Source organism: Telmatherina bonti (genome assembly GCF_933228915.1).
Source record: "Telmatherina bonti genome assembly, chromosome: 18".
Taxonomy (NCBI): Eukaryota; Metazoa; Chordata; class Actinopteri; order Atheriniformes; family Telmatherinidae; genus Telmatherina; species Telmatherina bonti.
Genome location: NC_136616.1, coordinates 9,930,480 through 10,074,658, shown reverse-complemented (window position 1 = coordinate 10,074,658; position 144,179 = coordinate 9,930,480). Strand labels below are relative to the sequence as shown.

At 40.9% G+C, this 144,179-nt stretch overlaps 4 protein-coding genes across 4 annotated transcripts; 2 read left to right on the top strand and 2 right to left on the bottom strand.

Moving 5' to 3' along the window:
• Positions 1 to 24,726: 24,726 nt before the first annotated feature.
• LOC306769469 (peroxisomal acyl-coenzyme A oxidase 3-like) lies at positions 24,727 to 51,890 on the bottom strand. The gene is made up of 19 exons (XM_079258083.1): positions 51,849 to 51,890; positions 50,289 to 50,461; positions 47,291 to 47,388; positions 47,051 to 47,186; positions 45,769 to 45,843; positions 45,547 to 45,636; positions 45,208 to 45,351; positions 44,346 to 44,434; positions 40,184 to 40,280; positions 34,699 to 34,881; positions 33,139 to 33,261; positions 32,950 to 33,070; positions 32,751 to 32,873; positions 30,781 to 30,894; positions 29,658 to 29,773; positions 28,492 to 28,666; positions 28,354 to 28,421; positions 26,715 to 26,801; positions 24,727 to 25,786 (listed from the first exon to the last, which is right to left on the bottom strand). Exons 2-19 carry the CDS (start codon positions 50,406 to 50,408, stop codon positions 25,667 to 25,669), a joined length of 2,079 nt encoding a protein of 692 aa, XP_079114209.1. The 5' UTR covers positions 50,409 to 50,461; positions 51,849 to 51,890; the 3' UTR covers positions 24,727 to 25,666.
• Positions 51,891 to 65,469: 13,579 nt separating this feature from the next.
• On the bottom strand, positions 65,470 to 85,799 carry LOC306769159 (serine protease HTRA3-like; the record flags this gene model as incomplete). The annotated part of the gene is made up of 10 exons (XM_079257721.1): positions 85,274 to 85,799; positions 75,849 to 75,948; positions 73,271 to 73,403; positions 71,600 to 71,689; positions 68,512 to 68,706; positions 68,313 to 68,345; positions 67,673 to 67,787; positions 67,536 to 67,593; positions 65,734 to 65,829; positions 65,470 to 65,638 (listed from the first exon to the last, which is right to left on the bottom strand). The coding sequence occupies exons 1-10, from the start codon at positions 85,686 to 85,688 to the stop codon at positions 65,470 to 65,472; spliced, it is 1,404 nt and encodes a 467-aa protein (XP_079113847.1). The 5' UTR covers positions 85,689 to 85,799.
• A 20,142-nt stretch (positions 85,800 to 105,941) lies between these two features.
• LOC306769013 (SH3 domain and tetratricopeptide repeat-containing protein 1-like) lies at positions 105,942 to 119,486 on the top strand (the record flags this gene model as incomplete). The annotated part of the gene is made up of 6 exons (XM_079257513.1): positions 105,942 to 106,103; positions 110,374 to 110,496; positions 110,645 to 110,795; positions 112,345 to 112,387; positions 112,951 to 113,149; positions 119,232 to 119,486. 6 exons carry the CDS (start codon positions 105,942 to 105,944, stop codon positions 119,484 to 119,486), a joined length of 933 nt encoding a protein of 310 aa, XP_079113639.1.
• A 3,759-nt stretch (positions 119,487 to 123,245) lies between these two features.
• LOC306769443 (serine protease HTRA3-like) lies at positions 123,246 to 143,524 on the top strand (the record flags this gene model as incomplete). Its single annotated transcript, XM_079258050.1, is given in 11 exon segments — positions 123,246 to 123,771; positions 133,111 to 133,210; positions 135,656 to 135,788; positions 137,322 to 137,411; positions 140,283 to 140,468; positions 140,470 to 140,484; positions 140,651 to 140,683; positions 141,209 to 141,323; positions 141,403 to 141,460; positions 143,165 to 143,260; positions 143,356 to 143,524. Coding segments are annotated over 11 exon segments (1,410 nt in total). The 5' UTR covers positions 123,246 to 123,356.
• Between the last annotated feature and the right edge of the window lie 655 nt (positions 143,525 to 144,179).

Here is a 144,179-nt window from a genome sequence, read left to right as displayed (position 1 = left end):
CAGCCTAATGTTGTGCGGCCACAGAGGGTGATATCATAGTCTGCTGAGTTTTCCACAGTCACTGCTATTTTCACATCATCCTGCTGTGGCACCTGAATTAACTGGTCTCTGATTATTAGCCCTGCTGGCCATGGTGCTTCTTGATTTGGTTCAAATACTAAATGTGGTCCACTCAGAATCTTTTTGTGCACATGACCACATTCCACCTCTATTGCTTTGTTTTTGGGTATGACTACTGGCCGCCTGCCAAGTTTTGCAACATGAGGACAGTTTTCTTGCTTCTTTTTCAGAACAGATAAGACAGCGCGGGCCGTTTTGTGTCCCACTTCCAATGCAGAGGAAAGTGTTTGCACCATGTGACCAGAAGAGATTTGGTTTCCAGCTGCATCATTTGTCAGGGCCAATTCTTCTATTACATTAAACCCGATGATTGGACATTCACGGTCACTGTTAGCCACCAGGATTGGAACCAGAACTGGTTTATCACTCACTCCAGTCAGACCATTTTGGGACAGCGTAAATTCAATTCCGATCCATCCCTCATATGGAATAGCTGTTCCATTTGCAGCTGAGAGGTCTAATGCACCTTCTTCAAGCAGCTCTTTTACTGGTCTCACTTCCATATCTGGCAGGTAAGTTCTTTTCCAGTATGCTCCCACAATTGATACCTGTCACCCTGTGTCCCACAGTACGGTGGTGTCAACACCGCCAAGGGAAGCTCGGACTAAACATCTCTTCCCTACTAACTTTGCTATTTGTTGCTGCTTACCAGTAAGGGATGCTCTCTGGCGTAACTGGTCCCCAAAGCCCACCTTTTCTTCAGGGTATACCTGGATCTCAATCTTATTGGTCGCAGCAGCAACATTCTTAGCGCGACAACCAGCTGCCCAGTGATCTGTGCTGCCACATTTGTAACAGTGGTGGCATTTTCCTTCTTGGTTGGTCAATTGACACTGCAGACATTGCTTGTTTGTTGTTCTCGGTTGTGGTCGAGGCCTCCAGTTTTGCTGTTCACTCATTCTCACTGTTCGGGGTCTTTGATGCTGCTGACGCTGATTAAGATTTGCAATTTGAGAGGAGAGGTTCTGGATAGCCTCACATATTGCTTTGTTACCTTGGTCGACCTTCTCCATCAGCGTGTCTCGTTTCATGGTTCCAGTCTGCTTGTTTTTATTTTTTAGTTCATTTGTACAAGCCTCCTTTCCATGATCAGCATTCTCCTCACCCACTGCTGCAACTTTGACCATTCTCTGTTTTACTGTTGTTGACAACTTGTTCTTTCTTTCCATTTCAAGGCTGTACACAGCGGTCATTCTCTCCAAAAGCAGTTCATCCTTTACTTTTGGGTCCTGCAAGTACGGTTTTAGGTCTGCTCGGATTATGTCATCTTGAAGACCAGTAATGACTGTTTGGAGGAACTGATTTTGAATTAGTTCTGAGCTATACTTCAGTCCAGACTCAACTCTTTCTGATGCAAAAAGAACTTGCTGTCTTAGGTCCATGGCACGCACCAAAAACTGAATTGGAGTTTCTTTGGATTCTTGCACTGCACGCGTAAGGGAGTGGTAAAGTTCTGTTGCATCCTTCTCAATGTAATGTGTCCGTAGTATTTGTTTGAGAGCGTGCAGCGTCAGATCAACCCTACTCTCTAGGTAGCTTTTTAGTTTAGTTCCTGGTACAATGGCTTGAATGACAGCCTCCACAACTTCTCCTTCGTCATATCCCTTTTTTAGTGCTTTTTGGATTTGTCTTTCTAGACTGGCATATCCTAATTTGTCTTTTTGGTTTGGTTCTCCAATCTGTCCCACAATTTTCAGGTCTCTCCTGTAAAGTGGGTGCATAAAGGTGGCGTTTTTGTCAGGAACAGTAACTATTTCTGTCATTTTAGGCACAGAAATTGACTCATTTTCGCCACTTGTGTATCGGGTTGCAGTACCACCATCCTCCACTGGATGGTGCTGGTGCGCTGTTTGTGTATACTGTGGTTGATCAGAGCGCTCGTTTTTGTCTTTAAACTCATTAATCCTGTCATTAAATCCCAGTAACAATGACATGCCATCATCCTCAAGCAATGTCACACTTTCACTTTCCATATACTGCAGGATAAGTCTTCTCAGCTTACGAGGTAAGTCTTTGTCACTCTCACTGACAGTTAGACCGAGTGCTTCACAAGCTTCATTTAACTCCGGTGCCGTCAACGTCAGTAGCTTTTCCTCGATTTCCTCATAGACATGCTCCCATTCCAGCGACATCTGTACTGTTGTAGACATGACGTAAAACTGTTATCTTTGCTGTTTTATCCTACAGAACTTTGTCTTGCACGTTAGCATGTTATGTTAACACCTACGGCACTTGTTTCATGGCGGTCACTCACTTTCTTTGTCCATTTGCCTCGTTGTGGGAGAAATCCAACCGGGCGGAGACACCAAATTTATGTTGCACCCTTAAAAGAGACAGGACTCCGTCTCGATTTTGGCAACTTTATTCACCCCAGGCTGCGTGGATCTTTTCAATCCCAGGGATTCTTTTGAGGCAGCCAGGACATGCAACATGACCACATTACACTTAGCAACCACAGACATGCGTCGCACACCCACTATGCGCAGGCTGATGACGTACTTTTTGTCCACCAGTCCAACATGTCCCAACAGTAGTAATAATAACTGAACAAAACAAGAGCTTCTCACATGACATGAAGAAAAAAATAAAAATAAATAAAATGTCCATAACACTTCTGACATCTGAATTAGATGTTAATAATGCCTTATTTCCAGGCTGCAACACTTGCAATTTTCTTTTTCTTTTTTTTTTTTTCTTTCAATTTACCTGTGTATCTAAATGACAAACATGAGAAGGAGGACTGACTGACAGCTCACGCTGTCAAGCTGACGTTAACTGCAGTGAAAAATATTCCTGGTCAGAAGCATATACAGTTGTCCTCATATAGGCTATCTTCATACCCTCCAATTAAAGAAGGAGAGAAACAGCTGCCTGTGAAATAAGCTAAAATTGACATATGTATATATATATATATATATATATATATATATATATATATATATATATATATATATATATATATATATATATATATATGTTTTTAAGATCAATCAGCACTCTCAAATGTGCATAAGATGCTGACTGATAGCAGAACTTACAAGTTACGGTAACACTTTACAATACGGGTCACAAAATTTGCTTCATTACTCAGGAACTACTGCGGAACAAATAAGGGACCAATAAGGGACTAATGATTCAATAATGATTAACGAAGTTTCGTATTCCCGTCACATCAAATTGATTAGCTATTGATTAGTGGATGATTACATAATGATCGGTTAATCAAAAAAAGACAAAAACCCGATCAGGGACTAATGATTCATTAATGATTACCTAAGCTTTGTATTCCCATCATTCATTGGGGTGAGCTTATGCTTCTATGCACTCCGTTTGAACATTTTTATCATCTTTTATTTGTTTTTCTTGTTTTTTTTCTTGTTTTTGGATTTCATTATGTACAAATAAACTTTCTAAACCAAAAATAATTATCCAGTTCTTCATGTGTTCATATTTGATGAGTACCTTACCTTTTTTCTGGTCCCAGGTTCAGATGTACCAAGTGAAAAACAGAACCAAAATCTCTACCAGTTCCTTTTAAAATATTTTTTTCTCCTGATCGGCAAACACTCAAGTAGAAAGAGGATTTATAATGAGTAGTTAATCATTACTTTACCATTAACTAATCAGTAGCTAAGAGGTATATGAGCACTAATAAGATATCTCATCAAGTTAACAAATTATACACATTTTCTATACCCAAAATGGTGCTTCCTTCTGACAGTAAATGACATCATAATGTTACACTCTTTATTAGTTCAACATAATTTCTCAAACAATCAATTCTAAGTCTAAGAATGTTTCTTTGTATTTGTTGCAATTGAATAAAGACAGCAATTGATCTTACATTTTGAATACTTGGAAAAAAAAAATCAAAGCAAAAAGATTTGTAAAAATAAAGCAACTGTTCTCACATCAACATTTCTTTCTTACATATATTCATGGCACATGTGGATATCGTGTTGCAAACGTCCAAGTGTGCCATCCTTGTGCTCATTTGCCAGCCAGTGTGTCCATTCAATGTAGGACAGATGTTTCTTCAGCATCTCTTCTGTTTGGTTTCCCCGCATTCTCTCACCTGTGACGTGTATGTTGACCAGGCCCGCTCAATGTTTTGGGTGTGTGCTCCTGTGTCTAGGGTAACAAAGGAATGACTGGTTTACAGAAAAATGTACAAATCTGTGGTTGGTCAGTTTGTTCATGCACACACCCTACGTTGGTCAGTTATGATGGTGGATCCCTGGCGAACGTGTTGCCTAATAATTGGGACAGGGCACTGTCAAGATCTCTTTTTAACTAATTTAAGCATGTATAAAGGGCCTGCTGCCCTTTATACCCAGCACCCCAAAGACCTCATTCTCCTCCTCCAGGTCCCTCCAAATCTTCCTCTTCCATACTGAAAAACGTAAATGCAAAGTCATATTACACAAACACAATCACACACACAAACACACACATACACATATATATTGTGATGTCCCCACCACTACTTTAACTTTATCCCAAGCCTTTACAAGTGCTGTTGTAATCAGTGGCAGAGCACACCTGGGTCCAGTGTGCTCTGCCACTCTTTAAAATCTCCACCTAGCCTGAGCTTAGTGTGTCTCCAAGGCTTGGGCTGGGAGATCACCCTAAGCGTGGCACTTTGGTCCTCTTTTAGTTTGTTTTGATTAAAAACAATAGACTTCAGTTTAAAAAATTGGACTTTTCTCCCCAGTAGTTCTTAGGTTGGGCTTTAAAGGGTTAAACGTACAGTCTCACATGCTATGAAGGGGTAATTTCTCACTTTGCGGTGTGTGTGTTGTTTTTTTCTTTCACCAAACGAAAGCTACATTATAATTCTGGAGGGAAACATCTGCATCAGATTTGCCAACAGGATAGAATAACAGAAGCTTTTGGGAGACACTTATTGGGCCTGAAGTTGTGAAGGAGCTTAAGATCAGGAAGACTACGAAGAGTGGTCTTTAATCCCATCTGAGACACGCAAACAGCTGGGTAGTAGTGACGTGATGCAAATGAAAGACTTTGTCACTGATCACCGTGGCATATGAATTCCTAACAACAAATACCTGTATCTGGATGTCCTGCAGCAGATCCTTTTTAGCAGCTTGGAAAATGACGTTGATCTTATTGTGATGGATGCTTCCTCCTCCAGCATCGCTGTAATGGTACAGAGCAGATGGAGTGGACTGCATGGTCACACTCTTCTTTAGCATGGACTGAGTAGACAAAAAGAAGCAGAAAACACACATAAACAGTAAAACCTCATAAATGACTTGTGTGACACCACTCCAAAACATCACTTTCAACACCTGGACTCCTTTTATTTCATCTCTAATAGGATAAGAAGAATGACTCAGAGACCTTCACAGGACTGGGTGGCGTCGTCTCATCTTTAGAAGGCTGAGCTTGTTCACATCCTCTGTTCAGGTCGGCCAACATCTCACCTGCTAAACAAACACACAACGTTATCATTAGCTGCAGCGGCTGCAGAGAAGCTGAGAAGGACCTTGCAGCAGGAGGAATTAAGCAAGTTTTTATTGACTACAGAAATGAAAAATACCTCTACAGAGCTGCTACAAACCATGAGAATGTTTACATATACAAACACATGCATAGTAGAGCTGTATGTACCTGTAGTTGCAGGTGAGCTGGGGAGAGAGGAGGATCTCCTGTATTTTGTTGTGGACATGTCAGAGGGGCTGGACTTCTCTGCTAGTGGTTAGAAAAAAAGAAACAAGTCCAGACAAACGTGACTGGAAAGATGTTTGATGTGGAGGAAATGTCGGTGTTTCTGACCTGCATTGTATTTTTCGGAGCGCCCGTCGTCAGAGTGGCAAGGCTGCCTGTGGAGACCTTTGTGTGGGTGAGCCTCACCCAGAACATTTGCCACTGACACCAAGGAGATGGCCTGACTTTCCTGCTACACACATGCCATCAGTATTTCACTAGAAGTCCATACAGACTCCAGTTAAACTGCTTAAATGGAATAAAGTAATATCATTCTGCAGAGTTCAGCCCACAGCAGTCACATAAGCTCTACATGGCAATGGATGAACTTAATCACATTTTACAAAGACAAATATAAAGACTACAGTTAGAAAGCATGAAGAGAACAAGTTCAGACAAAATACATCTGCTTTTACATTTAGTATGAGGCTTTTCTGGTCAGCTTACCTGTCTCCAACAGGAAATGTTGCACCGAAGAAAAGATTAGACCAACAGCAACCAGTCCAGTTTCACACTTTAAGCACATATTTACAGGAAGAATGCTAAAGAATTTTAACTTTTGTTCTGAATCTTTTCATTTATATTGTGTTAATATATTTATATAATATTATAATCTATAAAGGAGTGAGCTGCTCTCCTGTGAACAGAGTCCTCATCCAGATGCCTTGTGGATCTGTGAGCCAGCTCTCCTTATCCATAAGTCTTAATAAACTTCAGTTGAGTTTTCTCATTAAGACTCATTATTAACTTCTTTTTCCCCCACAACAGTACATTATGATTGGTTATGTGTATTCTGATTGTATTGTATTGTCTTATCCTATCTTATATTATAAATATGATCTTGCACATGTGCATTACCACTTCCAAATCACAGTGAATTCACAAAAATCACTAATATTTCATCACCTTTATCTGGAACTGAAAATCCAGTATTTCACATTATGATGAGAGTAACTTTCTAAGATCTAGAAGTAAAATTTCCATGTGTGTGTAGTAACCCTGACCACCTGAACTACCTCACCTCATCATACAAACTGAAGTCCCATCTATTAGGTAAGAACGATATAAAAGATAAAACCAGCTATGGATTGTAAAAGGTGCTTCAGAGAGCTGTTAATTAAAAAGAAAGGAAACCATGAAGAGGAAGAGACGGTTCACAGACATACAGTGATTACATCCAGGATACTGAGCAAACCATGAACACTGTCTCCTGGCAGCACGTCCTTCACCGCAGCATCAGGACCATCCTGCAGAGAAACAATGTGTCAGGATGATGCCAGTGAGAGCCCAGATGATGCCTGCAACACACTCCATCTATGTTCAGATCAAATCAAATCAAACTTTATTTATGAAGCACTTTTTCTACAATAAAATGCAACACAAAGTGCTTTACATGATATAAAAACACAACAAAGAAAATTCATCCGCCCCTCCCTTCTCACACTCAAACGCATACACACTCATACACACACCCAAACAACATTAATTTTCAACGCTACTCCTAAACATCACGCATACACCTACCTAGTTATTTATAGCTGAGCACAGATGAGCCTGGTAAGGAACACCATGGCAGGAGCCATCTGCACCAGGAGTCGACCAGACCACAGTACCAGGGGCACCGTTAGACATGAAAGGCGCCCCTGCAGTCACAGCCATTATGACACCCAATGCAGAGGGCTCCCTCTGAGGAAACACCGCAAAATATCCTAAAAATGATCAAATACATTAAAAGAAAGATAAAATAAAATAGTAGCAATAATAAAACAATAAATATTTCAAGTAAAAACAATACAATAAAGATTATAAAAGCAGATAAAAAAAAATCCTAATAAGAATTGGGTACAAATAAATAAATGAAATGTCCAGACTAATATAATAAACACTAAGTTAAAAAGATTAGTTTTGAGCCTGCTCTTAAAAGCATTATTGTTCCCTGCAGCCCTCAGGTCCTCCGGCAGGCTGTTCCAGAGACGGGGGCCATAATATTGAAAAAATGCCTTCCCATGGGTACAAGTCCTGACTTTAGGACTGACTAGAAAACCAGCGCCAGAGGACATCAGGGTCCGCGAGGGCTTATAAAGTAAAAGTAGATCAGAAAGATAAGAAGGCCCAAAACCGTTAAGACATTTATAATTTTTCAATCCTGAAACACACGGGAAGCCAATGCAATGACCTAAAAACAGGTGTAATGACATGATTTCAGCAGTTTAATGTGCAGCACAAGACATTTAACAACATGAACACATCCTTGGATACAATGAGGATGTAAATAGCATCAGTATTTTTTTCATTTCAGGCTGTACGAGGACAGTAAGCTTCATCTCTGAACAGCTCTTCAGTGTTTTACTTTCCACCACAGGCAGCTTCCCCTGCAGGTTCAGCGCTTTAACTTCATGGAAACAACAGATCTGATTATCCAAGACTTATGTTTTGTTACCCTGCAGCATCTTAAGTATGAGGAACCACACGACACAACTTTTCTTTTATCCGCCACGTCACTTTGCAGCAACATTTCACGTTACAGCACTATGGGGTAAACTTTGTACCACTCGGGAGCAAATCTGAATTCTTTATATTTCAATATAAATTGTTCAGTTTGTACTTGAACATGCCTGTTTGAATACTTCCTTCAAAAAATTGATTTAAATGACTATTTGATATTAAATCTTTGTTTTTTTTTTATGTGTATTTTAGCAAAATTGAAACTTTTGTATTTGAAACATTTTTTTCTCTAATTAATTTTCCTAGTTCAGTTCCAGTTCTCTCCTTTCAGATTCAGATCTAAAATACAAATTCAGATGGGAAATTTAAACTTTTGTGCTCCTCATCCGGGACCTGACATAAGACAAAGCTACTCGATCGCAGATGGCGTAGCCTAACCTCAGTTTGAGAGACGCATTGCCCGTTATGCTTCTGTAACATTAATATTGAAATGATAAGGTCTGTCATTATCATTTGTATCAATTTATATTTGAATGATCAGCGATGGATGGATGGATGGATGGATGGATGGATAGATGGATAGATGGATGGACGGACGGACGGACGGACGGACGGATGGATGGATGGATGGACAAACGGACGGATGGATGGATGGATGGATGGATGGACAAATGGACGGATGGATGGATGGATGGATAGATGGATGGATGGATGGATGGATGGACAAACGGACAGATGGACGGATGGATGGATGGATGGATAGATGGATGGTTGGACGGACGGACGGATGGATGGATGGATGGATAGATGGATGGACCGACGGATGGATGGACGGACGGATGGATGGACGAACGGATAGATGGATGGATGGACGGACGGATGGATGGATGGATGGATGGATGGATGGATGAACGGATGGATAGATGGATGGATGGATAGATGGATGGACGGACGGACGGATGGATGGATTAAACTATATTTACTGCTCTGTACCAGCATCACTTGCCACCGCTGTGGGGACCGCTGTGGGGACCGCCGTGGGGACCGCCGTGCAGACCGCCGTGGGGACCGCTGTGGGGACTGCTGTGGGGACCGCCGTGCAGACCGCTGTGGGGACCGCCGTGGGGACCGCCGTGGGGACCGCCGTGGGGATCGCTGTGGGGACTGCTGTGGGGACCCTTTAGGAGAGGGACAAAACTGAAGGAAAAGGAAGTAGATGGTGGGATAAAAAAATTCACTTTGAGAGATATTTTTCTGGAATTGTTCCATAATTTTAAGAATCAGATTGGCAAACATCTCTCCATCCTTCCAACAGAGACTCTGCCTCTCTAAAATGATCACTTCATGTTGTTGACTTGTTGCTAGTTAATCTAACCAGTTGTCAAATGCTCCTCCAGTTGTGTTTGGTTTCCTCCAGCTACGTTTCCAGCCTTTTGTTGTGGTTGTTTCCCCTGTTGCAATTTTACAGTGGTGTTGCTGCCATCAGATTAAAAATGAGGAAACGTTTTCTGTGAAATGTTAAAATGTCTCACTTTTAACACTCTCCCTGATATGTTGCTTATCACCTATTGGGAATAACATATGTACTGATAAGATTCTGATTCACTCAGTATTTGTGAAGGAAACTTTGAAAAACTTTTTTTTAATCTTCACATTGACTAAAAATATAATGTAATTGTAAAATGAACACTTTTAAAAGTCAATAAAAACATTTTTTATTTAAATATTTAAGTAATGAGATCATATTAGACATATGCACAAACCTATCTGTTTCCAGACTGAGGTAAAGTTGGCTAATGACCTCCAGCATGTCTTCTTCTTGTCTTCTGTCTCCAGTACATCTGAACAGCTGGACCTGGTGCTGGCTGTAGATGATACACCGGGCCTGGTTTGGACTCTCATGGACATACAGGTGACACAGATGTCTGCATGCTCTGAGCTGACCTGTCTGTCCACACTGTGCAAAACTAGCATCATGCTTCCGAGGCAGTGGAACAGAGTGAGCGATGGCTGCAGAGACGCTCTCTTCGCTGAGCTAATACTGAGGTGGTAATACTGCAGTTTGTTGTAAAGTTAGTGATGTATCCAGAACTGGGAGCAACGTTCCATGTTTTCTGAGCTTCATTCCCGACAGTAAGCAGCCTCTCCAAGTACGGGACGACCAGATCGGCCTCGCCATGGCTCAAGTGATGCCTGGCGAGCAGGAAACATGCCCGAGCCTCGGCTCGCTTCTGCTGGCAGAGAACAGCTTTCTTCAGAATATAGAACAAAACAGAGGTATCCTCAAAGCTTTTTACACAGTCCGGGATTCCCATGAGCAAGGCAGCGAGTCGCTCCGTCACAGCGAAGAAGCTTTCTTTGTTCTTCTGGAGAATATAAATGGCAGCGAGGTGGGAGAAGATTCCAGCCAGCAGCCGGAAGTCGGTGAAGGCTTCCCGAGGAACGCCGAGGGACTCCTCAAAGTAAACCCGGGCCTGGCTGAACTTTGACCTCCCAGCACACAGTTTACCCAAAAGGAAGCACAAACGAGTCTGCATCCAAAACAGACGCCTCTTCCTGGCTGTTTCCCTGGCAATGCCAAGAAAGGCAATTAGCTCCTCCTCATCAGAATAACCTGTGAAGACTGAGGAAAAGTCCGTCGGTCCATACAGGAGAGCAAACTCCTGTCTGTACGGCCGTCCTTCCAGAAAGGAGAAGAGCGTGAGAAAGTTCTTGGAGTTGTTGTTTCTGTCTGACAGCTGGTGAATGACGAAACGAGGCAAGCTTCCACATCCCGAGTCCTCCACTGGTTTTTTGTTGCATGAGGAATGTGGTGATGAATTTTCAACACTCCTGATGTTCTCCTTCAGCTCCATCTGCTGATGACTGGCGTTGCAATCAGAGCTGACTGTCGAGGAAAACCAAGAGAAGAACCTCAGGACAAAACAACATGCTGGCACACTCAGAAAACTAAAACTGATCATTTTCTTACAGGATGTTTTCTTTTCAGAGTCTTGGAAAGCGATCATGTCTGAAATCACAGAAACAAAATGGAAAATTAAACAAAAACATTTCAAATCAATCAACAGGTTGCTAAACTCTGTAAGAGAGGATGGTTCCTTCAGAGGCAGAAATAACTCCAGAGACAAGAAAAACCTCAAAGACAAAATAAATTCAAGAGTGGCAAGAAAAGCCAAAAGGACAAACTCTGGAGTGAAACAAAATCTTCCACGGAAACTAGGAGAGAAAAGAAAAACTCTTTAAAAGACCAAATACACTTCCCAAGATAAAAACACTTCACAGTGGGAAGGAAAACTCCAGAGGCGAAAGAAAAGAAAGGAAAACTCCTGAGATGAAAGCTCCAGAGGCGAAAGAAAAGAAAGGAAAACTCCTGAGGTGTATAGCTCCACAGGCGAAAGAAAAGAAAGGAAAACTCCTGAGGTGAGAGAAAAGAAAAGAAAGGAAAACTCCAGAGGCGAAAGAAAGAAAAGGAAAACTCCAGAGGCGAAAGAAAAGAAAAGAAAGGAAAACTCCAGAGGCAAAGAAAGAAAAGAAAGGAAAACTCCAGAGGCGAAAGAAAGAAAAGGAAAACTCCAGAGGCGAAAGAAAAGAAAGAAAGGAAAACTCCAGAGGCGAAAGAAAGAAAAGAAAGGAAAACTCCAGAGGCGAAAGAAAGAAAAGGAAAACTCCAGAGGTGAAAGAAAAGAAAAGAAAGGAAAACTCCAGAGGCGAAAGAAAGAAAAGGAAAACTCCAGAGGTGAAAGAAAAGAAAAGAAAGGAAAACTCCAGAGGCGAATGAAAGAAAAGAAAGGAAAACTCCAGAGGCGAAAGAAAGAAAAGGAAAACTCCAGAGGCGAAAGAAAAGAAAGAAAGGAAAACTCCAGAGGCGAAAGAAAGAAAGGAAAGGAAAACTCCAGAGGCGAAAGAAAAGAAAAGAAAGGAAAACGCCAGACTGACAAAGTCAGAGAGGACTCAGAAAAACTGAAACTCCAGTAAGACAAGAAAAACTTTGGTGCAAATTTCCAACTAAAAATAAAGGAAAACTCCAGAAGCCAGCTGGAGATGGAAAATGTACCCAGTTTGTAACTCTGACCAGAGTCATTCCTCGATTTCCTTTTCAAGTTATCCATGACTTCTTCTATGATTTTGTCCTCTAGCTGGCTGGAGGACATCCAATCCTCTCCATCCAAAAATATATCTGCCGAGCTGGAGCAAGTGGAGGGACAGCGCCAACGTGACCGAATGCAAACCAGTTATGAAAGCCTGCTTTGTAACAGCCGACATGGAAATAGATGAAATACTCACTCCCAGGTTTAAGCAGACGGCTTCACCAAGCTCGTCTTTACCAGACCCACTTCTCCACTCGCCTCTTTCCTGCCAGTGAACCAATGAAAACAAGACACCAGCAGTCCAAAAATGATGATGCGGTCACCAGGCACCACACTCAGCTCCTCTGGGCGCTCAGCATCATACTCCCCCGTGGCCAGACATGTTCCTCTGGCTGAACAGAGCAGAAGATGACATTTCTCTTTCTATCCTCCTCTTCAGCCGCAGTCAGGAGTAGATTCGATTTTATTGTCCCCCTATCTGCTTCCCTTGGGTTACTTCTCCTCAAACGGTGTCCTTCTTGTCTGAAATTTGCATGTTCTCCCCGTGTATGGGTGTTTCTCTCTGGGTAGTCTGGCTTCCTTCCACCGTTCAAAGACATGCGTCTTAATTGCTTACTCTAAATTGTCCCTAGAAGTGAGTGTGTGTGTGTGTGTGTGTGTGTATGTGTGAATGGTTGTTTGTCTCTGTGTTGCCCCTGTGATGGACTGGCAACCAGTCCAGGGTGTACCCTGCACCTTGTCCAGTGTTTGCTGGGACAGGCTGCGGCTTCCCCACAGCCTTTAATCAGACACAGCGGTTCAGAGAATGATGACGATCTTTTTGCACTGATTGTATTTTATTCTGTTGCTGTGAGGCGAGTGTTATGAACGCCCATTATTATTGTTCCTAATAATACTAAGAAGAAGAATCTTTATTGCTGGGATATCTATCTATCTATCTATCTATCTATCTATCTATCTATCTATCTATCTATCTATCTATCTATCTATCTATCTATCTATCTATCTATCTATCTATCTTTAAATGAGCCTTACACAACTGTTCCAAAATAGTTGAGACGCTGCTTGAAATGTATCCTGAATCCTGAATCTTTTCATATCTACATTTCGAAATTTGTTCCACAATTTTTAGGTTTGTCCCAGAATGGTCACCCTCTGTTCATCTTTACTTCTTTACATCAGTCATTAGTTGTCAAATGCAAAGTGGTCATTGATCCCCACAAACACTACTGGGAAAGTAGTCTGGGGAAACTTGATCTAAAAAGATCCCACTTATTGTTTTAATTTCCATTTGAATAGAAGAGTCAGATGGGTTGAAACTGTTCGGATCGCTTAATGATGGTCAAATATTTCAGAAAAAGTAGAGGTAGAAAACTAAAAACCAACCAAAATGCAGAGGGAAATCACAGGAAGGTTTTCCATCACCAACCAGAATGTTGTCCGGGCAGGATTTGAGGAACCACCTATGGTTCCTCACCCACATGGGACCAGTCACAATGATTTGTATGAGACAACATGGAGTCCTCAGCAGCCTTTATGAGGATGACTCACTGATGAAAAGGAATGACTGGTTCTAAAGCAGGCTTGGGTGTGGTACCCTGGGCTCAATCAGCAAGGCAGAGGACGGTCCACCAAGAAAGGGAGGCTCAAACTGGGCAATGTCTCCCTGCTCCAGGTACAGGTCGCCTCCAGAGGCTGAGCTGTCAAACATCTGGCTGGAAGTACAGCTTGCAAATGAAGAACCTGAGAGCAGAGAGAAACCGTTTTTTTTTCTGGAAGCATTTATTATACTACACTTGGTGCAGTTCCAAACGATGGCGTTCAGCAACTACCTTCTTGCATGAGGACACTATTGTAGAAAAGCTGAAGAGTTTCTTCCTGAATGGAGACCTCGATGGCGATGTCCTCATCCAGAGAACTGAGCCAAACCGCCGGGTCAAACAAGATGTTCTCCAAACAGTGACCAACAAAACCTGAAGGAGAGGAGAACAAGCAGCAGGCTGATGTAACATTTTGGGATTACCACAATATATCTGACATGTATGGAGAGAAATATGTTAATAAATATCATGTTCATTTCTGTTAAAAGGTTAAAGGAGCATCAAGTGAGTCTGTAAACCTGTAAAGTTCACTTTATCTGAACCACCTTCTAGTACCAGGCCAGAGCCCCTTTCCCCCCCAGAGCTGCCTTTATTCTTTATATCATAGATTCAGCAAGGTGTTTGACACATTCCTCAGAGATTTCCACCATTTCCCAAAAGCTGCTCTACTGGATCGAGATGTGGTCACTATGGAGACCATTGGAATACAGTGAACTTCAGGAAAACAGACGGAACAAAAGCAGGATGGCTCCAAGCTTCCAGATTACCAGATCAAATGTGTTTTTTAAAATATTTGTAAGGTTATAATACCTATTGTGTAATAAGTGGTGAATTTCCAGATTTCCTCAAATGTTTGGAATGTGACATAAATGACTTTTTCTTCACTGCTGATGGAGACAAGATGAGTCGACAACTCCTAAAAAAACAAAGAAAAGTTCTCACTAATTCTCACAAAAACAAAAGTGGCAAATATCTTTGAAGCATGTGGTTACTGTCCTAAATGTAAGTCCTAAATTCTAAACAAATAAATCTTGCTTTCTGACTAATAAAGGAATTGAATCCAGAAAATTTCTTGTAGGGATGTTGATGGTTTTAAAGAAGACGTTTGGCACATGACCTTTACCTTGAAAAGATTTTTGATCTCAGTGGCGTCAGCCTGGAGAATACGTAGTTTCCCTTTCAGCATCTCCTGGGATGCCTCATCAGCAGGAAGATGATTGGTACCCCTGACCACATCCAGCAGCGAAGGCAAAACTAAGCACACAACGACACACTTACACTAGGGAACATTATTTAGTTCTATCTAAATGCCATACCAGTGGACGCAATGAAGAAGGATTCAATCATCTATCAGTGATGCATGGAATTCACTGAAAATTACATTATCACATAAATACTTCTGAGTTTTATAAGAAAGCTATTTCTTCATCTTCATCTTCATCTTCATCTTCATGCCGCTTATCTGGGGTCGGGTCGCAGGGGCAGCAGCCTAAGCAAGGAAGCCCAGACTTCCCTCTCCCCAGCCACATTTGCCAACTCTGCGGGGGGATCCCGAGGCGTTTCCAGGCCAGCCGAGAGATATAATCCCTCCAGCGTGTCCTGGGTCTTCCCCGGGGTCTCCTCCCAGAGGAACGTGCCTGGAACACCTCACCAGGGAGGCGTCCAGGAGGCATCCTGACCAGATGCCCGAGCCACCTCAACTGGTTCCTCTCGATGCGGAGGAGCAGCGGCTCTACTCTGAGCCCCTCCCGGATGACCGAGCTCCTCACCCTATCTCTAAGGGTGAACCCGGCCACCCTGCGGAGGAAACTCATTTCAGCCGCCTGTATACAAGATCTCGTTCTTTCGGTCACGACCCACAGCTCATGACCATAGGTGAGGGTAGGAACGTAGATCGACTGGTAAATCGAGAGCTTCGCCTTCTGGCTTAGCTCTTTCTTCACCACGACAGACCGGCGCAGAGTCCGCATTACTGCAGACGCCGCACCGATCCGTCTGTTGATCTCACGCTCCATCCTTCCCTCACTCGTGAACAAGACCCCGAGATATTTAAACTCCTCCACTTGAGGCAGGACCTCACTCCCGACCCGGAGAGGGCAAACCACCCTATTCTGGCTGAGGACCATGGTCTCAGATTTGGAGGTGCTGATTCTCATCCCAGCCGCTTCACACTCAGCCGCGAATCGCTCAAGCAAGAGCTGGAGATCACAAGCAGATGAAGCCAACAGGACCATGTCATCTGCAAAAAGCAGGGACCCAATCCTGAGGCCACCAAGTCGGATCCTCTCAACACCTCGACTGCGCCTAGAAATTTTGTCCATATAAGTTATGAACAGAACTGGCGATAAAGGGCAGCCTTGGCGGAGTCTAACCCTCACCGGAAACAAATCCGAATTACTACCGGCAATGCAAACCAAGCTCTGACACCTGTCGTACAGGGACCAGACAGCTCGCACAAGGGGGTCCGGTACCCCATACTCCCGGAGTATCCCCCACAGGAGCCCCCGGGGGACACGGTCGAATGCCTTCTCCAGGTCCACAAAGCACATGTAGACTGGTTGGGCAAACTCCCATTCCCCCTCCAGGACCCCAAAGAGGGTATAGAGCCGGTCCACTGTTCCGCAACCAGGACGAAAACCACACTGCTCCTCATCAATCCAGGATTCGACTATCCGGCGGACCCTCCTCTCCAGGACCCCTGAATAGACCTTACCAGGGAGGCTGAGGAGTGTGATTCCCCTGTAATTGGAACACACCCTCTAGTCCCCCTTCTTAAAAAGGGGGACCACCACCCCAGTCTGCCAATCCAGCGGTACTGCCCCCGATGTCCACACGATGCTGGAGAGGCGTGTCAGCCAGGACAGCCCCACAGCATCCAGAGCCTTAAGGAACTCCGGGCAGATCTCATCCACCCCCGGAGCCAAGGAGCTTTTTGACCACCTCAGCGACTTCAGCCCCAGAGATAGGAGAGTCCACCCCTGAGTCCACCAGCTCTGCTTTCTCATCGGAAGACATGTTGGGAGGATTGAGGAGGTCTTCGAAGTATTCCTTCCACCGACCCACAACGTCCCGAGTTGAGGTCAGCAGCTCCCCACCGCCACTGTACACAGTGTTGATGGAGCACTGCACTTCCGCTTGACGGCATCCCTCACTGCTGGTGTCCACCAACGAGTCCTGGGATTACCGCCACGACAGGCACCAACGACCTTACAGCCACAGCTCCGACTGGCCGCCTCAGCAATAGAGGCACAGAACACAGCCCATTCGGACTCAATGTCCCCCGCCTCACTCGGAACATGTTCGAAGCTCTGCTGAAGGTAGGAGTTGAAGCTCGCTCTGACGGGGGACTCAGCCAGACATTCCCAGCAGACCCTCACAACACGTTTGGGCCTGCCAGATCTGACCGGCTTCTCCCCCACCATCTGAGCCAACTCACCACCAGGTGGTGATCAGTTGACAGTGTCCAAGGCTTGTGGCCGCAGGTCCAACGATACGACTAAAAAAGGGAATCCTGATGCCAGGTATACATATGGACACTCTTATGTTGGAACATGGTGTTGGTTATGGACAATCCATGACGAGCACAGAAGTCCAATAACAAAACACCATTTGGGTTCAGAGGGGGGGGACCATGCCTCCCAATCACTCCCCTCCAGGTCTCACTGTCATTGCCCACGTGAGCATTGAAGTCCCCCAGCAGAACAAGGGAGTCCCCAGAAGGAGAACCCTCCAGCACTCCCTCCAAGGACTCCAGAAAGGGTGGGTACTCTGAACTGCTGTTCGGTGCATAAGCACAGACAACAGTCAGGACCCGTCCCCCCACCCGGAGGTGGAGGGAAACTACCCTTTCATCCACCAGGGTAAACCAAGCTGGGGGCTGATGAGAATGCCTACACCTGCTTGATGCCTCTCACCATGAACAACTCCAGAGTGGAAGAAAGTCCAGCCCCTCTCAAGGGTACTCGTTCCAGAGCCCAAGCCATGCGTCAAGGTGAGTCCAACTATATCTAGCCGGAACCGCTCAACCTCGCGCACATTCTCAGTCTCCTTCCCCACCAGAGAGGTGACATTCCACGTCCTTAGAGCCAGCTTCTGCAGCCGGGGATCGGACCGCCAGGGTCCCCGCCCCTTGCTGCCGCCCAGCTCACATTGCACCCGGCCCCTACAGCTCATCCCGCAGATGGTGAGCCCACGGGAGGTAATCCTTCCCATTTAAATTAATACCCAAATGACCCAGCTTTCTACCACTGTTAACCTACAATGGTCAACATGAAGTACAGAACATCTTTGCACACACTAGAAGCAGATATTCTAACATATAACTTATCAAAATTAAGCAAAAAAGCATTCTACCAAGCACTGGCATCCAAACCAAGCACAATTCAAACCCCAAGCAGTTATGGGACTGTAGCAAAAACATAAAAACTGCACTGTCAACTTTAGAAATTCTGCTAATTTCTCAACTACAAGCAAACGGCACAAACGAGGTCCCAAATGAAAGGAGAGATTCTTCTCATTAAAAGATGCCTTACTCATCACTGTGGGAAAAAATATCTTGAAGCTAACTCTCAAAATGATAAATCATGGTTTACTATTACCATTTTAGGCTCATCTACTGTGTTCTCCTATGACTTTGTCTTTGTTTTAAATTAATTATGAAGGTTCTTTAATGAAGATTTAGTTAAGTTATATAGTGAAATATTACTACTTAACTGCATTCCCAGGATACATTTAAATAGCTGGGATAGGCTCCAGCTTCCCTGTGATCCTGAATTGTATGCTACCAATTCCTAGGACTTCTTTTCAAATTTCTGAGATATGTTTAATAGTTCCTGAGAGGATTGTTTTAGGACTACTTGACTAATTACTGGGATAATATTTCTAATTGCCAGGATATATACACCAATTCCTTGGACTTTGTGACTGTTTCCCGGTGTTACTTTTGTAATTCCTCTGACTACTTTACTCCCTCCTAGGACATCTTTGCTAATTCCTACTGGCTTTTTTTTTTTGTAGACCAATAAGCCAGGACTAGACATAAGTGAGACAATGACACTTTATTTAGATCAGTTATTAAAGACAGACAGTTGTCCACAGTACTAGAGACAGGAGAAGTGCTACTTCAGAATAAACACCTAGTGGGGTTAGGTAATCTTGTTCAGAGACTCTTTTTTTTTTTTTCTTCTGGATGAAGTGGTTCCTCATCCTGAAAGTAAGCTATACATTTTGTAATCATAAACAATAAGAAATCCAGTTAAACCCTTCAGTTTACCATGAATCTGTAAAAACTCTGACATTATAACTGAATTGAAGTTGTTCATTTCTTATATTTTGTAAGCTTGTACACTGAGCAATGTGTGGTGGAGTCGGATGTGGTGTAGTTGCAGAGAATGGTGTTAATGATGAAGACTAAGAAAAACACAACCCTCTTTTCTGAGGAGATAGAAACCAAGCAAACAAAACTTCAGAGAATGCAGTAGATTTTATTAACGCACAAACCCATAAATGTTAGGAAGGTTAAAGGTCATCGACACATCCTGTAATCCCCTAATTCTTTTATCTGCTGACTTTTTAGGCTGTAAGTAAAAGGCTCAGTTAGTCTGAGAGAGAATGCTAACACTTCAAACTGTAACAGATACTAGCTAAATAAACATAAACAACAAAGGAAAAGTCACCATTTTATTCAGTTTTATTCAGCTTCACACATCCGGCCGTCTCAGGGCTCTTTGTTTGATATGCAGTTAAACTTGGACACTCATGCAGTTTTTCTTATTTTACTGTTTTTTCTGAACTAAGTTAGATTTTTAAGTTCAATTTATAAGTTGTTTTTTTTAATGCATTCAGATCCAGATGGTTGAGTTTCAGTTGTATGACCAGTGCAAGTAAACAAGAGGTCTGGTGGTCAACCAAACCAAAATATCTGATGATGTTCTTGAAGATGTGAGTATTTCCTCAGTTTAGTTTTGAGTTCAGCTCTAGAAACCTTACAAAGTTGATCTATGTGGCATCATAGATCCCACAACGTCCTCTGCTGTTTCAGACCAGCTTCTAAATGATCACAAAGATGACATGATGGAAAGTCTTGTAAGTCCACATCCCGGAAGGTGGACAGTGGAAGCAGTTGGCAATCAGGACTTCCATGACTTTCTCTGCTTCGGGAAGTTTTGGTGTTTTCGTTGTGTTGTGTATTGTAACGAAGGTGACCAGTTGTTTCTCTCTTTCATGGTCTAGTTTTTTTAAGGAAATCCAGTGTATGTCTTCTACATCAGAAAGATTGCTTGGACGTCTTAGTGGATGAAGTTAACATATTATCTTAGGTTAAAATGAGCTGACAGAGAAGCATCCTAACCCACTGAAGGAAAGTGATTTCCAAACCTTTAACTATTTAATCATTATAATTCTGACATGATCTGACTCAGCTCCATCTGATCCTAATAAAATGTTCACAAGACATTTTCTCTACATCTTTCGCTTAGATTGATCTCATTTCTACGATCCCTTTAGGACCCCTAAAACATCTCTCAGTTTTAGGATCTGATTTTGTAGAACAACCAGAAACCCAAACTTTTACCAGATTTTCTGGTCCATCAGAAAGATGGTTGACCACCACTGCTTGTTGGCATGAAGTGAAACCCAACTTTTAAAGGCTCAGTTTAGAAAATACAACTATTTAAAATGTATAACCCTCTATTTCTGACTGATTTGTGTCATTTAACTTTAGATTTAACAAAGTTTTATTCCGTACTTCGTATATTGGTTTGTCTACAACTACTGATCCTATTTCAGGTGATTATGTATCTGTCTTGTGATTGGACATCTGAGACTGAACAGATGTTTGAACTTAGTTCATCCATCTGGTTCTGTCTGCTTCAATTATCAATGAACTTGTTTCCCTGAACACTAGTCATGTAGACAGAATAATCAATTTGTGAGGAATCAGATTAAAACAGATTTTGCTTCAATAGACAGACGTCTTCCTGCATTTAGACCCACATAAATAAAGTGTTTATTTTTTTATACATCTATGCAGATACAAAAACATCTGTTTTTTCTAGGTATAAAAAAAAGATAGAACCAGCACTGTCACAAAATCAGCTGCATACAAGAGAAACATGATGCTTTACAACAGCAGAAGTCAGAGTGTAATTAAAGTAAAGCATTCAAGTAAAGTCTTTTTAGCTGCTTATTAGCGCCCACATCCGTCTGCGGGAGCTAACATGAGGTAACACTTATACTGCAGGCTTCGACTTTGAGGTGGTCGCAAACCGCACTAGGTCTCACGACACTGTTGTGATCTTCACAAAACAACCCTCTATTTTTAAAGAAAATTAACTTAATTTTTCAAGGAGATTTTTCCCACTAGTTGTGGCTTAAAAAATCTCTGTGAATTACACGTTTTCAGACTTGTTACGATGAGTTTCCACAGCAACAGAAGAATTGTTTGTTGTTGTGGGATAAACTGATGAAGCTTCTGAAATCAAGATAACTAGTTACAAAACACACTAAGGTTGTGTGTCTACGATGGTGGCTAGCTACATAGAGGTACCACGAAGGACTGTACTCACCATTTCTCCTCTCACTGTACACCTAATACTCCCAAACTCTGAGCCCGGTCATCTGCAGACATGCAGATGACCCTGCAGGTGTGGGAGGGTCAGTGATGGACAAGAGTTTAGAGAACCAGTTAGTCAAATTATGAGAACACCTCATCCTTAACATAAACAATGTCTGCATCAAGATGTTGGATATCTTCCATACGTCTGTAGAGCAATCAGCTTTGCAGCATTTGCTGGGCCAGCATCATTAGAGTCAGAGACGTAAAGGTACTGAACAAACTGATTAGGAAGCCTGCTGTTGATTTAGAAATAACTGGAGCTGACTGAAAAGAAAATGCTGCACAAGCTGCTGAAGTTAACGGACAATTGATCACATCCTCTACACCAAACAGTGAAGAAACAACAGTGTTTTCAGGGTGAGGCACAAGTCCAGTGCAAGACAGAGATCGTTCCTGTTAGCAGCCGTTGGCCACCAGAACAAAGCACTATTTTTTTCTAATTAATTATTATCACGTTTAAAACACTACAACATTATGATTTATCTCTAGAATAAATATTTTTTATTTAGTTTTTCTTTCAATTTAATTGTCAGCTAACACCAAGATTGATGCTGCCATGTTCAACAAAGAAATGAACAGGAAGCTCTGTCACTACGTACTCTAGAGGAAATGGACTGGAAAATGCAGGTCAGGGTTTTTAGAATATTACATTCCTGACATCAAATCTGACTATTACAGGAATCAGATTACTTCCAGTTATCAGATTTTAATGGTGATGTAAACAAACTCACTTTAAACAGTATTCTTCAGGCTATCACCACATTTGTCCCTCATGTTAGTCTGGTCATAACAATAGCCCACGCTTTTAACCAATGACATTATTACATGTCAGATCCTGAAAAAGAGGGTTCTACATAGAAAAAGTTGTAATCCCTCATCCATCATATAGATGTGAACATTCAAATATTTGTTGTATTCGAGGTTCTAGTTTGTTGTGTGGAAAGAGTATTTTAACAATCATAATTTGGGATTAACCCTAAAACAGCTTCAATACTTTCATCTCAGTGACCGGCCGAAGCTCTACAGAGGGATTCCAATTAGAAAAGAAAACTCAGTCATCCTCCATCCCTGTCCAAGTCTGCAACACATATGCATAGCTCCGTTCAGCTTCACTGGATAGATTGAATTATTATCTATTTTGGGGTGTTTTGATGAAAGATGAAAGTTTTTGGAAAAAAAAGTTGGAATTACCTTTATAATCCTCTTAACTTACTGTACATTTAGGACAAATATTTTCCAACAAATAGGACCATACAGTGCTTTACAAAGTGTTCTTTCACTCTGGCATTTTTCCTGTTATGTTTCATTAAAACCTGGAACTAAACTGGATTATGTGTGACTTGTATTATTTGGTCTGAAACTAGTCCAACACCTGCCATAGGTTCTTGTCTCCACATGCTTATAAGATCTGAACAAAAATACAGGAACTATTGGTTAAGCTTTGTGTATGTGTTCACACTTTCCAGAGAAGACTGATGCATTCTGAAATATTCTCTCTCCAGAAGAACAGCCAGAAGCTTATAGAGGAAACTAAACCAGGTCTTTGAGCAAAATCCTGATTAGGATTTACAACCACAAGCATGTGGTGGTTGTAAAGACATATTGTATAAGGCTTTTATTATTGTTTTCCCCCTTTATTCTTCTTCTGCTAAATGATTAGCTTTTTGGGAGGCTTGAATAGGCCTGAAAAATATACATTTTCTGTCATGACAGGACATTCATTTTGTACTCTCAGCCTTACTACTTCTCTATAATTAAGCAAATTCAGTGAAATTGTGTGAGCTCATTCATCCATCTTTCCCCAATCAACCAAAATAAGTTGATTTTATTTATTCATTTATCTTTCAGCAGTTTCAGCGACGTGCCCTGTGATGGACTGGCAACCTGTCCAGGCTGTTCCCTGCCGCTTGTCCAATGACTGCTGGGATAAGCTCCTGTTTTCACTGACCCTTAATTGGACTAAGCTCTTCGGAAAATGAATGAAAGAACAAACGAACGAACGAACGAACAAACGAATGAATGACTGAATGAATGAACGAATGAATGAATGAACGAATGAATGAACGACACATCAGAAAAGGAAGAATGAGCCTTTGGGATCATAATCCATCCAAATTTTTTCTATAGATTTAGGAGGGATTATTTTCCCTGTGATTATGACCTTGGCAAACTGCCTGTCTAACTTTCAACTTTTCATCAAGTCTGACTCTACTGGAAAATGATATTTAAGCACAACTACAGTCCCAAAAAAACTCAGTCTGGAACTTCCAACACGGTATATGGTCAGTGATACCCTTGATGTCACTGGAAACATTTTGACTTAAGATTCTTTTCATGCTGAGGTTAAATGAAAGAAAATGCTGCAGTTAAAGCACTTCCTCAGCCTTTGATTCTATTATTATATGATTTACACATAAACAAAGTTACTGTACAGCTTCCGTTTCTACTTATCGATGGACAATTTATCACTAAACCAACATCTGCCCAACATTTTAATACGTCATCTTTCACCCTATTGATCCATTGAAGAAACGTAATTTCTACATTTTTTCCAAAGAAGAACTGCAAACTAAGGTATGAATATATCAAATTTCCTGTTTCTCCAAAGTAAATGAACTTAACTTCAGAATTAATATTGACATGTTCGCTTCCAAGGGATCTTGGTTGTGAAGAGAAGTGCTGTACTTTCTGTGAGAATGAGATGGTTGATCACTCATTTATTGATTGTTTTTAAATATTTTCTCAGCAGACTTTGTTTCTGGTGCTCATCTAAATTTACATCTCTGCCTAGTTTGGATAAAAAAGATTTGGCACAGAATACACACACAATAAAAAGAAACAGGAAAATGTCTTGCTGAGCAAACCTGCAGGAGAACAAAGTGACTGTGTCAGCATGCAGAATAGATGGAGTGAAAAGTGTTTGGAGAAGAGTGATGGTGCCATTGGGACCCCGCCTACACCACGGCAGTCTCCCCGGCACAGACCCCGGCCACCCCACCATGAAGATGGCCCTGCGTCCACAGAGTGGACACAAGTGAGTAGAAAATCTATAGTAAGCTTTAAATTTTTATTAATTGGTATTAGTGCATCAAAACATTAATTCAAATAGTTACATACAGTTTTATGTACATGAAGTAAAAAATACTTTATTACAAAGGGAAATTACATTAATTACATGTGTACAAGACACATCTCAGACTGAAAAAACATTCCCAAACATTCCGTTTCGCTCATTAGCATGTCCAATCAAACATTTGGCATCACTTCAGTAAAAACTGCACAAAATCCAGTTCAGCAGAATCTGATTCTCATCTTCTGCCCCGTAATGCACACCAGAGAGCAGATAATTTCATTATGTTGTAATCTTGATTTTGCCAAATCAAACATGTATAGAGATTAAAATCTCTAAACTTGTTGGTTTAAACATAAACCAGACTTTCTTTTCACCAAATGGACGCTCCAGCAGCGGCTTGTTCTGAAATCTGCTCGTCATGAATCTCACTGAGATGCTTCTCCAATAAAAGGACTGGTCAGAATCTGAAAATTTCACTGATCAAAACAACAAAACAACTAATGGTTAAACAGATGTAGGTTATGACGTCTTTTCCAGAGGATTTTATACTTGTTTCAAATGAATATTTTCCTGTTATGGCTAAAAAATTACATTAAAGATTAAACTTGATCTAGAAGTCAGTTTTTTACTTAGAAATCTGATAATTTAAGAGCTTTTTAGCCCCACAAAACAAAGTTAAGGCTTATGGGTATTTCTGACTTCATTTATAACGTGATAAAAATGAAGCCTGACATTTCTCACACCGGTGAAGACATGCAGCTTGAGTTGATGAACAGCTGTCAAAGTGACAGTAAGGTGGGATTGATGATCTCTTAATTCATCTAATTCAAAGCAGTTATTGGTCGAGCTTAGAATCTAATAAAGCAGGAGGAACTGCTGCAATCAACCTAATTAGATGCCTTGATTTCACACAGATTTCTTGTGTGATGATATTTTAGGTCAAGACTGAAAGCCAGACACTGGATCCACAAACGTATCTCTGAAGGGTGTCTGGTCTCTAGAGTTTTGCTCGCAGGGATCCGACTGCAGGTTTGTCTGAGCAGAACTCTTTCCACCAGGAGGGACGCTCCAGAACCTGACTGCCCTGCATCACCGTGGACCACATGTTCTTGTAAAGCTGGAGAGGAAAAAAGAAAACCCAGTGAAACAGCTTTAAGACCAAACACCACCTCCAATATGGGGGGTTGTTAAACAGTTAAGACATGGAAACATCCAGATTTCCCAACACAGCACTTGTGGTTCCGAGAAGCTCTAAAAGAAGGAGTCAGATCTTTCCGTTATCAAATGGCAGGTTTCCTTCGCTGGACTATTTCCTCGATGAATTGGCTTGTATATTTGTACAGGACTGGGTCAAAATGAATGGGATTGAATGGATCATGACTGCAAAGTGCATTTAGATGGAGAGGTTGTGAATTGTCTCTAGACAGATGAAATTTAAATAAAATAAAAATTGTTATTTTGAAAGAAGAGTTTCTCTTGCGACCCTTCCAAACAAGTCATTCTGGTTCAGTCTTTTTCTAACTGGACTAGATTAAACCTGTTAGCTGATGCCAGGAGTGACTCAGATGAAGCCAAAAGGTTTTATTAGTGGGACCTCTACTCCTTGAAAGATTGGCAGCTGTCTGAAATGTTTTTATGTGGAAATAAACTTTCACTCTGTGGAAAAATGGACATCAAACAGTAAATGAAGTTATAAAACTTCCCAGATTAATGATTCCTTTCATTCTCGACATTATGTTAAGACACAGCTACAGAGAAAATGTCTTCTGACACCTCGACACAAACTAATACATAAAACAGGACATGCTGCCAAGCTGAAGCTTGTAAAACCACACACTAAAATAAAATATATATATTTTTTATTATTCTTTAACATTTAATATTATTTATTTACATATTTTTTATAAGCGCAGACAGAGAAGTATACGGGGCACATCTCCAATAATCTCTCAATAATCATTAGTTGTTTTTAAAAAAATCATTTAAATTTAAATGATTTAAAAACAGTTTTTATTTTCATTTTGTTCTCATAAAGTGTGCCTTACCTGTCCATCAGCATAAGCAAGTGGTGAGTTGAGGATAAAATCAGTGGGTGCCAAAACATCCACCAAAGCTACAGCATCATCCTTGAGCTGGAGGTAACACAAAGGGTTAAATGTTAAATAGCAGCAGAGGCATAATCAGAAACATCATTTCATCAGTCAGTTATTGTCCACCTGGACTGTCAACATTTGTCAATATTAACGTCAACATACTGTAACTGAGGCCTGTAGAGTCTGAGATGTAATACGTTTTACATCATCAAATACACCAAAGACCATATTTTTCGGGCCACAAGGCGCTCTACATTATAAGGCACATGCCTCAGTTACGGAGTCTATTTATGTCTTCAGGTCAAACATAAGGCGCACCGCATTATTAGGTGCATGCTAAAACGAAAGCAAAACATCAAGTTTGGTTGAACTTTAATCAGAGCAGTACTGGTACTTATTTTAAAACACACACATAATTCTTTTTATCAGTCTGTTGTAACAAATCCGTCAAAGTCGAACAGCTGGGCAATTTCGCCATCAAGCATACCAGGTTCTCTCTCAGGGTGTGTTCAGACCAAACACGTTTTGAGTGTCGAAAACGCTCAAAACACTGAACTCTCGATGCTGATGCAACAAGAGCCGCACTCAGCAGACTAGAGACTGTTTACACCAATGTCCAGCGGTTGTAGTTCTTTCGTTAGACCTCCCGTGATGCCGGGAAGCTCAGAATTAATTTTCTTTACCTGTTATTTCACCGTAGCGGTGGTATGGGCGTGCCTGGAGTCGTGGATCTTCAGAGACGGGGGTGGGTGAAGAAAACCATCTGGTCTCTTTACATACACCTCTCTCAGCCACTATTTCATGTTCTCCTCGTATTACGCCCCCATGACGGTGGTAAAAAGTCCAACAGTCAATCAAGCAGAGTGCTTACTAAAATCGCAACAGATTTTTACTGATTTTGGGATTCAGTACACACATAATGTGCACCAAATTAAAAGGCGAACTGCCAAATTTTGTGAAAAGGAGCAGCTTTTAAGTGCGCCTCATGGCCCCAAAAATATGGTACATTATATCAATTACGGACCATCATCATTTCACTAAAGGATGTGATGGCATATGTCAATAAAAGTCATGCTGAACTGTCTAAAATGAGAAATCAATCGTTTAGGCGGAGTGGGGCCTCAAGGTTTCATGTCTTGCCATGAAAAATTAAATTGATATGACTCATATAAAACAAGATACCTGCACATAGTTTGATAAATACAATGGCAGTCCCATCCCGAACACACATGCATGTATTTGGATTACATATAAGCCACGCCCAATGGTCACAGGAAGAGACTCGTTTTAAAGCCTAAACGACCTGATGTGCAGTCTGTCTACCTGTGAGGGGAAGATGGGCGGGATGTCGGAGAAGGCAGTGGTGACAGGCCAAGCGGCGCTTTGGCTTCCAACGCTGCTTGCAGCTTTAACTTCTGATTGAAGTTTGTTTTGTTTTTGAACCAGTAAACACTGAAAAAGCTTACTGATCTGGAATTGTTTTCTGGGTCAAATGTGCGAAGATAAATGAATGTTTACAACAACTCGGTTTATTTACAACAAATCCCTGGCTGAGAGACCTGACAAAGACAGAGAGAGGACTTTTCTTTACCTGCGAGCAGAGAGTGAGGATGGACATCTGGACCAACTCTGCAGGCCTTCTTCCACTAAAGTAGTTACCTGTACAGAAATTAATCTGTCTTATTAGGCAAATATGATCAAAATATACTGTAAAGATTTCAGTACCTACCCTGGTACAGTGTGGCCATGTGGCTGCTTAGGCTCCATAGCCCATACAGGGCACACAGCTTTCTCAGGACTGGCTTAAGACCAGGTGGTGTGTCCTTATCAGAAGTCAGCTCATGAAATCTCTGGAGGCAGTTCAGTTCAATGAAGGTGATTGCCAAGGACCTGCAGTAGTAAACCTGGATCAATAAACATAAACATTAGAACCTGAAGGCTCCACTTCAATCATTAATTGCAGTTCTCTATTCAGCTACTTCACCTTCAACAGTGATCTTCAATATTTAATATTTACTCAAAATAAGGCTGAGGGAGTCTGTTTAACTCAATGGTCCATATTACACATTTTTTTCAATCATTCCGGATGGGTGAAAGTTTGTATAGTTTACTCTTTTCATTGAGGAGCGGGTGCTGCCAAACAGCGAACAGACCTGTGCAGAGTGACCAGACTGAAAATGAAACGTGCAAAGTTGCCGCCGGCCGATTACTCCCTACACCTAAATGTCTATTATAGAAGACAGTGGATTAAAACATTTCAGGTTAAAAGTAGTATATGATCATTTTTTGGCTGCACGGTGGAACAGTGGTTAGCACTGTGGCCTAACAGCAAGAAGGTCACTGGTTCAATCCTTGGCTGGGGAGGGGTTCGGTCAGTCAAAGACATTCATGTTAGGTTAATTGGTTACTCTAAATTGCCCGTGAGCGTGAGTGGTTGTTTGTCTCTGTGTGGCCCTGCGATGGACCGGCAAGCTGTCCAGGGTGTACCTGCCTTTCGCCCTAAGACAGCTGGGATAGGCTCCAGCTTGCCCACGATCCTTAACCAGACTAAGAGGTTAGGATAATGAAGCTCGAGTTTACAATATTATAATAATACACCTTTATTAATCTTAAATTAGATTGGTGTCACTTCAGCAACATGTTAAAAACCAAACAAGCGCTACATGATGTGGTCCTGTCTGCCACGCAGCATACACATTGTTCAAAAATCTATCTAAATAAAAAAAATGTTGTCAGTTGGGACAAATAATATTATTGATATTGAACAAGAGCCTCTACCATGTAATAACCAAAGTAAATATGGTAATAATCAGTTGGTTTTTGATGGACAGTCATCTTTTTTGGGGGGGGTTTTAGCCTCAGCAGCAAGCATATTTTTGTACGAGTTTGTTCTACCTGGCTATTGTTACGAGCCTCAAAGTCATTGTTGACCAAGGCCCTTTCTTGTTCCAGTCTCTTTTGACTTTCCTCCAGCAGAAAGCAGACCAGCCATCTGTAGGCTGCCAGAGGCACTGAAATCATACAAAAAAATATGGAAAAGCAGCCAACAATGCATTAGAATGTTAATAATGATTTATAAAAAAAAAAAAATTTGCCAGCACAATTTGTGTTTCAGTAGTGTAGGATCACAAAATTACGCCTGTAGTTCGAATAGAACATCTGGAAAGAAGTCAGCATTACAGAAACAGGTCATATCAGGCTACATTCACACTGCAGCTCAAGATTCTTTTCCCTTATGTGACTAATAGATTTTTTTAATGATAGTCTGAAATCATACATTCAACTTCTTCAAATCCAGTCCTCTCACATGTGGTTCTATATCGATATATATCCAATCTGTGTCAACGCGAGCAGAGGTTCTGTCGTGTTTCGTCCGACTTTTGTGTCATCGAAATGAGAAAGACAAAAATCTGCACCAAAGAAGGCAGGACATGGCAAGATCCACAATAACACGCCACAATAACACCGGTAGATCATAACTGCACCACAACTGTTGAATGGATACACACATATTACAGAGTGTATCATCTATATTTACCTCTGTAAAAACAGCTTTCTGCACTTCAGGATCACATATCGTTCACACTGAAGTACAATAAAAGCTGCATTGAAATGATGAGAAACCATGCAAACATATCAGATTTTGGTGCAAAAAAGGATTTGAGCATTAAGACTGAAGTGTGAACGTGGCCTGAATAATGATGATTGTCACTGATTAACTGATTTTGTTCAGCACACACTGACGTGTTACTGAGCCACTTAACGTGGTACAAGAAAAACAAGAGAATGTAATGGTTAATGAGGCTGTCAGTTTTTCCTGCCAATAAAGTTTAACTGCAATCTTACATGCATTTGATTTTCTCCTGAGGTTCACATTTCATTATGAAAATATTCAGCTGTTGATATGATGATGCGGAATAAAACTAACCTGAAACTAACCTTACTCATTTAACCTGACAGCTTAAATATTGAAAGCATAAAAATTATTAAGCTTAAGTTTCTTGAAACGCTAAAATACCTTCTGGGTCGACGCATTCATTTTGTGTTGTTGCCGTAAAACGGCTTTTCAGGATTTGCTGGAAATCATCCAAGAAATCAACAGTATGCAGAGGAGATTCAATCCGAACACCATCTGAAAAAAGACAACATCCAATGACTGTTCATGTTCTTCTACAATCATTTCAGAGACGCTTTTATCCAAAGCGACAATTAGTCTAACACATGTCTTGTGGGTGGGAGAAGGCCGCAGTACCCGGAGAACACACACACACACACACACACACACACACACACACACACACACACACACACACACACACACACACACACACACACACACACACACACACTGGAGAACATGCAAACTCCACAAAGACGTGCCATTGATCAAACCTCCCCTCCTTAAGCCAACGCTCAAACCAGCATGATCTGTTGGTTGTGTTAACTGCAGTCGTCCTCAAATTTATTCAAAGTCTTTCATTAAAGAAAAGACAAAAGATGGAACAATAACTGAAAATAAAAATTTGCTTAATTATAATTAAGTTATATAAGACACTGTTTATTTTCACTTAATTGCATTGAAGAAAAAAATAAACAAATCAGTCCTGGACAAATTAAAGCACTTTTCTGATGAAGAGTGGGACAAAATACTTGTGAAGAGAAAACACCTGAATACAGTGGAAACATCAAAGGATTGTATAACAAAATATTTAAAAAAAATATTCCTATTGAGCTAGAATTAGAAAATAATGTAATGATTTTCATAAAAATCTTATTTACTTTTGTCAATTTCAGTTTATTTCACAGGCAGCTTTTTGTTTCCTTCTTTAATTGGAGGGTATGTACAAATTCAAGGACAACTGTATATTGCTTAAAATCCCCCATCACACCCTGACTGCAGCCAATTATTTCAATGCTCTAACACAGAAAACAAAACATTTAGACACCTAAAATGGGGTTTGGACTTTTGAATGTATATTTTCACAGTTTGCTTGAACTGTTTTTTTTCCCTGATCTCCTACCCTACCTTTTACCTAGCAAAGTTTTATCTGTTAAAGTCGATAACCATCAAGAGGGGTCTGTCAATGTCGATCTGCCAGCAAATGGGTCCATTAGTATCATTATCACAGGAGATGTCAAAGTTGATTATACAGGAGATGGATCTATTGTACGATGGATCCATTGATATGGTTAACCAGACGATGGATCCATTGATATGGTTAACCAGACGATGGATCCATTGATATGGTTAACCAGACGATGGATCCATTGATATGGTTAACCAGACGATGGATCCATTGATATGGTTAACCAGACGATGGACCGTTATTACGTAATCTTAAACAATCTACTTGTACATACAACATGTTAGATGATGCTGGTTACAGTTTAAAGTCATTTTACAATCATCTTAACTCCAGGACTTTGTGACTTGGGCACAGTACCACTTAATCCTAAGAGCTTGAACAAAATTAACTTTCTTAGTTTTTGAAGATGTTTCATTAGAGAAGATTTTTCAGTTCTGAATCTAAATGAACAAGTATTAATTCCTAAACACAGGCTCCACTGTGTCTCCAACCCAGATTGAAGAAGCAATGGCTCCACATAAACTTCTACTTCCACAGTGATTTAATACGGTTCCATGCTAGCAGGTCCTGATCCACAAACAGACCCTAATTTTCCTAAAATCCCAAGTCTAAAAGTTTTATACTGTTAGTGTAATTCTGCCAATTATTTTGGTGAAGGGCATGATCAGATGACTTTTATGAAGAGCAAAAGTGAAAAAAAATCCTATCAAAACAATTCAAAATCTGTCACATGCAGTAAAACAGATCAATCTGAGCCAAGTTGTCGGTCTTTGGTACATCTTTTCTCTGTCCTTGCTCTTCCAAGGACATCCTGATGATGTCCTCATGATCTCTCTTTACACAACAGAGTAAAGACCAACCTCTGTAAACCTGTAAACATAACTAAAAAGGGCGAACTGACCATGTAGTTTGCTGCGAAACCAGCCAAGCAGATAGTTACTGGTCTGTTGTAGCAACACATTGTTGTCTCCTTCATATGTGCAGTTTGGGTCATTGTCATCTCGTAGATCACCAAACCGGCTCACTGAAACAGACATATTTACATCAATCTGGTCTTTAATTGAAAGGGACATGTTTTACTGAATATTTTAGACACTGACTGGCCAGGTATCCATGTCCTCCACAGGCCTCCCTACACTCCTGGATCCCTCTCTGAGCGGTCCAGGAGCCCAGGGGTTTGCTGGAGCAGCCAATGGCATGAATCTCTCTGCCAATCTCTGCCTGTAGAAGATATAAGGAAAACCACGAGAACACGTTTGGCTTTCCAGGTGTGCGTCATGTTGACTTACCTGTCTGTCACTGTTGTCCTTCATCATCTGTCCGATCTGGAACTCAACAAAGTTCATGAAGGTGGATTTGGTGAAGTTTTCCAGAGCATAAGCCGCTGCCAGGTATGGTATCAAACGCCATTGCTGGAAGAACAACCATCGGAATATTAGCACAGCAATCACCCCATTCCCAGAATTCTCTCCTAATGTTTTTTATCTTTTATTTTAAAACAAATCTATTTTTTTCAAATAAACAAAAATAATCCATTAAACCATTTTTATTGTTTTTATTGATGTTTTTACTTGTCTTCTTGGGCATTATAGCAGCAGAATGATGGTCATTGAACTGTTTTATTCTGTTTTTATTTTGGCTGATTGTGTACAGCACTTTGTTTCAACTCTGGTTGCTTTAAAGGGCTTTATAAATAAAGTTGAGTTGAGTTGAGTCTGGCTACTGTGCTGTTTTTTCCTAATTCAAATCAAGAAAAATGATGAGCAAAAAAAGTTTTGTACATTTTATTTGTTTTTAGTCAACAAAAATCAGTAATATCAAAGAATTGTGAGAATATCAATTTAAATTGAATCGGCACCCAAAAAAATCGGATTCGAATTGAATCGAGACAAAAGCATATCGTCACAGCCCTATTGTCGAGCATCTCACATTTTTGGGTACAGAGATTTTTCCATCAATTTTGGGGTTTTCGACTTGATGCAGCAAATTTCCTACGGCTTGCAACACGGAAACAAGTCATGCTTTACTTTACAGTCCTGATTCCTGGTTATTACGTAGAAACTGCTGATGTTGTTTCCTGGTTATTGTTTTTAAATGAGGATGTCTGCTGTAATGTTATATTACCATGTAATAACACGAAAACAAGTCATGCTTTACTTTACAGCCCTGATTCCTGGTTATTATGTAGAAATTACTGATATAGTTTCCAGGTTTTTGTCGCTGCTGTAATGTAATGTTAGTATGAAATAAAATTGAAAAATTAAGTGAATATTTTTACAGCCTTGGTTTGTGGTTATTACCCAGAAACCAATCTTCTATAATTAGGTAATAATGAAATTATCTCAACATAATTATTCCCTTCTTTAAGCATATATAGATATTTCATGACATTTCCATGCAGCTACGAAGTAATTACCACTACTAGGATATTACCTGGCTATTTCCAATAGTAATTATGGTGTTTTACTTGTAATCACTGAGTAATTTCTTCTTTGATTCCATGAAATACATGTACATGTAGTCTATCCTGTCTTGTTAGTGGGATATTACTTGGTTATTTCTACCAGTAATTACTCTGTATTATCTGTAATTACTGAGTAATTTCTTCTTCGCTTCTATGAAATTACCCCACTACCATTTAATTACTGATCTGTAATGTAAAGTGCGACCAAAAATCTTTGCAGTATTTAATCCACGCTGTGCCATGTTGGCTTATACCTTTGTTTTCAATTCATTTAAATTTAGCTTTATTTTTATAATGCCAATTACTCTCCCTGAATTTAAGGGGGGGCTATTGGGATTCTGTTTGGAAATTCATCATTTTTAGTTCCATTTCCCTTTGTTCCTACCTGCAATTGGTACTCCAGAACAGGAACCTCCTCTGTATCTTTGGGTCCAAACTGTCGTCTGGTGGCTGAGTAGCGTATGGCCACAATTAGAGCCAGTTTCAAGTTGATGAGAGCCATCCTGCTGATGTACACCCTGCCGCCTGAAAGGGCACCCAGAGTTGCCCCAAAACGCTTGTTTGGATCCTGATGAAAAAAAAGCAAAAATCACTACTGGGGTAAAAAACCCACCTCTTTAACCTCTTCTCAACAAGGTCGACTTTTTCTTCTCCTGCCTGAAATGACATACCCAAAATAAATTAAGGTAATATTCACATCTAAAAAGGGATATAAGTATAGAGTCTATACATGCTGACAAAAACCAGCAGGATACCGGCCCTCAAGGACTGGAGTTTGACATCTGTGGTATAGACTAATCTCACTGTGGTTTTGTGTTGCGCCATTTTGAAGTGGAGCCATTTTTGTGATGGCAACGTGGTATCTGTTGGAGTCTGCAGACATTGACAGCAAGATGGACACATATTTTTTAGGCCATAAGGCGCACTTAAAAGCCGCTCGTATTCGCAAAAATCGGCAGTGCGCCTTTTAACGTGGTGTGCCTTATGCGTGTGCTAAATCTCAAAATCAGTAAAAATGCGTTGCAATTTTCGTAAGCGGTCCGCTTTATTGACTGTTGGACCATTTACCACAGTCATAGGAGCGTAATACGAGGAGAACATAAAAGAGACTGGATGGTTTTTTTCACGCATCATTGTCTCTGTTGATCCGCGACTCCATGTGTGCCTATATCACCACTGCTGTGAAAAATCAAGTAAAGCACAAGAATTCTGAGCTTGCCATCATCCTGGGAGGACTAACAAAAGAACTACAACTGCTCGACATTTGTGTAAACAGTGAGTTTAAAGTGAAGTCATGGGAGTGGTGGATGAGAGACAACGTACACACCAAGACTGGGTAGCGGCATCGGGCGTGTCACGCCACCATGAGCGAGTGAATTGTGGATGCCTGGAGTAACGTGTCTCTTTCGACTGTTGTTACACAATACATCTCGGAGCCCCACAAGAAAAAAGTTCTGCCACCCCGATGTGTCAAGAACTGTCATCAACCATGTCCGCAAGAACAAAATGAAGTCACTTCCTTCTTTAGGCTTTGAAAACAAGAAAAATGTTCTTGTTTCTCATGGAGTAAGCAACAGGCTTAAAAAAGACCCCATGTATTATTCCTTCCAGAATATTAAGGACATTAACATGGCTACTCTGTCTTTTAGTATGTTACAATCTCTGCAACGCCAGCTGAAATACATTTGGGTAAAGGGATCTGTGTGACATCAAGTAACCCAATGGGTCGTGTGATTTTTCCAGAGGAGGAGCAGACAGATACTCTTGAACCTCAATGATAGCATCTGCAGTAGTATTTGTGTAATGAAATTAGCATAATGAAACTCTAACGTTGCTTTCCACAGAAATGTATGCTGACAGGGAAAAGATAAGTTACAAGTATAAGCTCTTATAAAATTGTATGAGAGCACGGCTCTGTTCAGTGTGCACAAGTGCAGGCACGGAATAAGCAATAAGCATACTCCCAAAGTCCCAAACTCATTCACTGTATTATGCATCCAAATTTGTTGTTTGCTTCATCCAAATGCACTTTAACTTTCACTCGTTTCTAAACACTAGCAGTACCGAGAAAAAAGATGCACACTTATTTACTATAGTGGGTCCGCTCCTTTACCATCAGCCAGGTGAGGAGAAGAGACGCCAAACGGCAGAGGAGGAGTTTGCTGGTGTAGACGGCTTTGTCTAAAAACAGACGGATGGCTCTTTCAGGACAAAATTAGTTTTCAGCATGAAAAGTTAAAAATAAGTCCATAATTTGCGACACAATTCAATTCGGCTTTATTGGTATTGCACCACTTCAATCCAATATAATCTCAGGGCACTTTACAGACACATCTCTCAGGTTGTAGTTTACAAAGTGCAACAGTGTCCAGTGGAGGTCTATAAACAAATAAGGACAATTCGGTAAACTGGAACATGACGGCTTAGAGCAGTTCGAATGAATCATAAAATCTGTCGGTGTTATTTCAAGAATCAAATCAACGCAGTTATTCATAGTACTTAAATATGGGTTGTCAACATTATATAACATGGGGCCTTGGCTGATGCCCTGGTTTAACTTGAATGAAAACTCTATCCACCGTTACTGGGTGGCGAATGGTGCGGACCCACTGCACTACATTAGCTGCTGGGGGCAGAGCAAACTCTGCAACTGTAAAATCACAATGATGTCTGTGTTATATTTATTTCAGTGTTTGTTCAGTGAGAACTGTGGATTTTCATGTTTGGAATAAAACTTGAATCCCCGAAATTATTTACCTTATTGATTGGTATCAATTCAAAATGTTCCCACACTTGAATTCTTTTCCTAAATGGCTCCATCGTAACACAACCGTAATGCCATGGGCCTGAGACAGAGAGCGCTGCTTTCATTCATCTTAAATTCATTAGCAGCGTGTAAATGTTTCAAAGCCCTGCCTGTGGAACCAAGCTAATCACCTAATTCAGTCTGAATGAAACAGTTCTAACATTATCAGTCACATGCTTTTCCTTGACCGAGGCAAGCTGCGACACTATTGCTTCAGAAAACACCCTGCTGAGTATGAAGAGAGCCCTGGAGCCTTGGTGTCACTGGGAACAACACTACCGGTGCCGACTCTACCTGTTCCCAACCTGTTCTCCATGCCTTCCCCCTGGTAAACGAACCTGCTTTCCTTGCCTGCCTCCTGGTAAACCGACCTTCCTTCCCATCCCTGACCTCGTGCTCTGCCTCTGCATCTTGGGGCTGACTGCCTTAACTTGTGGCGATAATAAAGGTCATCACCAACTGTTCCTGTTTCCAAGTGAACTGCATCTGGGTTCAAACCACACCCGTTTCAGTATCAACGTCTTGATCACTGAATCTTTTTGGACTCATGATAAACTATTGTGCTCACTTTAAAAATGGTTCTTTTCTCTCCTCCACCTTACCCCATTCACTCCTCACTCACAACTGAAACTGTTCCCATTTCTTGAACTTCCCTTTGGGAATGAATAAAGTATTTTTCATTTCATTCATTCATTTAATTTCTATTTTAAACTGCAGCTGTCACTCCATTACAAAAAAAAAACCTGGTTTAGATTTTGCTAACTACAACAACCTTCATCTCATTTCTAACCTTCCCTTCATTTTTAAAATTCTTGAAAAAACAGTTGATACTAAATTCCACACTGACTTGACCCAAAACTCCCTCTATGAATAGTTCTAACCCGGTTTTCGTCTCCACCACAGTACTGAAACTGCTCTCATTAAAATCACGATCATGTCCTCATTGCTGCTCAGTATTCTCATTCTTCTTTGATACAATTTCTCACAAAATTATATTTAAGGTCTTCTTTCGGCATCTCCCACACCTCACTTGACTGGTTTAATTGCTGTCTCTTGGGCCACATGCAGTTCATCCAACTCCAGTCACTCAGATCCCACCCTCCCCGTTAGCCCCAGGTTTGAAGACAAAACCTCACAAAGTGATTGTCTGCTACAAACGGATTAAAAGACCACAGGAGCGCGCGCAGTCATCAAAGCTGTGTTGATCAAATTCTCTCGTGTCTCCAATCTGCTGCTGTTCCTCTCACCACAAAATTTATGTGACGGGTGACATCAAGCCCATTTTAACAGAGAAAGTAAGTTTTTGCTACACGTCAGTGCTTTAAGTGATTGACAACAAGTGAAATGAAGAGATGGGCTCAACAGAAACAATGTTCACCCACGTTGCTGCTTCACTCTTCTGGTTATGTTTGCCTTATGCTTATATGGATGTAACAAGCATAAAGAAGTAGGTCTGGGCTATTAGATTTTAATCTCAACTACGATCTGGGTTTTCAACGATCATGAAAATAAAAGAGTGCGATTATTTTTCTCTTTGCAGTTTCCTCTCCTGCTGTCTTCAGCTGCTAATCGAGCATCTCTGGCATTGCAGCGCTGTGCTGTAAACTCCTCCCACAGCCGCTTTGGTTTCATTCAGACACTGTTGCCAACTTGGCAACTTTCCAAACCCCCTAGGTGACTTTTTTTTTTGTTAAAAGCAACTAGCGACAAATCTAGCAACTTTTACTGGAGTTATAAGAGACTTTTCTGGTGTTTTGGCGACTGACTTGAAGGCACATATTGTTCTGCAGTTACTGTAAGGAAGGAGCAGAGGGAGCCTCTCCCGTCCTAAAGCACTCCCAGGCGGCTAGTCTCAGTCGGCTCCGGCTGCAGGTCAATGTAGAATAACTGCAGTAGGTTGTGGAAGTTCACCTAAACATAGTTTATACCATTGTCAGTGACAACTGGCTGCATTATTTTCGTGTAAACAAACACGTGGTTCGGCAAGTTAAATCACTGTAATATCCCTCCTTTACGGGGCGTTACCACAGCAACATGTTAACCAGCTGGTTCAGATCAGCTGTATTTTAACAGGTGAATGAGAGAAACGCGCTGTAGCCTGTTTGCAGTTGTTTGGCATAAAAACTACATCCAGGCCAACATGACATAGTTTGTATAAATTTAGTACATTTAGCAAATGTTCTGAAAAAGAAGTACACATTTTTTTATAAAATGTTTACTGGGTGGGACCTTGGTATAAGCGGATTAAACATCTCGAAACTGACATTAGACGGTTATAATGTCCGACGTGGAATTGAGAACACCATGACACGCAGCGCTGTTTAATCCTTACTTATATCTATCTATTCAGTTTAAATCAGTATTTGCACTTTGTTAAGACAAAGCTTCAACTTTATTTGTTTGTTTTCTCAAATTTGTGGAATCTTAAAGACATTGTTTAAAAGCCACAGTTTAATGTTAACAATTTTCATGTTGTTAAAGATAATGGATAATTGTGTTAAATTATCAATATCTCAATTTCAGTCAAAATAATCGTGCTTATAATTTTTGCCATAATGGAGCAGCCCTAATGTAAAGCCCAACTAATGTGACTTATTCATTCATTTATTACAGAGAGATTTGTGTGGAGAATGCTACAGTATCATTTCCAGTGATGTTAACGAATTATTATTACTTAATGAAAGTTTTTAGCCGGTCAACAACGTGACTTAGCTTTAGCCCGCTTACTTCCATTAGCTGGTTAGCTCCTGTTATCTCCGGGTTAGCTCGATTAGACCTTAGCTACAGACAGCTTGGAGTTCGATGTCAATCATCCACCATGACGCTCACAGCCCCCCTCTCAGCTCAACCTCTTTGCCAATATTTGTATTTTCCGGAAGAGACGACACACATGACCCTGCCAAGATGGCGATGGTAGGAACCGCCCACTGAGCTTCAATTCAGCTCTTCAGAAACCTTTGGGTGACGTCACGGAGGCTCCATCCATCTTTTCCTATAAAGTCTATGATTCAGACACAGAACTGGGGCTTCAGATGCTCTATTTACCTGTTCTATCCATACTTACCTTAAATGGTGTCACATAGCGGCCATCGGGAGAAACATCTCCTGTCCGATTCAGTAGGTTGTCCCGTGGGATTCTCACATTGTGGAACATTGCAAAGCTTTTTGGACAAAAAAAGAAAAATTAAGAAAGAAATTACGATAATGTAGTTAAGAAAAGCACAGTAATCCTTGTATAAATAAAGTTATAGTTTTTCTATGGCAGTATTGAGTTATATCCTGAATTCAATGAGACCAAAACTAATTCTTAAACTAAAACTGACTTTCATAAGGAAAGCATCAAAGACAGCTGACAGTTTCATTCTTATTTTCTCAACTTGGTTTGATCATATCTAGGGCTTTGCCTTAAAATAGCTTAGGACTTTAACTCCCAAATTTAAGATGAATTGCACAAATTATTATAAAAAACTGGCACAACTGCTCTTGTTGGGTCTGTAGATCAAACTTGTCCGATGGGAATTTTGAAAAATTCAAGATGGTGGCCATATTTTCAAGATGGCTACTAAATCGACTAAAAATTCTTTTTGCCTTTTTATATTAGCTATAGTTTTGCTAGTTTGGTTACTCCTGTTTTCAATTCCTCTGTTTTCAATAAGAGCCACCATCCTATGGAATTCCAAAATTTCTTAAGTGACCCGTTTCACATTATGTACATTTCCTGTATATAATGTTTCTGATACAAACCAAGTACGGCTCACAAGACCCCTATGATGTATACAAACTCGGGAAGAAAAGTTCCCTTTCCCGGACGCAGGTTACCGGGACCCCCCTCTGGAGCCAGGCCTGGAGGTAGGGTACGTGAGCGAGCGTCTGGTGGCCGGGCCTTTACCCATGGGGCCCGATCAGGCTCAGCCCGAAAGGGTTACATGGGCCCCACCTCCCGTGGGCTCACCATCTGCGGGAGGAGCCGTAGGGGTCTGGTGCAATGTGAGCTGGGCGGTGGCAAGAGGCGGAGACCCTGGCGGTCCGATCCCTGGCTGCAGAAGCTGGCTCTAGGGACGCGGAACGTCACCTTTCTGGTGGGGAAGGAGCCTGAGCTTGTGCGCGACATTGAGCGGTTCCAGCTAGATATAGTTTGACTCACCTAGATGCATGGCTTGGGCTCTGGAACGAGTACCCTTGAGAGGGGCTGGACTTTCTTCCACTCTGGAGTTGTTCATGGTGAGAGGCACCGAGCAGGTGTGGGCATTCCCATCAGCCCCCAGCTTGGTGCCTGCACGTTGGGGTTTACCTCGGTGGATGAAAGGGTAGTTTCCCTCCGCCTCCGGGTGGGGGGACGGGTCCTGACTGTTGTCTGTGCTTACGCGCCGAACAGCAGTTCAGAGTACCCACCCTTTCTGGAGTCCTTGGAGGGAGTGCTGGAGGGTGCCCCTTCTGGGGACTCCATTGTTCTGCTGGGGGACTTCAATGCTCACGTGGGCAATGACAGTGAGACCTGGAGGGGAGTGATTGGGAGGCATGGTCCCCCTCCTCTGAACCCAAATGGTGTTTTGTTATTGGACTTCTGTGCTCGTCATGGATTGTCCATAACAAACACCATGTTCCAACATAAGAGTGTCCATATGTACACCTGGCATCAGGATTCCCTGAGCCGCAGTTCGATGATCGATTTTGTAGTCATATAGTCGGAACTGCGGCCACATGCCTTGGACCCTGGGGTGAAGAGGGGGGCGGAGCTGTCAACTGATCACCACCTGGTGGTGAGTTGGCTCAGATGGTGGGGGAGGAAGCCGGTCAGATCTGGCAGGCCCAAACGTGTTGTGAGGGTCTGCTGGGAACGTCTGGCTGAGTCCCCTGTCAGAGCGAGCTTCAACTCCCACCTTCAGCAGAGCTTCGAACATGTCCCGAGTGAGGCGGGGGACATTGAGTCCGAATGGGCTGTGTTCTGTGCCTCTATTGCTGAGGCGGCAAGCCAGAGCTGTGGCTGTGAGGTCATTGGTCCCTCTCAAGGCGGTAATCCCAGGACTCGTTGATGGACACCAGCAGTGAGGGATGCCGTCAAGCTGAAGAAGGAGTCCTATCGGGCCTATCGGGTCCCTGTACGACAGGTGTTAGAGCTTGGTCCACATTGCCGGTAGTAAGTCGGATTCGTTTCCGGTGAGGGTTGGACTCCACCAAGGCTGCCCTTTATCACAGATTCTGTTCATAACTTATATGGACAGAATTTCTAGGCGCAGCCGAGGGGCTGAGGGGATCCGGCTTGGTGGCCTCAGGATTGGGTCCCTGCTTTTTGCAGATGACGTGGCCCTGTTGGCTTCATCTGGTCGTGATCTCCAGCTCTCACTTGAGCGATTCACGGCCGAGTGTGAAGCGGCTGGGATGAGAATCAGCACCTCCAAAACCTGAGACCATGGACCTCAGCCGGAATAGGTTGGATTGCCCTCTCCGGGTCGGGAGTGAGGTCCTGCCTCAAGTGGAGGAGTTTAAATATCTCGGGGTCTTGTTCACGAGTGAGGGAAGGATGGAGCGAGAAATCGACAGACGGATCGGTGCGGCGTCTGCAGTAATGCGGACTCTGCGCCGGTCTGTCGTGGTGAAGAAGGAGCTGAGCCAGAAGGTGAAGCTCTCGATTTACCAGTTGATCTACGTTCCTACCCTCACCTATGGTCATGAGCTTTGGGTCGTGACCGAAAGAATGAGATCTCGTATACAGGCGGCTGACATGGGTTTCCTCTGCAGGGTGGCCGGGCTCTCCCTTAGAGATAGGGTGAGAAGCTCGGTCATCCGGGAGGGGCTCAGAGTAGAGCCGCTGCTCCTCCGCATCGAGAGGAACCAGTTGAGGTGGCTCGGGCATCTGGTCAGGATGCCTCCTGGACGCCTCCCTGGTGAGGTGTTCCAGGCACGTCCCTCTGGGAGGAGACCCCGGGGAAGACCCAGGACACGCTGGAGGGATTATATCTCTCGGCTGGCCTGGGAATGCCTCGGGATCCCCCCCCGCAGAGTTGGCAAACGTGACTGGGGAGAGGAAAGTCTGGGCTTCCCTGCTTAGGCTGCTGCCCCCGTGACCCGACCCCGGATAAGCAGCAGAAGATGAAGATGACGATGAAGATGAATGTTTCTGATCATCTTTTCTTGTGCATAAATGATTCAACATTTGAGTTTCTTTTTTGTTATGTGTTCAATAAAGTTGCATTTAATTATTGCTTGTTTATCCCTTGCTTCTTCATGTGGAATAAACAATTTGCCTGTTTTAACTATACAAATGGAGATGCAATAAGACTGTTGTAAACAATCAAAGAGGCTAGTAGAGCACTTTCCCTTTCTTTGACTGCCTTTAACAGGTATTTTGCTTTACTTGGCAGCTATTTTGGATGTATTGGTGGTCAACATATAATGAATAATAACGATGTATAAATTAAATACAATGCAACTTTTAGAAAATGGGAGAAAAGTCCGCTAAAGTAGTCAACTACATTCTTTTCCCTGAACCAATATGCGTTTACAGAGGCTATCGGCAGCCACCTAGAAAAATTGCTGCAAACTTTGATTTCATAATTTTCATCAGACAGATTTGATTAAAGAAAATGGCCTAGAGAGAATATGTGCACAATTTTAACGCTTGTATCAAAATCTATACAACTGTTAATGTTATCCAACAGCCGGATAACATAAACAGGTGGCAAGCTGGTGACCTTCAAAGGTCAAATTCAAATTTGTTTTTAAACTGGAAAAATTCCTTTAAAAGAGACAACATAAGATCACAAAATACAAAAACTAAAATCAAGTAATGGAGATAAAAGAAAAAATGTGACAGAAGAGATTCTAGGTTCAGATGCCATATTATACTCAAGTAGAAGAAGTGTAACTTAAATATCTTAGCAGTCTGACAATGTGTTTCTGGCAACAGATTTAACTAAACTATTAAAAACAATAACACGACGAAGGGTCTGTGTGCAATGCACAGTTTAACAGGACATGATCTGATGTAGTCTAGATGCCAAAAACCAATAACCCTGAACTTAATAACTGGGTGTGCTAATCTGATCTGTCTTTGTGTGGAAGCTTTTAGGCTGTTTAAGATAACTCTTAGATAATTCTTCATTAACCAGGGGTTAACTTAAATATTTTTTTTTGTGTACAAAGACCCTTTTCTTTCTATAAGTCAAGACAAACACAGAGAGTAAAACAACAGAGGCAGGTTAGCATGTCATGCTGAGGCCACCTACCCATTATCCAGGCCATTCTGACCCAACTTCTTCCCCATGTCTCCAACCAGCACACCAGGCAAAGCCAGCAGGGTTTTAGGATCCCTCACCTGGATCATACAAGGTGGTTCACTGAAACCTTCATCATCTACACTACACTAAAGGAACACTGATCAAATGAAAGTTCTTTTTCTAAACACATTACATAGTTTGAATTTGTTCCAATTCAGTCAAATCTGTTTCAAAAGATCTGTATCTCCAGTGATAATTAATTATAACAAATAAAGAGAGCAGATAAAGAAACTAACAGACTGTTCCAGACCCTCAGTTTGATTAAAGTCCATCTCTGTAAACTGAAGAATATCTAAAACCAAGTTTTACAGAAACATTTGCTCCGTTGCAGAAAATGAAAATAGCTGAAGTTATACCACTGTTCAAATCTGGCAACAAGCAATAATTTTAAAACTTCAGGCCAGTTTTGTATTTTTACCTAAACGTTTCAGAATAATACACTGTGTGAAAAGTGTGTAGGCTAACCATTGGTTCATTAATAATGTTACATTCTTTGTGGAATTGATTCATGAAGTGGAGATAACTTTTATTTATTAGTTTAACCCTTCAGTCATTATGGAAACCAAGTAAGACAAAAACAAACCAAGTGGCCAGGGGTCTTCCAACAATGCAATAAAATCTGTAAACTGTAACGCAGAGTTAGGCGGGACTGGTGCCACACCTAGACAACGGTTGTCCATTTTTAATCTAATTTTCATGACTGCAAGGCTGTTATGCAAAGCTGCCAGTTGACTCAGTTACGTGAAGAGCTGTAACCTCCCAGCAGATAACACAACTAGACCTTTGCTTTGTGCTGGTAGTAGAGTCTTACCGGGACGACGAAGGAATGCAGTCCATGGCAAACCTGGTCAGGTGTGAAGAGCTGAGCAAACACTACAGCATGGGTGGCTGTTTTACCCAAGTTTCCTACCCAGAACTTGGCTGCCTCAAAATCTGGAGAGCTGATTACAAACTCCTGCAGACAAGACAGTACATGAGTTTGAATTTTAACATTGATCAGCTCCTAAATCATGTTTTTCACACACACATAAATCTACCAAATATGTGGAACTAGCTCCCTATTCACAAATTTGTTTCCTATTTGGAGTTCTGGATGTGCTCTTCAGTGTAATTCACCTGAACATGGAAATATGGAGAAAACTGTGCAGACCTGAGTGGACGGGTCATACATGGCTGTGGTCCTCATGGCTCTGGTGTTGCTGCCATGGCTCAACTCTGTCAGTGCAAAACATCCATATGTCTGAAAATAGAAAGCAAAATCTACTGTACTTGTAAAGATCTGTGGAAGACATGAACACACCTTTTCTTATCTCCTGCTTAATTAATCAAGCTTTAAAAAGCAAAAGGAAGAAGGAGCTCTTTATACTCTTACCGTCATGTCTTGGGTGCTTTCAACATATTTCTTGTGTCTACTTGATCCTGAATTGGCAATGGTTGCACCAAACATCTGAAACATGTTTGACATTACCTTTCTACAACAAACAATTTATTCAACATTCAACAACAGAAAATAGACAAACAAAAACACTCATCCTCACTTATGAGAGACTCTGCATCTCTAAATTGCTCTTTTTAAATAATGTAAAAAACAATAAATAATATTTCTTAAAAACTCCATTAGACCCACAAGCACTATTGCTTATATTATCAACAGTGAAACAGAGTGAAACTCTGTGGGGATATTTTATTCTTTAGGTGATCTACAGACTTTTGCCAAGCAAACTGTATCCTGTCCAGAACGTTTACAATCAGCCACAAAATGTGTTTATATTCACTGACTGTCTATGGTAATTCCACAATGAGCGATCCATGATAACGCCACTAGTTGCAACACTTTCTTCATATAAAAAAGTTAACTATCACTGCTATGTTGCAAGGAGACCTCTATTTTAAGCTGGAAATTATGAGGAAGCCACTTTACTGTCAAATTTTTCACAAATAGAGGAGCTTTGACAGAAATGTCCAATCAGGAGCAGCCAAAGACCAACAAGTAAGCAAAAAGTTCTACGCGTATCTAAATAAGAACCAAAAATAAAGGTATTCTATGGCTGGAATAAGGTCAAGAAGATGTTTTTATGTGTTGTAGTGAGTTGGAGTTGGTTTTGTGAGGATGCTAAATAAAATTGTGAAAAAATACTGTCCTTAGGACTGAAGCTTAAAAGGGTTGAGGTTCTAAATGCATTTTTGCATTAGAAAAAAACTAAACTAAAACAAAACAGGCAAATCAAAAATGCAAAAAGAAGAAAACATGGATTGGAGTTTTAAGGGTTAACCCTGATTAGCTATCACATCTTCCCTCAGATGTTGGCATTCCTGTTTTACTTCCACTTCCTACTTCAGACTTTGGTTTCCTTCCTCCTGACAGGCCGGTTTATTTTCTGTTTGTTTTTGTAACATCAGCTGCTAAAAAACGGAGGTCATACAAACATTTATGTCTGAGCTTGATCTTTAACCAAACACCAGCTGGATGTTATGTCACCACAGCTTCCAGTCTGAATGAAAATGTAACTGGGAACATCTGAAGGTCCTGTCATAGGAAATCCTGAGTCCCATTTCCCAACATTTTGGTCTAGTTCAGCTATGAAGAAATCATTTACACAGACAGATCCTTACCTAGTAAATATGTTCAACTAACAGACACTCATAAGACTCACCCCTTTGTTGAGGAAGAATTTAGCAACCAAAGCCCAGTCGTACATGCCCAGACAGTCATCTAGGGCCACAGCCTTCCAGGGGTTGGCCATGGCTTCTTCTACTGTCATAAAGTCGTAGCGAAACAGCTGCTTTGCTCTGCAGATTTAGTTTGAAATATTAAAGATATGAAACAAAGCGAGGTAAATGAATCTTACAGAATTTATTGAAAATAACGGCTCTAAAAGCAATCCAGCTCCTGCCTGAGAAAGGTCAGCTCCCTCTTCTTCTCGATGGCCACATCCTCTCCAGGCTGACGGGCAAACAGAGGATCATTCTCTAGTGTCTTAAAGATGCGTTGCTGTAGCAATAAGAGGAGACAAAGTCAGAAATGACTAAAAGGACACATGAACTGTTTAATAGTTTGAACCTAGAAGCACTTAAGGAACGAAGACCTCCGCCGAACCATTGTGATTTTTTTTTTTTGCCAATGATTGTGAACAAAAGTTTTTAATAAGACATAGACGTATGGCATAGACATCTAAATATAGACATCATATACATAGACGTACGTTAGACGTATGGCAAAATTATCTCTATCTTCTTATTATAAATGTAACACATCTGTGTAACACATCTATGACAACACGTGTTGTTATACATTTGTTGTGTATATCAGTGTTACAAGTCCATAGAGGATCCTGGGTAACACAAAGAGGGATTAACTATTCAACTCGTCAGAAGTAGAACTAACAGCAGGTAGTGTGTGCCTGTGAACTTTACAGGTTAACTCATCAATCTGATCAGGAAAAATACAACCTGACAAGTAGAATCACTGTAATACATGAAATGTATTTCAGCAAAATATATTTTATGTTACGTAAAGATCCTTTAAAATTCATATATATTCATATATAGCAGACCTACATCTAGGTGGAACAGCTCAACCTCGCGCACCAGCTGAGGGAGTCACTGAGGGAGGCCCCAGTGACCCACGTCTGAGCCAGGGAGCCTCACTTCTTATGTTGGTTCCTTTGCCCCCATTAGCACCTTATTTAAGATCACAAGCGAGAAATCTGGGTGTCATTACTGATGGGGCGCTTTAATCGGACAAGCTGATCAGCTCAGTGGTTAAGGCTGGTTTCTTTCAGCTTCGGCTCCTAGCTAAAGTTTTACATAATAAAGACTGATCTAGAGAAAGTCATCCATGCTTTTATCACCTCGTGTTTGGACTACTTTAACTCCCTATATGTTGGTATCAGCCAGTCCGAGCTCAGCTTATTCAAAACACAACAGCTCGTCTCCTAACCAGGGCAAATAACTGTGAACACATAAAGCCGGTGCTGTCCTCACTTCACTGGCTGCCACTTAGATTCAGAATTGATTTTAAGATTCTTTTATTTGTTTTTAGGTCTTAATTTCTTGGCACCACATTATTTATCTGACCTTTTGCAGTTGTGGCTCCTACATTGTAAAACACATTATCCCAGCCTTTTAATTTTTAAACACATCTTGAGAGCCACTTGTTTACCCTGGCCTTCTGCTGAGCAGAGTAGTTCACTATTCTGTTGGTTTTATCTGTTGTCATTGTTTTCTGTTTTTGTTGTTAATAATTATCTTATGGCCATTTTATTTTTGTACATTTATTAGTTTCAGCTGATCATCTTTGTGAGCTCATTCCTCTTTAAAGCACTTTAGCTGGTCGTTGACTTTTAAATGTGCTATAAATATAAAGTTGACATTGACGTGAACATTACAGCTGGATTTAGAAACGGGACCAGAGGGAGCAAGAAAAGATCTTAGTTGGAGACTAAATATATATCTTTTACAACATCAAGAATTTAATACTTTATTAGAGAATATCTTGATCATTTATTTTTGGCGAACATTGGGTTAACAGATAAAGTTGGAACTGTCTGGGAACCCTCTAAGTTATTGTATTATAAGGAGGAGAATTATTGTCTATTTAAGCACAATAAAAAGAAAGCAAGAACAATGATTAAAAGATCTTGAATCCTAGCAAAAAGAATTTGAGAAATCAGTCTGAAAAACACACTGACTTGTTATTGAAAAAGGTTTGTGACTTGAAACTCCAAATAAAGGAAAGTTAGCATAAGAAGGCAGAATAAGCACTATTTAGGTTGAAAAGTAATTTCTATGAGAGGAAACTATTGGTTACAGTTACATCAAAAGGAGACCAGCTATGCCATAGCAGCTGTTAAAAAGGAGAAGGGAGATTTGGTGTCGAATGTAGGGATATTGACAAATTTTGCAAATTTTTAAAGAACAATTTTATAGATTTGAGGTGTGCAAATTTTTCCGCTCAAAGCTACTGCCCCTTTTACAGACGTATGTGTTGCATCACTCCTGCCTTTGGAGGGCATGTACACTGCTGCTTCAGTGGTTAGTTCACACATAAATGCACATAAATGCATCTGTAAATATGTCGCCTTTGTTCATTATAATAATTTGTTAGAATTCTGATTGTAGAGAAAACATCTGAACTTCTTATCTGCCAAGTTTGCTGACTTTGTCTTGTTTTGGTCGCCAAGACCCACTTTGTGAATACTTCACATCATTTTGCAGCATTCTGGTGGCCCCTGTGGGCACTTTGCACAACTACATTGTCAGTTCCAACATTATTGTTTACTTATAGAATTGTGTTATTTTTTTTGGGTGTGTCATGTACATGCATTTGTAATTATCATGTTTATTGAACAATGTTAATTTAATACACCATCGGTAGCACTGGTCCTACAGAAAGAACTATGTAAAAGTTCCTAGAGAAATGTGATTAACCCAAGACCAATACCCTCTGATGCTGATATCTGTGTTGGGGAGTTATGTGCCAGAGACCAAAGTCATCCTGCATTAACCAATAGACGAGTTTTCTCCTGACTCGTGTGCCTTTTCTTCTGTTTCAGTAATTATTGTTGCAGCGCTGCTTCAGGCAGTGTGTGGAGCACATTATTTAAAAGGTCCGATTTGTTTGAGTAGTGCAGCATGAATGCAATGTAGGTCCATAAGACTGGTGTTGCCCAACAGAACCAAATCCCAAATCCTACCGAGTCTAGTGGACTATCCTAGTGTGAATGCTCCCGAAAGGTTCTTTCTAAGGTTCCCTGCATATACACACCATAAATCCCCACACTAACTAATCCAGAATATTCTTCTTTCTCAGATTAAACAGAAACTAGATGTTTTCTAGTGCTCTAATAGGCGCTTCAGACCAGATCCAGTGAGCAGAGGACCTGATGTTACCTTGAACTGCATGATTTCCTCTCCATCTATGAAGCGGAGCATGTCCTTCCAGTTGAAGGAAGCTTTTTTCCTGTATTCATCCAGTGGACCACTGGGGAAATCAGCCACTTCATGGTCCATCTTATTCAGTTCTAGCTGGTGGAGTTCACTGCTCAGGATTAAAAACACGGTTTCTGAAAAGAAGTCAGACATATCACAGATGTAAGATGCACTGCGCTATTTTCATCTTTCTGCTTCAGGTTGTGTTTCCTGTGAATCGTCCAATCGGAAGGCTCATTATTGGCACAAAGACTATTGGTTAAACTGCGAGTGGAACAAATATAGCATCAAGATGCAACGTAATACAAATATAGTTTTCTACTGGCCAAAAACCTGATCACTGCTACTGGCTTTATACTTTAAGAGAGCTGTAACCCAAAAGCCCCTCTATAGTTTGAGCTTTGTATTATACGTCTTTGACGGCATTAACATAGACTTACTTCTTATAATAAATGGTACTGAGCTGTCGAAAAATTGACATTAATGAAAACAACTGGAAATGAGTTTCATAAACATTCAGTAATACCTGATAATGTTTCTAATTCCAGCAAACCCCTTGTTGATCTGTTAACATGGACATGTTATGTGTTTTAGCGTGATCACAACCTCGCAGTGGTGGAAATGAAACTCGAAAATTGTGAGGGTGAATTTGAGGTTTGAAACTTTACAAAACAAAAAGCAGTGTTACATCCAGATATCACTTGTAAAATGATGTTTTCAGAAGACTTTTACATTTCAAAAACTCAACTGTCAAGGTTTTAAAACTGTTTGCAAACATTCAAACAGAAGTTTTCAGATCTTATCTTAGAACTTTTTGATGTTATTTGCAAACTGGATATGTTTACAGAGATCCAATTTTTTTTCAGACGTTCAAAATACTTTTCAAGGTTTCAAAACTTTTTTTTCCCCATTGAAATTATGACACGATTCTCATCCCCATACAGGGTTTGCTGTAAGAATCTATGTTGGTCCATGACTTCTGAACTACCTTTCTGTAAAACAGATGGGTACGGATTTTCAATTTTCTGATGACACAATCCCACACACACACACACACACACACACACACACACACACACACACACACACACACACACACACACACACGCAACCCTAAGTATCTCTGAGGTATAATGAGATCGTCTATGTTAAAGATGCCTGTGGTTAAATATTGCATTTGATTTTTTCAATTCAACTCTTATTAAACAGACTTGGGTCTGTAAAAAAAAAACCAAAACACAGGAGTGAAATTATTTGAACAAGAACGTCACAATAAAAACGTTTACGTGACTTTATTACAGTGTAAAGTTATTCTTTAAACAGGAAATTTTGCTTGACACAGAAAAAAACATATTAACCAAAATAAAAACAACATTATTGTAAACAAAGAGTTTTCGCAGATCCAAATGTTAAATTGATGAACAGCAGTGACAGGAAACCACAGAAGGCGAAGAATGATGAAGAGGACACAAAGGACAGAAATGTCCTCCAGCTGACATTGAACAGTTTCCTTTTTCTTACCTGTCTGCTGTCTCTCTGCTTTTCTCCTCTTTGCTGAAGGACTGAACTCTGAACTGCACTAAAGGTACTTCCTGTTGTTGCTGCGGCACCATAGACATCATATATACCATAGATATCATATATACATAGACGCCTCATTGAGCGCTGGAGAGTGAACCACCGTCGCCGCCATATTGGATGGGTCTCCGCTGTCGAGTTTTGCTGCAGCGTCATCGTAGTTTCCCCACAAAACTTTTTTGTGGAACAACGCGTATATATTACACACTAAAAAAAACACTTTTCTACATAATTGGTTGATAAATAATATTAACACAGTGAATAATCTCCTGAATGCAAGTGAATTGTTAGAATTATTATGATATTATTATTAGAATTATTCCTACACACCAAGAACCCAGTAGAGGAAACACAGGATTAAAAAGTAGAAGTAGAAAAAAAGCGTAGCATATATGAGTAATGAAGCAGAGCGCTGGAGGATTTACTGTACTGCACAAAAGACAATCATGAGACAACAAGTGGGGAGAAGACATTACATTTAACAAAGAATGAATGAAGAATAAAAATAAAAAAAAACTAAATTAACACTAATACACACACACACACACATATATATATATATATATATATATATATATATATATATATATATATATATATATATATATATATATATATATATGTGTGTGTGTGTGTGTGTGTATATATATATATATATATGTATGTGTGTGTATGTATATATACTTCTGAGACAAAATAGAGTCCCAGTGCTGTGCAAGTAAACACCTTTCAGGACCCATTACAGTTTGCATATCGTAATGGACTTGGGGTTGAAGATGCCATCACATACCTGCTCCAGAGAGCACACTCTCATCTGGACCATTCAGGCAGCACTCTGAGGGTCATGTTCTTTGATTTCTCAAGTGCTTTTAATACCATTCAGCCTGCTTTGTTATGTGAGAAGCTCCATAAATTCCAGGTGGATACCTCCACAACCACCTGGATCTATGACTACCTCACAAACAGACCACAGTTTGTGAGACTGAAAGGTTGTGTGTCTGAGATGGAGGTCAGCAGCGCTGGTGCACCACAAGGAACTGTACTCTCGCCATTCCTCTTCACAATGTACACCTCAGACTTCCAGTACAACTCTGAGTCCTGTCATCCACAGAAATACTCTGATGATTCTGCAGTTGTGGGGTGTATCAGGGATGGACAAGAAGCAGTGTACAGAGAACTGGTCAGTCAGTTTGTTATATGGTGCAGTGACAATCATCTCATATTAAATAGCAGCAAAACAAAAGAGATGATTGTTGACTTCAGAAGGAACAAGAATAAACAAAGCACTGTTTCCATCCTGGGAGAGGAGGTGGAGGTGGTGGAGGAATACAAGTACCTTGGAGTTCAGCTGGACAACAAACTGGACTGGAAATGCAACACTGACTACATCTACAAGAAAGGTCAGAGCAGACTCTACTTCTGAGATCTTTTAACGTCTGCACCAAGATGTTGCATATCTTCTATAAGTCTGTTGTGGAGAGTGCAGTCAGCTTTGCAGCATCTGCTGGGGTAGTAGCATCAGAACCAGAGACTTGAAGAGAATCAACAAACTGATCAAGAAAGCTGGTTCTGTGCTTGGAGTAACTCTGGAGCTGCTGGAGCTGATTGTCCAAAGAAGAATGCTGCACAAGCTGATGAAGATGATGGAGGATTCTTCACACCCTCTCCACAACACAGTGATGAAACAACAAAGTGTGTTCAGTGAGAGGCTTCTTCAGGTCCGATGTAAGACTGAAAGATACAGAAGATCATTCCTGCCAGCAACCTCTGGAACAAGACCTCAAACTAATAATTATCTACTACAATATTGAATTTCCCTTTGGGATTAATAAAGTACTTTTCATTTTATATATATATATATATATATATATATATATATATATATATATATATATATATATATATATATGTATATATATGTATATATATATATATATATATATATATATATATATATATATATATATATATATATATATATATATATATATATATATATGTAATGTTACTTCTAAATGCTATATTTTATTATTAAACCTACATAAAATGAAACATCCTGGGTCTAATGTCTTGCTGTTCTGTATTCAGCAGAATTTGGATTGTCTTCATTAAATCTTACTCCAAGGTTTTTGGAAAGTTAGCAGCCCTTGTGTACTAGGAGATGTCCCTCGGCAGTCTAAACATATCGCAGCATAACTAAGTTAGTTATGCTGCGTTCCTATCTAAGATAGTTAGATAGCTAATGATCCCAAACTATTGGACTTATCAAAATATTTTAACTTAAAAGCACGTTGTTTTTTAATGTTTTACAGTGATCTGTATCATAACAATATCTCTGCCCTTTTGTAACAAACCAAACTGTGAGGAAAAACAGGTAAAAATCCGTGGAGTTCTTGTCGTAGTTGGACCTTCACCTTACAAATAAATGCATTGGAGGCGCATGGGAGACCCATCCAAGATGGCGGCGCGATGACACGTCAGCTCGTATAGGCGGCGTGATACAATGCGGCGTCTACGTATATATGATGTCTATGTGCGGCACAGGCGGCCAGCCGCGGCGTCACTTCCTGTTTGTCTTGCCAGAATAAGAGCTTATTTTATTATACATATATTACATTTACTTTACAAATTTGTCTCTGTCACAAAGAACAACGGCAAAGTGTGCGAGCACCTTTCTGATTTTATGCCGCCTTCACACATATTTTTGTCAGTCCATGTCTGTACTCTATTTTTTAACTATATTTTTGCACCATCTTAGCTGTTGCCACGTAGCTTTAATTAAAAACACTTTGTTGTTTCATCACTGTGTTGTGGAGAGGGTGTGAAGAATCCTCCATCATCTTAATCAGCTTGTGCAGCATTCTTCTTTGGACAATCAGCTCCAGCGGCTCCAGAGTTACTCCAAGCACAGAACCAGCTTTCTTGATCAGTTTGTTGATTCTCTTCAAGTCTCTGGTTCTGATGCTACCACCCCAGCAGATGCTGCAAAGCTGACAGCACTCTCCACAACAGACTTACAGAAGAAATACAACATCTTGGTGCAGATGTTAAAAGATCTCAGCTTCCTTAAGAAGTACAGTCTGCTCTGACCTTTCTTGTAGATGTAGTCAGTGTTGCATTTCCAGTGCAGTTTGTTGTCCAGCTGAACTCCAAGATACTTGTATTCCTCCACCACCTCCACCTCCTCTCCCAGGATGGAAACATTGCTTTGTTTATTCTTGTTCCTCCTGAAGTCAACAATCATCTCTTTTGTTTTGCTGCCATTTAATATGAGAGGATTGTCACCGCACCATATAACAAACTGACTGACCAGTACTCTGCTTCTTGTCCATCCCTGATACACCCCACAACTGCAGAATCATCAGAGTATTTCTGTGGATGACAGGACTCAGAGTTGTACTGGAAGTCTGAGGTGTACATTGTGAAGAGGAATGGCGAGAGTACAGTTCCTTGTGGTGCACCAGCGCTGCTGACCTCCATCTCAGACACACAACCTTTCAGTCTCACAAACTGTGGTCTGTTTGTGAGGTAGTCATAGATCCAGGTGGTTGTGGAGGTATCCACCTGGAATTTATGGAGCTTCTCACATAACAAAGCAGGCTGAATGGTATTAAAAGCACTTGAGAAATCAAAGAACATGACCCTCAGAGTGCTGCCTGAATGGTCCAGATGAGAGTGTGCTCTCTGGAGCAGGTATATGATGGCATCTTCAACCCCAAGTCCATTACGATATGCAGACTGTAATGGGTCCTGAAAGGTGTTTACTTGCTTGTTGAGGTGAGCCAGTAAGAGTCTCTCCAGGACTTTCATGATGTGAGATGTCAGGGCAACTGGTCTGTAGTCACTTGGTTCAGCTGGTTGTGTGTTTTTAGGCACTGGAACAAGGCAGGAGGTTTTTCCACAGCACTGGGACTCTATTTTGCCTCGGTCTGGTGTTGAAAAGGTGCTGGAGAATCGGACATAGTTGTTTTGAGCAGGTCTTGAGAACTCTGGGACTGACACCATTTGGACCTGCAGCCTTGTTCTGGTTCAGTTTCTCAAGTTGCTCCATAACCTGATTGCAGGAGACAAACAAGGTGGAGGTCTCAGGATGTCCTGATGTGGAGGGAGATGAAGCTGTGTTCTGGTCCATGACTGAGCTGCAAGGTGACAGATTGGAGGCGTGACAGGAAAGCAGTGGGCTTATGGAGGGTGAGGTCCAGACCTCCATCAGGCTGGTCCCCCTTTAACTTGAAGCCGGTGATCTTCTTCATTCCAGACCACACATCCCTCACGTTATTCTGCTGGAGCTGACTTTCTAACTTCTTCCTGTAGTCCTCCTTGCACTTCTTAGTTTGTGTTTTAAGTTGTTTTTGTGTTGCCCTCAATAACTCCCTGTCTCCATCCCTGAAGACTTTCTTTTTGATGTTTAGCAGCTTCTTCAGGTCACTGGTGATCCAGGGTTTGTTATTGGGGAAGCACCTCACTGTTCTCGTTGGGACAATGCTGTCCACACAGAAGTTTATGTAATCTGTCACACACTCAGTCATGGCGTTGATGTTGTCTCCATGAGGTTCACAGAGGACGTTCCAGTCTGTAGCCTCAAAGCCTCCTCTAAGAGCATCTTCAGCTTCAGCAGACCAGATTTTGATAGTCTTTGTGATGACTGGTTGCTGCTGAATGATGGGCTTGTAGGTGGAGGTGAGAAGAACCAAATTATGGTCAGATCTTCCTAAAGGAGGCAGGGCAGAAAAACTGTATCCATTATTCATATTTGCATAAAATAAGTCCAAGATCTTATTTTCTCTGGTGGAGCAGCTGACAAACTGCTGGAAAGTTGGTAGAGTTGCAGAGAGGGAGACGTTGTTGAAGTCTCCAGAGATCGCCATGAATGATGTATGATGACATCACAGGCTGTTCTGGTGCGGTACCAGGTATTATATAAACCACTACCAGAATAACACAGATAAACTCTCTGGGTAAATAATATGGATGGAAGCTCATAGCTAACAGTTCGATGTCCCTTGTGCATATCTTCTCCTTGACAGTAACATGTCCAGGATGACACCAGCGTTGGTTAACCAGCACTGCAATTCCACCACCCTTTAGCTTTCCACTGTGTTGTCTACTGCGGTCTGCATGGACTGTTTTAAAGCCTGGTACAGACACATTACAGTCAGGGATGTGTTCATGCAGCCATGTCTTGGTGAAGCACATAATACTGCACTCTCTGTATTCTTTCTGAGACCTTGTTAACATCTCGAGCTCGTCCGTTTTGTTAGCTAGCGTTCTCACATAACCCATGAGGACGATTGGTAGAAATGGTTTGAATCTCCATCGCTTTCTCCTCTGTCTCACTCCCGCCCTGCATCCTCTTCTCTTTCATTCAACTCCATTTTGATTTGATGTGTTGTTTCGCTGATGATCCATATTTGGGAGAGTGTAGTTGATTATAAACAAGTCTTTCATTGCCATGGAGACTCATCATAACAAGTCTTGAGAGAGCCAAAAATATGCAGAAAAATCTCCCTTGCAGCACACCCTCCGAACCGGCATTAAATCCTCAGAAAGAAAAGACCTAATTTGAGCTAATATCTATATGAGAAGAGTTTGTACTTTTAAAAAAATCAAGATAGCAAGTCAGAGCTACTACAATTTGCTGCCATCAGACGGCGCACTCTAGAATGGAATATAAATATAATATAATGTAATATAATACAATAAAAATAAAACAAGGTAAAATCATAAAACTACAAATAATTCTAAAATCAATAATAAATTATATTCTACTTGAGTATACCACAACAAAAATTGCCATAGGTTTATCACGATAGAAATAATGTAAATCAGGCTTGCAAGAATAACTTAAACTTCTTTCGAAGATGGTAGATTTTCATGGCTTACTTATTTTTACTGTCTGTTATTTACCGTTTGTATTATTTTATAGATAGGATTAGTTTGGTGAAGTTTGGCTTGCGACTAGAAAATGTGGTTTATGGATGAGAAATTTTGTCAAAATAAGTAGCAAGTTTATTGAATAGAAGTGAAGTTTAAACTTACTGTCATAAGCTACGGTATACATCCAAATATCACGTTTTCCCAACAAAGTAAAATGAGGTGGATGTGGTCAATCACAACTTGACAATGTACTCCTGAGACACCTAACAGTAAATGTATCTTGTTTCTCTTTTAACATCACAAAATGAGCAGTTAGTACTTATATCACTTAAGTTTTTGAAGGTAGTGATTGGTTGGATAAAACATGTGCAACATTTTATAGGAATTTTTCTTTTGAATGTTAGTAAAATAAAATTAAAAGAAACTCATGTGTTAACAGCCACACCTTATTCCAATTAATGTTCTCAACAAAACCAGACCAGAAGGAGTGAGATGAAGGTGATCAGGGGATTTTATTGAGAAAAAGATCTGAGAATGTCTCATTTTCTGTTTGGAGGATGATAAAGATGACAGAAGACAATTGCCAAAGTCTGTTTCAGTGGCCTGTGGAAAAGAAGGTGCCTTCAGTACCTCTGAGCAGAGAGATGATGGCTGAGGGGGATCACATCAAATCAGAAAACCCTTCTGGAGGAACAGGAATTCCATAATGTTTTAGAAACTCAGCAAATGTCACAAAGAGGTGGACCCAAATGCAGGATCTGGAGGCAGGAAGGCTGAGTGTAGATGTTTATTTCCAAAGAAAACTCGGACCCTATCAGGTGTACAACCCTGTCCTGCAGCAGACAAAGTTTCTCGTGAAATATAAAATAAACAGGTCAATGGTTCATTTCACATGAAAACACAGACAGTGATCCCCACCCCGTCACAGAAGAAACTTCTCCTGGAGTATGAATTAACCAGACCAAAGGAAACCTTTTACTGCAGTTGCAGCTTTGGGAGCAAGAACAAATGGAGTATGTCATAAGCTTGAGGATCACCTGGAATCTCTGGAATCCTTTTTTCTTCAGAACTGCCTTAAGTTTTAGTGTTATAGATTCATCAAGATATTGGAAACATTAATCGTAGATTTCACTCCATATTTACACAAAAGCATCACACAGTTGCGGTCGATTTGGTGGCTGCACATCCACAATGGGAATGTTACATTGCACCACTTTCCCCTCTAAATTTGGTTCCGTGTATAATGGAACTAAACAGACTTTTTTATTGGTTCAGAGTTCACTTCCACATGTTGACATCAGTTTGGTTGTTTCCCTTTGTTTCTGATCAGTTTAGTTCAGTTGTACTCAATTATCAAAAGAAAGAAAGCTGACTCAGTGTCTTGGCTGTGTTGACTCAGGAGTAACTCGTGAGTCAGACAGAAAAATATTGTCATCATATAATACAGTATACTGTCAGCATCTCTGCTCCTTAATGATCAAAGAATTAATATCACCAATCATTACTATGTAATAACAGTGCTGGCTTTGTTGGCTCTTGTTCTTCACATTTTGTTTACCAGCATGGGTGCTTTCACAGTTTTACAACGTCACCAGTACAATGTACAATGTCACCAGACACAAATTTATAAAAAATGCAGTCGTGGTTTTTACAGGTCAGCTAAAGATCTTGTCCCATGGAAACTGGATGTGTGAATTTAATCCAGCAGTGAGGTTTGTTGGCCAACTGCTATCATCAGAGAGCAGAGTTCAAGGCTCATCATATCTGGAAGCTCTGCTTTGACACACTAACCTTCATGACACGTGAAAAACCAACATTTAAAGGAACAGACTGTTCCATGACAACGTGGTTGTACATGCACGTGTCTCCCTAACTGATCAGTTGATCAAATAAAGGATAAATGTCCTTTACATATTTCCATCTGTTACTGTTTCACCACCAGCTAACTTACAGTCAGATAAATTAGTTAAGTTTTTGGCCCCTTTTAGAAGTGATACACTTCAATACATTCTATAGTATTTCTTTTTATTATATAAAAATATACTTCATGAATGTATTTGTTTAAATCAAGTGTCTGTTTTGAAGAGATCTCTGTTTCTTACTCTGCTTGTGTGCAGTTTACTTTATTAATTCTTTCAGCCACACAATCCACAGAAATATCTACAAAAGTCATGATTGTGTAAAATGTAAAGAAAAAAACAGAATTAGATTTTCTCCAAATCACACCAACACCTAATTCATTTTCAAAAGAACATAAATATCAAATGTTGAAATGAAATTCCAACTTCATCGGATTAAGCGATTAGGATAATGAATGAATGAATGAATGAATGAAACTGATTGTTACTGAATTTGGCTCTACGTGCTTCTGACTTACGTCGGCTCTGTAGTTGCTAACGTAGCTGTAGCCTGTATGGCTGTTTACCTTTCATGTAATGGGACAGACTGTGCTCCTGCCATCTGTTGCTGAGCAACGGAAGATGTACCAGCTGTCAAATGTTTTTATAAAATGTTTCCAAGCTTTCCCTCTGTTAAATTTATGCTTTTAAACCCTAAAAGAGCTAGATATCTACTGGTATTTCTTTTCATTTACCTATTTCTTGAAACTGAAAACATGTTTTTCTAGCCAGCAGACACTTCATTTCACACTTTAAACTGGACACATGCAGAAGGAGCAAATGACCGTCTGCTGAAACCTATGATTCTTTTGAGGCCAATTTCAGACGAGTCTTTGACCATCCCGAGCACGCTGGGTCTGCATCTGGGCGCCTGTTGGAGCTTACTCATGTCCTCAGAGTTGTGCAGAGTATTCGGTGGAATTTCGTACTCTTGCATCTGATTCAGGTTGGAATGATGCTGCTCTTGTTGGAGTTTTTGTGAAAGGCCTTAATGAAAGGATGAACTTGCCTGTAGGGATCAACCAGATGACTTGAACTCCTTGATTTCTCTGGCAATCCGGATGGATAATCGGCTCCGTGAACATCGTTGTGAGCGTGGTTCCCAGTTCAGGACTCCCTCAGACGCAGTAACCTACTCTATCTGTCCTCAACCCATGACTGCTAGCACTCCAGAACCGGTTATTTGTAAAGGCTGAGAAATGCGAGTTTCACCTCAGTTCCATCCAATTCTTAGGTTTCATTCTTGGGGCAGGTAGATTGCAAACATATCCAGACAAGATCAAGGCTATTGCTAACTGGCCTATCCCCACAACTCGCCATCAACTACAACGGTTCCTTGGGTTTGCAAACTTTTACTGTAAATTTACTCAGAATTACAGTCAAGTTGCTCTCCCGCTTACACGGCTTACCTCATCTAAAGTTCCATTTTCCTGGTCTGATTCAGCACAGCATGCTTTTGATACACAAATTCACATCTGCACCCACCCTAACCCAGCCTAATCCAGCTAAACCCTTTGTGGTTGAGGTGGATGCTTCTGACTGCGGGGTGGGGGCTGTTCTGTCGCAGACGTCTAACCTGGATTACAAGCTGCATCCCTGTGCCTTTTTCTCCCGTCGGCTTAGTCCTGCTGAAAAGAACTACAGTATCGGAGACAAGAAACTGCTGGCGATTAAGCTGGCCCTAGAGGAATGGCGGCACTGGCCCGAGGGTGCTACTCACGCATTTACCATCTGGACTGATCACAAGAACCTTGCGTACTTACAAGATGCAAAGAGGTTGAACTCTCGTCAAGCTCGCTGGTCTTTGTTTTTCTCTCGTTTAAACTTCCACGTCTCCTACAGGCCTGGCTCTAAGAACTCCAAACCTGATGCTCTTTCTCAACAGTTTTCCAGTGACAATGAGTCTCTTGAACCAACACCTATCCTGCCTCCATCCTGTGTGATTGCCTGTGTGACGTGGGATGTCGAATCTGTGGTGAGAAGCACAGAGAGCTGACCCTGACCCAGGACACGGACCTGAGAGATGCCTCTATGTGCCATCAGCGGTCCGTTCTCAGGTTTTGCAGTGGGTCCACTCATCCCGTTTAGCATGCCACCATGGCATAAAATGCACTCTCCATCTTCTTAAACGTTACTTCTGGTGGCCCAAGATGGATCATGATACACACGACTTTGTTTCAGCCTGCTCCGTCTGTGCCAGAGGAAAATCTGTCTCAATCTCCTGCAGGTTTCCTGCTCCCACTTCCAGTTCCGACTCGCCCCTGGTCCCACATAGCCCTGGACTTTATTACTGGTCTGCCTCCTTCTGATGGGAACTCTGTCATCCTCACCATAGTTGACCGTTTTTCTAAGTCAGCGCTCCTGGAGTCAGCAGCTTCCATGGGTGGAGTATGCCCACAACTCACAGGTCTCCACGGCACATGAGCACATTTGAAGTGTCTCTTGGATACCAGCCCCCGCAGGAATGATCTTCTGTATCTTTCAGTCTTACATCGGACCTGAAGAAGCCTCTCACTGAACACACTTTGTTGTTTCATCACTGTGTTGGGAGAGGGTGTGAAGAATCCTCCATCTTTATCAGCTTGTGCAGCATTCTTCTTTGGACAATCATTTCAGTAATTCAGCAGCATTATAATATACAGAGAAGAAAAAAGGAAAGCAAAATAATTGTCAGGTCTGGGGTGGACACACACGCTGGACAGGAAGTTAGCTCCAACAGTCCTTAATAACAAAAGGAAACCCAAGGTTCAGGACAATACAAGGTATCTGGAGAAAAACATCAGAGAAAAGGCCTAGATCACGAGGTAAGGACACAAAACGATCTGGCAAAGAAACAGAAACAGCCAGGCACCTAAACACTCACAAGGGAGAGAACACAGGTGAAACATATGACACAATCAGGAAGCTGGGAGGAGGAGATTGCACACAAGGGAGGGACAGACGAGGCACCCAGGAACTGGATCCTGACAATAATGTTATATACAGAACACATTTAACAGATGCACACATACATACATAAACATATATACATACATACATAAACTAGGGGTGGGGAAATCGAATTAAAAAAATCAAATATCAGGATTTTTTGCTTCACAATTTAAAACCAATTTTTAAAAATTGATTTTTTCCTTTAAAATAAAAATAATACTTTATAATTTTTTTGTCATTTTTATTCTATTTACTTGTCTTCTTGGGCATTATAGCAGCAGAATGATGGTCTGGCTACCGTGTTGTGTTTTCCTCACTGAAATTAAGAAATATGACAAGCAAAAAACGGTTTTCTACATTTTTTTTGGCTTGTAGTCTACAAAAATAAAGCAATATTGAAGAACTGTGAGAATCACAATTTAAATGGAATCGGCACCCAAGTAATTGGAATTGAATTGAATCGGGACTAAAGCCTATCGTCTCACGCCTAATAAATAGTATTTACTATTTACAATATCTAATTAATTTTAAATGATAAATAAAATAATTGAAAATATGAATAATGAGAATATATGTGATTCAAGATATAAAACAAGAGTACGGTTGTGTATGAAGAAAAGAAATAAAGTATGAAAGTGGAGTCTGAAGACTGTCTGACAGAAAACTATTATAAAGTGCTGTGGAAGGAAAGATTTCAGGTGACATTCTCTGTGAAATCAGAGCTGAATGTGTCTCCTGGAGAAGGAGCTCCGCTGTCTGTCTACTGATGGTGGAGAGGGTGATCCTGGTTATCCATGATAGATAACAGTTTGTCCACACTGGTAACAAAAAACTGGTTGTACATCACTAATATCCTGCAGCACATGTTGAAGGATCTGAGCTTCACCAGGAGTCAGCTCATCACATTCTTGTGCATAATTGGTCTTCCAGTCTAGTCTGCTGTCAACGTTCACACCCAGGTACTCGTAGTCCTCCAACGTGTCCATGTTCCTTCCCGGGATGCAAAGGGGCTGTTAAGCTGATCCCGCCCTACTGGAGGCGATCGCTTATCTCTCTAGTCTTATCCACGTTCAACACCAGGTGATTTTCACCGGCTCATTCCACAGAATTGTCCACCACTTACATACACATCCCACAGCTGCAGAGTCATCAGAGAACGTCTGCATGTGGCAGGTACTGGTGTTGTACTGCAGTAAACAGGAAGTGGGATAATACAATCCAAACCAATTAAAAATTTGTTTTGCTCATTGGCACTATTTTTTTCCATTTTATATGATACATGATACAAATTCTGATGACATTTTCAGGAAATCTCAGAAATGGAGTGAGGAACCAGTAATTATATTTTGGGGGAGATCCAAGAATTTTTTTAGCCTTTATCAGGCAGGTGACTATTTTTGATCACTTTGTTTGCTTTCATTTACAGCATAAAACAAATTTCTTTCAAAAAATGTAACAACAGAATGGAGGTCTTGGTTCATACTAGAAGGACAATTTTAGGTTAAAATTTCTAATTTCAAGGTATTTCATTGAGTGCCCTGTAAAGAATTAAAGGAATCAGGGGATAAATTTGACATTTAGCCCTTCAAATTAAAAATCAATGACCAAAATCTCAGAGAAAAAAAAACAAAACAATGACAGAGGTTTTTTCTCTCAGAGTGCTTCTAGTCCGTTTTAAATTATTTTTTTTGTTGTACTTAATAAGTGATATTTACTGTTGTGTCTGTCAGAAGTGTGTGTAATGGTATTTCTGTCAAAGTGATAAATACTTGCCTGTAATGTAATAAATAATACATGACTGACTGAGGCTTGTTGCAATAATTTAGGTTCAAATTCAGCTGATTTCTTCACAAGTCTCCATGCTGAGTGAAGCAGCACTGCTCTTATTCCTTAATTAAATAGGAATTATGTTTAGTTTAGTGGGAACAGTGTTTTTAAAAGCATGTTAAAATGGAACCTCAAACCCTCTTGATTCTTATAGAGTTTTTCTCTTTTCACCACATTTCAACATGTGAAACACTCTGGAGGGTTTATGACTTAAGAAATATTTTCCATGTTTCCATTCAGTCACGTGTTGTTCTGCAGCAGTGGACTTCAGTGTGGTTTCAGTGCAGAAACACTGACCCAAAAAGCTCCAACTTAAGACTACATACTGTTAAAAAGAGCATCACTGCTCATCACCTGGAAGTCATTTCACACCCTCCATTCTGTGAGAACCCTACAACAGTAAATGTTAAAGTAAAACTTGCTGAGGGAAGGTGTTCACCTGCGTCCCGTTCTAGAAATCATGCTCAATAAATCTCTGAGCTTTTGGTTTGAGTTGGTTCCATCAACTCTGAATATCTTTATCCAGACAGTGACACATGCACAAACCACAGAGATGTGTTGTTTCCATCACATTGAAAATGAGCTAACATTTTAACCGAAATGAAAAAATGTCACAGTTTCAGCTTCTAGTATGTTGATTGTTTTCTACTGGGAATCAAACATGGATATTTGGAAAGCACTACATTCTGTTTTTAAAACAGTGTCCCAAAATTTTTGGTATTGAAACTGTTTTAAATGTATCGGAAATGAATGATTTAAGTGGAAAATTCAAGTATTTATTTGACATTTAAGTGGTTTGGGTTCATGCAGCTCTGTAAAGTGTACAGGAATTCGTCTGTTCCAACACCTTTGGTTTGAGCAGTTGGGAATCACAGCTGTAAAAGCTCAACATCTTTGCAGAAAATGTCAAGTGCTCTTCTCACTTTGGTACAGCCAAGCTAACAGTGACTTACCAGAGTATTAGATTTGTGCCCTGTGGTTTCTGCTAACATACAGTTTCAGCCACACACCAGAAGCCCTGCTTCTGGTGACTACTGCATTATAATGTCTGGTTCAATGTTAAAGAGTAAGTCATCATTGTCTCTCCTGATCTCCAGTAGCAGGGCCGTCTCTTCCTGAAGGGCTCCCTGCAAGTCCGCCGTGGTCATCAGAGGTCTGCCATTCAGTTTCACAATTATGTCACCATCTCTGATGCCACCTCTACAGGCAGAGAGAAATAACAGAGGCTCGTCGGAGGTAAAACACTCATGCTAAATAAAAAAAACAGACAAACTGCATCTGAAAAATAAACTTACTTCTGTGCAGGGGAGAGAGGAACGACCTCGTGGACATAAATTCCAGTAGTAACATTGGGGAAGTCTGGGTTCTGTAGTCTTAGCTCTTCAATCAACCTGAGACATGAACACACTCAGTTACTGATTTAACATAGCCAGGGTTGGGCTGTAGAATAATAACCCATTACATTACCAGTCTAATGTTTGGTCAGACTTAACCACAAAATTTAATGGGTAAGTCTACAGATGGATAGTTTGGGGAAAAGATATCTTTTAGTTCTTAGATCCTGATAGATCTGCACCAAGAAGAGTTAGATACCTCACCTTGGAACAGGGAAACTGGGGGATCTTTCTATAGCTAGGAACCTGAGGCTTGGCCTGAAAAGGCTACAGACTGCTAATACCATATGGGCTGTAGACACCTGGGCTCTGTCTCAAAAAGGTCACAGGTAACTAACATCACATGCAATCAGCCCCTGCAGGGAAGAAAAGGTTGGGTGCAATGTGAACTACATAGTGACTAAAGGTGGGGATGTTTGGCAGTCTGATCAACCAAATTTCCAAACTGGTTTTAGGGACATTGAATACCACTTTTCTGAGAAAGAGCCTGAGGTTGAGAGGTTTCAGCCAGATATAGTTAGACTTGACTTAATACTTGTATTGAACACCGGAAGCAGTCTGCTTGAGAAGGGTTGGACCCTCTGATACCATGGAGTTGCCTTTGGTGAGCGGCACAACATGGGTGCTGGCATACTCATTGCCCCTTAGTGCCTGTACAACACTGTTTACCATGATGGAAAAGAACAGCCTCCATTTGTATTTGTGTGATGGAAAGGATTTTGACTCAGTTGTCTACATACCAAACAGATGTTCAGAGTACCCACCCTTTTTGGAGTCCTTGGATGGTGTGTTGGAGATTGCTCCTTCTAGAGCAGACGTGTCTAGCTCCAGTCCTCAAAGGTCATAATCCTGCAGGTTTTCCATGCAACGCTGCTCCAACAGACCTGACTCAAATTAATCAGTCATTGTGCAGAACTTCATAGGCTCTGGATTTATTCAGTGTAAGCCAGGTGTCTTGGTAGTTGGAACAAGGATATGTTGAAAACCTGCAGAACAGTGGCAATTGAAGACCAGCTTTGACACCCTTACTCAAGTGACACCATCATACACCTGGGGGACTTCAATGCTCATGCTGTCTATGACAGTGAGACCTAGAGGGGTGTGTGGTTCTAAATAGACTTTTGGGCTGGTCACTGTCCATAAGTAAGTCCACTCTGATGCTTGATACTACATTTAAGCACATGTGCATTTGGCACCAGGACACTCTAGGCCAGACTGTAGGTCTATTCCAGTTTTGGAATTTTCCCTGCTGCAACACACCTAACACACATCAGACTTAAATAGCAGATTTGTTTCCGTTTCCCCAAATGAAGCAGACTTTACGAGCAAAAGGACTAGAATTCGAATCCAAAAGGCTGATTTGAATGTGCCCTATGTTTCTCTGCTGGCACCTCAGTCTGGGCTACTCCACTTAGGCTGCCTACCCTGCAACCCAACCTCAGACAAGCGGATAGATGACTCTGATAGGTTGTATCGGACATAACTTGAAAGGAAATTATAAGTATGAAGTTTAGACTGAGTGAGATCTTAAACCAGTCCTATACAACAAAAACCAATAATTTAAGGTCAGATTGTTTTGTTTTAATTGTACATTTTTTTGTCTGTAACATGTACTGCAAATCTTGTTAAATGATAAAGAATGTCATCTCCATCTTGAAATTCTTTTTATCTTGTTTTCCATCAATTCTGTCACTTATACTTACGCTGGTGTGATGGTTAACATCCTGATACCAATAAAACGCTTCTTCACTGACCTTATATCTGTAAAACAAAACAGTAAAAACTCATTGAGCAAGTACCTCAGCAAAGTTTTTAACCAGAACAACATCATCAGACTGACCTTTGCTATGTTTGTCAAGTGAGTCATTGAGAAAGCGGGTGATCCTGTCTGATGGAATGGCAAACGAGATTCCTGCTGCAACTTTCAGAGTGTTGATTCCAATTACCTCTCCATCCTATAACACAGCAGGCCGCCGTAAGAAACTGGGAGTTTTGTTTAGATCATATTGGCTGAATCCCAGATCCACACTCAGATTCTGAGGCTGGTTGTGATTTAGTCTATTAAGTCTTAGAATTGTTTCAATGTATAATCTACTACTCAGGACAACAGCCATTTGGCAATAGGATGGGTACAACCTTGATAGTCGTTGAGCAATTTCCCGAGATAATATTAGATCCAAAAACCAGCAGTAGGAAAACTACATTTGGAACATGCCACATGGTAAGCCTCCAACAGGTCAGTCCTCAAAGTTTACTTGTTAGGCCCACAGTGAATTCTCGAGGTTGACTGGTAGAGCCCTGTGCTGGATACTGAGACTCGGCTTGGATAGATCATCTTAGTCAATAAATTATTTTTTCATGATAACTTGCTCTCCCCTTGTTTCAAAAATAGCAAAAGTCCCATTTAGAAATTCAAATTGTAAATTTAAAGTGGCTAAAACAAAAACTGTAAGTTCATTAATGAAAAATAGAAAACTTACCAAATTAACTAGAGGTCCTCCTGAGTTCCCATACTGTAACATTTAACATAGAAAACACACACAAATAGTTTATACACACAAAAAGGCCTAACACTAGGACAAATCATGGGTGGATGGATGGATATGTGAATGAGTAATTGGCATACTAATGCTTTCTGCTTCCCTTCAGAATGGTTTGTTTACAGGAAAATATTCTCACATTGATGATGGCATCTGTCTGGATGTAATCCATGTCTGAGTCCTGAAGGCCCAACTCCTTCCCATCCCGCTGAGCAGTGCTGATGATCCCAGTAGTGACAGTATTCTGGAGGGCGAAGGGGCTCCCTATGGCAACCACAAACTCCCCTGGCCTTAGGTCTGCACTGTGACCCAGGAACAGTACAGACAGTTTGGTCTGAGGAAGCAAAGATATACACAGTGGACTGGCTGAGTCTGTGTAGGACACAGTATTTTACAGCCGAGCTGCTTTCTTAGTCATCAAGGCTACAAACTCATTTTTGTGTGATATGATGAGATGGAAGTTGACCAGCTTTTTATGACCTGCACAGACATCAAAAAAAGCCACGAGTAAATAAAGTTAATCTCTGCTTAACATTTCTTCTCATAGTTATAGTAACAAGTTATTACTGACCCCTCTTTGTGATATTTTAGATTGTGATTATAGTATGTTCACTGACAATTATGACACACTATTTCACCTGCATCATATCTCAGAACTGTACCACATCGCAGACCACTTTCTCTTTAAAGTCGAGGAAAATTAATCGAGCTTCATGAATTCCACCCTGCTCATCGTGCTTGTGTTTAGATCTGGATAAGAGGAATAGGGCACTCTGGGTTTGGACCCTCCACCTAAAGCCTCGTTACGATGCTTATTGTTCTCTCCTGATCACCTAGTAAAAGACTATTAAGCTGGATTCCCCTGTGAAAACCACTAAGGTGGTCTTTTCTAGTCTTGGATTGCAGAGTCTATAGATTAATTAATTTTTTTTGTCTCCAAAGAAAACTTATACAATTATTGCGGCCCCAATACTAAAGATTTTAAGTAGACCAAATTAATTAAAATGTAAAAGATATGAGTTAAAAATCACCTCCTTACATGAAGGCTAGAAATTCCAAAAGAAGGAATAAGAAAAATCAAAAGAATTTTAAACATGGTAAAATAATGCTGGATTACTTAATGGTATTCATGCAAATGTTGGATCATAAACCAAAGCAAAAGTGATAAAATAAAGTATAAATAGAGTTTAATTTAAAAAAAAAAAAAAAAAAAAAAAAAAAAAAAGGTATGAGACAAATAATGTAAAAATGAATAGAAAAAGGAAGTGTCTAAGTCAACCTATCATAATATCCTTTTCAGCTATTTCAGTTCATTCAGGCAATTAAAACGAAATAAATATAAAATAATTAAACTTGAAAAAGAAAAAAGAAAAAAAAGAAGAAAAAAAACAGGAAAGTGTACCGAGAACGACAAGGAAATTAAATTTCTTTTTATACTGAATTTTCAGAACACTGCATGGAGCAAGGCCTTATTAGGTATTTTAATCAATTTTAATTTCAACCTCTGAGTTACAAATTCATCAGATGACAATTGGTTCAATGTTAGTTCACTGTGTATAAAGTTTCATATTGCAACGTCTGAGGTCTTGCACATATCTGATCCTTCTCTTTGCAAAGGTTGTGCTTTACCTGTCGACAGTGCATGCAGACACTTTCGGGGTAACCGCCTCTGGTTTGGCCTTTCTATGTACCTTGTTATGAGGCAAGATGAAAAGGTGTTATTTTCTCCCCTTTTGTCTCGTTTATATTCTGGACTACTTTCCATCTTTCTGTGCTGCAACACTGCAAACACTTTGTTCAGTATTCTGAAGTTTGAACTAACCCATTTTAAGCATTCTGTTGAGTATTACACAGTTTAGACTCATTTCAACTAAGCTTTGCTGACATATGACAAATGCCCTGTCAACCTTATAAGCAAGGAAGATTATAAAAAATAAGCATTCACTAAGGTATCATAATGGAAGATTAAAAGACTATAATAAGTGTTTAATAAGGTAGCAAAAATAGAAAGATTTAAGTAACAAGCTTTCATTTAGGTACAACATAATGACTGCGATTTTCAATATCATCACACTCATAAAACAAAATGTACAGAAAGACACTGTAGTCACAGAGTTGAAGGAAGTGTGATGATTTAAACAAAGTGGAAACGTTAAGAATGGAGGTGAGTGGAAACATGTGTCCAGCAGATAGATGGTGTGACTAAAGCTTAAATCATAATTTCTCAGCTTAGTTCTTTGGGTATATGCCTCCCTTTTTTGGTTTTATATATATATATATATATATATATATATATATACATACATATATATATATATATATATATGTATATATATATACATATATATATGTGCATACATACCACATATACATACACCTATGAATATTCATATACACATGCATACATATGTATTAAACAATAGTTCCACATTTACAAATGTGCTTTCATCAGTATACAAGGAAACAAACAAAGACAAAAAAATAAAGCGCCCTTCGTGGCCCTTACTGAATATTAAATCTCTTCTACAACCTTTTACCCGGCAAATTTCATGTTTTTATACAGGTTTTTAAATTGCATAAAATTTGGTTATGGAAAAGCAAGGAGGGGGCGGCGATAAACTGACTTCAGGCCACACACACAACACAAACTGCTCCTTCAAAATAAATGGCATTACATTCATAAAATAACACATATGTATTATTAAATGTATTGGGTCATGTGAAAGCGTAGAGAAAGAAAAACAGAAATTTGCTTATGTCATTGTGAATTTGCTCATATCCAGTGACGTCAACCTTTGGTGTTTGACAGAAGAAAGAGGTGATGATCTTATGTCAAGTCAAGGGTGTATCATTGACAAAAGACTAAAGAAACATTCAGGTGCCCAGTTCAGAAAGAAAAGGAAAGAAGAAGGTATTCAGGTCTCTGAGCATAGTTGTGCATGTAATCAAACAGTAGCCTTTCCACTATTTATTTCTCTTGCTAATATGTTGCTACTTTGCCGCAGAACACCTCCCTGTAGAACCAACTCCCAGCTGGGTACATGAACCAGGATCAGTTATCAGACCAGTATAGCTTCAGGAAGCAAAACCTCAAGTTATCAGGGCCCTAACAGTGGAACCAGCTCCCACTTCAGCTTCAGGAAGCAGAACGTTCAGATATCAGTCCACTTTGTTGCAGAACTGACATTCACCTGTTTGGTGAGTTTATTGCAAACCTTCCGACTTACCTGTGGGTTAATCTTTATTGTGGCAATGTCTGACTTTTTATCAATGTCTCTTATGCTGGCTTCATATACATCACCATTATGCATCTGGACCTGCAAAACACAACAGATGAATGACATTTTCAGAGCATTTCAAATAAAAAATATTGCACAGAAGAGTGTTTATCATGCAACAGTGTCAGGTTATGTTCCATTTTTGGTCATTTTCTCCTAACTTTTCCTTCTCATTAACAGCTGTGGTAGAAAGGAGCCCTGGCAAAATATTAGCAAAAGGTTGTGTCCCAGTGAGACCAAAATGTGATTCACAATATTTACAGTATCTCAGTCTTTTCTTCATATGTTAATAGAATATTCATAGTTGTAATATACAACAGTATACCTTATATCAGCCAGTGTCACTAATTAATGTATATTTACTTATCTCCTTTTCTCATCAACTATTTATACACTTGGAATTTTTAGTTAAAACATTTAGACTACCTGTCGTACGACAGGTGTCAGAGCTCGGTCCGCATTGCCGGTAGTAAGTCGGATTCGTTTCCAGTGAGGGTTGGACTCCGCCAAGGCTGCCCTTTATCACCGATTCTGTTCATAACTTATATGGACAGAATTTCTAGGCGCAGCCGAGGTGTTGAGGGGATCCGGCTTGGTGGCCTCAGGATTGGGTTTCTGCTTTTTGCAGATGACATGGTCCTGTTGGCTTCATCTGGTCGTGATCTCCAGCTCTCGCTTGAGCGATTCGCGGCCGAGTGTGAAGCGGCTGGGATGAGAATCAGCACCTCCAAATCTGAGACCATGGTCCTCAGCCGGAATAGGGTGGATTGCCCTCTCCGGGTCGGGAGTCAGGTCCTGCCTCAAGTGGAGGAGTTTAAATATCTCGGGGTCTTGTTCACGAGTGAGGGAAGGATGGAGCGCGAGATCGACAGACGGATCGGTGCGGCGTCTGCAGTAATGCGGACTCTGCACCGGTCTGTCGTGGTGAAGAAGGAGCTGAGCCAGAGGGCGAAGCTCTCGATTTATCAGTCGATCTACGTTCCTACCCTCACCTATGGTCATGAGCTGTGGGTCGTGACCGAAAGAACGAGATCTCGTATACAGGCGGCTGAAATGAGTTTCCTCCGCAGGGTGGCCGGGCTCTCCCTTAGAGATAGGGTGAGGAGCTCAGTCATCCGGGAGGGGCTCAGAGTAGAGCCGCTGCTCCTCCGCATCTAGTCAAGGTGGCTTGGGCATCTGGTCAGGATGCCTCATTGACGCCTCCCTGGTGAGGTGTTCCAGGCACGTCCCTCTGGGAGGAGACCCCGGGGAAGACCCAGGACACGCTGGAGGGATTACATCTCTCGGCTGGCCTGGGAACGCCTCGGGATCCCCCCCCGCAGAGTTGGCAAATGTGGCTGGGGAGAGGGAAGTCTGGGCTTCCCTGCTTAGGCTGCTGCCCCCGCGACCCGACCCCGGATAAGCGGCAGAAGATGGATGGATGGATGGACATTTAGACTAAATCGCCATCACCTCAATTGTTCCTAGGTTAGAAACAAAAAAAGCTATCTGAAGTTTCATCAGTTGCTCCAGCAGAACAAATAAAACAAGGTATTTTTTCTGTGTAATGTAAGAGATGCATGCTGCTCATCTACCCATCCTCTGGTTGGAAAGGCAGACCATAAACGGGTGTTAGTGTACCTTTAAGTGTTGTTGGCCTGTCACAGGTGTGGTACTGGACACTACATGGGCATTTGTGACAATCAGTCCATTGTCTGACATTACAAACCCCGATCCACTTGACAGAGGGATGTTGCGATCAAGAAGCGGATGTCTGTGGAATAAAATTATCAGTAAATTCTCAGAGTACTATGGAAATATTTTCAGTCACCCCTGATTTCTTTACATGTCAGGAAAACAGAAAACAGCTGTTGAGATGTACTGAAACATGTTCCAGCATAAATACAACTCCAGTATCTGCACAGAACCAGTTGGTCCAGCTCTAAGGATCTCAAAATGAATATTTGATCCAAGCACCTTTATTCTTCATCCCACAGTAAACTCTCTCCAACAAGCTCTTTGTCTTTTCTTTAGACAGTTTGCAGGAATAGTTCTCCAGGCTTCTTGAAGGACTTTGGAAACTGACATCTTTCCTAGACTTGCTTTTACACACTAATAGACGTTTGAGACCGATACCAACCTTTAGTTTCCCCCAGTGGTGTCCAGTAAAAACTGTTTTCATCTGATCATTTTAGTGAACCTAACTGTCCGACATTGTAATGAGTTACCCTGAGGATCCGTAATTCAGCCACACACAGGGAGTTCTGGACAAATGACCAGTTTATTGGTGGAGGAGTATGAACAGAAGATCAGTCCGGGGGAGTGGTCTGCAGAAGAAACCAGGCAACAGCTGGGAGGTAAACAGGATGGCAAAATACTCATCCAGGCAAAGACAAGGCTCAGAGATCCAAAGACAGGCAGGGTCGGTAACCAGAAGATCCGAAAGGTAGCGGTGTCCGTCGAGGGCAAGGCAAGGAGGGTAATCCAGGGGCATGAAGCAGAGGGTCGGCAACTGAGGAACAATCCGTAGAACGCTGGAACAAAACTAGACATAGGTCTGATTATTATCTGGCAGAAAAGGAGGGATTGGAGGGAGCTTAAGTAGGCAGTGAGAGAAAAGGAAACCAGGTGAACTGAATGAGGTAGCAGAGGCAATTAGGAAGCCAGCAGGTGGATCGAGTAATCAATGATGAGCGCCAGGAGATCAGGGTGGCAAAAACATGACACGACATATGATCAATTGCAAGCATCTAAAGTCGTTCCCACCAATCCTTTACAATCCTCAAGAATAGTTATCCAGAATCCTTTAAAGGTTTTTCAAAGCTCTTCTACCATTTCTGTCTTTTGTTTCCTTTTCTGTCCAGATGATCCCACACTGCTTTAACAATGATGAGGTCTGGGCTCGGGGGAGGATTCCCTCCATCAGACCTGTTGCCAGTGATTTTCAGTCCAGTTCTCCTAAACTTCAGCTGTTTCTCATAGTTTCATTTTATTGAAGACTGGTTTCTTGACAGCCACCTTTCAATGGAGACTATTTCTGAGGCTTTGGCTAACAGAAGAAGGATCAGCCAAAGGTTCAGAGGCATCCAGGTCCTGGTTCAGGTGTTCGCTGAATTTGTTTCTTGGGATATCACTTCACAATCTGCAGTAGATAGACTTTTAGTCCTGACTCTTCTTTTCAACAGCAGCACCATTTCAACACTCTTCATTTAGCAGACTGAGCAGGACCACAGCTGTCAGAAATTGTAGCAGGGTGAGTATGGCTGGACACAAACCCAGGCCAACAAACACGTAACCACAGGACCAACAAGTGCATGGGACTTAAGAGCACAAGAGCACAACTTCACTGCTGATGTAAGTCCTCCTGGTAAGCGGTTCAAATGAAGACTGGGTGCAGATCTAGACATCCCACCATCCCCAGACCAGACCATGAAAGTGATGGTCAGAAGCAAGTTGGGTCAAAACCAGGAGAGCAGTCTGGGAATATGTTCTGGAGTGTCATGCATGAAAGCAAAGACGATCTGGCAGTGAGTGAGTGGCGTGAAGCTGCAGATACACTGGCTTGACTGGAGATGGTGAGCAGATGAAGGTAGGTGGAAGCACATGGCTGAGCAGCAGGGGAGAGAAGCAGTGCAGACCGTGGCAATCTACTTTCTGTTATATGTCGACACAACACCGGTGCATCTCTTAGGTGTCTTTTTCCTGCCTGAATAATTCAAAGAAAAAAAAGTTCCCCTGAAAATGGTCAGATCCTAAAACCGGACTGGTGCTGGCCTGGTACCTAGACTAAAAATGGTCAGGTCCCAGATTGGACTGGAGCTGGTCTGGTATCAGGACTGGACCAGAAATAAGGAAAAAAGAAATGTTCAAACAAAAACATTAAAGCAGCTTTTAAGAAAAACAGTTATGATGACAAAAATCCTACGTTTTGTGAAAAAGAAGCTGGATTATGTTGGCTTGGACATTTCAAGGTCAATGATTTGTAATTATCATTGATCTATAAGAGACAAAATAAACTGATCTTGAGGACAGCGAGTTCTCAGTCTCTTCAAAGTGTAGTTTTAAGTGTGAAGATGATTCCACCGACCGGATCACGGCAGAAAGAAATCAGTTTGACTTTGAGTAACATTCTTTTAATTTTGCATGAAAGTCTTCCACCACCAGAAGAGAAGTCTTGCTACTAAAATGTGATTGCTGAAACAAAAGCATCGTGTTTTACCTGAGGAAGAGCTCAATGTGAACCACAGCAGGAGCAATTTTCTCCACCACATCAGCAATGAAGTTGAACTTGTAACGAGGACTGGAGGCAGGAGAAGGACCTGCAATGAGTGCAAGAATTATGTTTTTTATCAGTATAAAAAGAACAGTCTCATCACAGAACTATGTTAAATGTGGTCTGGATAGAAGATGAATGGGACAGGGGTTGCTCTCTCACATGTTGTCATAAACATCAAAACACTTTGTAATGTTTAACACAAGACATTTTGTATCTGGGATATTAGCTTTACTAACCTGCATTTGGATCTGAGAAACCATACAACTTGTCTGTAAAAACATAAGTAATATTTTTGAGTAAAAAGCTCTAATAGAAAAATCACGCCACCTTTTATGAGGAAAAATCTCTGATAAATTAAGAAGATAGTCTTCAGAATTTGTATGAAGAAACGTGGGATCTGTTGGGACATCTTTTAATGGGAGCATAAATCCTACTAATGTTCCATGTACCAGGTGTAACTTAATGAGAGTAATATTGCTTGGTGAGGCATAAGAGATCCCAGTTAATACACCAACTGTAAAAACAAAAAGAAAAAAGAAAACAATGAGGATGAGTAAAGAAAAGGTTTGCTTCTGAAACAACAAAACAAAAACACAAAATCGTTAAACCATCAGGAGGGCCTTCCAAGTTATCTAACCAACTGGAGTCAAGTTTCTTCTGACCCAAGGCCTGGACTGCTTCGCCACATGATTTGATAAAAAACAACACACCTTTATTTACTTTAGCTGGCTTTATAACCTGCATAAAGCAAACCAAAGTCTGAAAGGGGTCCTACACCGTTTTTTATCACCTAAACGCATATTTGAGTTTGAGTTCCAGCACACTCTCTGTTCGGTTTCCATGGCAACGAAAAACACTTTGTTTTAGAGAGTTTTTTCTACTTGGAAATCCTTGTGACGTCCCGGGGGATAAGGTTCGGTGATTTGAGTTCCAGCACACTCTCTGTTCGGTTTCCATGGCAACGAAAAACACTTTGTTTTAGAGAGTTTTTTCTACTTGGAAATCCTTGTGACGTCCCGGGGGATAAGGTTCGGTGATTGGTTACCTTCTACTGGTTAACAAGGGCATGTACAAATACATCAGGTGGGTGGAAAACGTGGGATAAAGTTATTTCCAACGATGGCTGGTGAGTTTACCAAAGAGAGACATCCTGCTGCATTCGTTGCTGTGGGTTGCTGTTTTCCACTTCGTTTTCAGGGTCTGATTCAGGTTCCAACATGTAGGGCTGTATGCTATGTGTTCACATTGTATTTTGAGTTTTTTATTGAGTTCATATTAGCCTAATCCTTCTGTTTATGAGATGTTACAATGACGGCGAAAGCAGGTGCGGTGCGCGCTCCTGATGTAGTGCAGTGGCGGGAGGCGGGGCTTAATGCGGAAGAGTCTCAATCCACTCGTTTTGCCCACAGGCTGATCTGACAGCCTACGGAGAGGGTCGGTCTGAAGTAAATAAAGCGATTTGTGACAATAACTTGATCAATCCCAGCCCTTCTGGTGTCAGAAATAAAAATAAATTAGCCTGAAATGCTCATAATAGTTCCACTTTAAGCTTTAACTGCTACAGCAACTCTTTCAAGGTTGTCGGTGTGTTAAACTTAAATATACAGTGGGCCAAAATTTCAAATAGGAAAAACTTGCAAGTCAAAATTGATATTTAGGGATGCTGGTATCGGTATCGGCTCAATACCAAGCGTTCGTATTCGTACTTGGTATTATTAAAAGCGTACCAATACTACAACTGATACCACACTAGTCAAGCTAGTGCAGGTGTGTTTGATGACATACTGCCTTTAATGTTAAAATGTGACAGTTTTTGTTACACTAAAACAGTGATCCTCACTCTTAATTCAACTCAATACACTAAGACAAGATGAGAGCCGCCACCCCACAAAAAAAAGCGTTTCCACGCTACGTATCCTGCTACGTTGCCAAATCAGTAACATTCAGCTTTTTAGCAAGGAATGGTTATCCTAAATATTGCACGGAGTAATGGTGTTCTTATGCAACAGTATATGGTGAAGATACAATAATGCCTCCGGAGTGTGGGTGTTTCTTTTTCATTATATATAAGGAGCTACCGATGGAGCAGCTCTTTGGTGGAGTTTGCTGCTGCTAAAATTAGCCAAAACTGGCAACTCTGACAGGGTCAGTTAGGGCCGTTAGGACAGCAGAGTTTCTGCAAGCAGCCTGCAGCTCTTGTTTGTGGAGAGAACTGCAGCGTTGAGGATCATTATGACTTGTTCAGATAGCAATTTCAGAAAGCCAGCGGCTGTTTCACGAGCCGCAAGTCAAGAGTCAGTGATCCGCATGCGGCTCGTGAGTCGCGCAATGAGGAACACTGCACTAAAAGCGGGATCTTTGTCTCAAAACCACACATTTATATTTGTATTTCGGTAAAATGTAACAAGTCAAAATGAAACTTGTTAAAATTGTTAGATCTGTAATGTTATTATATTTGCATTTGTGAGGTAATTTCAGAAAGGATGCTGGGATAGGCTCCAGCTTCCCCGCGACCCTTAATTAGATTAAGCGGTTTGGATAATGAATGAATGAATGAACTTCTTCTAAACAATGACAGAGAACTGAACCCCCTCCCTGTTAAAATCTGAATAAACATGTCTGCCAGTCATCTGGATTAATTTACCCTGCTTGGTGTATTGTAAGGCTTGTAATTAGAAGTGTACTACTGTCTTATTTAGTTATATTTTCTGCATGAGCTGCACATAAATAAAGTGGAAATAATTAAACTTTGCTTTCTAATTAACAAAGCACCCAGACTGAAAAACTCAAGCGACAACTTGAAAAAGTGCAATTTCCAGGTGATGATCCCTTAAACAATGACATCAATGCTGTTTTCTCGAGTTTGGTTCTTGTTTTGTCTTGTGGAGGTTTTTGTTAATTTGTACAATAAAAGACCTCTTGAAAAATTGATCATGAAAAAAACAGAAATGGGGCAAAATTAAGACTTCTCATATAACCTATGAAAACAGTAATGTTTTAAAAACACAAATCGTCAATTTTTAAGAGGTTACAGTAAAATATGAGGCTATTAAAGATTTTGAATCGAGAGCCATTTTGGAACCAAATGGGGCAGCTCTGCTTTGAGAGCTGAAGCAGAAGAACCAGCTCTTTGAAAAAACCCAAACATCCCTTCACTAGTAGATGTAGTGAAAGAACAGTAGCATTAGCAGTCTCAGCTAGGAGCGATAAGTGCAATCATGCAACTTGACACAGTTGCTAAGTTTACATGAGAGTTTTAATTCCTGTTTCATTCCAAATAAAAGTTTGTTCAGATTTAAACAGATGAAAAACGACCATATAAACACTTAATTCCTATTGCAAATTTCCATTCGGAGTTAAACTTATTTCCAATGTAAGTGTCTGGTTTATTTGCATTTTTATTCTGAACTATTTAATTCCTCTGTCATGTAAACCTTCATCCCGCTCTATGTTAATTCTGGTCGTTCTGAGCATGCTCGTTACCTTGTCCTGTCCCGATGACGCGCGTTGTTTTACCTCCCGTGTTCGGTGGTCTATCTTTCTTCTCCTCCTCAGTTGCTGCAAAAAGTGAAGTAGTATGCTGGTGTTGAGCTGCTACTTCCCATTTATAATAAAAATAGCAGCGAAACTGGAACTTATTATGTAGTTTTTACAAGTTACGACTGAAAAGACGAGAAGCAGGGAGCCAACTTTGTTTTTTTACGGTATACGTCCCGTGTACCCTCTGTCCAATCAGAACCCTTCCCAACCTGCCGCTCTAAAGAGGAATTAAGTGAGGACGTGTTTCATGTAAACCTTCATTTGGAATGATTATTTTCATGTAAACTCATAGAAAAATACGTTAATTCCAAATTATTTAATTCTGAACTAATAATTCCAAATTAATTTCTGTTCATTTTAAACCTGCTGGTTTTAAAGCAGAACAAAGCTACACATAGGAACTTCTCCCTGTGTCTACAGACACTTCCACAGATGTAAAGACTGAAAGTAGTCAGCATTAATCGGAATTATCTGGAGTATCCTGTCATCAATGAAATCCGGTGGCTAGATCCGTCAGTTATGAGGAAAAATAAATAAATAAATAAATAAAAATAAATATTGCTAAATTTGACCAATGTGATTGTGGAAAACAGAAGGAACTTTTTCTGTCAGCTGGTGGCAGCATGACCACATCAGGATGGAGGAACACCATCCAAACAAAGAAAGAAATGACATGATAATGTGTAAATAAGCTAAATAAATTAAAGTCCGAGCCCACTAATAGGAGAAACTCTGACTTTTTTTTAACAACAGCAGTGCATTAAACTTGGTGAACACGTGTCAACCTGAGACTAGATTCTACTGTTTGCATCAAGCTTAACATGGTGCAACAGTTCATGTTTTTACAGCTGGTACTGCTGTTGTTTCTGTGCCTGAGACTGGCGGTTCCCTCTCTCCCTGCCATCCGCTCCTCTGCTCCTTCCAGTTCTCCTCCTGAACGACCTCCTGCAGCTCGCAGCACCTTTCCACCAGTGTGTCATTCCACCAGCCTGCACCAGTCTGCACCAGTCTGCACCAGTGGCATTTCATTAGGGCTTGGTCTGCTGCTCTTCTTCAGCGTGGAAATCAAAACATTCAAGACAGCCCATGGACGTAGCGGGATTTCATTTCTTTTTTAGCTTCTGACAAACGATTAGGTTCAATAAGCAACACCGAGTTGCCAATAACGTCATGTAGCCTCAGGTTTTACAGCAAAAACGACACAGCTCATTTATGTCTTCTGTACTGCACGCTATGTTTATTTTCTTCTGTTGCGTTCGCTCTGCTGAACACTTCTGACCATTGTAGGCTGCCGCTTTACTGACGTCACATCTGCCATTTTTCTGATTGGTTTACTCTGCGCTTGTTTTTCCTGCCTTAAAAATCTGTTGATGTGAGTGAGTCCCCAGACTCTACACTGGTACATCCAGAGTCAGGCAAGCTGCGACACACAATATCTCTCGTTTGCAGGTCTTGTATGAGCGCACGCACGGTAAACACCGGGTGCGTGTACATGATACGAGCGAGCAAACTAGTACCTGTGAGCGAAAACACACATTGTGAGGAGATGCTGCTTGTCCTCAAGATGCTCTAATCACCACTGAAATGTGGAGAATCGTCTCAAGATTCTGTCTCAGTTAATATTTCCATCACAGCACCAGAACATTAGTCCATCCAGTCCTTGTACACCATCCACCTCATCCAGACTCTTTATCTCAGACCACAGCATCCGGTTTCTCCAGATGCTGGTTATCAACCTGACTGTTCCCATATTCATAATAATCTCTCTGTTATATGCCAAGCTCATTGCCTTCCCAGCTCAAACTATTCATAACTTGGGGGGTTCCATAAGCTGGTTTCCTGAAGATCCGAGACAGCTCCACCGTCCTGAGTCTCCCTGACAGGCTCACTCCAGATGTCCATTCCACATCCTCCTTCCTTCAACCTCATTTACCCATAAAGACCCGACCCCTGAAAAAATTATTAGATAAGTTCAATTTGTTTTTTTTTTAATAATTAGGTCTTCATTTGTCAATTCAACAAAATGGGAATTGAAAAAGTACCTACATTTTTTAGGGATATTGACCATTACCATGTGAAATGTAAAATCTTTCATAATTTTCTGTTTTCCGGTGTCCATTAAATGGTAGAAGACAACAATCATATTGTGTTCCACAGCATTTTGAGCAAAATTTTTACCATAAAGTGATGCCAAATGTGTCAGAAACTGTATCTATACCATACCATTTTTATTTCTAAAGCACTTTAAAAACTAGAACTGACCAAAGTGCTGTACAGTAACAGCAAGTGAATAAAAACAGTACAAGTAAAAAAATAAAAGTATAAAATAAAGAGATACATAAAACATGTCACGCTGGGTCAAATGGGTTAAATATTTTAAGTTGTGGCGTAGTCCTGGCTTACTTGATATGAAAGAAAAAGAAGTCTGATTGTAACATGTTTTAATGTGACTGATATTTACTTCCAGCTGGACATCACAACTTCAAATAGCAGTTCAAACTTTCCAACCCTTTTAATATCTGTCTGAAGAACTTCAAATGCTTTTTATTCATTCCTGTAAAATAACAGGATATAATAACTATATTATTATCATTATTCTTGCCAGTGGTTGTATGCTTCAGCTAGTAATAATACAGTAGACTCCAAACCAGCACCATGTGCTGCTGGGCCAGATGGGTCATTTTAGGTGGTCTGTTATTTTAAAAAGGAAAACGATTCTGAATAACAGGGCGGGTAGTGGTTGAACAATAATACACTTGTGCGTGTATGAGGAATATCTTTGAAGCAGACTAAATAAATAACATTTAGTTACTCCATAAAGATAAGACCAAAACAACCCTGTTAAGGCTACAGCATTAGTCTGAATGGTAGTTTTCACATGTTCTCCTCCATTGGCTTGCAGCAGCAGGTAGTCACGATTTCACTCCAAACTGGGCTGCTTTCAGTCTGCAGGGAGCTGAAAAACCCTGAGACTCCTCCTAAAAACTGGAAAACTTGTGTGGTCAGGATATAATCTCTGTCAGATGTCTGTGACATGCCAATGATCCAAACTACAGAGAAAAAGAACCACAGTCTGCTCAGGACTGGAAAAAACAAAAAAAAGAAAACGGCCTGTTTGCACCCTGAAAGGGGTAAACAGGCTGAGTATTATATACAGTCTGATTATTCTGATCCTTGCATCTTCATGTATATATATATATATATATATATATACACATATATATATATATATATATATATATATATATATATTCATTCAGTCATTCATTCATTCATTTTCTGAACCTGTTTAATCCAAGTAAGGGTCGCGGGGAGCTGGAGCCTATCCCAGCAGCCTTCGGGCGAGAGGCAGGGTAGTGTAGAAAGTAAGAATGGAAAATCATACCTGATCAGGTAAAACGCTACCCTCTTGTGGAAGTAAGTATTACTTCCACTAAAGTAAAGGTTATGTATTCAGTAGAATTGGTTTGTCTGTCTCTCAACAACATAACTCGAAACAATATGGACAGATTTCAGTGGACTGACTGCTATCAAGTTGTCTCCTCCAAGTACTCTGCTCAATTATTCAATTTATTTTAAGATAAATAAACTCAGCAGAGAAAGTCACATCATTCAGAAGATTAACAAAACTTCTCTGTATTAAATCTTCCACTGTTAGAAAGTCTGTCTGTCTGGAAAGAAAATGCATTTGTAGGATAAGGAGCAGAGATAAATAGGTTGGAAAAAAATTCTCTAAACAATTTAATTAATGAACTAATTTCCTTTTTTTGTGCTAAGTCGGTATGTAGCTATCACAAAAGGCCGATGGTAGAACAGCTGATGGCAGAAAATCTTAATTGAATCTCTGGAGTCAGAGTATTACTGCACTTCAGGATGATTTTATCAGTTATGGTTTTGTTATAATTAAGCAGGACGCTTTAATTTAAATGGGAGGCTGCTGGTTGATTTAGCATGAAACATCCTGCTACCAGTTTGCTTTGAGGTGGAAGAGAGAAGAATGAAGAGAAAGGGAGATAAGTCTGACTTTTTTCCAAAGAGGAGAGACATAGATCAGGCTGAGACAGACCCCAGCCCCAGTAGCACCAGTCTGACAGTTCCCAACGTGGAGCTGGACTCACAAGGATCCAGTCTAACACCTCCACTAGACAGTAAACCAGAACTGATCCCCCTACTACCACATCAAGCTCTGCACAGTACTGGCCCCTAAAACAACCAACTTACCCCTTTTTAATGCATTTTTTCTTACTCCAGGGATACCATTACACTACTTTATACTCCTTTTAGTATCCATTAATTCAAGTAACCAAACAAATCGATCTCCTCTATCTTTTATTTATGTGGAACCATAAATAAATCCAACACATATCAAATATTATTTTCATTTCGTCTTTAAATGTTTCCCTAAATCTTCATGTTTGGAATAGTTAGGAAGAACAAGCTCCTCTAACCTGACAGAACAGAGCTGCTGTCACGTTTCTAGTATTTTATTTTGGCTTTAAAGAACTTACATATGGAGTAAGTTTTGTCCAGAGCTTGTCTATTTTCACGTCCATAAAAACCTGGTGCCGTCTGAAGGTTAGATACGCTTATGAATGTGCTTAACAAGGCGGTTATGCGGATAGGTGTGGATGGATTTGGTTTTGAAAAATGAGGTCATGTGGACTCATTTTTTCACTGATCGGAGGGGGGAAGATATTTGGTTTTACAAAAAAAAAAAAAACTACGTGTGTACATGATCCTAGAAAAAATTTCAACTTCACATTTTCTCCTTTGTTTTAGTCCAAGGAAGTACAAGTACATGATCAAGATGTTTACATTTAATGAATCACAGTACACAAAAACATCATGAACAACCTGAAATTTTGAAAGAAACGTTACTCAGTTCCATATGATTGACAACTCCCAGATCGTAATGGATCTATGAAATCCTCCAACATTAATCCCAGGTTTTACATCACAACCAAAACAACTTTGACAGCTCTAGAAGTTATTTTAAATGTACATATGTGTAGATTTCCAGATGAGTGATCATGACCACCTGAACTGGCTAACCTGTTACACTGTTGTGGTCCTATCCCCTGGTGGGCGTGTCTGGCACCCTGGCACCTGGATCAGCACCTGATCTTCATCTGGGCAATCAGCAACAGCACTACTTAAGACCTGCTCAGCCTGCTGTTCATCGCCAGATTGTTGAATGCTCTGCGGTACAACTCTCAGCCTCCAAGATTCTTTCCGGTGTGAATCACAGATTGATAACTTGTGTGTTTATCCCTGTCAGAGATCCTGCCTGCCCGCCTGCCTGCTCGCTTCCCAGCCAGCCTGGTTTGCCTCCCCGCTTGTCTACCTGCCGGCTGACCTGTCTCCCGCATCCTCCTTGGAAAGAACCCGACTACAGAAAGGAATAAAATAAAGTGTTGTCTGGAACTCTGAGCTGAGTCTGCATGTGAATGCCACGCACTTAATGTCAGCATAACATACACAAGCTGAAGTTGAACTTATTTAGTCAGAAATAAACAGCAAGTTATCCTGCTGCCATTTTAATATTTCACATTTAAACACAGACAGAAAGGAAATAGCAAAAACAATTTGACTAAAATACCACAGTTACCTTTATTTCAAAAGCACAATTAATACCTTTTTATTCCTACATTTACCTACTTCGCTTTGTGGGCCACACTAGACCCTCTGGGGGATTAGTTTTGACCCCGGGACCCCATGTTTGACTCTTTCGATGTGTTCGTTTATCAGACTGGTTTTGGTGGAAATGTCTGGTTTGCTTTAACAATAATAATCTGCTTCCAAGAACTGTGTCCCTGTGTAAAGCGTACCTGTGCTGGTCTCACACGGTCCCTTCTGGACCTGGGTGATGCCTGGGAGGCCCCGCTGCAGACCCCTCCTGCTGGCGGCCTTCAGCTGGCACACGTTGCCGTACGTCCTTCCGTCGCTGCCGCAGACCCTGTGGCTGAACCGGCAGCGGCAGGAGGCCTTGGCAAGCCGCTTTCCAGTCGGATGTTTGCATTCCAGTCCGTCCCCACACGGCAGGTGGTCTCCGCCCCCGCAGGGGTCCCCCTCTCCCTGGGCGCAGACCAGGCAGCAGTTGCAGTGGTCGGGGACGTATCCGCTGGGGCAGCTGGGGCTCGGACAGCTACTCACATCACACCGAGTTGGACACTTAGTTTCTGTCTGTGTGTGGATGGGCTCACCAAGAGAAAGCAGCACCAAGCTAAACCAGAAAAGATGCATTTTGCCAGGAGGTCAGAGGCCGGCAGGAATCCTAGTGGGTCACACAGATATCACGGTCCCTGCTGCCGATCGACGGTCTCCAGGTTGGCAAAGTACAAAGAAAAACAGGCCAGATACATATAAATAAATAGAAAACTATGCTTTCTGAACGAAGCAGCAAGTTTCTGTGGAGTAAAAGATTTTGCAACCAGAACTGAGTCAGACAGGCTGCAGACGGAGAGTTTCCTCTCCGCCAGCTGCTGCATCTGGATCCAAACTTTGTCTCTGCAGCGGCTGAGCTGGTGGAGGAGGAGCCAGCTGGAGCCACATCTCATCCTCATCCTCCACCTTCATCAGATCAGGGGCCTCGTTTATGAAGCTGTAGCACCCACAAAACCCGGCGTGCGCCAATTATAGTCAACTTTATGGATTTATAAAAACCCGACTTGGCGGTAAAACGTCCCGACCTCCACGCCAACTCTGACCCTGCCGTACACACATCTGGAGAAACGGGAAACTGCGACACCAAAGGCAGAAAATAAAACCAAAATAATGGTGTGAAATTTGAGACATTTGCTCAAAATCCAATATAAACTTTCACACAGAAGGTTGCACATTAACAGCATTTGCAAAAAGAAAAAAAGAGGAAAATGCATATTTGAGATTCTTCCTCCAACATGTAAAACATCAACACCTAAAATCTGTATTATAAAAACCATTTCACACAATAAGTCGTACAGAAGCTGCATAATAATAAAGGTCTAAATAAATAATTGCATTAACATGACGTGTCACCCATCATTAGGCTAATCAGGGTGTTTCCTCCACCTGCAGACACAGAACATGAAGTGATGGTTGGATATAAAATGCACACAAATGCATAAAGGCGCGCAGTGGCTTATCTGTCCCTGTGGATGAACATGGCGCATGGAGTCAAGCCGGCACCTTCCAAAGGGAAATGAATGACAGGTCGGGGCTGATCACTCCTTTTCCCAACCCAGAGCGCAGAACAGAACTATGTTCTCCACAACCAGACACGCCGTGGTGTAGCGGCCATCGGGCAGATGGAGGCAGGTGGAGGTGCCTCCATGCACAGGAGGAAACCTGTTGTACAGCTGCAGATGTGTGCAGATAGTGGAGACGCTACATAACAAGGTACTAAATGACGTCAGCGCTTCACCTGCGTTCACCTGAACAATCATCCAATCTGAATGATTGTGTTGTCAATCATCCTCTCACGTTGGAACCAAACGCTGCTGCTTTATGTCTAGAAGTGATGCAACACATCAGAGGTGGAGAATTCTCATTTATTCATGTTTATCTTTAGTGTCATTTCTGTCAGGGTGGTGTTTATTTCTCTCCATCTCCTGCACCTCCTCCTTCATGGCAGTTATTGGTTCCTCTGTGAGGACACCTCAGCTGGGGTACAAGGTGGAACCACAGGCCTCCCGCTCTCAGACCACAGCAGTGCAACCCATCTGGGTCACACAGGAACACCAGTATGTTCCCAGTAAATAAACTGGAGTCAGAGATGTCTCATTTATGTCCGTTCATTTAATATGAAACAAATTATTGAACCACTTTCAGCTTCATCTGGAGCATTTTGTTATGAACGTATAAAGTACACTAATGTCCGCACCACATGAGCACTGCAGTCCAATCACGGCTGTCTTATGGGGCATAAGACAGCCGTGGGGCATAAGACAGTTTTCCAAATCTGGGAGAAAATAAGACCTTTTTTTCCTCTCTCTTTATCTTAATTACATTTAATCCGTTGGAATAATGATACATGAATATTTGTCTTTAAAAATAAATGGATGCTGTCTGTGTTGAGTGACATTAGCCATACAGTATATGATCAATATTGGAATTTAGAACCTGAATCCAAGCTGAAAGCATACACATTTGTCTTTTACTTGGGCAAAATTAGCAGATCCAAAATAATATCACAGTTTGGTTTCAAGCATTGAACTACAGCCATTCTGATGATGAGTTGTGAACGTTCATATCAAGTTGTACTTTTAAACAATACTTTACAGTTTGTTTTATTTTAAACATCTAGCAATGCAGCCGATACCGAAGAGCTTAAAAGCTTTACAGTCATTATCAGCGAGACACGATGCATTTTACTCAGACTTCAACGTGTTTAATGCTCCTCGTGGGGACAGAACCATAGACTGAAACGTCACGTGATGAAAGCGCCTGCTCAGGATTAAGTTGGAAATGTACGAATGTCTGTGTGTTACTTTTCGTATGAGATTATACGAATGATTTGTGAGAGCAGCCTGGCGTAGGCTACAAAGTGTTCTACGCCTTCTGCACACACCAAAGTGCTCTTAATTGCCAGTAAAATAAGACGGGCCATCAAGAGAACGAAAATTACCCATTGCGCTTCAGTACTTCGTTGCCTAGCAACTACATATGCCATGTTTATCTGATTACTGATACCATTCTTCCATAAAAAAAAGTTTTTTTTAAATGACAGAACATGGTGCTTGCAATTGCATGCGGGCGGGCCGCCAACAGTTCAGGGGTTAAACTGCTGAAATCATGTCATTACACCTGTTTTAAGGTCATTGCATTGGCTTCCCGTGTGTTTCAGGATTGATTTCAAAGTTCTTTTACTCGTTATAAATGTCTTGACGATTTTGGGCCTTCTTATCTTTCTGATAAGGGTATAATATAAATTATATTGTAAAAAAAAAAAAAAGGCACAAGGAGTTAAGCATCTAAAATAAAGAGCTTAAAAAATTCAGAGCATTTCATTCACTGAGGTTAATTTGATCTCATTCTTGATTATTTATTGTCATATTTCTAGCATCACTTCTGAGGATTTTAAATTCAGAACTTCTTGCTAAGCAACAATGGCCATGACGTATTTCCAAAGCGCAAGTAAAAAGAAATATGATTGGCTGCGTCATTGGCTGCAAAGTCACATGACCGGACTGTTTTAAAATAATGACGAGCCGCTCGAAAACAGCAGCTATGAAATTACTAAAGTACATACTGAACAAATAAAACTAAGAACGGGAGACATGGGAGACTGCAGTATGCGGACACTTTCCAACGAGACGACGCAGGAGTTTGCGCGAAGTTCGGACGTCCTTCTCATTCCAGCATCTCAGAGAAGCCCACACCGCGCGGGTCCGGGAGGGGCTGGGGCACGTGCGGTTATTTTCAGGTAATATCAGGTATATATCAAGTATATACACTTATATCGCGCAGCGATGTTGTAATGTTCCACTGTAGAAATATTTAATCTGCCAACGTCATATGTGTTAATGTGTTATTTAAAACCAGCAGGGGCCTGAAGAATTAACAGTTATCATGTAGGAGAGATGGGAGCAGGTAGGAGGAGAAACATGCTGATCAGGTAAGTTGTTTAAATAAATCTGCAAATGTTTGTTAAACTGAACTTTGATAAACCAGACTAACAATTCAGAGTGGCTTTTTTTTTTTTTTAAATTATGTGTATGTCACAGTAGTGTGAAAGTTCCTTTAAATACCAGCAAAAAAAAAAAAAAAAAAAAAAAAAAAAAGTCCTCTAGCCCAACCCAAGCAGGGGCTAAAACCTGAAAAAGAAAACTTTTCTTGGGAGCCTTTGCTGGTAATCTTTGCCAGCCTCCAATTTTCCAACCAGGTGATCCAGATGGAGCCAAGAGATTAGGTCTGGAGCTGCACATCACCTGACACCGCTGCGGGGGAAAAGAACAGTGTGCCTCAGATAACAGCTTTTAAGTGGAAGAGGAGAATAGTTTTGCTCTTGGTGTGCACACAAGCTTGTCCACATTCCTTTACTTAGCTGTTAGCAGGCATTGCAGTTATTTCCTCTTGGCCCAGGTCAGATTTTGAACCATCTCTGGGCCTTTGCCTGTAGTCTTTAGGGTGGTCTCTTATACGCCTGATCCCACCAGCACTGCAGCTCTGTCGCCTTCTGCGCCTCTCTCTTTGCTGTGTTCCGCCTTCTGCGCCTCTCTCTTTGCTGTGTTCCCCCTTCCTGCTGTCCATCCAGTCCTTTTAAGGAGTCTTTATCCAATAAGAACTCTGGGGGTGTGGTGTTCTAATTGGGGTCAGCTGTCCTATATTACCACCAGGTTTTAGCAATCACACAATTAAAAACATTCCTGAGACTAAAACCAAACAACAAACATAAAACCCACACCAGTATTAAAAAGTTAAAAGCATGCAAGTTCTCAGGAGTTGTATAAAACCATGGATGATAAAGGGTAAAAACTGACAGTAAAAAGTCCCCACTTTGACACATATATATGTATATACATATATGTATGTGTGTGTGTGTATATATATATATATATATATATATATATATATATATATCTATATATATGTATATATATGTATATACATATATGTATGTGTGTATATATATATATATATATATATATATATATATATATATATATATATATATATATATATATATATGTGTGTGTGTGTGTATATGTATACATATATATATGTATATGTATGATACTATTATCATTGCAGGATCCTTCAGATACAAAGTCTTCAACAGACTTACACCAAAGTCCCCAAACACCTTCATTGACTGTGCCAGAGAGGAAAGATTCTGATTCAGAAGCTCACATCAGACAAAGCATCAAGATATGTAATTACACACAAATATATTATAAAGAAGATGTATGATGCAATATATAATGCAATATATATATATATATATATATATATAGTTATATATATATAACTATATATATATAGTTATATATATATATATATATATATATATATATATATATATATATATATATATATATATATATATATATATATATATATAGTTATAATCACATTCAGTCTTAAATGCATATATTTTACAACTGACCGTACTATCCAACTATATTCAGACTAATAGACTAATTTCCAATACTTTGATATACAGTGACATTGCTCATACATTCAAATTGTCTATAATAATTATATTGGGGGTATTTTTTTTACTTTAGCTTCTGTTTAAAGTTAAACATTTCTTGTCATGACTTACTGCATGGTTTGTTTGTTTGTTGTTTTTTTTTAAATTTTCTGACAAGAAAAATTAAGGTTTTTCACTATGTCAAGATTTTAGTCCTAATAATTCACACGTTGTGACATTTGTATCTGAAATAATTGACTATCAACTATTATGCGTCATCCGACATAGAAGATGATCCACTAATCGATGAAGAATGGTTCAAGGAAAAGGAGATACCCTCACCCCTCACAGACAGCAGTTGTGAAGTGGCTCAACTGTTCACTTGTTCATTGCCCCAGCCACCATGTTTTTTTTTTTCATCCATCCAAGAGAGAGTCTGAGGGAATCCCAAGAAGGAAGGCTTTTCAAAGGACTGCAGTGGACTAATATAATAGCTAAGGATATCAAGTCCGTTCACCCATGCTGCAGTTTTGGCTTCAAAAGACACTCAGTAAAAACAAAACATTCAAAGAAAGACAAGTCACCATTTTTTACATGTCAAGGCTACTGTCGTTTTGAAGACTGCCCTGTGTCAGTGCGCGTGGAAGTCAAAGATGAAAGCACTCTGAAAGCAGATGTCATTTTCACTGGAGATAAAGCCTGTCATCATCTGGAAGTCAAAAGGAGGCCAGTCCGAGCAGACTCTCGTGAGGAAATAGGAGAAGTTCTCCAAAATAAACTGCCTCGGAGTCTGTATTTGGAATCAATTTTAAAAATACCAGAGAAGGTCAGTGAATCTGGATGCAGGGATGATGCGCCAACCAAAGAGGTCCTTAAAAATATTGCATGGACCCAGCGCAAAAATGACAGACTACAGAGCAATGAGCTTCTCAGCCTACAGTTAATGATAGAAAAGCAAGAAGGCACAGATGCTGATACAGAAAGTTTTATTGCACCCAAAGGGTGTAATGCTCTGGTCTAGGAAAACACTGTCATTATTTTATACAAGATGCAAGGAAGATATTGTTTACCTAGATGCAACAGGAAGCATTGTTCATAGAGACAGTGCAGAAAGTCCACCATACTATGTATACAAGGTGGTTATCATGCTAACAAACAGCCAGTCATGATTATTTGTGATGGCTCCCTTGTTCTGCTTCACTCAATAGCCATAACTTTTTGCAAAATAACCCTTGAAGACTTACTCCAGAAATATTACAGCCTAATAACAGGAAAACATCCCACAGACTCATTTCACCTTCCCATAATTCATCATTGCTTAAGTCACATCATGAAAAACGCAAAAGACCTGTGCAAGAAACAGTATGTATTTCTGAAGTTTTATAGCACAATAATGTTTGTGCCATGGTAACAGATGAGTAAAATGATCTAGAATTAATTGATTCTTGTATTTTCAGCATTGCAAGCTTGGTATGCATGTGTTTGGCCTCATTGCGTGTTCATGAACTCTTGAAGAGATGGATGAAACTATTCGAAGTGCCACAGTCCTGTTCTCCAGTCCTTGCAGTGGAGAAAATGTTAAAAAGCACGACCAAAATCTTCAAGGACTGCTGCGAAAGAGGAACCTTTGAAGCAGAGGATAAAGATATAGTTGCGGAGGACTACATGGTATTTAGGAATTTAAGATAATGATTCATTAGCCCTTTCAAATTATTCAGCACATTTCTCCAAATCTTATACTTTACCAGTACAGGTTTTATATGTAACTGCTCGGACTTATGTAACACATGTCCACCATAATGACATTAAGATGTTTTTGAAAGGACTTCTCAACCAGTTATTTTTGTAATCACTGATTTTTTTGCAGAATGATGTTGACAACGCACCTATACGAGAGCACTTTGAATGTATCATCAACAGTGCACCCTCTGACAAAACTGGGGACCCGAACACTTTTTATGCACCAAAATACATGCCATCATTGCCAAAATACTTCCTTCCACATGCAACATTGTGGTCTGGCCTCTTGCTTGGTAGGTTTTGGTGGTCATGTCAATCAATCTTTGTTAACATACAATGTGATATTAATTTTTCCAATAGATAATACCATACATTAATCAAAGAATGTATTCCTCTTTAGAGAATCTTGGACGTCACAGAAAAGGACCGGCTTATGATCAACTAAGTAAGGTCCATGATGACATCAGTCAGTTAAAAAAACAGGTAATATAATTTGGCATAACATCATGATGTATTTATCTTTAGGTAGGGCTGCACAACATTGGAAAAAGCTGACATTGTGATTTATTCGAACCCTGTGATATATATAGCAATTAGAAAAATACCCCCTCCCTGAGCCGTCCCCCTATCGTGGTGGAGGGGTTTGTGCGTCCCAAAGATCCTAGCAGCTATGTTGTCGGGGGCTTTATGCCCCTGGTAGGGTCACCCATGGCAAACAGGTGTCTAGGGGAGGGACCAGACCAAGCACGGCTCATCGACCTCTATGATGACGACCAACCTGGGCATGAATGTTCCCTTGCCCGGACGCGGGTTACCGGGAACCCCCTCTGGAGCCAGGCCTGGAGGTGGGGTACGAGAGCGAGCGTCTGGTGGCCGGGCCTTCACCCATGGGGCTCGGTCGGGCTCAGCCCGAAAGGGTTACATAGGCCCCACCTCCCGTGGGCTCACCATCTGCGGGAGGAGCCGTAGGGGTCGGGTGCAATGTGAGCTGGGCGGCAGCAAGGGGCAGTGACCCTGACGATCCCTGGTGTCCGATCCCCGGCTGCAGAAGCTGGCTCTAGGGATGTGGAAGGACGTCACCTCTCTGGTGGGGAAGGAGCCTGAGCTTGTGCGTGACGTTGAGCGGTTCCGGCAAGATATAGTTGGACTCACCTCGACGCATGGCTTGGGCTCTGGAACCAGGAACCAGTACCCTCGAAAGGGGCTGGACTTTCTTCCACTCTGGAGTTGCTCATGGTGAGAGGCGCCGAGCAGGTGTGGGCATTCTCATCAGCCCCCAGCTTGGTGCCTGCGCGTTGGGGTTGACCCCGGTGGATGAAAGGGTAGTTTCCCTCCGCCTCCGGGTGGGGGGAACGGGTCCTGACTGTTGTCTGTGCTTATGCACCGAACAGCAGTTCAGAGTACCCACCCTTTCTGGAGTCCTTGGAGGGAGGGCTGGAGGGTGCTCCTTCTGGGGACTCCATTGTTCTGATGGGGGACTTCAATGCTCACGTGGGCAATGACAGTGAGACCTGGAGGGGAGTGATTGGGAGGCATGGTCCCCCTCCTCTGAACCCAAATGGTGTTTTGTTGTTGGACTTCTGTGCTCGTCATGGATTGTCCATAACGAACACCATGTTCCAACATAAGAGTGTCCATATGTACACCTGGCATCAGGATTCCCTGGGCCGCAGTTCGATGATCGATTTTGTAGTCGTATTGTCGGACCTGCGGCCACATGCCTTGGACACTTGGGTGAAGAGGGGGGCGGAGCTGTCAACTGATCACCACCTGGTGGTGAGTTGGCTCAGATGGTGGGGGAGGAAGCCGGTCAGATCTGGCAGGCCCAAACGTGTTGTGAGGGTCTGCTGGGAACGTCTGGCTGAGTCCCCTGTCAGAGCGAGCTTCAACTCCCACCTTCAGCAGAGCTTCGAACATGTCCCGGGTGAGGCGGGGGACATTGAGTCTGAATGGGCTGTGTTCCGTGCCTCTATTGCTGAGGCGGCCAGCCGGAGCTGTGGCTGCAAGGTCGTTGGTGCCTGTTGTGGCGGTAATCCCAGGACTCGTTGGTGGACACCAGCAGTGAGGGATGCCGTCAAGCTGAAGAAGGAGTCCTATCGGGCCTTCTTGGCCTGTGGGACTCTGGAGGCAGCTGATGGGTACAGGCTAAGCGGCATGTGGCTTCGGCTGTTGCCGAGGCAAAAACTCGGGCATGGGAGGAGTTCGGCGAGGCCATGGAGAAAGACTTCCGGACGGCTTCGAGGAGATTCTGGTCCACCATCCGGCGGCTCAGGGGGGGGAAGCAGTGCTCCATCAATACTGTGTACAGTGGAGGTGGGGAGCTGCTGACCTCAACTCGGGACGTAGTGGGTCGGTGGAAGGAATACTTCGAAGACCTCCTCAATCCTACCAACACGTCTTCCGATGAGGAAGCAGAGCTGGTGGACTCAGGGGTGGACTCTCCTATCTCTGGGCCTGAAGTCGCTGAGGTGGTCAAAAAGCTCCTTGGCGGCAAGGCCCCGGGGGTGGATGAGATCCGCCCGGAGTTCCTTAAGGCTCTGGATGCTGTGGGGCTGTCCTGGCTGACACGCGTCTGCAGCATCGCGTGGACATCGGGGGCAGTACCGCTGGATTGGCAGACTGGGGTGGTGGTCCCCCTTTTTAAGAAGGGGGACCGGAGGGTGTGTTCCAATTACAGGGGAATCACACCCCTCAGCCTCCCTGGTAAGGTCTATTCAGGGGACCTGGAGAAGGCATTCGACCGTGTTCCCCGGGGGCTCCTGTGGGGGGTACTCCGGGAGTATGGGGTACCGGACCCCTTGTACGGGCTGTCTGGTCCCTGTACGACAGGTGTCAGAGCTTGGTCCGCATTGCCGGTAGTAAGTCGGATTCGTTTCCGGTGATGGTTGGACTCCGCCAAGGCTGCCCTTTATCACCGATTCTGTTCATAACTTATATGGACAGAATTTCTAGGCGAAGCGGAGGTGTTGAGGGGATCCGACTTGGTGGCCTCAGGATTGGGTCCCTGCTTTTTGCGGATGACGTGGTCCTGTTGGCTTCATCTGGTCGTGATCTCCAGCTCTCGCTTGAGCGATTCGCGGCCGAGTGTGAAGCGGCTGGGATGAGAATCAGCACCTCCAAATCTGAGACCATGGTCCTCAGCCGGGTGGATAGGGTGGATTGCCCTCTCCGGGTCGGGAGTCAGGTCCTGCCTCAAGTGGAGGAGTTTAAATATCTCGGGGTCTTGTTCACGAGTGAGGGAAGGATGGAGCGCGAGATCGACAGACGGATCGGTGTGGCGTCTGCAGTAATGCGGGCTCTGTGCCGATCTGTCGTGGTGAAGGAGGAGCTGAGCCAGAAGGCGAGGCTCTCGATTTACCAGTCGGCAGATGACTTGTATTGACAGTTTACCTGCAGTTATTTTATATATTTGTGATTGTTGCTATTATTTTTTTCTGTCTTTGAGTTATTGTTATTTTTTACTGCTTGCTTTTAAAATTGTGTTATGAGATGAGGACATGTTTTGTTTTATTATGTACAAATGTGAATGAATTTGACCACAAAAGGTTTGTTTTAGCCAAACTTATTAAGAATGATGTTGATTAGTGGATCGCTGTGTGCAGTGTGGGTGTCAAGTACCCTTGAAATTAGATGAGAACATGTACATTGCAATTTTGATGCTCAAATGATATATTGTCCCGCACTACTTGAAATAAAACTTGCACATTACTCTTTCAGAACTATACTCAAGACAACCGCACACAGGGGATTATGTAGAAAAGTCAATGGGACCTTAAAAAAATAAGGTTACAGAGAAGGCGCCTAACCAGATTGGACGACTTTGTCACAGTTTACAAGAAGATGCATGATGCACTGCTCTTGGAATATGCAGATGTTGAACGAACAAGGAAGAAGGTCTGGACATTTTGTAATATACATTCTTCATTGTCTTGCATTGAAAATTAATTTTTTATTTACTTTTATTTAATATTTTATTGAATTTCCATTTGGGGATTAATAAAGTATTTTTCATTTAATTTCATTTCATTAATGTTAGCACCGCCAAAATACCTGTAGTCAGTCAGTACAGCAATTCATCTAAATTACACAGTATATTGAGAATGTCAGCATCTGAACTACTCACGTTGTTGAGGTTTCAGGAAAAAGGGAGTTTACGTAACACCTCTGATGGCGCAGACATTGAAGGCACTTGAGAAGAAGGTTTGCTTTCTGTTTGATATAGTATTTTATTTTGGTGGTTGATTAAATACTTTACAGCAAAACAATCAATAGAGTAGAAGATTATACAGTCTAGGATTTATGCTTTGTGCTCTTTTAAATGCCAAAGTACACATCACACTGAAAAAACGGATTTATGATTTTTTTTTTCTCTGAGGCTGTTAATATGCACAGGTAAAATCAAAAATAGATAGTTTCAAAAATAGATAGTTTATGGTATATGTTGTAAATGCAGACTACCTTTTGCCAACAGGTATTGATTTGGCTTCAAAATATCTGAAAGTGTATGTTAGCTAATTTTAGAACAGTTTTTAAGCTATGTCATAAGGTATTTGTTTACAGTTGTGAAGTTATGGAAGGCTGGAATTTGTTTTTATGCATTTTGCTACTATGTCTGGGTAATCCCATGTCACTGACACGAATATAAAAATCTCCTTCCTCCCTTCCTTCCTTTCTTCCTACAGTCAGTAAGTACAGTCATACATGACAGTCGATATTCATGGAAAATTAGTTTGAATACATTTTAAATGCCTTTATGTGGATTCTCGCTTTTCTTGATATATAACAATGTGGAGTCTATCATGTAATGAGTATATTGTTCTACTATTTTTTAAATTCAGTTTAAATAAAGTAGTTGGTATTTGGCACAGTACTTAGCACTGTCACTTTCCAGTAACAAGGTTCCTGGATCTCAGCTGCAGCTTTGTGAAGGGAGTTTGCATGTTCTTTCAGCACTAGAAAGACTTTCTTTTCGGTCGTCAGGCTTCTTCCCACTGTAGCGGAATATGCCTCTACTAATTATTAATTTATTAATTAACTCGGAGCACCACTCACCACTTTTAATTAACCTAAGATTCAGGCGGATGAGAAACCTGAAATACTCTCAATTCAATAAACAGTCTCAATTTAAAGGAGTAAATCCTAAGAACAATGATGATAAACAACACAGTAGGAGAAACCAAACAGTTAAACGGAAGTTATTAACGGAATGGGTTAATGGATATGTCTGCATGGGTTTCAATTCTGACATTAATAAGGAACGCTGAAATTAATTAAATGAGATGGAGCAGGAAGAAACTGGTTGGAATTAAGCAAATAAATCGGGATGATTATCTTACTTAAATCTTTGGTAAGAGCGTGTTCAATAATTCTAAATTTGGATAAGAATTCAATTTTAATTATTTAATTAGAATTTGATGTACTGGTTTTGGACATCACAAATGTCAGAGCTCTATCCGATCCTACTTGGACGCGGTCAGACGGAGCTGGCGTGCCAGGTGGTTCTCTCCTGGACTGCGAGTCTCCGGGAAATGGACTGTCTGTGGTCAGAAGAGGTAGGTCTACGCAGCTACTCTGGGCTTCTGGGTCCGTTCAGCGGAGTTCCAGAGCGGCATGATGATGATCCAGATTGTCCCAAAAATAGGTAGTTCCAGATTTTACGTGTAAAGACGCAGTGGAAAAAGTTGGAGCTACGGTTCTAGTTAATTACTGATCTCGGGAAAAATGACTGGTTACAAATAAACACTTGTTGTACTTTCTCCCGTTCGGAAGAACGGAGAGGTAAAAGGCTTATAACGAAATAAAACTAAAAAGGAAAGGAAGACGAAAGACTAAAAGCTGAACAAAAGACAAAAAGCTAAGGAGAAGACTAAAAGCTAAGGAGAAGACAAAAACACTGAAGACTCAGAAGACAAAAGACACACTGAGGAAGTCAGGCTGCAAGTCTGTTTTAAACAGACCCGCCTTTCGAACTTCCAGCCAATCATGAGTTGTTTCTGTCAGAGGCTAACCAACCTTATCCAATCAGGTCAGCTCTAGTTCCTTCCCTCTGCATCTAATTAATGTGAACATGATATTCAAATTCTTTACTTTGTTTGACTCCAATACACATCAAATCACATTCTTTCAGAGTTATGCAGACTCCTCGTTTGCTGGGGAAGAAAAGCATTAACTTATAGTATTACTTTCACACATGAAAAGATTGGCTACATGTAATTTTATTAAAGGTGGATTAATTCATTTTCATGACTCGTCCTTATCGGGCAATAAATCCTAAAGAGGAAAACTCACATTTTATTCATTCACATTAGTAGCTTAAGAGAGGTCTGAAGCTTGGAAAACGCAATCAACAATTATTTAATGCAGTGTTTATGATTATTATTGATGTGTGATCAGTTCAAAGAATTAAATCACATATCAAGATAAAATAATGGAAAAGAAGCAATTCAATCAAAACAATTAACCAAAGTCATTTAGACTAAGTTAAATCGGTAAGACAACTTGTAAAATAAGATCCATGAGGTTAAGCATCTAAAGTTTCCTTCAATTGGGGAAAGAAGTTTGAATTTCTTTCCAGTCTCCTTCTCAGTCAGGGGATGGGATTGTTCTGTTCATGAAGTCTGGTACTTTGATGAAAGGTGTCATTTTTGACAAGAACCAGGGTTTGGTCAGATGCGACTCTCGGCATCCCCTCGACCTGCAACTATAAATTACGCTCCACTTAGAAACCTCCCTTTGTTGACACAGCCGCATTCTGTAGAGAGAAAAGGTGTAAATCTCTGAGTGTCGTCCTCCCTTGGGTCAAATGGTCCCCTTCTCGTCCTGTGTGGACCAGTCTTACTGCAGAGAAAGAAATGACAACTATTGTTTAATCCAGTCTGAATATCTTTTAATCCTGGAAGGCCAAGATCACTACACCACTGTCCAAATGCATGTGTGCTTAGTTAATTTAGAATTCTACCTTGTCTAAAGATATTCTCTATGAAAATGTAAATGTTTTGTAACTGCCTCAAAGAAATCTTTAAGTATCTTATTGATTTCTGACAGGACACTAAAGAAGACAATGAGACTCCAAGAGTTTTGATGTCCAAGAGTTTGTCAAAGAAAGCATCCATTTCAGTATGGAAGGGGGATTTGACAACTTTCAAGGCTGAGGCAGTGGTTAATGCAGCAAATAAGACTCTTTCACATAATGGTGGACTTGCTTGTGCACTGCTGAAAGCCGGGGCCCCTAAAATACAAGAGGAGAGTGACCACATCATTGCAAACCAAGGGGAACTTAAAACAGGAGAGGCCGTTGTCATCACAGCAGGAAAACAGCAATACCAAAGAATATGGTCATGCTGTGGGTCCATGCCTGAAAGTAAACCCCACCCAGCATATGGTGTCAAAGGCCAAACCGCTTTTGAGGAAGGCAGTGCTAAATGCACTCCAAAGGGCAGAAGAGCATGAAATTTGTTCTGTCGCCATTCCTGCCATCAGCTCTGGCATATTCAACTTCCCATTGGCAATATGTGCAGACATTGTTGTCAGCACAGTACAAGAGTACTTAGGAAAGAAGAAACCATCACAGCCTCCTTTCGAAATTCATCTGGTCAACAACGATGACCAAACAGTGAAGGAAATTCAAAGAGCTTTCAAACAGTTCATATTGGATAAACAGCCAGAAAAGAGCAAAAATGTAAGGATACCATTCAACACATATTATGTTACCTAAAATTATATTACTTGTAGATTGATTATTGTTGTAGATTATTATTATTACTAACTTGTATAAGATCTTTGATATTGCGACTGTATTAGGGTAAAAGTATGACAGACTTCATATATGACATTTAATCAAAGATGTGTTCATTTTAATTGTGAGTAGGTAAAATCTATTATTTTCAAGTAATGAATATGCTTTTTAACAGACAAAATGTTTTTAAGTTTTTCACAATACGATTTATTAAATTTTGCATTATTGTCTTCCAAAAAAATAACACAAACCAATATAGGAAGGCCGATCCACATCACCCATACCTGACCATGTGGAGCTTGATAAAGAGGTGAGTCCCAAACTAGCAACATCGAAAGCACATTTTTTATGTCCTACATTTTGGGGAAAGATCAGAGGTGATCATCATTATGACCCAGGAAAATGTCATTAATGGTGATATACAAAAGTTAGAGAAAAAACTGGAAAAACTATTTTTAGACAATTAGCTAAATAACTAACTTCAAAGGACATTGGATTATCCAAAGTAAAGTTGTTAAAACAAACTCATGTTATTTTTGTCAGTAATTAATCCTAATTCAAATAAGAATTTTGCACTTCAATTACCGGTTATGGCTAAATTATTTATGAGAGCTTTGTTTTCAAATGTCATTAATTTTGTGATAATCTAACAATTGCGTCTGATGCATTATGATAATGGATTTTTTTATTTTTTTTTTATTTATTTATTTTTTGCTATTTATCCAAGATTTCCACTTTGTGGAAAAAAAAGACATGGAAGTTGTGGTTTCTGTGATACCTTCCCAGTTCAGAGGAAACAACTTCGTCATCCATCACAGTGAGCTTCGGTCATTAAGGCCACACCAGTGGCTTACAGGCGAAGTACCTATATGCTATTTATATTTATATATATGTATATATATATATATATATATATATATATATATATATATATATATATATATATATATATATATATATATATATGTATATATACACACACACACACACACACACACACATATATATATATATATACATATATACATATGTATATATATATATATATATATATATATGTGTGTGTGTGTGTGTGTGTGTGTGTGTGTGTGTGTATATATACATATATTTATATATATATATATATATATATATATATATATATACATATATATATATATATATATATATATATATATATATATTCATATATATGTATATGACAGACTGGGTGGATGTAAAACTTCGAGGAGGTACTCTTCAGCACCCTGTTCAAAAGGATGGTAGCAGCTGTGGAGTAATCGTCATCCTGGTACAGTGATGTTGATATTTATCTAACTTTTGAAAAAATAAAATTGTTCATATGATTAGAGAAAAACTTTGCAAGATATGACAGCACTGTACATGCGACTCAAAGTATAAAAGTTAAATAAATTGAGGATTTATATTTTGTCATTGCGAACAATTTAATTAAATTGCATCTTATGGTTTTCTTACAGTAATATGAAATTATTAACTACTATAAGTACAACACAAAATTTCAGACCTGCTACAGATTTTAGAAAATTTGAATCCTCAAGCTTCTACTGCTTTATTAGTGTTACATGAAATATGCAGACATCTTTGTGGAAAAAGGTCTTCAAAGAAATTGTTTACACTGATAAAATGAATTATAACCTTTTCAAGGATCATTTTAGTGATTCACAATGCTTTCTCATTCTTATATTTGCACTTTATACACACCACAAATCTGTTTACCACTGACAAGTAAATACATCAGGGGCATTGAGGGGATTCAATGTTCTTTTCCAAGGACACTGACACACATGGAAGGTTTGGTGGTCCACCCACTGATTTTACAACGAGAAGGTAACTGCTTACAGGTTAGGGCGACTGTTGCAGTGAAATAACAGACTAATGTTTTAACAGCATTTAATTACTTTAACCAGACTGATAAGTTGCTTTTTCTCATACATCTTGACCATATATTGTCCACTAATATGGTGGTCTTTCCTAAATTCCCCTTGATTTAGGTCCACCTTCAGAACAACAGATTGATCATAAAATCTTTAAATGTATACCAACCGTAATGATTTACTCAACTTTTACACTATCAAATTTTACTATTCTAACAAAATTTTGGTTATTAAGATATAAAATTGGCTTTTTCATTCAGAATCTTCACATTTACATCTTCACTTCATGCACATAAAATATGTAATGTAATTTTAATTCTACATCCTCTTTTTTAATTTAATTTTTTTTAGGTGGCAAAGGCTGTCATGCATGCATTCCCCGACAAACCGACCATTGCATTCATGACAACCAAACGAGAAATGGCCAAAGAGCGCTGGACCTTGGCTAAAGAGATTCTTGAAGCATCAGGTGTGTGTAATTATTTACTAAAAAACTAACATGATATTGTGGCATTTTCCAATGATTGTCTGTGGTTTCTTTGTCTTTTTAAGTGTTTGACATGGAAAACCACTGTGCCTTGTGTGCAACAGCAAAACCCCCCCTTCCAGGGCCTCACATTACTAACTGGGAAAGCAGTGCTAATAACAAAGGATGACAAAAGGCTGTATTTTCTTTTAAAATTGATAAATATAAATTCAAAAGTGGATAACCTATTCACCACAAAGATGGATGGATGGATTTATATACTGTATAGATATATTAAATTCCAATAAGCACAACACTGCAGAGAATTTATCAATACACAATACAGTACATCCCTATTTTTGAGGTACACTAGACCTAACATAATAACATCTCACTTTAATTCTCATTAACAATACAAACTACTGACATTGATTATAGTACAGTGTGCAGACTTCTAATTCATGATATAAGTGGCCAGTGTTTACAGTCTATGACATAATGCCCATACATACATATATATATATATATATATATATATATATATATATATATATATACCCATTCCGTTTTATATTCCGTTTTATATATATATATATATATATATATATATATATATATATATATATATATATATATATATATATATATATATATATATATATTCATATATATATGAATAAAAAAGATGACGACTTTGTGTATATGTGTATAGTAGGTTTTTTAGGAATATTTTCCTTATGTGTTATTTTGTCTTCTTTTCGTATTCAAAATAAACTAATTAATCGATCCATAAAAATTCTGCTCAATTGTTTATACTCTGACTTTCTGTCAACTATAAATGTAGTTTTCATGTCCATAATTTTTTTGTTTCAGTTATGTTAAGCAAAGTTAATTGATTTGAAAAAGTGAAAATGTGATGTGACATGCCCGTTTGTTAATGTGTCTACTCACAGATACAGTGTGATGGCTGTGGAAGATGGTTCCACACTCAATGCCTTCAGATTGAGGAAAGCCAATTTGCACATCTTCAAGAGGAGGAGTGGAACTGTGCTTTGTGCAACTAGTTGGCATAAAAGCATATTTATGTTTGTATATTTTCAAAAACTGTACAGTAAAACTGTTTGTTCACTGTGGCAACACCTGAAGTCTACCTTAACCGGAATCCAAAGAAATTTCTGCATCACCTATGAAGGTTTTCTAGTCATAAGCATCCAAAAATGACTATTTGACCCTTACTGTATGGTGCCATCTAAGCATATTTAGGCTGCATTATCTCAAAAATTGTACAGTAAAACTGTTTGTGCTTTACTGTGGCAACACCTGATGTCTTCCTTAAGCAGAATCTAAAGAAATTTCTGCGTCACCTATAAAGGTTTTCCAGTTATAAGCATCCAAAAATGGCTTTTTGACCCTTACTGTATAGTGACATCTAAGCATATTTAGGCGCATTATCTCAAAAACTCTACAGTACAACTGGTTGTCCTCCACTGTGGCAACACCTGGTGTCCTCCTTAAGCAGAATCCAGAGAAATTTCTGCATCACCTTTAAAGGTTTTCCAGTTATAAGCATCCAAAAATGGCTTTTTGACCCTTACTGTATAGTGACATCTAAGCATATTTAGGCGCATTATCTCAAAAACTCTACAGTACAACTGGTTGTCCTCCACTGTGGCAACACCTGGTGTCCTCCTTAAGCAGAATCCAGAGAAATTTCTGCATCACCTTTAAAGGTTTTCCAGTTATAGGCATCCAAAAAATGGCATTTTGAGCCTTACTGTATAGTGACATCTAAGCATATTTAGGCTGCGTTATCTCAAAAATTGTACAGTAAAACTGTTTGTGCTTTACTGTGGCAACACCTGATGTCTTCCTTAAGCAGAATCCAGAGAAATTTCTGCGTCACCTGTAAAGGTTTTCCAGTCATAAGTTTCCAAAAATGGCTCTTTGACCCTTACTGTATGGTGACATCTAAGCATATTTAGGCTGCATTATCTCAAAAAACTGTACAGTAAAACTGTTTGTCCTCCACTTTGGCAACACCTGATATCCTCCTTAAGCAGAATCCAGAGAAATCTCTGCGTCACCTATGAAGGTTTTCCAGTCATAAGTTTCCAAAAATGACTCTTTGACCCTTACTGTACAGTGACAGTAGGCATATTTAGGCTGCATTATCTCAAAAACTATACAGTACAACTGGTGTCCTTCACTGTGGCAACACCTGATATCCTCCTTAAGCAGAATCCAGAGAAATTTGTGCGTCACCTATAAAGGTTTTCCAGTTATATATATATATATATATATATATAGTGTGTGTGTGTGTGTGTGTGTGAGAGAGAGAGAGAGAGAGTGTGCATACTCCTTACTTTTAGGGAGAGAGAAACAGACAGACATTTTCACCTCACCTCGTGTTTTAATCATTTATTTAGTGTAAATATTAGCATTACAGTTCGATAGTTTAAGGTTCATGTCGTTTAGCTGCTGAAATCTTTAGTGAATAATACGTCTCAGAATTCACCGCTTTATTTTTTTTAAAAGCGGAAATAGTTTATGCGCAGCGGTCTCTGCGCCTTTACCGCAAAGCCGAGCACAGGAGCGGGTTTAATTGAGGAGCGGCTAGCTTGAATACGTGGTCAAGAGAGGCGGCTGGCTTGACCGCAGTCCTTCCTGCCACAACTCCTGATGCTTACGATCGGCCCTGGCTTGTGCCCCCCGCGGGGTTGCACCGTGGGAGGCTCGAATCGCTGACCTTCAGACAACCGGCATGCCTCTTTTGCCACTGCAATTCCTGAAGATTCCACCATCTAAAATGTATAATATTATCTGATTCGGGGAATCAGGAGGGATCTCTGCATGCTTTGGAAAAGGCTAGATATTGGTGATCTCGGAGTCCTCAGGCAGCCCTACATGAAAAACCAGTCATGATTCTCTACAGGAAATCACTGCATGGGTCCAGAAACACTTCCAGAAATTGCTGTCTGTGAACAGTGTTTGTCACTAAATCCACAACATCAGGTTGAAGCTCCATCCTGCAAATACGAAGCCATGTGAATAGAATCCATAAATTCAGCAAAAAACTCTGCCTCAGATTCGAACAGGATACTTTTCCTCTCCTAAACAACAGCAAATGATCTCCTCACTTCCTACATGTTTACAGAGGGAGAGGGACGCTACATAATGGGAAACATCAACCTGGAACGTCTTTTTACAGATGTGTTGCTGTAATCAGATTCACAATTAGCTCAGATTTTTCATGAAATGCCAAAAATGTGTCAGTTCAGACATTTAATATGTTGACAATGTTCTGTTGGGAATACAATTTGATGCGATTTGGAAATCATTTAATTCTGTATTTATGCACATGTTATTACACTGCAGAGAAAAAAAGAAAAAAAAAAGACAAAAAACTTTAAACTCAGTTATGAGAAACAAAAAGAGTCCCAGTTTTACAGCTTCAGGTTCTCCTTCAGAGTGGTTCTTCTCCTTCTTCCTCTGCAGTCACTGAACAGATATGAGCTGAACTACTCTGGTTCCAGATCAGCATTTCTAGATGTTTTTCAGGGCTTACCGAGCCGCTCTGGACTGCACGAAGAGCAGTCTGGCTATTTTCATCGACCTGGGCTGCAGGGAGAAAGAAGCATATGCCTGGCTGAAGGCAGGGAGGATCTACCAACTACTTGGCCAAACTGAGCTGGTGGACATCTACGTTCAGGTTGGAAACGGCTTCAGAAGTTCTGTAACTAGAAATTAATCCTTGAAGTTGCTGTCAGCTTTTTAATTACTATCAAACACTCATCTTTGATTTATTCTATTCTATTCTATTCTATTCTATTCTATTCTATTCTATTTTTTTGCATTTGCAAAAAAAAAGACAAAAGGCTGATCAGGGTTTTTCCTCCACCTGCAGATGTACAAAACATGAAGTGATGGTTGGATATAAAATGCTCCCCGATGCGTAAAGTGGCTCATCTGTCCCTGCGGATGAGCTTGGAGACTCTGGATTTGAGCCCGGCACCTTCCAAAGGGAAATGAATGACAGGTCGGGGCTGATCACTCCTTTTCCCAACCCAGAGCGCAGAACAGAACTATGTTCTCCACAACCAGACACGCCGTGGTGTAGCGGCCATCGGGCAGATGGAGGCAGGTGGAGGTGCGGAAACCTGTTGTACAGCTGCAGATGTGTGCAGATAGTGGAGACGCTACATAACAAGGTACTAAATGACGTCAGCGCTTCACCTGCGTTCACCTGAACAATCATCCAATCTGAATGATTGTGTTGTCAATCATCCTCTCACGTTGGAACCAAACGCTGCTGCTTTATGTCTAGAAGTGATGCAACACATCAGAGGTGGAGAATTCTGATTTATTCATGTTTATCTTTAGTGTCATTTCTGTCAGGGTGGTGTTTATTTCTCTCCATCTCCTGCACCCAGTAAATAAACTTTTCATTTTATAATATGAAACAAAGGAATGAACCACTTTCAGCTTCATCTAGAGCATTTTGTTCCAGCGTATCTCTGGACTCCTTCATTTTCCCCGCCAGCTTCTAATCTGTGGGAGTGGGCAGTAGCCCCCCCCTTCCTCCTCCTGTGGACCAAGATGCGCTCTCTCCCTACATTTTATTGTCTGACCACTTTATTTTTACTTTTTACTGGATAAGTCCTGTGGTCTGATGAGACAAGCTGACAGCATCTGTCCCCTGCTGACATTCCTCTGCCTTTCTGGTGGTGCTGATGTCCATCCCGTCTCCACCAGATAAAATATTTTTACATTTTCACAACTTCATTGATTAGAATTTCTACCTCATGTTCCAAAAATTCCTCTTTTTGGCTTTTTTCCTGCTGAACCGTCATGGAAATGAGCTCGATTAATATTTATCAGGGGTTTTCACCTGACCTTTTATGGCCAATATGTGGGCGTGACAAGATGTTCCCTCACGTGCGCAACATTTAGTGTTGATCCTGATTTATGAAGTGAAACAGGCGTGGGACGTGCGTGCGCACCGCTTTGTAAATCGGGAAGTTTTTTCTGCGCCGCATTTCCTGTTTTCCGTACGTACGCCACCTGTAGTCAGCGTTGCTACGCACAGTTTGATAAATGAGGCCCCTGACCAGGAATCATAGTGTTTCCAGTCTGGAAGATCAGGCTACTTGATAGGCTGAGTACGACCACAATAGAAAGGTTTTATGTCTGAGGGCATCTCCTGTGGAGGTACAGGGAGAACAGGCCACAGACTACGGTCAGAGTAAATGCAGGACTTCTGTGCCACTGGTGAACAAGATCAAGATCCTTTAGTTTTTTAGCTTGATTGATATAATCTGCTGGGTTCTATTTTAAATCAACATACCTCAAATCATTGGCAGATGTCGACTCGAGGATAAAAACCTGAAACCTGCAGGACTCAGAATGAAGCCAGGTCAGGACAACCGTAGAATCAGACTTCAGAAAGGATCACTCTGCTGAGTTGTGCTGCAGTGAGTGCTGCCGATAGCTCCAGACTGGGTATAGTAAGCTGCTTCAAAGGAACTACACAAGATCTGGTCATTACAAAGGAAGCATCATCTCCCCACTGCGGCTTGTCTCCATGTATGCCACTGAACCGGATGCCTTTTCAGGGCCATCACAGAAGATATGTAGTTTTCTGCTCCTGACACCATGAGGTACATGAGGATTGTTTCTGTTATACCATCCAGGAAAGCAGATGTGAACTCGGTCTGGAAGCTTGCTTTCCCATTTATTCCAGGCTTTATGCCAATTACCTGGGCTGATGGACAGGTCCCATTGTTTATTTGTGATCCAGAGTTCATTCATTATCCTTTAGTAGCCTAAAGGGTCCTACTGTAACACCAACACTTTGTACACATTTCTTATATTTAAGATTTGATAGGAAGTGGTTTTATATTTATGACCCAAAGTGTCAGAAGTACGATGTCAGCTTATTCCTAGTGCACCCTCAACGGGGTCTATTTCATTTTGATCGAGCCACAGTTCAGCACTGCCAGATCTAGCATTGTGTGCTCAGTGGTCAGACACATTCATTTCCACCTACATCTGCTCATTTTGTTTTTATTTGTAAAAGATCCATGACCTCCTTTTCCTTTTTGTACATAGTGATCAGCTTTTCATTTCTGAATGGGAGTGTATCAACTTGCCATAATTCAGCAGGACGTTTCGGTACAGGAACAGGGTTGTCTGGTGAGGGGAATAGACACTGGGTGGAACCAGCTGACTGACCAGTAAAAGTCAGTCCTTCTAGTGCCCATCCTAGTTTCATCCTTACTCCAGCTGGGGCCTTTGGACCACAGTGGACGTCTTCAGTGGGTGTAATGAGAACTGGATTAATTGATCCAGTAAGAATGTGTGGTTAAACCTTGGATTTGCTGGATTTTATAGGAAGATCATGCAGGTATTTATCAACAAGGATAGCACTAATCAACAAACATTATCTTGTCAGAGGTGAATGTAGCATCAATGGAAAACTTTTTCTCAGGGCATAAATCAGCAGAAAACTTGCAATTTACAGATCTACGTTCTAGTATCTCTGTTTGCTGCCTTGATAAAGTTTTTCAGGTTCCCCTCCAACCAATGATAGATCCGAACGTATGATGCTGTTACCAGGAGCTGCGCCTGGTTGTTACGAGCATCATACGTTCGGATCTATCATCTAAGATAGAGTAGGTATCAAAGGTTTGAGCCATGCAGCAACATCACCTAAGTTATGGTGAACAGTGGATATATCTTGACAAAGTTTGAGACTAGCTCTGTAGGAAGCTTACTAAACAAGCAATGAACACGTGAAGCACAACTCCGCTCTGTGGCACCCTCTCCTGGTTCAGGAGACTGCAACATACCAACCAGTGATCTCACCCTCAGACCTTCAGCATCCTCACTCACAACTTCAGGGAGATTTAGGGTCGTTTTTTTCTCTTTAAGAGCTAATTGACCTGGTTGACCAAACAGTCTCTCAAGCTGCTAAGGCTGTGGTAACAGGTTGTGTATTATAGGATAGGATAGAGCAGTGTTCCAACAAAATATAATTTTTTTTATTTCTGACTCCTCTGCTGGCAGAAGGTTTATAAATTCATAAGAGTCATTATTATGACTGAAATGAGGGAATGAAGGTTTCTCAACCGGTGATGAATATCCTGAACCTGCCATTTGCTGTACAGTTTGCTGAGGTATGCAATACTGTCAGTATGGAGCCACATTACTTGGGGGCATGCTTTAGGCTGCACACTTGAAACTTGTGGTGCCATATAGAAAGAAGCTAGATGGCTGAAGGATGAAGGTTTTATTGCATATGAAGGAGCAAATGTCCTTTGAGATGGTGGTAGCTGATGGTGATAATAGTGGTGAATCCTTTTGTATATTAGAATAGTTTGTAACACATTTTTAGTAATTTAATTATCACTTGTCCCTTGTTCTGTAGTGGAAGTCTGGTGCTATTTACAACTTAGACTGTATAACTGAATCTGAACACAGATAAATGCTGTTTTTCACTCTCAGACCTGCTAAATACACTCAGATCTTCGCCTGGTGCTTGGTTATGTTTGATCCACCTGTAAAGTGAAACGTGCCGTTGTTCAAAAATGAATAAGTGAAAAGGTAAATCTACAAGCTAAGTTTAGAAAATCTACAAAAAGTTTGTACTGGAACCAGAGCATTGACCTGACCACGGGGTTCTAGTACTTGCTGCTTTTCCAGGTCCAAGCTTCACAGCTCATGAAGTTTCTGATATAGCCTGGCAACTGAAGGCCCTTCTCACAAGAAAAAACTACCATTTACTGACATTCACTGTACAAAAGAGTACAATATTAGTATATGTACATGCCATAAATAGATGTATAGCAATCCTTTTTGGATGCAGGGAACTCCATGAGTTCATCCCAAACCTGTGAGACCAGTTTTGATCCTCCACTGAAGAGGGAGCTTTCTGCATCATTTGCTGCACATTGGCCTTTTTAAAGTGTTTGTTTTTTCAGGCAGCTCAGGAAGTTCCTCTCAGCACTGGAGATACTCACTTTGTCCTGAAGCTTCTGGAAGATGCCGGAGACATTTTTTTCAACAGCTACCAGGATCGAGACAAGGCCATCACCTTCTACAGGGTAAAAAATAGGACTTTTATTTGTTCACATTGTCGTTTTAATACCTGGATGGTGTTATTATTGGTTTAATGATGGATTATTAAAAAGAAGTGTTTTAATAAAGCTCCATAACTCTGAATGAGCTCTGTATCTGCTCTCCACCATGCAGGACCGTGCTCTTCCCATCGCAGTAAAGAGCAACAGTGCTCGTACCAGGCTGAGGTTGTGTAATAAACTAGCCGAACTCTTGTTCTGTCTCAAGCTGTATGGAGAAGCTGTAGAGTTTGCTAAGACTGCAGCGGACATCAGTATCTCTCAGGGTATGAAATATTTTCTCAGTATAGGCTTCTGAACTTTTCTTTCACTAATTAATGTTTTCCTTGAGATCATGAGTGTTGATGAGATGGGATACCTCATCTTAGTCTATGTTACCAGTTTATCATCTCAAAACAAAGCAATGGATTTCACTGAAATCACCAAACTAAATTTATTTATTTTCTCTTCATAACTCACCTTTTAACAATGTTACTAACCAGGTTTTTATATGATGCACTGATTAGCCTGAAGGAAATACCTTTCAAAAAGATCTGAGCTATTCAAGGCAACCAGGGACACCCTTAAACACCACCTGTGAGATCCTGAGGTATTCTCAGGCCTGAAGAGATATGCAATCCCTGGGTCTTGCCTGGGGTCTACTATCATGCTTGAAAGACCTCCAAAGGCAGGCAAACAGTTAAATCCTAAAACCGTACAACCTTGACTGACACCTTTCAATGTCCAGAAACAGCTGCTCTACTGTGCTTCCCTCTGGATGATCAGCCTCCTTTCCCCATCTGTAAGGCTGGGTCCAGCCACCATCCAAAGGAAACTCCTTTAGCTGCTTGTGTCTCATTGTTTCAGTTGTTAATCAAATCTGAAGGTCATGTGTAATGGTTGGAACATTGCCGGCCCACCTGAAGCTTCACGGGACCAAGGCGAAGCCTTTCTTGCTGCTGATAAAGGACCAATCCTTCCATGAGATAGTTGAACTCTGTGCCACGATTTGGGTTTTTTTTGTGCTTTGTTTTCGGGCTTCCTGTTTTATTTTGTAGTTTTTCCTGTTTAGTTCCCTTGGTTCTTGGTTAACTTCATAGATTTCCTGTTCATTGAGTTCACCTGGTCTTGCTTCAGTTCATTCCGTACACCTGTTTCTTGTTTGGTTCCCCAGTGTATTTATACCCCTCAGTTTCATTCCTTGGTTGCTGGATCATTTTGTTACTTAGTTTGTTTGTTCTTAGTCTCCTGGGTTAAAATAAATTAGTCCTGAACCTGCATCCCTGTTCCCTCGTCTCTGCGTTTGGGTCCACTCCTTCACCATCTCCACTGCCCGCCATGACAGTCTGCTTGAGACAGGGACTGATCCCTTAACCACAGGGAGTCCTGCACATGAACAGTGGCCTCAGACTTGGATGAGCTCATTTAATCCCAGTTTCTTCACGCTCAGCTGCTAACCAGTCCAGTGTGAGCTACAGGGCATTGGTTTTAAGAAGCCAACATATCATCTGCAGAAAGCAAAGATGTAACCTTAAGTCCTTTGAGTAAGACCCCTCCTCTCCCTGACTGCGGTTTGAGATCCCGAGTGACAATCGGCAGCCCTGGTGAAGTCTTGTAATGCTCTGTGATCCACATTTGTAAGGTCAAACCCCCATGGCCTCTTCAGTATCTGCAGGTAAAGGTCTGGTAATAAAACAGCTGTTACTGCTGGTAACTAAACCATTACACATTAACCAGTAACTAGCAATGATTTTACAAACATACTCAAAGCTGCCCTGAGTTAGACACTTGCAAACAGTTTGAAGTTTAATGTCTTTGTGTTTTTTCTCCATGTAGAACGCAGTAAAGAGCAACAGTGCTCGTACCAGGCTGAGGTTGTGTAATAAACTAGCCGAACTCTTGTTCTGTCTCAAGCTGTATGGAGAAGCTGTAGAGTTTGCTAAGACTGCAGCGGACATCAGTATCTCTCAGGGTATGAAATATTTTCTCAGTATAGGCTTCTGAACTTTTCTTTCACTAATTAATGTTTTCCTTGAGATCATGAATGTTGATGAGATGGGATACCTCATCTTAGTCTATGTTACCAGTTTATCATCTCAAAACAAAGCAATGTCTCAAGCTGTATGGAGAAGCTGTAGAGTTTGCTAAGACTGCAGCGGACATCAGTATCTCTCAGGGTATGAAATATTTTCTCAGTATAGGCTTCTGAACTTTTCTTTCACTAATTAATGTTTTCCTTGAGATCATGAATGTTGATGAGATGGGATACCTCATCTTAGTCTATGTTACCAGTTTATCATCTCAAAACAAAGCAATGGATTTCACTGAAATCACCAAACTAAATTTATTTATTTTCTCTTCATAACTCACCTTTTAACAATGTTACTAACCAGGTTTTTATATGATGCACTGATTAGCCTGAAGGAAATACCTTTCAAAAAGATCTGAGCTATTCAAGGAACGAGTGTCGTACCACCGACTGGCCTCTCTGTACCGCTGTCTGCAACAGCATGAACTGGCTGAACACTATTACCTGAAAGCTCTCTGTCTTTGTCCAACACCTCTGCAATTTGATGAGGAAACACTGTATTATGTGAAGGTGTACCAGACACTGGGGGACATCATTTTCTGTGATCTAAAGGTAAAACTGCTATTACAATTTAATTTATAATGTCATCACAATAACAGACAGTAACACGGCAGCATTATGCCTTTATTCCCCTAGCGTCAAATTACTACATTTACAACCCTTCCACTTCATTTTAACATGACATTAAGCCGCTTCACATTTGATTATATTACAAAGAGCCGTTCTCCACTGTGCAGGTGATGTTAAGATGAAAACTCCTTCGGCTCAGAAACTTGCAGGATCAGTGAGTTACTGTTTGGCTTGCTTAGTAACAGAAAAGGAGAAGGGAAAGCAACATTTCTCCTCTGATACTCTTTTCTGTTGCAAGTGGCTTAGTCAACATATAAGCCTTCATGCCTACTTTTTGACAGTACTGTCATTTTATTGGTCCATTCTCCACACTCTGACTCAAGTAATCATATGATTAGGAATGAAGGCAAGGTGGCAGAGATGGCTACTCAGGACTCTTAGGCTCAGACTCAAGCTACACATAAACTGAACAATCTTTTTTTTTCATGGTCTTTTACAATCGTCCGATTTCTGGTAAGGTCTCTTCATGGGTCCCGGAGAGGAGGGTCCATCGGATAGTCGAATCTCGGATTGAGGAGGAGCAGTCCCAGTCACGGAACAGTGGACCAGCTCTATACCCTCTTTGGGGTCTTGGAGGGGCCATGGGAGTTTGTCCAATATGTCAACATGTATTTTGTGGACTTGGAGAGGACATTTGACCATTTCCCCCAAGGACTCCTCTCGGGGGTACTCCAGGAGTCTAGGGTACCGGCACAGCTCATGACCATAGGTGAGGGTAGGAACGTAGATCGACTGGTAAACCGAGAGCTTTGCCTTCTGACTCAGCTCCTTCTTCACCACGACAGATCGGCGCATTACTGCAGACGACGCACCGATCCGCCTGTCGATCTCGCGCTCCATCCTTCCCTCATTCGTGAACAAGACCCCGAGATATTTAAACTCCTCCACTTGAGGCAGGATCTGACTCCCGACCCGGAGAGGGCAATCCACCCTATTCCGGCTGAGGACCATGGTCTCAGATTTGGAGGTGCTGATTCTCATCCCAGCCGCTTCACACTCGGCCGCGAATCGCTCGAGCGAGAGCTGGAGATCACGACCAGATGAAGCCAACAGGACCACGTCATCCGCAAAAAGCAGTGACACAATCCTGAGGCCACCAAGCCGGATCCCCTCAACACCTTGGCTGTGCCTAGAAATTCTGTCCATATAAGTTATGAACAGAATCTGTGATAAAGGGCCGCCTTGGCGGAGTCCAACCCTCACCGGAAACGAATCCGACTTACTACCGGCAATGCGGACCGAGCTCTGACACCTGTCGTACAGGGACCGGACAGCTCGCACAAGGGGGTCCGGTACCCCATACTCCCGGAGTGCCCCCTACAGGAGCCCCCGGGGGACACGGTCGAACGCCTTCTCCAGGTCCACAAAGCACATGTAGACTGGTTGGGCAAACTCCAATGCCCCCTCCAAGACTCCAAAGAGGGTATAGAGCTGGTCCACTGTTCCGCGACCAGGACGAAAACCACACTGCTCCTCCTCAATCCGAAGTTTGACTATCCAGCGGACCCTCCTCTCCAGGACCCCTGAAGGAGTTAGGTTATTAAAAACTTAAAAACAACAGATCAAAAACGGAGCAGCAAACTGCAAAATCTGTGGTGTAACAGAAATCCAGGATGCTGGACCCACTAACATTCACCTTCACCCACCTTAAACACACCTGGAGGGGTTGGTCACTGTCAGAAGAATGCTTAAAGTTAGCATCTCTGTTAGCAACAAGCTTAAGGCCCATTAATGCTTCCTTACATACGTAAATGATCTCCATTTTGAATGTTGTCAGATGTAGCTGCCGTCATTATGGCTGTGTCTCAATTCGTTAGTGCATAGTGCATAGTGTGCACTACGCACTTTTCTCCGTAGTGTGCACTACGGTGGGTAAGTACTGTCCCAAATGGAACACTGGACGTAGTGCACGTAGTGCACGTAGTGACGAACTTGCATTTGACCACAATTCTTCTGCCACCAAAAGTAAAACAAAGCGCTAAATTACGAGAATGAATTTGCTTCTCTCATGAAACTACATCGCATTAAAGCTGACGAAGGATCCTCCTCCGATTGGCTAAACTGGTACGTATATTTATTTACTTGTAACGTGTATGACCCGCCTGCATACATGCCCAGAGTGCGTACCTATTGCCAGCCTCGCATCATTGTTGGCTTATCGTTTCAGTAAATTCTTTTTAGGAAGTTGTAATAAATAAATAAACAAATCCAACAAACATAACTTTATGTATCATATCATGATATATTATGGCCTACACTATAGTGATCTATCTCAGTTGTTAACTGGACAAAGCAACATCAGACTGTCATGTGTCTCTGCATGTCTCCCACATGCTTATTAGTATAATAAAGTGCAAATCAAAACACTAATAAAACAGCTTTTAAATATGCAAAGATATTTTCAGTGGAAAAAATGTCCTTTACATTAAGTACATCTGTTTTAACTGGTGTTTACTCTGATACCGTGCACATTTGGCAACAGGAAACGGATTATAAATGATAATGTAGGGAATGTGATGCTGTAAAGAAGATGCTCAGACACAGGGACGCAGCAAAGTTGTTATAGAAACATTTTATTGAATCCTTTATTGAATCTCCCCCTGCTTGTTGCAGTCCATCTTCCTCATGATGCTCCTCAGGCAGCCTGTCTGAATCCACCTGCAAGCTCGCTTCACCTGCTGCCTGTCAGAAGCCAGGTGTGTGTGGAGAGGTCTTTCAGGATCCTAGAGACCAGGTGGAGGTCCTTCTTTCAGGATCCTAGAGACCAGGTGGAGGTCCGTCTTTCAGGACCCTAGAGACCAGGTGGAGGTCCGTCTTTCAGGATCCTAGAGACCAGGTGGAGGTCCATTTTTCAGGATCCTAGAGACCAGGTGGAGGTCCGTCTTTCAGGACCCTAGAGACCAGGTGGAGGTCCGTCTTTCAGGACCCTAGAGACCAGGTGGAGGTCCGTCTTTCAGGACCCTAGAGACCAGGTGGAGGTCCGTCTTTCAGGACCCTAGAGCCCAGGTGGAGGTCCGTCTTCCTAAAGGTTCTGGAAGGAGGTGAAGTACGTCCACCATCCCCCACAACATCTGCATGAGCAGCGGTGACCTTCTGGAGTCAGATGATGATGATGAAGATGTCAAGAGGGCAGCTGGGAAACAACCAGCAGGAGAACCAGCAGCAGCATCTCCAGGAACCGTCTGTGAGGCTGATGATGGCAATGATGTGTTACTCCCCAGATCATGACTGCATTTATATCCAAACAATAAATAATTTGGCGAATGGGAAACAAATTGTGTGTCTCTATATGATGAAGATCTACAATGAACTTCTCTTTACATTTTTCTAATATAATTAAATATTTTGTAATGATTAATTTATTACCATGAACAAAACACACGAAACATTCAGTAAATATTACATGACACCAACTACAACATAAACTAAACACACACACACACACACACACACACACACACATATACTCGATCGATTATCAATCAGAGACAGACGAGGTGGAGCCATGCAGAAGAAAGTTACACACCTCACACTTTGCACTCTAATAATCATACCAACTAAATTCACTACTATGTTTATTTTATATCTATATTTTCTCGTTCAGTCTTTGCAGTTCAGATCTGACGATACGATGCAGATTTATGGCATCAGTGGTAACCATAGTAACGGACCGCTCTCTAAAAACTGGCACTATATCGGTATTAATAGTTTACGTTATAAACACCACAATGCTTAATCTGGACGTTCAACAAGGATGAATGAACATACAGAACCTATAACATTCATCATTTATAACACATATAACCTGTATACGTCCACTACAGCGGATAAAAACTGCTAACAGTGTGCTAACCTACGGTGCTAATTACCGAGTCTGACAAATGGTCAGATCCATAACTGTCGTCAGGGATAGATTAGCAGGCTGCAGTATCACAATCATAACGGAATAATTTAATACTTATATTTACACAAATGAATTGCCGCCTGGACCGGCGTTAAACTCCGCCATTATTTACCTGGTAAACTGATGGAAAGTCCATCCTCTTCCGCTACGTCAGCAAAATGGCGTCAATTTAGTGTGCGAAGCGTCCATTGTTCCACACTGCATTTATGGGCGGGGTTAGGGCAGCATCCAGGTACTTTCAGTGCACTGAGTTTTTGGCACAAAAGTCAGTGTAAACGCACTACACACTGAAACATAGTGCGCAAAGTAGTGTTAGTGCGCTGATTGAGACACAGCCTATGTCTTTTACATTGCCATAGCGGTTAAGTCTGTTCATTCTCCAGTGAGCAGGCTAAGTTCAGAGTGAACTTCTGCGTTTTGACTAGTGATGTGAGTTGCAGTTCTGAGGTGTCAGAATAAATAATCTGAATTAATCTTTTCCAAATAATCTTAGAATTTTTTAGGAAACAACTTTCAGTGTGTTGCAGTGATTTCAACAATGACGTGTTGAAGTCTCACTGGAGGAAAGTACCGTCTGGCAAAGTCATGGTTCTCTGTATTTTGATCTCTGTCATTTATTAGAAGTTTGATTTGTGGTTATTTTTGAATGAATGGAAAAATAACCCAAATTACCAGGAATTAAAACAATGTGGCAGTGTAAAGCTAAGTAAAAGACAACAGGCACAAGATGTTGTAGTGTAGGACAAACAAGGACCCAAGTGCAGATTGGATGTGGATACTAGGACAGGTTTATTGTTCTCCTGGGCAGAATGGTAGGTGGCCAGGCAGGCAGGTTGGCGGGCAGGCAGGCTGGTTGGCGGGCAGGCAGGCAGGTTGGCGGGCAGGCAGGCAAGAATCATGCACTGGTGACAGAACAGACAGTTGTGAAACAAGCAGTTTAAATTCTTAAGCAGAAATGCTGCAATGGCCGAGAGCTGTTACCACAGATGAAACAACAATCAGGCGATGACTGGTGAACTGAGCTGGCCTTTTATCTTGCTGCTGCTGCTGATTACCCGATGAGAACCTGGTGTGGACTTGATTGCCAGGGAAACAGGCACACCCACTGCAGCACAGGTCAGAGCAGGAACCACAACACAAGAGCCTATATGGAGTCACTTCAAGTGTTTTTTGCTTTGAGACTGAACACAAAAACATCTACTTCTATTCATAATTTTATGATCCCTCATCAGTCACAGCAAATAAAAAAACAAATTCATTCACAAATAAACTGGATATAAAAATTGTCTCAAATATAAAGGCTCAGTGTCCCTCTCCGTGAATTATTCACCTGAGCCCCATGTTGAGGATCCAGACCCACCAACCAGGATGAGGGACTGACTGGATGTGTGGTACGCGTCCACAGTTAGAAATTATTTTTCACAAGTTATTCTCTGACTTTACTGTGATGAAACGCAGGAAAATTAATTATTTTATTCGTGTTTGTTATTGAATTTTGTTTATTTCATGGAGACGAGATCGTGTTATGTTTTGATTTTTGCTTCTCTACGATGAAAGGCTTAGCAGCTACTCTCTGCTGCTTTATATATCTGTAACAGAAACGGTTAAACAAGTCAAGTGCAAAATATAAAGTGGAGAGATATGGTCTCTTGTGATAATTCCCTTCAGAACCCTTCACTGCCCCCTAAAAAATAAAATGAAATAATATTTAAAAAAAATAAATAAATAAATATATATATATATATATATATATATATATATATATATATATATATATATATATATATATATATATATATATATATGTATTTTTTTTTATTTTTTTTTTTAAAGGAAACCATCATTGCAGCATTTTTTATTAAACTGGGACTCTTCAGAACATTTCTGAAACAGAATAATACAGTAATTGGGAATTACATTCGTCCAATCAAGCAAAAAGGAATCTATGGACTAGTTTTTCTGCATCACTTTGAGACAGGATGTTCCTGATTCTGGGAATGTCATGTCTGTGGGAGAAGGTGATTTTACAAAACAGAAGAGAAATCCAACCACGCAGTAAAATACCACGTGACTAGTGAGAATGGTCTTCTCCCTCTGCAGGACCCCTTCGATGCTGCTGGATACTACCACCTGGCTCTGGCTGCAGCCATGGATCTGGGTAACAAGAGGTCTCAGCTGCAGCTGTGCACCCGCCTGGCCACCATTTACCACAACTTCATAGTAGACCGAGAGCTCTCCCTCTTCTTCTACCAGAAGGCTCGAGCGTTTGCTGCAGAGCTGAATGTTAGAAGGATCAACATCTCATCCCATCAGCAGTGTAGCAGCGGATCCCAGTATCAGACATCTGGACCATAGGTCAGTCACTGCATGTTATATGTTGGACTTTTACCAGCTGTGGTAAGACTGTCAGAAAGACTGAAGGAAAACATTCCCAGGCCTGGATCTGTTGCTTTAAACCTGCCGGTCACCAGAACAGCTTTCCTACTTCTTCTATTAATATAGATTATATAAAGATTAATATATTAAATAGTTTCACCTCTACATGTTTTCTCTACATTACACAATTACATTCACCTTTACAAGATACTTTGAGTTGGCGAATCGTGTCAGGAAGTTTGATATGAGTTTGAATTATCCTGATTATTTTAGAAGTCAGATTTTGTTCATTTTTATCGGTGTTGACATTTTCTTTGAGGTACTTTGGATTCTTTAAGATGAATAAGAAAGGAGCTGCTTGGAGGAAATTGGTTTCACTTGTAATCGTACCTTCTGTCGGTGACAGGGGACATCTGTACACTTTTTTATTGGTCTGTCAGAGATGATGATAGATGAATGGTTCTGGAGCTGTGTGTTTTTTACTCATTTATATGTGGAAATGGTTAAAAGCGTAGAAGAATTGATCAACAAAGTCTTTAATGATGTCCCCAACTTCAGCAGCTTGTCATTTTAATTGGAAGATTAAAAGTGATTTATATATTTTATCAGATTATAGAGGAAGATGTGGGAATCGTCCACTAATGTCTTCCTCACGATGTGAATATGTGATATGTGAATATGATTAATAAAGTGACTGATTTCTTTCATTGCTGCTGATTCTGTGTTGCTTAATAACTCTGTTTTCGCTGACTCTTCAGTCAAGAGGGGTGTTCCACATGGATGGAGTGAGGAACAGCCGGGTTTATCTTGATGAGTTTGGCTCATTTAACAGAGAGTTGTGCTTCATTCATGTGGCTTATTTAAATACCTGCTGAGTAACTATAATTACTTATTCAGCAGATCTGCGCTGCTTGTGGCAGACCAATGTTCAAGTTTAGCTTAACTGTCTCGAAGATTGTCTGATGGACTGAAACAGACTCCTAAATTCTCTCCTGTCACTCATTTTGCTACATAAATAAATAATTAAATAAATAAATAAAATAACACTCATTACCACAGTCTCAAAAATGAATTAACCAGTCAGTGCCAGTGCAACTAAAGAAACACAACTATACAGGTAACTATAAATGTTTTTCATCGAAACTAATTAATACCTTATTCATCCCCCTCCTGACCTACACTGCCTCTGGTTGGCTAACAGTAATACAGGGATCAGCTGAGTCCTGTCCATACAGGCCCAGAATATTTCCTGTGGAGTGCAACAGACAGATGAGAGATGGAACGAGAGAGAAAAGAGAAAGTAAATACAGAGAGATAGAGAAAGATATGACAGAGTTCCTTTTTGGCTTTTGGCTTGCCCTTTTATTGATGACCTTTTAGCATCAAAGGGAAGGAAAAGCTCATTTATACAGTGCAATTTTTATGCAGGTCTGGGGGGGTTAAATAAAAACTCTAGGTTGTATTTACTTTTAAAAGAGATTTTATAGATTATGTAGTGACTTGGAAAATATTCTGAGGGCAGGATTGGTAAGTGCCTTCCACACTGACACATCAGATGAAGATGAAGACTTTCCAGCATCAAGAATAAACCAAGAAGAAGTTGTAGGAACATCTGCTGCATCATCTGGTGATGATGATGATGGATCTATCTTCCCCTGTGGTGTAAGAAAACCTCACCAATGTCTCAGAAGGATTCTTCTCTTATATTCTATGTTTTCAAGTTTTTCTGACTTTACGTTCTGCCTTTTCTTGGCCAGCCTTCTGATTGGTTGTTTTATCATGTCTGTGGTTTTCCTGGACAGAGACGGTGCTGCTTGGACAAAGTTTTTCAGGGAAATTTAGCTATTTGTTTTTCCTCATCATGATGTTTCTGTAGGCAAGGTGTGTGTTGTACTTCCTGCTCTGTGAACCAGCATAATACATGAATCCCTTCCATCCACATGCTGTATTTCTGTCTTTTCTACATCATGTTTGACTCATCCACAGGGAATCTGTTATGTAGACAGAGAAACAGCAAAGTTCAAGAGTTTAAGTCTGTGGAGTGTAAAACACTGCAGAAGGGCGATAAAAGAAAAAGAACAGATATTATAGAGCTGCATGCGTCCAGAAACAGCCTGTAAGCGCCCTGCTGCAGAACAAAGAGTCCTGTGTTGCTGCATTCATCGCTGGACCAGATCCAGCTGCCTGCCCCTCATCTGTCCAAACAAACCTGGACTGGTATATTCCTTGACCTGGTTCTGACTGCTGCCTGTCAGAGAGGTCAACAATTAAAAACAGCTTCACATCTGTAATGAGTTTGTGTCTGGAGGGAGGGATCCGTGTCAGGGAGGAAATACATTTTTACCAAGTGAGATCATTTAGCATCGAGGTTCTGTCTGAATCTTCTTTGGTAGTTTTTACTCCACTTTCTACTGGAAGGGATGGTGTTGATCAAATTTGTCTGGAGAGATCATCTTCAATATGATATTAAGCTACAAAATATTGGTACTTTCCAACAATAAATATAAATAAAAAATAAACAAGGTGTATCTCATATTGTTCCATGATGGGTTCTTCTGGCGAGTTGTGACATTATAAATGAACAAATATTAGAGGACTTTCAATCCAAACTGATTTCCACTTTAATCACAGTAATCTAAAAACATCTGACATATTCTGACAGCAGACCTTTAAGCTGAATTTGTGGATTTCAGACTGAATCCCGTCTGGTTTCAGTGCCTGAGGAACCCAGGTTAACCAGCAGTCAGCCTTGCTGGTGCACACAGAGATTCCTCCTAATTCTGTTGACCTTTTTGTATTTAGCTCTGTAGATGGAGGGATATTCAAAGTTTTGACAATTTTACATTGAAAAACATTTTTCTAAAATATTTCTACATTTGTCGGGCTGGTTTGTCTCAGATTGGTGAATCTTTACCTCTGAGTGACTCTGCCTCTCAGTGATGTTACTGGCCTGTTGCCAGTTAACCTGATTGGTTCAGTAGCGCCTTTATGCATTTGTGTGCATTTTATATCCAACCATCACTTCATGTTCTGTGTCTGCAGGTGGAGGAAACACCCTGATTAGCCTAATGATGGGTGACACGTCATGTTAATGCAATTATTTATTTAGACCTTTATTATTATGCAGCTTCTGTACGACTTATTGTGTGAAATGGTTTTTATAACACAGATTTTAGGTGTTGATGTTTTACATGTTGGAGGAAGAATCTCAAATATGCATTTTCCTCTTTTTTTCTTTTTGCAAATGCTGTTAATGTGCAACCTTCTGTGTGAAAGTTTATATTGGATTTTGAGCAAATGTCTCAAATTTCACACCATTATTTTGGTTTTATTTTCTGCCTTTGGTGTCGCAGTTTCCCGTTTCTCCAGATGTGTGTACGGCAGGGTCAGAGTTGGCGTGGAGGTCGGGACGTTTTACCGCCAAGTCGGGTTTTTATAAATCCATAAAGTTGACTATAATTGGCGCACGCCGGGTTTTGTGGGTGCTACAGCTTCATAAACGAGGCCCCTGATCTGATGAAGGTGGAGGATGAGGATGAGATGTGGCTCCAGCTGGCTCCTCCTCCACCAGCTCAGCCGCTGCAGAGACAAAGTTTGGATCCAGATGCAGCAGCTGGCGGAGAGGAAACTCTCCGTCTGCAGCCTGTCTGACTCAGTTCTGGTTGCAAAATCTTTTACTCCACAGAAACTTGCTGCTTCGTTCAGAAAGCATAGTTTTCTATTTATTTATATGTATCTGGCCTGTTTTTCTTTGTACTTTGCCAACCTGGAGACCGTCGATCGGCAGCAGGGACCGTGATATCTGTGTGACCCACTAGGATTCCTGCCGGCCTCTGACCTCCTGGCAAAATGCATCTTTTCTGGTTTAGCTTGGTGCTGCTTTCTCTTGGTGAGCCCATCCACACACAGACAGAAACTAAGTGTCCAACTCGGTGTGATGTGAGTAGCTGTCCGAGCCCCAGCTGCCCCAGCGGATACGTCCCCGACCACTGCAACTGCTGCCTGGTCTGCGCCCAGGGAGAGGGGGACCCCTGCGGGGGCGGAGACCACCTGCCGTGTGGGGACGGACTGGAATGCAAACATCCGACTGGAAAGCGGCTTGCCAAGGCCTCCTGCCGCTGCCGGTTCAGCCACAGGGTCTGCGGCAGCGACGGAAGGACGTACGGCAACGTGTGCCAGCTGAAGGCCGCCAGCAGGAGGGGTCTGCAGCGGGGCCTCCCAGGCATCACCCAGGTCCAGAAGGGACCGTGTGAGACCAGCACAGGTACGCTTTACACAGGGACACAGTTCTTGGAAGCAGATTATTATTGTTAAAGCAAACCAGACATTTCCACCAAAACCAGTCTGATAAACGAACACATCGAAAGAGTCAAACATGGGGTCCCGGGGTCAAAACTAATCCCCCAGAGGGTCTAGTGTGGCCCACAAAGCGAAGTAGGTAAATGTAGGAATAAAAAGGTATTAATTGTGCTTTTGAAATAAAGGTAACTGTGGTATTTTAGTCAAATTGTTTTTGCTATTTCCTTTCTGTCTGTGTTTAAATGTGAAATATTAAAATGGCAGCAGGATAACTTGCTGTTTATTTCTGACTAAATAAGTTCAACTTCAGCTTGTGTATGTTATGCTGACATTAAGTGCGTGGCATTCACATGCAGACTCAGCTCAGAGTTCCAGACAACACTTTATTTTATTCCTTTCTGTAGTCGGGTTCTTTCCAAGGAGGATGCGGGAGACAGGTCAGCCGGCAGGCAGACAAGCGGGGAGGCAAACCAGGCTGGCTGGGAAGCGAGCAGGCAGGCGGGCAGGCAGGATCTCTGACAGGGATAAACACACAAGTTATCAATCTGTGATTCACACCGGAAAGAATCTTGGAGGCTGAGAGTTGTACCGCAGAGCATTCAACAATCTGGCGATGAACAGCAGGCTGAGCAGGTCTTAAGTAGTGCTGTTGCTGATTGCCCAGATGAAGATCAGGTGCTGATCCAGGTGCCAGGGTGCCAGACACGCCCACCAGGGGATAGGACCACAACAGTGTAACAGGTTAGCCAGTTCAGGTGGTCATGATCACTCATCTGGAAATCTACACATATGTACATTTAAAATAACTTCTAGAGCTGTCAAAGTTGTTTTGGTTGTGATGTAAAACCTGGGATTAATGTTGGAGGATTTCATAGATCCATTACGATCTGGGAGTTGTCAATCATATGGAACTGAGTAACGTTTCTTTCAAAATTTCAGGTTGTTCATGATGTTTTTGTGTACTGTGATTCATTAAATGTAAACATCTTGATCATGTACTTGTACTTCCTTGGACTAAAACAAAGGAGAAAATGTGAAGTTGAAATTTTTTCTAGGATCATGTACACACGTAGTTTTTTTTTTTTTTGTAAAACCAAATATCTTCCCCCCTCCGATCAGTGAAAAAATGAGTCCACATGACCTCATTTTTCAAAACCAAATCCATCCACACCTATCCGCATAACCGCCTTGTTAAGCACATTCATAAGCGTATCTAACCTTCAGACGGCACCAGGTTTTTATGGACGTGAAAATAGACAAGCTCTGGACAAAACTTACTCCATATGTAAGTTCTTTAAAGCCAAAATAAAATACTAGAAACGTGACAGCAGCTCTGTTCTGTCAGGTTAGAGGAGCTTGTTCTTCCTAACTATTCCAAACATGAAGATTTAGGGAAACATTTAAAGACGAAATGAAAATAATATTTGATATGTGTTGGATTTATTTATGGTTCCACATAAATAAAAGATAGAGGAGATCGATTTGTTTGGTTACTTGAATTAATGGATACTAAAAGGAGTATAAAGTAGTGTAATGGTATCCCTGGAGTAAGAAAAAATGCATTAAAAAGGGGTAAGTTGGTTGTTTTAGGGGCCAGTACTGTGCAGAGCTTGATGTGGTAGTAGGGGGATCAGTTCTGGTTTACTGTCTAGTGGAGGTGTTAGACTGGATCCTTGTGAGTCCAGCTCCACGTTGGGAACTGTCAGACTGGTGCTACTGGGGCTGGGGTCTGTCTCAGCCTGATCTATGTCTCTCCTCTTTGGAAAAAAGTCAGACTTATCTCCCTTTCTCTTCATTCTTCTCTCTTCCACCTCAAAGCAAACTGGTAGCAGGATGTTTCATGCTAAATCAACCAGCAGCCTCCCATTTAAATTAAAGCGTCCTGCTTAATTATAACAAAACCATAACTGATAAAATCATCCTGAAGTGCAGTAATACTCTGACTCCAGAGATTCAATTAAGATTTTCTGCCATCAGCTGTTCTACCATCGGCCTTTTGTGATAGCTACATACCGACTTAGCACAAAAAAAGGAAATTAGTTCATTAATTAAATTGTTTAGAGAATTTTTTTCCAACCTATTTATCTCTGCTCCTTATCCTACAAATGCATTTTCTTTCCAGACAGACAGACTTTCTAACAGTGGAAGATTTAATACAGAGAAGTTTTGTTAATCTTCTGAATGATGTGACTTTCTCTGCTGAGTTTATTTATCTTAAAATAAATTGAATAATTGAGCAGAGTACTTGGAGGAGACAACTTGATAGCAGTCAGTCCACTGAAATCTGTCCATATTGTTTCGAGTTATGTTGTTGAGAGACAGACAAACCAATTCTACTGAATACATAACCTTTACTTTAGTGGAAGTAATACTTACTTCCACAAGAGGGTAGCGTTTTACCTGATCAGGTATGATTTTCCATTCTTACTTTCTACACTACCCTGCCTCTCGCCCGAAGGCTGCTGGGATAGGCTCCAGCTCCCCGCGACCCTTACTTGGATTAAACAGGTTCAGAAAATGAATGAATGAATGACTGAATGAATATATATATATATATATATATATATATATATATATGTGTATATATATATATATATATATATATATACATGAAGATGCAAGGATCAGAATAATCAGACTGTATATAATACTCAGCCTGTTTACCCCTTTCAGGGTGCAAACAGGCCGTTTTCTTTTTTTTGTTTTTTCCAGTCCTGAGCAGACTGTGGTTCTTTTTCTCTGTAGTTTGGATCATTGGCATGTCACAGACATCTGACAGAGATTATATCCTGACCACACAAGTTTTCCAGTTTTTAGGAGGAGTCTCAGGGTTTTTCAGCTCCCTGCAGACTGAAAGCAGCCCAGTTTGGAGTGAAATCGTGACTACCTGCTGCTGCAAGCCAATGGAGGAGAACATGTGAAAACTACCATTCAGACTAATGCTGTAGCCTTAACAGGGTTGTTTTGGTCTTATCTTTATGGAGTAACTAAATGTTATTTATTTAGTCTGCTTCAAAGATATTCCTCATACACGCACAAGTGTATTATTGTTCAACCACTACCCGCCACTACCCGCCCTGTTATTCAGAATCGTTTTCCTTTTTAAAATAACAGACCACCTAAAATGACCCATCTGGCCCAGCAGCACATGGTGCTGGTTTGGAGTCTACTGTATTATTACTAGCTGAAGCATACAACCACTGGCAAGAATAATGATAATAATATAGTTATTATATCCTGTTATTTTACAGGAATGAATAAAAAGCATTTGAAGTTCTTCAGACAGATATTAAAAGGGTTGGAAAGTTTGAACTGCTATTTGAAGTTGTGATGTCCAGCTGGAAGTAAATATCAGTCACATTAAAACATGTTACAATCAGACTTCTTTTTCTTTCATATCAAGTAAGCCAGGACTACGCCACAACTTAAAATATTTAACCCATTTGACCCAGCGTGACATGTTTTATGTATCTCTTTATTTTATACTTTTATTTTTTTACTTGTACTGTTTTTATTCACTTGCTGTTACTGTACAGCACTTTGGTCAGTTCTAGTTTTTAAAGTGCTTTAGAAATAAAAATGGTATGGTATAGATACAGTTTCTGACACATTTGGCATCACTTTATGGTAAAAATTTTGCTCAAAATGCTGTGGAACACAATATGATTGTTGTCTTCTACCATTTAATGGACACCGGAAAACAGAAAATTATGAAAGATTTTACATTTCACATGGTAATGGTCAATATCCCTAAAAAATGTAGGTACTTTTTCAATTCCCATTTTGTTGAATTGACAAATGAAGACCTAATTATTAAAAAAAAAACCAAATTGAACTTATCTAATAATTTTTTCAGGGGTCGGGTCTTTATGGGTAAATGAGGTTGAAGGAAGGAGGATGTGGAATGGACATCTGGAGTGAGCCTGTCAGGGAGACTCAGGACGGTGGAGCTGTCTCGGATCTTCAGGAAACCAGCTTATGGAACCCCCCAAGTTATGAATAGTTTGAGCTGGGAAGGCAATGAGCTTGGCATATAACAGAGAGATTATTATGAATATGGGAACAGTCAGGTTGATAACCAGCATCTGGAGAAACCGGATGCTGTGGTCTGAGATAAAGAGTCTGGATGAGGTGGATGGTGTACAAGGACTGGATGGACTAATGTTCTGGTGCTGTGATGGAAATATTAACTGAGACAGAATCTTGAGACGATTCTCCACATTTCAGTGGTGATTAGAGCATCTTGAGGACAAGCAGCATCTCCTCACAATGTGTGTTTTCGCTCACAGGTACTAGTTTGCTCGCTCGTATCATGTACACGCACCCGGTGTTTACCGTGCGTGCGCTCATACAAGACCTGCAAACGAGAGATATTGTGTGTCGCAGCTTGCCTGACTCTGGATGTACCAGTGTAGAGTCTGGGGACTCACTCACATCAACAGATTTTTAAGGCAGGAAAAACAAGCGCAGAGTAAACCAATCAGAAAAATGGCAGATGTGACGTCAGTAAAGCGGCAGCCTACAATGGTCAGAAGTGTTCAGCAGAGCGAACGCAACAGAAGAAAATAAACATAGCGTGCAGTACAGAAGACATAAATGAGCTGTGTCGTTTTTGCTGTAAAACCTGAGGCTACATGACGTTATTGGCAACTCGGTGTTGCTTATTGAACCTAATCGTTTGTCAGAAGCTAAAAAAGAAATGAAATCCCGCTACGTCCATGGGCTGTCTTGAATGTTTTGATTTCCACGCTGAAGAAGAGCAGCAGACCAAGCCCTAATGAAATGCCACTGGTGCAGACTGGTGCAGACTGGTGCAGGCTGGTGGAATGACACACTGGTGGAAAGGTGCTGCGAGCTGCAGGAGGTCGTTCAGGAGGAGAACTGGAAGGAGCAGAGGAGCGGATGGCAGGGAGAGAGGGAACCGCCAGTCTCAGGCACAGAAACAACAGCAGTACCAGCTGTAAAAACATGAACTGTTGCACCATGTTAAGCTTGATGCAAACAGTAGAATCTAGTCTCAGGTTGACACGTGTTCACCAAGTTTAATGCACTGCTGTTGTTAAAAAAAAGTCAGAGTTTCTCCTATTAGTGGGCTCGGACTTTAATTTATTTAGCTTATTTACACATTATCATGTCATTTCTTTCTTTGTTTGGATGGTGTTCCTCCATCCTGATGTGGTCATGCTGCCACCAGCTGACAGAAAAAGTTCCTTCTGTTTTCCACAATCACATTGGTCAAATTTAGCAATATTTATTTTTATTTATTTATTTATTTATTTTTCCTCATAACTGACGGATCTAGCCACCGGATTTCATTGATGACAGGATACTCCAGATAATTCCGATTAATGCTGACTACTTTCAGTCTTTACATCTGTGGAAGTGTCTGTAGACACAGGGAGAAGTTCCTATGTGTAGCTTTGTTCTGCTTTAAAACCAGCAGGTTTAAAATGAACAGAAATTAATTTGGAATTATTAGTTCAGAATTAAATAATTTGGAATTAACGTATTTTTCTATGAGTTTACATGAAAATAATCATTCCAAATGAAGGTTTACATGAAACACGTCCTCACTTAATTCCTCTTTAGAGCGGCAGGTTGGGAAGGGTTCTGATTGGACAGAGGGTACACGGGACGTATACCGTAAAAAAACAAAGTTGGCTCCCTGCTTCTCGTCTTTTCAGTCGTAACTTGTAAAAACTACATAATAAGTTCCAGTTTCGCTGCTATTTTTATTATAAATGGGAAGTAGCAGCTCAACACCAGCATACTACTTCACTTTTTGCAGCAACTGAGAAGGAGAAGAAAGATAGACCACCGAACACGGGAGGTAAAACAACGCGCGTCATCGGGACAGGACAAGGTAACGAGCATGCTCAGAACGACCAGAATTAACATAGAGCGGGATGAAGGTTTACATGACAGAGGAATTAAATAGTTCAGAATAAAAATGCAAATAAACCAGACACTTACATTGGAAATAAGTTTAACTCCGAATGGAAATTTGCAATAGGAATTAGGTGTTTATATGGTCGTTTTTCATCTGTTTAAATCTGAACAAACTTTTATTTGGAATGAAACAGGAATTAAAACTCTCATGTAAACTTAGCAACTGTGTCAAGTTGCATGATTGCACTTATCGCTCCTAGCTGAGACTGCTAATGCTACTGTTCTTTCACTACATCTACTAGTGAAGGGATGTTTGGGTTTTTTCAAAGAGCTGGTTCTTCTGCTTCAGCTCTCAAAGCAGAGCTGCCCCATTTGGTTCCAAAATGGCTCTCGATTCAAAATCTTTAATAGCCTCATATTTTACTGTAACCTCTTAAAAATTGACGATTTGTGTTTTTAAAACATTACTGTTTTCATAGGTTATATGAGAAGTCTTAATTTTGCCCCATTTCTGTTTTTTTCATGATCAATTTTTCAAGAGGTCTTTTATTGTACAAATTAACAAAAACCTCCACAAGACAAAACAAGAACCAAACTCGAGAAAACAGCATTGATGTCATTGTTTAAGGGATCATCACCTGGAAATTGCACTTTTTCAAGTTGTCGCTTGAGTTTTTCAGTCTGGGTGCTTTGTTAATTAGAAAGCAAAGTTTAATTATTTCCACTTTATTTATGTGCAGCTCATGCAGAAAATATAACTAAATAAGACAGTAGTACACTTCTAATTACAAGCCTTACAATACACCAAGCAGGGTAAATTAATCCAGATGACTGGCAGACATGTTTATTCAGATTTTAACAGGGAGGGGGTTCAGTTCTCTGTCATTGTTTAGAAGAAGTTCATTCATTCATTCATTATCCAAACCGCTTAATCTAATTAAGGGTCGCGGGGAAGCTGGAGCCTATCCCAGCATCCTTTCTGAAATTACCTCACAAATGCAAATATAATAACATTACAGATCTAACAATTTTAACAAGTTTTATTTTGACTTGTTACATTTTACCGAAATACAAATATAAATGTGTGGTTTTGAGACAAAGATCCCGCTTTTAGTGCAGTGTTCCTCATTGCGCGACTCACGAGCCGCATGCGGATCACTGACTCTTGACTTGCGGCTCGTGAAACAGCCGCTGGCTTTCTGAAATTGCTATCTGAACAAGTCATAATGATCCTCAACGCTGCAGTTCTCTCCACAAACAAGAGCTGCAGGCTGCTTGCAGAAACTCTGCTGTCCTAACGGCCCTAACTGACCCTGTCAGAGTTGCCAGTTTTGGCTAATTTTAGCAGCAGCAAACTCCACCAAAGAGCTGCTCCATCGGTAGCTCCTTATATATAATGAAAAAGAAACACCCACACTCCGGAGGCATTATTGTATCTTCACCATATACTGTTGCATAAGAACACCATTACTCCGTGCAATATTTAGGATAACCATTCCTTGCTAAAAAGCTGAATGTTACTGATTTGGCAACGTAGCAGGATACGTAGCGTGGAAACGCTTTTTTTTGTGGGGTGGCGGCTCTCATCTTGTCTTAGTGTATTGAGTTGAATTAAGAGTGAGGATCACTGTTTTAGTGTAACAAAAACTGTCACATTTTAACATTAAAGGCAGTATGTCATCAAACACACCTGCACTAGCTTGACTAGTGTGGTATCAGTTGTAGTATTGGTACGCTTTTAATAATACCAAGTACGAATACGAACGCTTGGTATTGAGCCGATACCGATACCAGCATCCCTAAATATCAATTTTGACTTGCAAGTTTTTCCTATTTGAAATTTTGGCCCACTGTATATTTAAGTTTAACACACCGACAACCTTGAAAGAGTTGCTGTAGCAGTTAAAGCTTAAAGTGGAACTATTATGAGCATTTCAGGCTAATTTATTTTTATTTCTGACACCAGAAGGGCTGGGATTGATCAAGTTATTGTCACAAATCGCTTTATTTACTTCAGACCGACCCTCTCCGTAGGCTGTCAGATCAGCCTGCGGGCAAAACGAGTGGATTGAGACTCTTCCGCATTAAGCCCCGCCTCCCGCCACTGCACTACATCAGGAGCGCGCACCGCACCTGCTTTCGCCGTCATTGTAACATCTCATAAACAGAAGGATTAGGCTAATATGAACTCAATAAAAAAACTCAAAATACAATGTCAACACATAGCATACAGCCCTACATGTTGGAACCTGAATCAGACCCTGAAAACGAAGTGGAAAACAGCAACCCACAGCAACGAATGCAGCAGGATGTCTCTCTTTGGTAAACTCACCAGCCATCGTTGGAAATAACTTTATCCCACGTTTTCCACCCACCTGATGTATTTGTACATGCCCTTGTTAACCAGTAGAAGGTAACCAATCACCGAACCTTATCCCCCGGGACGTCACAAGGATTTCCAAGTAGAAAAAACTCTCTAAAACAAAGTGTTTTTCGTTGCCATGGAAACCGAACAGAGAGTGTGCTGGAACTCAAATCACCGAACCTTATCCCCCGGGACGTCACAAGGATTTCCAAGTAGAAAAAACTCTCTAAAACAAAGTGTTTTTCGTTGCCATGGAAACCGAACAGAGAGTGTGCTGGAACTCAAACTCAAATATGCGTTTAGGTGATAAAAAACGGTGTAGGACCCCTTTCAGACTTTGGTTTGCTTTATGCAGGTTATAAAGCCAGCTAAAGTAAATAAAGGTGTGTTGTTTTTTATCAAATCATGTGGCGAAGCAGTCCAGGCCTTGGGTCAGAAGAAACTTGACTCCAGTTGGTTAGATAACTTGGAAGGCCCTCCTGATGGTTTAACGATTTTGTGTTTTTGTTTTGTTGTTTCAGAAGCAAACCTTTTCTTTACTCATCCTCATTGTTTTCTTTTTTCTTTTTGTTTTTACAGTTGGTGTATTAACTGGGATCTCTTATGCCTCACCAAGCAATATCACTCTCATTAAGTTACACCCGGTACATGGAACATTAGTAGGATTTATGCTCCCATTAAAAGATGTCCCAACAGATCCCACGTTTCTTCATACAAATTCTGAAGACTATCTTCTTAATTTATCAGAGATTTTTCCTCATAAAAGGTGGCGTGATTTTTCTATTAGAGCTTTTTACTCAAAAATATTACTTATGTTTTTACAGACAAGTTGTATGGTTTCTCAGATCCAAATGCAGGTTAGTAAAGCTAATATCCCAGATACAAAATGTCTTGTGTTAAACATTACAAAGTGTTTTGATGTTTATGACAACATGTGAGAGAGCAACCCCTGTCCCATTCATCTTCTATCCAGACCACATTTAACATAGTTCTGTGATGAGACTGTTCTTTTTATACTGATAAAAAACATAATTCTTGCACTCATTGCAGGTCCTTCTCCTGCCTCCAGTCCTCGTTACAAGTTCAACTTCATTGCTGATGTGGTGGAGAAAATTGCTCCTGCTGTGGTTCACATTGAGCTCTTCCTCAGGTAAAACACGATGCTTTTGTTTCAGCAATCACATTTTAGTAGCAAGACTTCTCTTCTGGTGGTGGAAGACTTTCATGCAAAATTAAAAGAATGTTACTCAAAGTCAAACTGATTTCTTTCTGCCGTGATCCGGTCGGTGGAATCATCTTCACACTTAAAACTACACTTTGAAGAGACTGAGAACTCGCTGTCCTCAAGATCAGTTTATTTTGTCTCTTATAGATCAATGATAATTACAAATCATTGACCTTGAAATGTCCAAGCCAACATAATCCAGCTTCTTTTTCACAAAACGTAGGATTTTTGTCATCATAACTGTTTTTCTTAAAAGCTGCTTTAATGTTTTTGTTTGAACATTTCTTTTTTCCTTATTTCTGGTCCAGTCCTGATACCAGACCAGCTCCAGTCCAATCTGGGACCTGACCATTTTTAGTCTAGGTACCAGGCCAGCACCAGTCCGGTTTTAGGATCTGACCATTTTCAGGGGAACTTTTTTTTCTTTGAATTATTCAGGCAGGAAAAAGACACCTAAGAGATGCACCGGTGTTGTGTCGACATATAACAGAAAGTAGATTGCCACGGTCTGCACTGCTTCTCTCCCCTGCTGCTCAGCCATGTGCTTCCACCTACCTTCATCTGCTCACCATCTCCAGTCAAGCCAGTGTATCTGCAGCTTCACGCCACTCACTCACTGCCAGATCGTCTTTGCTTTCATGCATGACACTCCAGAACATATTCCCAGACTGCTCTCCTGGTTTTGACCCAACTTGCTTCTGACCATCACTTTCATGGTCTGGTCTGGGGATGGTGGGATGTCTAGATCTGCACCCAGTCTTCATTTGAACCGCTTACCAGGAGGACTTACATCAGCAGTGAAGTTGTGCTCTTGTGCTCTTAAGTCCCATGCACTTGTTGGTCCTGTGGTTACGTGTTTGTTGGCCTGGGTTTGTGTCCAGCCATACTCACCCTGCTACAATTTCTGACAGCTGTGGTCCTGCTCAGTCTGCTAAATGAAGAGTGTTGAAATGGTGCTGCTGTTGAAAAGAAGAGTCAGGACTAAAAGTCTATCTACTGCAGATTGTGAAGTGATATCCCAAGAAACAAATTCAGCGAACACCTGAACCAGGACCTGGATGCCTCTGAACCTTTGGCTGATCCTTCTTCTGTTAGCCAAAGCCTCAGAAATAGTCTCCATTGAAAGGTGGCTGTCAAGAAACCAGTCTTCAATAAAATGAAACTATGAGAAACAGCTGAAGTTTAGGAGAACTGGACTGAAAATCACTGGCAACAGGTCTGATGGAGGGAATCCTCCCCCGAGCCCAGACCTCATCATTGTTAAAGCAGTGTGGGATCATCTGGACAGAAAAGGAAACAAAAGACAGAAATGGTAGAAGAGCTTTGAAAAACCTTTAAAGGATTCTGGATAACTATTCTTGAGGATTGTAAAGGATTGGTGGGAACGACTTTAGATGCTTGCAATTGATCATATGTCGTGTCATGTTTTTGCCACCCTGATCTCCTGGCGCTCATCATTGATTACTCGATCCACCTGCTGGCTTCCTAATTGCCTCTGCTACCTCATTCAGTTCACCTGGTTTCCTTTTCTCTCACTGCCTACTTAAGCTCCCTCCAATCCCTCCTTTTCTACCAGATAATAATCAGACCTATGTCTAGTTTTGTTCCAGCGTTCTACGGATTGTTCCTCAGTTGCCGACCCTCTGCTTCATGCCCCTGGATTACCCTCCTTGCCTTGCCCTCGACGGACACCGCTACCTTTCGGATCTTCTGGTTACCGACCCTGCCTGTCTTTGGATCTCTGAGCCTTGTCTTTGCCTGGATGAGTATTTTGCCATCCTGTTTACCTCCCAGCTGTTGCCTGGTTTCTTCTGCAGACCACTCCCCTGGACTGATCTTCTGTTCATACTCCTTCACCAATAAACTGGTCATTTGTCCCGAACTCCCTGTGTGTGGCTGAATTACGGATCCTCAGGGTAACTCATTACAATGTCGGACAGTTAGGTTCACTAAAATGATCAGATGAAAACAGTTTTTACTGGACACCACTGGGGGAAACTAAAGGTTGGTATCGGTCTCAAACGTCTATTAGTGTGTAAAAGCAAGTCTAGGAAAGATGTCAGTTTCCAAAGTCCTTCAAGAAGCCTGGAGAACTATTCCTGCAAACTGTCTAAAGAAAAGACAAAGAGCTTGTTGGAGAGAGTTTACTGTGGGATGAAGAATAAAGGTGCTTGGATCAAATATTCATTTTGAGATCCTTAGAGCTGGACCAACTGGTTCTGTGCAGATACTGGAGTTGTATTTATGCTGGAACATGTTTCAGTACATCTCAACAGCTGTTTTCTGTTTTCCTGACATGTAAAGAAATCAGGGGTGACTGAAAATATTTCCATAGTACTCTGAGAATTTACTGATAATTTTATTCCACAGACATCCGCTTCTTGATCGCAACATCCCTCTGTCAAGTGGATCGGGGTTTGTAATGTCAGACAATGGACTGATTGTCACAAATGCCCATGTAGTGTCCAGTACCACACCTGTGACAGGCCAACAACACTTAAAGGTACACTAACACCCGTTTATGGTCTGCCTTTCCAACCAGAGGATGGGTAGATGAGCAGCATGCATCTCTTACATTACACAGAAAAAATACCTTGTTTTATTTGTTCTGCTGGAGCAACTGATGAAACTTCAGATAGCTTTTTTTGTTTCTAACCTAGGAACAATTGAGGTGATGGCGATTTAGTCTAAATGTCCATCCATCCATCCATCTTCTGCCGCTTATCCGGGGTCGGGTCGCGGGGGCAGCAGCCTAAGCAGGGAAGCCCAGACTTCCCTCTCCCCAGCCACATTTGCCAACTCTGCGGGGGGGGATCCCGAGGCGTTCCCAGGCCAGCCGAGAGATGTAATCCCTCCAGCGTGTCCTGGGTCTTCCCCGGGGTCTCCTCCCAGTGGGACGTGCCTGGAACACCTCACCAGGGAGGCGTCAATGAGGCATCCTGACCAGATGCCCAAGCCACCTTGACTAGATGCGGAGGAGCAGCGGCTCTACTCTGAGCCCCTCCCGGATGACTGAGCTCCTCACCCTATCTCTAAGGGAGAGCCCGGCCACCCTGCGGAGGAAACTCATTTCAGCCGCCTGTATACGAGATCTCGTTCTTTCGGTCACGACCCACAGCTCATGACCATAGGTGAGGGTAGGAACGTAGATCGACTGATAAATCGAGAGCTTCGCCCTCTGGCTCAGCTCCTTCTTCACCACGACAGACCGGTGCAGAGTCCGCATTACTGCAGACGCCGCACCGATCCGTCTGTCGATCTCACGCTCCATCCTTCCCTCACTCGTGAACAAGACCCCGAGATATTTAAACTCCTCCACTTGAGGCAGGACCTGACTCCCGACCCGGAGAGGGCAATCCACCCTATTCCGGCTGAGGACCACTCGGCCGCGAATCGCTCAAGCGAGAGCTGGAGATCACGACCAGATGAAGCCAACAGGACCATGTCATCTGCAAAAAGCAGAAACCCAATCCTGAGGCCACCAAGCCGGATCCCCTCAACACCTCGGCTGCGCCTAGAAATTCTGTCCATATAAGTTATGAACAGAATCGGTGATAAAGGGCAGCCTTGGCGGAGTCCAACCCTCACCGGAAACGAATCCGACTTACTACCGGCAATGCGGACCGAGCTCTGACACCTGTCGTACGACAGGTAGTCTAAATGTTTTAACTAAAAATTCCAAGTGTATAAATAGTTGATGAGAAAAGGAGATAAGTAAATATACATTAATTAGTGACACTGGCTGATATAAGGTATACTGTTGTATATTACAACTATGAATATTCTGTTAACATGAAGAAAAGACTGAGATACTGTAAATATTGTGAATCACATTTTGGTCTCACTGGGACACAACCTTTTGCTAATATTTTGCCAGGGCTCCTTTCTACCACAGCTGTTAATGAGAAGGAAAAGTTAGGAGAAAATGACCAAAAATGGAACATAACCTGACACTGTTGCATGATAAACACTCTTCTGTGCAATATTTTTTATTTGAAATGCTCTGAAAATGTCATTCATCTGTTGTGTTTTGCAGGTCCAGATGCATAATGGTGATGTATATGAAGCCAGCATAAGAGACATTGATAAAAAGTCAGACATTGCCACAATAAAGATTAACCCACAGGTAAGTCGGAAGGTTTGCAATAAACTCACCAAACAGGTGAATGTCAGTTCTGCAACAAAGTGGACTGATATCTGAACGTTCTGCTTCCTGAAGCTGAAGTGGGAGCTGGTTCCACTGTTAGGGCCCTGATAACTTGAGGTTTTGCTTCCTGAAGCTATACTGGTCTGATAACTGATCCTGGTTCATGTACCCAGCTGGGAGTTGGTTCTACAGGGAGGTGTTCTGCGGCAAAGTAGCAACATATTAGCAAGAGAAATAAATAGTGGAGAGGCTACTGTTTGATTACATGCACAACTATGCTCAGAGACCTGAATACCTTCTTCTTTCCTTTTCTTTCTGAACTGGGCACCTGAATGTTTCTTTAGTCTTTTGTCAATGATACACCCTTGACTTGACATAAGATCATCACCTCTTTCTTCTGTCAAACACCAAAGGTTGACGTCACTGGATATGAGCAAATTCACAATGACATAAGCAAATTTCTGTTTTTCTTTCTCTACGCTTTCACATGACCCAATACATTTAATAATACATATGTGTTATTTTATGAATGTAATGCCATTTATTTTGAAGGAGCAGTTTGTGTTGTGTGTGTGGCCTGAAGTCAGTTTATCGCCGCCCCCTCCTTGCTTTTCCATAACCAAATTTTATGCAATTTAAAAACCTGTATAAAAACATGAAATTTGCCGGGTAAAAGGTTGTAGAAGAGATTTAATATTCAGTAAGGGCCACGAAGGGCGCTTTATTTTTTTGTCTTTGTTTGTTTCCTTGTATACTGATGAAAGCACATTTGTAAATGTGGAACTATTGTTTAATACATATGTATGCATGTGTATATGAATATTCATAGGTGTATGTATATGTGGTATGTATGCACATATATATATGTATATATATATACATATATATATATATATATATATATATGTATGTATATATATATATATATATATAAAACCAAAAAAGGGAGGCATATACCCAAAGAACTAAGCTGAGAAATTATGATTTAAGCTTTAGTCAGACCATCTATCTGCTGGACACATGTTTCCACTCACCTCCATTCTTAACGTTTCCACTTTGTTTAAATCATCACACTTCCTTCAACTCTGTGACTACAGTGTCTTTCTGTACATTTTGTTTTATGAGTGTGATGATATTGAAAATCGCAGTCATTATGTTGTACCTAAATGAAAGCTTGTTACTTAAATCTTTCTATTTTTGCTACCTTATTAAACACTTATTATAGTCTTTTAATCTTCCATTATGATACCTTAGTGAATGCTTATTTTTTATAATCTTCCTTGCTTATAATGTTGACAGGGCATTTGTCATATGTCAGCAAAGCTTAGTTGAAATGAGTCTAAACTGTGTAATACTCAACAGAATGCTTAAAATGGGTTAGTTCAAACTTCAGAATACTGAACAAAGTGTTTGCAGTGTTGCAGCACAGAAAGATGGAAAGTAGTCCAGAATATAAACGAGACAAAAGGGGAGAAAATAACACCTTTTCATCTTGCCTCATAACAAGGTACATAGAAAGGCCAAACCAGAGGCGGTTACCCCGAAAGTGTCTGCATGCACTGTCGACAGGTAAAGCACAACCTTTGCAAAGAGAAGGATCAGATATGTGCAAGACCTCAGACGTTGCAATATGAAACTTTATACACAGTGAACTAACATTGAACCAATTGTCATCTGATGAATTTGTAACTCAGAGGTTGAAATTAAAATTGATTAAAATACCTAATAAGGCCTTGCTCCATGCAGTGTTCTGAAAATTCAGTATAAAAAGAAATTTCATTTCCTTGTCGTTCTCGGTACACTTTCCTGTTTTTTTCTTCTCTTTTTTTCTTTTTTCTTTTTCAAGTTTAATTATTTTATATTTATTTCGTTTTAATTGCCTGAATGAACTGAAATAGCTGAAAAGGATATTATGATAGGTTGACTTAGACACTTCCTTTTTCTATTCATTTTTACATTATTTGTCTCATACCTTTTTTTTTTTTTTTTTTTAATTAAACTCTATTTATACTTTATTTTATCACTTTTGCTTTGGTTTATGATCCAACATTTGCATGAATACCATTAAGTAATCCAGCATTATTTTACCATGTTTAAAATTCTTTTGATTTTTCTTATTCCTTCATTTGGAATTTCTAGCCTTCATGTAAGGAGGTGATTTTTAACTCATATCTTATACATTTTAATTAATTTGGTCTACTTAAAATCTTTAGTATTGGGGCCGCAATAAATGTATAAGTTTTCTTTGGAGACAAAAAAAATTAATTAATCTATAGACTCTGCAATCCAAGACTAGAAAAGACCACCTTAGTGGTTTTCACAGGGGAATCCAGCTTAATAGTCTTTTACTAGGTGATCAGGAGAGAACAATAAGCATCGTAACGAGGCTTTAGGTGGAGGGTCCAAACCCAGAGTGCCCTATTCCTCTTATCCAGATCTAGACACAAGCACGATGAGCAGGGTGGAATTCATGAAGCTCGATTAATTTTCCTCGACTTTAAAGAGAAAGTGGTCTGCGATGTGGTGCAGTTCTGAGATATGATGCAGGTGAAATAGTGTGTCATAATTGTCAGTGAACATACTATAATCACAATCTAAAATATCACAAAGAGGGGTCAGTAATAACTTGTTACTATAACTATGAGAAGAAATGTTAAGCAGAGATTAACTTTATTTACTCGTGGCACTTTTGATGTCTGTGCAGGTCATAAAAAGCTGGTCAACTTCCATCTCATCATATCGCACAAAAATGAGTTTGTAGCCTTGATGACTAAGAAAGCAGCTCGGCTGTAAAATACTGTGTCCTACACAGACTCAGCCAGTCCACTGTGTATATCTTTGCTTCCTCAGACCAAACTGTCTGTACTGTTCCTGGGTCACAGTGCAGACCTAAGGCCAGGGGAGTTTGTGGTTGCCATAGGGAGCCCCTTCGCCCTCCAGAATACTGTCACTACTGGGATCATCAGCACTGCTCAGCGGGATGGGAAGGAGTTGGGCTTTCAGGACTCAGACATGGATTACATCCAGACAGATGCCAGATGCCATCATCAATGTGAGAATATTTTCCTGTAAACAAACCATTCTGAAGGGAAGCAGAAAGCATTAGTATGCCAATTACTCATTCACATATCCATCCATCCACCCATGATTTGTCCTAGTGTTAGGCCTTTTTGTGTGTATAAACTATTTGTGTGTGTTTTCTATGTTAAATGTTACAGTATGGGAACTCAGGAGGACCTCTAGTTAATTTGGTAAGTTTTCTATTTTTCATTAATGAACTTACAGTTTTTGTTTTAGCCACTTTAAATTTACAATTTGAATTTCTAAATGGGACTTTTGCTATTTTTGAAACAAGGGGAGAGCAAGTTATCATGAAAAAATAATTTATTGACTAAGATGATCTATCCAAGCCGAGTCTCAGTATCCAGCACAGGGCTCTACCAGTCAACCTCGAGAATTCACTGTGGGCCTAACAAGTAAACTTTGAGGACTGACCTGTTGGAGGCTTACCATGTGGCATGTTCCAAATGTAGTTTTCCTACTGCTGGTTTTTGGATCTAATATTATCTCGGGAAATTGCTCAACGACTATCAAGGTTGTACCCATCCTATTGCCAAATGGCTGTTGTCCTGAGTAGTAGATTATACATTGAAACAATTCTAAGACTTAATAGACTAAATCACAACCAGCCTCAGAATCTGAGTGTGGATCTGGGATTCAGCCAATATGATCTAAACAAAACTCCCAGTTTCTTACGGCGGCCTGCTGTGTTATAGGATGGAGAGGTAATTGGAATCAACACTCTGAAAGTTGCAGCAGGAATCTCGTTTGCCATTCCATCAGACAGGATCACCCGCTTTCTCAATGACTCACTTGACAAACATAGCAAAGGTCAGTCTGATGATGTTGTTCTGGTTAAAAACTTTGCTGAGGTACTTGCTCAATGAGTTTTTACTGTTTTGTTTTACAGATATAAGGTCAGTGAAGAAGCGTTTTATTGGTATCAGGATGTTAACCATCACACCAGCGTAAGTATAAGTGACAGAATTGATGGAAAACAAGATAAAAAGAATTTAAAGATGGAGATGACATTCTTTATCATTTCACAAGATTTGCAGTACATGTTACAGACAAAAAAATGTACAATTAAAACAAAACAATCTGACCTTAAATTATTGGTTTTTGTTGTATAGGACTGGTTTAAGATCTCACTCAGTCTAAACTTCATACTTATAATTTCCTTTCAAGTTATGTCCGATACAACCTATCAGAGTCATCTATCCGCTTGTCTGAGGTTGGGTTGCAGGGTAGGCAGCCTAAGTGGAGTAGCCCAGACTGAGGTGCCAGCAGAGAAACATAGGGCACATTCAAATCAGCCTTTTGGATTCGAATTCTAGTCCTTTTGCTCGTAAAGTCTGCTTCATTTGGGGAAACGGAAACAAATCTGCTATTTAAGTCTGATGTGTGTTAGGTGTGTTGCAGCAGGGAAAATTCCAAAACTGGAATAGACCTACAGTCTGGCCTAGAGTGTCCTGGTGCCAAATGCACATGTGCTTAAACGTAGTATCAAGCATCAGAGTGGACTTACTTATGGACAGTGACCAGCCCAAAAGTCTATTTAAAACCACACACCCCTCTAGGTCTCACTGTCATTGACAGCATGAGCATTGAAGTCCCCCAGGTGTATGATGGTGTCACTTGAGTAAGGGTGTCAAAGCTGGTCTTCAATTGCCACTGTTCTGCAGGTTTTCAACATATCCTTGTTCCAACTACCAAGACACCTGGCTTACACTGAATAAATCCAGAGCCTATGAAGTTCTGCACAATGACTGATTAATTTGAGTCAGGTCTGTTGGAGCAGCGTTGCATGGAAAACCTGCAGGATTATGACCTTTGAGGACTGGAGCTAGACACGTCTGCTCTAGAAGGAGCAATCTCCAACACACCATCCAAGGACTCCAAAAAGGGTGGGTACTCTGAACATCTGTTTGGTATGTAGACAACAGTCAAAATCCTTTCCATCACACAAATACAAATGGAGGCTGTTCTTTTCCATCATGGTAAACAGTGTTGTACAGGCACTAAGGGGCAATGAGTATGCCAGCACCCATGTTGTGCCGCTCACCAAAGGCAACTCCATGGTATCAGAGGGTCCAACCCTTCTCAAGCAGACTGCTTCCGGTGTTCAATACAAGTATTAAGTCAAGTCTAACTATATCTGGCTGAAACCTCTCAACCTCAGGCTCTTTCTCAGAAAAGTGGCATTCAATGTCCCAAAAACCAGTTTGGAAATTTGGTTGATCAGACTGCCAAACATCCCCACCTTTAGTCACTATGTAGTTCACATTGCACCCAACCTTTTCTTCCCTGCAGGGGCTGATTGCATGTGATGTTAGTTACCTGTGACCTTTTTGAGACAGAGCCCAGGTGTCTACAGCCCATATGGTATTAGCAGTCTGTAGCCTTTTCAGGCCAAGCCTCAGGTTCCTAGCTATAGAAAGATCCCCCAGTTTCCCTGTTCCAAGGTGAGGTATCTAACTCTTCTTGGTGCAGATCTATCAGGATCTAAGAACTAAAAGATATCTTTTCCCCAAACTATCCATCTGTAGACTTACCCATTAAATTTTGTGGTTAAGTCTGACCAAACATTAGACTGGTAATGTAATGGGTTATTATTCTACAGCCCAACCCTGGCTATGTTAAATCAGTAACTGAGTGTGTTCATGTCTCAGGTTGATTGAAGAGCTAAGACTACAGAACCCAGACTTCCCCAATGTTACTACTGGAATTTATGTCCACGAGGTCGTTCCTCTCTCCCCTGCACAGAAGTAAGTTTATTTTTCAGATGCAGTTTGTCTGTTTTTTTTATTTAGCATGAGTGTTTTACCTCCGACGAGCCTCTGTTATTTCTCTCTGCCTGTAGAGGTGGCATCAGAGATGGTGACATAATTGTGAAACTGAATGGCAGACCTCTGATGACCACGGCGGACTTGCAGGGAGCCCTTCAGGAAGAGACGGCCCTGCTACTGGAGATCAGGAGAGACAATGATGACTTACTCTTTAACATTGAACCAGACATTATAATGCAGTAGTCACCAGAAGCAGGGCTTCTGGTGTGTGGCTGAAACTGTATGTTAGCAGAAACCACAGGGCACAAATCTAATACTCTGGTAAGTCACTGTTAGCTTGGCTGTACCAAAGTGAGAAGAGCACTTGACATTTTCTGCAAAGATGTTGAGCTTTTACAGCTGTGATTCCCAACTGCTCAAACCAAAGGTGTTGGAACAGACGAATTCCTGTACACTTTACAGAGCTGCATGAACCCAAACCACTTAAATGTCAAATAAATACTTGAATTTTTCACTTAAATCATTCATTTCCAGATACATTTAATAAAAATTTTCAATACCAAAAATTTTGGGACACTGTTTTAAAAACAGAATGTAGTGCTTTCCAAATATCCATGTTTGTTTCCCAGTAGAAAACAATCAACATACTAGAAGCTGAAACTGTGACATTTTTTCATTTCGGTTAAAATGTTAGCTCATTTTCAATGTGATGGAAACAACACATCTCTGTGGTTTGTGCATGTGTCACTGTCTGGATAAAGATATTCAGAGTTGATGGAACCAACTCAAACCAAAAGCTCAGAGATTTATTGAGCATGATTTCTAGAACGGGACGCAGGTGAACACCTTCCCTCAGCAAGTTTTACTTTAACATTTACTGTTGTAGGGTTCTCACAGA

What these genes read in the sequence shown, in the direction of transcription:
- LOC306769469 (XM_079258083.1), bottom strand. Translation starts at nt 50,408, where the DNA reads ATGGACCATGAAGTGGCTGATTTCCCCAGTGGTCCACTGGATGAATAC. An exon ending in AGGACATGGATACCTGGCCA is followed by an intron (nt 32,874 to 32,949) that starts GTCAGTGTCTAA and finishes TGTCTGTTTCAG; the next exon opens with TGAGCCGGTTTGGTGATCTA. An exon ending in TCCTCACTCTCTGCTCGCAG is followed by an intron (nt 26,802 to 28,353) that starts GTAAAGAAAAGT and finishes TGTTACCTCCAG; the next exon opens with CTCAAGGATGATGCTGTAGC.